Consider the following 121,896-nt stretch of genomic DNA (forward strand, 5'->3'; position numbering starts at 1 on the left):
CAATGGGATCATATAAATTAGATCAATTGTCTGGTAATAAAAGTACATAGAATTTAAAAGGAGAGAATGTTCCAACATGGGAAGCAGCCCACATAGCAGATTCATAGAATGACAATCGCTATAAATAGCACTTTGACCTCAGAATCAGCCCTTAAGGCATTCTGGTCTGGCTTAAAAGCCTATGAGAGCATTTCAGGCATGGAAAGCCAAGACACTGTGGCAGAAAAAATGTCCTACATAAAGATCTCTGTGAGATCCCAGTGGAAAGAAGGGGCCATCAAAGAAAAATGTACTTTTCGAGCCGGCGCCGTGGCTCAATAGGCTAATCCTCCACCTTGCGGCGCCGGCACACCGGGTTCTAGTCCCGGTTGGGGCGCCGGATTCTGTCCCGGTTGCCCCTCTTCCAGGCCAGCTCTCTGCTATGGCCAGGGAGTGCAGTGGAGGATGGCCCAGGTGCTTGGGCCCTGCACCCCATGGGAGACCAGGAAAAGCACCTGGCTCCTGGCTCCTGCCAGGATCAGCGCGGTGCGCCGGCTGCAGCGGCGGCCATTGGAGGGTGAACCAACGGCAAAAGGAAGACCTTTCTCTCTCTGTCTCTCTCTCTCACTGTCCACTCTGCCTGTCAAAAAAAAAAAAAAAAAAAAAAAAAAAAAAAAAAAAAAATGTACTTTTCTCTGAAGGGAGGAGAGAACTTCCATTTTGCTTATGGTCCTGTCTAAATACTGACGGAGTTTGTGGATTCAAAAGGCTTCCATAGCCTTGGCAGCTCATGTTAAGAGCCTCGAGTGATCACTGACGTCATACATAAGAATGACAATTGTTAAATTAACAACTGGAGTCACTGTACACTTACTCCCCATGCAGGACCTCTGTCCTCAATGAGTTGTATTATGAGAATTAATTGTAAAACTCGTTCTCAAACAGTTTTTATATTTTGTGTGTGTGTGCAAATTTTTGAACTCTTAGTATATAGTTGGTCTTCTGTGTATAAAGTTAATTGAAAATGAATCTTAATGGAGAATGGGACTGGGAATGGGAGAGGGAGGAGGAGGTGGAGTGGGAGTCATGGTGGGAGGGTGGGTATGGTGGGAAGAATCACTATATTCCTAAAGTTGTACTTATGAAATTTGTACTCATTAAATAAAAGGTTTTTAAAATAAAAGTTAATGGGAGGGGCCGGCACTGTGGCTAGTAGGCTAAGCTTCCACCTGCAATGCCAGCATCACATTTGGGCACCAGTTCGTGTCCTGGCTGCTCCTTTTCCAATCCAGCTCTCTGATATGGCCTGGACAAGCAATGGAAAATGGTCCAGGTATTTGGGCCTCCGCACCCACGTGGGAGACCCAGAAAAAGCTCCTGGCTCCTGGCTTCAAATCAGCACAGCTCTGGCCATTGTAACCATTTGGGGAGTGAACCAGCGGATAGAAGACCTTTCTTTTTTTTTTTTTAATTTTTTTTTTTGACAGGCAGAGTTAGACATTGCACTGCAGGTGGAGGATTAGCCTATTGAGCCCCGGCACCGGCCGGATAGAAGACCTTTCTATCTCTCACGACTCTGTCTGTAACTCTACCTCTCAAATAAATAAAATATTTTTTTAAAAACCTGCAGTGCCAGCATCCCATGTGGGTGCCAGTTCGAGCCCTGGCTGCTCCACTTCTGATCCAGCTATCTGCTATGGCTTGGAAAATCTGTAGAAGATGGCCCAAGTCCTTGGGCCCCTGCACCCGTGTGGGAGACCCTGAGGAGGCTCCTGGCTCTGGCTTCAGATCAGCCCAGCTCCAGCCATTGCGGCCAACTGGGGAGTGAACCAGTAGATGGAAGATCTCTCTCTCTCTCTCTCCTCTCTGTGTAACTCTGAGTTGCAAATAAATAAATAGATCTTTAAAAAAAAAGTTTACTTGAGTACAAAAGTTTTCTAACTCAATTGCATAGTTTTTTTTTCATAATATGCATTTTCTGCTTATTTCCCTTTTTATTTTATAGATTTATCATTTATTTTGAAAGTCAGAGTTACAGAGAGAGAGGGAGAGACAGACAGAGAGAGAGAGAGAAAGAGAGAGGAGAGAGATCTTCTATCTGCTGGTTCACTCCTTAGATGTCCACAGGGCCAGGGCTGGGTCAGGCTGAAGCCCGGAGCTTCATCTGTGTCTTCCACATGGGTGGCAGGGGCCCAAGCCCTTGGGCTATCTTCTGCTAGTCTTTTCAGGCCATCGGCAGGAGCTGGATAGGAAGTGGAGCAGCCAAGACTCAAACTGGTGCCCATAAGGGATGCCGGCATCGCAGGCAGCAGCTTTACCTGCCACACCACAGCACTGGCCCCTTTTTCTTTATTTAAAAAGCAGAGAGACAGAAAGAGATCTTCCATCTGCTGGTTCACTCCCCAAATGCCCACAACAGCTGGGGCTGGGCCAGGCCAAAACCAGGAGCCAGAAACTCAGTCTGGGTCTCCCACATGGGTGGCGGGAACCCAACTACTTGAGCCATCACCTGCTGTCCCTGCAAGGTGCACATTGGCAGAAAACTGGAATCAGGGACGGCGCCGCAGCTCACTAGGCTAATCCTCCACCTGCGGCGCCGGCATACCGGGTTCTAGTCCCTGTCGGGGCGCCGGATTCTGTCCCGGTTGCCCCTCTTCCAGTCCAGCTCTCTGCTGTGGCCAGGGAGTGCAGTGGAGGATGGCCCAAGTGCCTGGGCCCTGCACCCACATGGGAGACCAGGGGGAAGCACCTGGCTCCTGGCTTCGGATTGCTGCAGTGAGCCGGCCGTAGTGGCCACTTGGGGGGTCTCTCTCACTGTCTAACTCTGCCTGTAAAAAAAAAAAAAAAAAACAGGGGTGGCAGGTGACAGAGGAGCGGAGCTGGGAGGGGACTCCTTCCCTTTGGAGACACCTTGGTGGGGAGTTTGGGGACAAACGGACATCTGCATAGAGACAGGAGGGAGAAGGCTCCCAGACACCCAGGAGCCTCTGCTATTGGTGATGGGCTGGGCTTGGGATGGGGCAGGGGGCGCTGCGAGACCCCTGCAGGCCTCCAGCCTTTAGTGGTTTCAGCAGCTGCTCCGAGGGAGGCCAAGCTGATGGTTAGACTTCCTATCCACAGTTTTCAGGTGTAGACGCCCAGCAGCGCGCAGGTGCGCTGTGTCTGTCTGAGCTGGCCGGCTGTAAGAAAGGCGGTGTGTTCAGGCTCATGGCTCTGCAGGCTCAAGGCTGCCTCTGGCAGGGGCAGGGCGGGGCTTCACCAGGCAGGAGACAGTGTCTTCTGGTCTCCGTCCCCACTCTTGCAAAGTCAGGGTCATCATGGAGGCTCGGCCCAATGACCTCACTCAACCCTCTCCACCTCCCAGGGCTCTGCCCTCTGAACAGCTCCCATGGGTGTGGTGGAATGAGAAGGCCATGCCAAGATGGTCACAGGGCCTGACTGGCAACAGGCTGTGATTGGATGGCTTCGGAAACTGCCTGGCAACAGGCTGTGATTGGATGGCTTCGGAAACTGCCTGGCAACAGGCTGTGATTGGTTAGGGCATAGACCACCCCTTGACCGGATTGGCTGCCTTGGCTATCTAAGCTGCTGTAGCAACTGAAATAAACGAGTATGTAGACTGCTCACCTCTGGCCTGCTTTCACCCAACTCCCGGGGGCTGTGTGGTGACTCCACGCCTCTTGCCCCCACCATGCTCCTCCTCCCAGAAACGAATCCACAGCAACACATGGGGGTGACGTGTCAACACAGGGAGCCCCTGCTGGAGAGAAAGCTCCCCCAGATCTCTTGCTGGCGGTAACTGCCAGTGTACCCGTACTGTGACACCTGTTCCAGTACTGGAACCTCCATGTTTGGGCAGTGAGGGCTCTCCGGCCCTTGTCGCATGACGGACTGCTTGTCACACGGATGGGTTAGGGATCGGTGCTGACGCGCTCTGAGCCCCTTCTACACTCTCGCTCACTCTCACCCTCTCTCTCTCTCTTGCCACATGCTGCCTTCCACCACGCCCCCCCCCCCAACAAGGGGTCCCTGGACCGTGAGCCTCCTGGTATCCAGAACGCGAGCCCAGTGCTTCAAATTGCCCCGGGCTGTGCAGCTCTGCCATGGCTGCAGAAGATGTCCCGAGGCACCCACTCTGGCTCATCTCGCCCTCACAGAACCAGGGGACAGGAGGGCCACCGTTCCCCTCGGCTGTCCCCAGGGAAACCCAGCCACAGAGCAGCCACGCCACCTGCGCAAGGTGGCCCCACACTCTCCCTCCGCTTCCTGCCAGCAGCAGACTGGGCTGTTCTCTGGCTAAGCCACGCAGGGGTGAGCTCAGTCTCCCTCTGTCAGCCTGCCAGCTGTGGCCAAGGCCACCCATGGAACATTCTGGATTCCACAGAGGGCCTACGGTGTGAAGGGCATACAGAGGAGGCCCCGTGAAGAAGGATCCGTCCCGGCTCGTCCTACACTGCTGAGCTGAGCCCCGAATGGGCCTAAAAGAGCACGCCCGTGGGAGTGGCCACCCCACCCATGGGCTGGTGAGGGGGCCTCCCACCCAGGCCCCCTTTCCAACCCTCTCAGCTACGCACGATAGAACCACGCAGGTCACACTGTGAGGGAAAACTGCAGCTGGCACAGCTCCCGGCTGCTAAGCAGAGACGAAGCCAACCAGAGAGCCTGGCCAAGGCCCCTGGTGCCTCACCAGGGAGAGCCAGAGCCGCTTCCGGTCCCACCCAGAGAGCTCGGGCACCAGCCCAGCATGGCCTCATGTCCCACACGGGCCTCTGGGCAGCCGGATTGTGTTTCTGCCATCAGCCAGGAAACAGCAGCCCCTAGTTAACCCGAAGCTCTGGCCCAAGGAGCAAACCTCGCCCCTGACTCACGGGACAGGCCCTGCTGCAGGCTTGGCTCCCCCCAGGGAAGTACAGGGATGTGGGGGTCCCCTCCTTTCCTGAGGGGTGTTCAGCCTAGGAAAGAAGGCCCCGATGAGGGAAGGCGTTGTCCTCACTCCTGGGCGGAGGGCATAGGGGCTGGCTGTGGTTCAGACGTAAGTGGCGCCGTCCCATGCAGGGAAGAGCTGCCCCCTGCCCAGGGTGGACTGGAAACTGAGCAGGTGGTGAGCTCCCCGTCCCTGGAACTGTGCCAGCCGAGCGAGAAGAAGCAGTGTAGGAGTGGGCGGCGTCCCTGCTTCTGAAGGAGGGTGAACTTCATAGCCAGAGCTGGCCCCAGGGCTTCGTCTCCACCTTCGACTCCCTGGCGGACGCTCACCAGCCCAGCGCGAGCAACGTGCAAACACAAGCGGTTCATTTGGCTCCCCGTCTTGGGGGCTCAGGGGCTCGGGACCAACACCTGCTCAGCTCTGATGAGGGTCTCTGGCTGTGCCTCACGGCGGGGAGCCCAAGGCAAGGCAGGAGGCCAGAGTGGGGAGGGGCCGGGCGTGTTTTTACAGCAACCCGCTCTGAGAACCCACCCCCTCCCCGGGCCACCATCAACTCTTCCCCAGAGCAGCGCCCTCAACGACTTCATCACCAGGCCCCACCTCCTAAAGGTCCCCCACCTCTCACATGGCCACACCCAGGAGCTGTACCTCCAACACATGAATCTTGGAAGACACACCACATCCAAACGGCAGCTCCAGGTGGACCCACGCTCTGGCCACAGGCCCTAGGCGACACCCACCAGCAAAGCACCATCTTTGAAGCCAGCTGGCTCCCGGCCCGTGACGAGGGGCTGAGCGAGTGTCTTCATCTCTCTGAGCCTCGGCCTCCTCACACCTTCAAGACGCGCGGTGGAGATCCGGGGAGCTGTGCAGGTGAGCACGGCGCATCTCAGCCGGCCTCCGGGGGTCCCAGGGCCACCCACGCCTCTCTTACAGCCAGTGCTTCTGAACAAGGCAGTCTGTGCCCAGGGCACACAGGCACCAGTCTGTGACCCTGAGCTCTGCAAAAGGGAAAGCCTGTGTCACTGACAGCGAGGAGGCAGGGGACCTGTCCCCTCCCTCGGGGCGTCTGGGGAGTTCCAGGGATTCAGGAGGAAAAAGGCGAGATGCAGGAACGCTGGCGAGGCCGGTTCTGTCTTGGGGACTTGGAATGAGGTCCGCGTGGCGAGATGGGGCGGGAACTTGAAGACGCTGCAGCGGACCCACTGTTAGAGCCCACGACAGGAAACCTTCAGGAAAGGAACCGGGAAGCATGACAAGGGGGTTGAGTTAGGGGTCAAGGGGTAAGTCCAGTGTCACCACCGTGGAGGGGCCGTGCCCAGCAGCCGCGGACAGCTCAGAGGACTCGTCGCGATGCCATGGTCACCACAGCCCCTTGCGGCTTGGGTCCAGCAGCCGAATGTTGGGATCCTGCTCACGGGTCCCTCCCCAGGCGCAGTGGCTTGACTCACATCCCTTCAAATCTTGTGCCCACCCCAAACCCAAGAACATGAGCTTAATTGGAAACAGCATCTTTGCAAGTGTAGCTAGTTAAGGATTTTGCGATGAGATCCCGCTGGATTAGGGTGGGCCCTAAAGCCAGTGGCCTGTGGCCTTATTAGGGACAGAAAAGGCCATGGGGAAATGGAGGCAGCAGTTGGGGTGATGTGGCCACAGCCAAGGAGTGTAAGGGCTGCCGACAGCTGCCTGCGCCTGGAAGACACAGGTGGGTTCCCCATGCACTCCAGTGGGTGCAGCCTACAGAACTACAAGGGTACATCTCTGTTGCTGTTTTTTTTTGTTTTTTTTTGTTTTTTTTTGTTTTTTTGTTTTTTTTTTTTTAATTTACTTACTTCTTTGGAAGTCAGAGTTACAAAGAGAGGGGGCAACACACAGAGAGAGGTCTTCTAGCCGCTGGTTCACTCCCCAGATGGCTGCAACGGCCACGGCTGACCGAAGCCAAGGCCAGGAGCCAGGAGCTTCTTCCAGCTCTCCCACATGGGTGCAGGGGCCCAAGCTCTTGGGCCATCTGGTGCTGCTTTTCCCGGGCCATTAGCAGGCAGCTGGATCAGAAGTGGAGCAGCCGGGACCAGAACCAGCACCCATATGGGATGCCAGTGTTGCAGGCAGCAGCTTTACCTGTGACGCCACAACACCAGCCCCATTTTCTGCTGTTTTAAGCTAGCCTTAAGATTTACTATGGCAGCCCCAGGAAGCCAGGACACACACGTCCCATCAGAGGACAAAACGACAACTTAAAGGTATTAATTTGGGGCCTGGCGTTACGGTGCAGCAGGTTAAGCCAACGCTTGTGAGGCCCATCTCCCATGCCAGTGTGAGGAGCTGGACGGGCTGACAGGCAGTTAGGCCAGCTCCCTGTGGCAATGAGAAAAGCAGCGGAGTCCCTTTAAAAGGGGACAAAGTGCCTGCTTCTTTCTTGGCTGCCTGTAGCTAAATTTTATCAGAACAGGCTACAAAGAATTACCAATCCCAGCCTCTGATTGGTTGTCATTCCAGCCCTCTGATTGGTTGCTGTTATTCTGTTCCTCCCCTGACTGGTTAGATCTAGGTAGCCATTGTCCTGCCTGCAAAGAGCCAGGACCACAGGCCTGCCAGGCAGCGCTTCCCCTGGGGCATAGCAGGGTCCCTGGCCCCTCCACAACTGCGCTAGTCACCCACCTGCTATAAAGGTTGAGGCAGAGGAAACCTCCTTACCACGCCTTCTGAAGCCGGCCCGTCGGGGAAATCTGGCTGTTCTGTCTTTAATCCACGTCTCACGCCAGAGTCACCGCTTGGGTTTAGCTGGGGACTGAACTTCACAGACTGTGGCTGGTAGCAAGGTAGACATCAGCCTGTTTGTGAGAAGGGCCAAAGAAAACAGGAATGTTGTGCAGCAGATGGGAATTTCTGTGAGGCTGAATGACGGGACAAATGCAGAAGCCTTGGAGGCAGACCAGGATCTGCACATCCGGTCTCGCCCTCGCTCCATGAGCCGTTTCAGGCAGCTCCCGGCCCTCTCCTGGGAGCAGCTTGGGAAAATCTTCCCTGCCCTACGGCAAAGGGGGCTACCAGGTCCAAACATAAGGACAGGAGAGCAAGAGATGGAGACAAGACAGGGGCTCCGGTCAGGTTTATTCAGGGAACAAACCTGAGAGAGGCTCCCTCCAGGTGAGCCCCGGGTACACACAGCAGAGAGAGAGCCTTAGCCACAAACTAACGGCTTCTGCAGCACGAAGGAGATGGCAGGGCTCGGACTAGGGCTGAGCTCCTGACTACTGGGGAGAGCCTGGGCTAGCGGCTGGACTCAGGAGAGCGGTGCAGCCCAGGGTGGGGGCGGGGCGGGGCGGGGTCAGCCAGCTGAAGGGTGTGGGGAGCAGCCCGGACTGGACTGAGTTACTGGAATTAAGACTTATTCTATGCATCTGCTCTCCCACAATATGGCGCTGGGAGAGAAGAAAACAGCTTCTACACAGCTGCCTCCAGTTCAACCAATAAACTGTAGGACTTGCTCCTGATTGGAGAGCAGCGTACTCGGCGTGTGGGCAGCCGAGTTGGGATTGGCGGAGGAGGACTATAAAGGAGGAGAGAGACGGCATGCACCAGAAAACATCTAAGGGGAACATCTAGCTGAAGGAACACCTGTGCAGCCCCCGAGAAAGCCGGCCGGCGGTGTGCCGCTCCCCCGCGGAAGTGGGGAATGTGGCAGGGGGAACCGCCCTTCCACGGAGGTGGAAGGGACGGTAGCCAACCCGGGAAGAACCAGCAGCAAACCCGGGGAGGGCCGAGCAGACGAAAGAACAACGCAGGGTCCTGTGTCGTTCCTCCACGAAGACGGGGAGTGACAAAGGGGAATGCAGGGAGCTGGGGGCCTGCCCCCGGCCCGCAGGTGAGAGGTCAAAACAGACCTAAGGCTCTCGGGCTCGCTCCATCACCAAGGACTCCGTGCTGGTGAGGCTCTGGGAGGAGCTGCAGGGACTGCACACCCGGGAAGCCCTCCACCCAGTGCCATCCCGGAAGGGCAGGTGGAGGAGAAGCGGACCGCCCACACCCATGTCCATCCGTGCTGCGGTGTGAGTGCAGACTGGGCTCAGCTCTGTTCTGGCATGCCCGCTTGGTGTGTCCGGCGTGTTCTCCTCGCTCAGTTTGGCTAGCCTGCTTTCCACCACCTCCCAGCACTCACCACTCGCTCACGTCTGCATTCCTTCTTGCGTGAAGATGAACCTCCGAGCTACCGTTCCTAATAAAAACTAAACCTTGATTTTTTAGTCTGCTCTGTTTGAAACCAAATCCCTGTAATGGAAAAGCGGGACCCAGTCTCTTGTCTGTGTCCCTTAACCCCAGAGGGCCTCGCCTGGCCTTTATCAAAAGGAATTCACTGGGTCTGGCTCTGTGGCACAGCGGGCAAGGCCGCCACCTGCGATGCCAGCCTCTCATGTGAGAGTGGGCTCGAGTCGCAGCTGCTCCACTTCTGATCCAGCTTCCTGCTACTGTGCCTGGGAAAGTAGCAGAAGTTGGCCCGAGGGCCTGAGCAGCTGCACCCACGTGGGAGACCTGGAAGAAGCTCCTGGCTCCTGGCTTCGGCCTGGCCCAGCCCTGGCCATTGTGACCATCTGGAGAATCAACCAGGAGATGGATGACCTCTCTCTCTGCCTCTGTCTGCCCTTTTAATTCTCACTTTTAAAGAAATAAATGTATTAAAAAAAAAAAAGAACTCCTGTCCCGGTTGCCCCTCTTCCAGGCCAGCTCTCTGCTATGGCCAGGGAGTGCAGTGGAGGATGGCCCAGGTGCTTGGGCCCTGCACCCCATGGGAGACCAGGAAAAGCACCTGGATCCTGGCTCCTGCCATCGGATCAGCGCGGTGCGCCGGCTGCAGCGGCGGCCATTGGAGGGTGAACCAACGGCAAAGGAAGACCTTTCTTTCTGTCTCTCTCTCTCACTGTCCACTCTGCCTGTCAAAAAAAAAAAAGAAAAAAGAAAAAAAACTCAACTGACTTGAAGGCAGGACACAGCTGGCCCTGTAAGGCCAATAGACAAACTCTGCTGGCCAGTACTGATTAGGGGATCCCAGGTCGGGCAGAATGTAGCTGCCACCTGCACGGAACCCACACGCCGACTGCAGCCCACCTGGCCACCGTCATCCCCTAAAGAGCAGGGCTTCATGGTCATTTATCCAGAAGAGGCTGGTTCTGCCTCATGGTTCTGGAGACACAGGAACTTGGAACAGGGGGCAGGGGGGCCTGGCCCCCAGTGAGGACCACGCGCTGCTCCACGCATGGCGGGACAGCAGAAGTGCCCAGGGGTTTCTAACAAGCCACGCCCGTGGTAACAAGGGACCTAGTCCAGTATATGGAGACAGACAATAATCCATTCACAACGGAAGCGCCCTTGGGACCTGGTCAGCCCCAACGCCCCACCTCCTGACACGGCAGCCTTGGGGTTTAAACATCAGCATGGGGTTTGGTTAGGGACAAACCACACAAGACCATGAGCCAGGGCTGTCAGTGCACCTTACAGATAAGACACAGCAAGGCTCAGAGAGGTTAAGCAACGCACCATTGGTCACACAGCAAGTCACAGAGCCGTCAGGCCCAGGCACGCTGGCCTGGGGTCTGCAGCCCAAGAAGCGTGGGATTGCCAAGGAGCGGTAGCAAGCGAGCTCCCGGGTGTTTCTGGTCGTCTCTGCTCACAGGAAAGACGCCGTGTGAATGCTGTCCCAGCAAATGCTGATTGCATTTCCAGGTTCTGAACACCCGGCATTCCCATTTTGTAGATGGGGAAATGCCGTCGGAGAGGGGGTGTCCTGTTAAATGTCTGGGGGCCCAAAATAGCCGTGGACTAGGGGTCGAGGCCAACCCAGGTCAGTCTAGACTGCCCGTCACCTTGCCAGGCCTCATGCACTCTCAGGACCTGAGTTGGGGGAGGGGGGAATCATTGTGTGTGTGTCAACTTGGAGGGTGTTTCTGGATGAAATTCACATTTCAATCCATGAACTTGGAGGAAGCCATTGCACAATGTGGGTGGGTCTCCCCTAATCAGTTGAAGGTCTGCACTGAACAAAAGATCGAGCCAATTCCTTGTGGCACACTGTCTACGCACCACGGGTCGTGCCCCTCTAAATAACTCCAATGCCCTCGTTGGACACCACTTCAGAAACCACCGTGCTTCTCTGATGAGAAAACGCACCCCCCCAGCCTAAGAGGAAGGTGCGCGTCTCCCCGAATCCCTTCGACTGCCTTGGGAGGCAAATGCCACCTCCCCATTTCACAGACAGAGGCCACAAGCGAGCGCAAAGCCACACAGCAACCGGCTGCTGAGACGGAGTCACCACTCACCCGTGTAGCTCCGAAGTCCGGCCCTGCCGCACCCCCTCTGCACCTTCTCACCCACTCCCCCAGCCAGGCTTCAGGAGAGAAACCCACGATCACTGGCCCGAGTCCCAGCCACCCCCTCGCCAGCTCCCATGCACCGGCCTGTGGCACACGGTCAACAATGAACATGGGGGAAGCCCTGACATCCAACGCCGGCAAGGCTCAACGGCCTCCCGGAAACCCCTCTCCGTCCTCTGCTCCCTGGCTGTGCGTACCCCACGGGGCCAGGTACTGAGCAGCCCGCTTCATCTCCCCAGCAGCTCCAGGAATGACTCAGACCACCCAGCCACATCACCCCCACCTCACAGCTGCTGTGCTCATCCTGCACCCCCAGCGCACCCTCCCATGTGGCCCTGCAAGGCAGCAAGGTCCCCCTCTCCCGAGCGGAGTACATGAGACCAACCAGCCACTGCAGGTTTCCTGTCCAGTGCTGGGTATCATGTTTGACCAACCCCCACCAAAAACAAACAAACAAACAAAAAAGTAGAATCCCAAAATCTCGGGTGTTGGGAGTATGTAGACCAAGAGCGTCCACCAGGCCAGCCAGGCAGCGTGACCGAGCAGTAACCCCGATGGCTCCAGTCCAAGGGCGATCTTGAGCACAGAGGATTCTTTCAAAATCAAAGGACAAGGGCTCAGTGTTTGTAAAGACGCGAGACAGGCCTGCCTGCACTCCGCAGCCACAGGTCAGCCCTGGAGGGACCGGCCAGGCTCTGGAGCGGACAGTGTTGGGGACAGGTGCCTGACACAGGGCAGCCAGGAACAAGACCTGGCCAGGGTGGAGACACAGGGACAGGACTCTGGACACACAAGAGCCCAGGCAAGCGCAGGGGACATGCGCAGGAAGTGGCAGGGTCAGCACCGTGTGGCGCCGACCTTGGCAGTGGCTCCAGCAGCTCTGTAACTTCCACACGGAGGCAGCGCCGGGGCGGGGTGGTGAGTGTTCCTCCGGGAGCCGGCCTCTCGGGCAGCGTGGGCGCTCGCGTGAATCCCCTGGGCTCACAACAGCCCACAGCGAGGCTCCCAGAGAGCTTTTGAAAGGCAGGTGCCCGGCCCACCTGGAGGCAGATTCGGGAGGTCTCGGCAGAGCCCGGATTTGAGCTGCTTTTATTGTCTTGGTGTGTGAGCAGGGCCAGGCTGGGCACCAAGGGTGCTGCCAGTCCCCTGCACTTGGTGGGTAGGCAGAGACAGGGAGAGAAGGCCTGCTGGGACAGAGGCTGCCACCAGCAGTCACGCCACCCCAAGCCCAAGCTCCTGCTGCTCGCCAGCCCCGGCACAGAGAGAGGCGGAGTTACTCCCGAGACTTGTCACCGCGCTGACACGCAGTGTCTGGGAGAAGGGGCCAAGTGCCCCTGGGTCCTGAGAAGAGATGGCAGGGGTGGGCATTTGGTGCAGCAGCTAAGAGGCCGACAGGGACGCCCACACCCCATTTCAGAGTGCCTGGGTTCGGGTTCTAGAATCTCTGCTTCCAGTCCAGCTTCCTGCCAATGCACACCCTAGGAGGCGGCAGGTGATGGCTCAAGCTCTTGGGTCACTGACACCGACGTGGGGTCCTGGCCTTGGTCTGGCTCAGCTCCAGCTGCTGCAGACATCTGGTGAGTGAACAAGCAGGTGTGAGATCTGCCTCTCAAATGAAATGATTTAAAAAGAGAGGCTGGGCGTCGGCCCTCCCATGTCCGGGCTGAGCACTTCATCCACGAGGGGGCAGCACCGAGGCTGCACGTGGAGGGAAACAATGCTCTGCAGGGGGTCTAGGCTTGGGAGGAGTCGCAGGCCAGAAGGCGCAGTTGCTGGGCCGAAGAAAGGGCCTTTCCCAGCTCCAGCCTCCCACAGCCGAGTTGTTGAAACTGCTTCCGAATCTGCTGCAGCGTGGGGCTGTGGGACGGGGAGGCTCACAGCCGGAGATGGCGGGGCCGGCCGTGTGCACTGTACAAGGTGGGCACCCCCACCACAGCGCCACAGGGCACCTGCTGGGTATCATCAGGGCGGCCCTCACCCAACCTCAGCCAGAGACTGCTCCGGCAGGTGAGTGTGATGATGGGCGGGCCCCTCCAGGCTCCCTCTCACACATCACTCAGGGAGACCTGGGTCCAGGGGTCCCCACCACACCAGGCCTGCGCTGGGACCCAAGAAGGCAAGGATGCTGCACCCCCAGAGGAACCCAGGCCGCCAGGTCTGATGGCGTCCCCACTGCCCTCTCACGTGCCGCGCCCACCTCAGTGAGGCTGCGGGGCTGCACACACCCACCCGGCTCCCCTAAGCCTGCCTTCCCCTTAATGCGTATTTGCTTCTTTCATTCTTGGCTCCCCAATGAGAACGTCAGCCCCACGGGGCACAGTGGCCACAGTGTTGTCTGCTTTGCTCCCCATGTGGCCTTGGGTACCCGGGTGACTTGGTGACACTTCCAACATTTCCTGAATGAGGAATGAATGAACGCAGGAGTGAAGGAAGGGGGGAGTGTTCTCTAATTGCCTTGATATTCCTCCCCACCCCACCTGCTGAGTCCTGCTCTGTTCTCCGTCTGGCCACCTGGGGCTGAAGGCAGCACCTAAGCCTGGCTGGCCAAGCCAGCTTCCACTGGGAGCACACTGCTGAGTGGATTCAGTGGGGCAGCGACCTCCAGGGGCCGCCAAGGACAACAGCGCTGCTTGAGGGGAGGGGAGCGCTGTGGAATTCACCTTCCAGCCATTTCATTCCACTTCTCATTTCTGCGTGGGCGGCCGGCCTGCCTTTTCTCCCACCCTTCTCCCAGTCCAAGGACCAAGTTCAAGTTTTTAGAGCAGTAGAGACCTCTTCAGGTGAAGAAACGAAAGCACAAGACCAATGAAGTCGACTGCCCAAGGTGTCTCTCTCTCTCACATACACATACACACACACACAGAGGGAGCTCATGAACCAGGATCAGATAACGCAAGGGCAGCTGTGGGCGACCTCGGGAGACCCCAGGCTGGGGAAGGAGAGCGCCAGCTTACCTCCCCTCTTCCCCACATGCTGCTCCAGTGGTGAGGAGGGTCCAGGGTGCGCAGCACAGATGTGAGCAGAGCTGACAGAGTGGCTGGGGACCCCTGCCCCTGAGGCAATCCTTGCTGGTTCTGCTGGGGCCTGTGTTCCAGACAGCAGCCCCCGGAAGAGGCACCACACGTCCTGGCCCACTGTACCTCCCCCAGCCCCAGCAAGTGATGGGGGCCTCACCCTCTGTGGCTCCTCCCTCACTGCTGCCCAGGCAACTCGGCCAGCTTTTGTCCTGCGAACGTGCAGCTGAGGGGCAGACCCAGACTCCCCGGTCTCTGAGCAGCCTCCCAGAGCTCAAAACAGACCCATGAAAGCCCCACTTTGGGGACGACCTGGAACAGAGGGTGATGTCCCATGCCCACTGCCTGACCTTCAGGCCAGGCTCTTCAGCAAAAGGCTTCCAGTAAATGACCCCCGGGAAGCAGGTGGTTTAGGAACATGCCAAGGTGATGTCTCCCGGCCTTGTTATTTATGTCTGAGGGTGCCGGCTGACGTCCAGTTATTCCCACAAATGTGGGCTTCGGGCTGAACGTGTGCCCACCTCCCACTGCCAGAGATTTGTGAAACTTCATGTTGTCCCTCCCCTGGGTGTGGCCAGGAAGCAGCCACTCAGGGGAACAGAGGACCCTTGATCTGTCTGCAGGAGCACAAACTGCTAGATTGCACCCCAAGCCAGCCACATGGTGAGCAAACGTGTTTTCAGGAGAGCTGGAGCCCCTGGGTGCTGTCCAGGGAAGAGGGGCTCTTACAGCAGTCAGTGATGAGCAGAGAACCAAGCCACTCCTTCAGGACAGACAGGGGTGGGGGGTGGGGAGTGATGTTGCACAGTGGTTAACACATCCCACATCAGAGCGCTGGTTCCAGTCCCGGCTCCTTTGCTTCCGATCCAACTTCGGCACTTGGGAAGGCAGGAGATGATGGCCTAAATACTTGGGTCCCTGCCACTCTCCTGGGAGACCCAGTTGAGTTTCTGGCTCCTGGATTCAGCCTCATTTAGCTACAGCTGTTGCTGCTGTCTGGGGAGAGAAGCAGTGGATGAAGATCTGTGTCTGTCTCTCACTTTTTCAAATAAATATTATTTTAAAGGACACACATACTCAGGAGACATTTTTTCTCTTGAGATCTCAGCAGTAGCTATACATGAAGAGCAGAGAGCTTTGAAAATTCCTGAAGTTCCGATCCCACCCAGGTCCTGCAGGCCAGACCCACAGGGGATCCGGGCACCAGTGCCTTCAGCTCCTGGGGTGATTCCAATGCACAGCTGTAGCGGGAACTGTGGTTGGAACAGACATGACTGAAGCCGTAAGTCCGTCCCACTCTGAAAGGGACCAACACTGCGTCCTTACAGACACGGATGTCTTCAGCTCTATGCACCACCTTGTCAGTTAGCCCTAGTACCACCTGCCCATCCGAAAGGGAGGCAGACTATTCTGGTTACAGACTGAGAATTAAGCAATGCATGGAAGCATATTCCCCATTCTTTTCTGTTTCTGCCAATCTGCATTAAAGAGTATACTTTTTTTTGGACAGGCAGAGTGGACAGTGAGAGAGAGAAAGAGAGAAAGGTCTTCTTTTCCGTTGGTTCACCCTCTAATGGCAGCCGCGCTGGCGGACGCACTGTGCTGATCCGAAGCCAGGAGCCAGGTGCTTCTCCTCGTCTCCCATGCAGGTGCAGGGCCCAAGGACTTGGGCCATCCTCCACTGCACTCCTGGGCCACAGGAGAGACCTGGCCTGGAAGAGGTGCAACTGGGACAGAATCCAGCTCCCTGACTGGGACTAGAACCCGGTGTGCCAACGCCGCAAGGCGGAGGATTAGCCTAGTGAGCCATGGCGCCGGCAGAGTATACTTTTCCACTTGTCAGCCCGAGTTTCAACAGACTTAAACCCTCTCATCCGCTGACCTGTTCACACCCTCATGGGCATGCACGCCTCATGGTGTCCCAGGTCAGGGACAGACGTGCACCATGAGAACACAGCTGCGGCGACTCTTCTGAAGGGCAGGCCGCAGCGCCAGCCTCTGAATTGGCGGCTGAACTGCCACAGGACACTGTCCGCTCTCAGTCACACCACCCACTATGTCCTGAGCTAGAAGGTTCCACACGTGCATGCCTGCCACCTCCAACTAACAGTGCCACAACCTGTCCCCAACCCCACCTTCCACGTGTATGCCTTGCCAGCCACCCTCAGGCCCAGGGAAAGCAAAGGCAGAGAAATATATCGCCTTCAAAAACCAATCTAAAACATTATTTATTTGACTACAAATCGTATCTGAAGTAAAATCTCAACTCTTAGGAGAAAAAAAGACTATAAAAGTGCTAAGGAGGAAATAAGCTACATTAATTAACAGGGTTACTTCTAAGACTGAGACTAGAGGTATTTCCCAACTCCGGTCTGTTTTCTGAAAACTTTTTTATTTATTTGAGTAAAGACAGACAGACAGATCCCATTTGCTGGTTCACTCTCCAACTGTCTGCAACAGCTGGGACTGGGCCAGGCTGAAGTCAGGAGCCTGGAATCCATCTGGGCCTCCTACACGGGTGGCAGAGGCCCAATTACTGGCATCATCATGGCTGCCTCAGCAGAAGCTGGGATCAGGCGCTAGATCCAGGAACGGGGTACCCTGAACCTGGGACATGGGTGTCGGAGCTGGGATCAGGAGCTGGACCCAAGAACGAGGTACCCTGAACCTGGGACGTGGGTGTCGGAGCTGGGATCAGGCGCTGAATCCAGGAACGGGGTACCCTGAACCTGGGACGTGGGTGTCGGAGCTGGGATCAGGCGCTGGATCCAGGAACAGGGTACCCTGAAACTGGGACATGGGTGTCGGAGCTGGGATCAGGCACTGGATCCAGGAACAGGGTACCCTGAACCTGGGACGTGGGTGTCCGAGCTGGGATCAGGCGCTGGATCCAGGAACAGGGTACCCTGAACCTGGGACGTGGGTGTCCGAGCTGGGATCAGGCGCTGGATCCAGGAACGGGGTACCCTGAAACTGGGACGTGGGTGTCGGAACCAGGAGGGAAAATGCCTGCTCCTAGCCCTTTTTCTTATGATTTTTTTTTGTCACTGTAGTTCACTAACTTTCCAGAATGAGCATTATTACCTTTAAAGTCAGACAATAAACCTGAAGAACTTCCGAAGTTTAATCAAAAATAGAAGCCAAGTCTAGCAATCACTTCAAGCACTCTAAAATTCAAGAGAATAAACCTTCTCAAATTACCTCTCCCCGGACGCTAAAGGGGGCCATGCGCCCTTTCACGAGGACTCCAGGGAGGGGTCAGCGATTTCCACGCTGCAGAAGCTCAGCAGCAGCGCGTGCGATCCAAGGCAACACTCACAGCCCGGAGGAAAGATGATGCAAATGCAGAGCACGCATGTCTGGAAGACTCAGTACACCAAGTGTCTTCTGTCGTGGAAATCAATTTACAAGCGTCTGTTCCACTCCATGCCCTTGGCCTCAGGCCTATCTGCCTTGTCCACATGGGTGTTCCGAGACCTGGCAGGCAGAAGTCAGGGTCCCCTCAAGCGTCCAGGCTTTGTGTGTGTCCTTTGTTCTCCTCCAGCCTGGGCTGCTTCAGCTGTGGGGGACTGTCCTGAGGGTCTCCAGACATCTCTGAAACAGTAACAGACAAGGTTGGCAGGGAAATGAAGACGGTGGGGTATCCAGAGCTGCTGTTTACCACAGAACTGGGAAGAGGCACTGAGCAGGATCAGGCCGGGCGGGATCCCACAATGCTGCAGGGGAGGATCTTTGCCACTGCCTCTCCACCTGGCCTGATTCTGCCTCTCCAGGAACAGTGGGCAATGTCTGGTGACATTTTATAATGTCACAGGGCGAGGGGTGGCATCCAGGGATGCTACCAAATATCCTCCAACGCTCAGGACAGCCTCCCACAGTGAAGAATCACCTGCCCCAGATCTCAAATCTTTTAGGTTGAAGCACCTACACTACTGCCAACCTACACCACCACCTCCCGAGCCTGCCTGGCTCCCAGGGGCCTGCTTGCTGGCAAGGTGGGCTCCTGGTGGGATAGAAACAGCAGCCGGTGAGCTAGTAAGATGCATGTGTACTTCCTCAGAACTGACTTAGAACTATGTAGTATTAATTTCCAAAAGAACAAAAGAGAATTATATCAAACCAGTAACAATGTCACTTACCTGCCTGTGTTTCTTCTGTGCATGGAGAGGAAATAACACTGGGAGGTGCAGAATCTGGTGGAGTCTCTGTCTTTAAGGGTATTAGGTTTATTCTCCTTAAGCACAAAAAGAAGGGAAGTAGTGGACTACACATTAGTGTTACAAAAATGGCTTATGCAGGATGCTAAGTGTCAAAATTGCCAAAAGAAATACTTAAAAATGCGAGCTGATCTTACCTTGCAAGCTATTAAACAGAGTAAATACAATGATGGTTCCGCTTACTGAGATTCCATTCACGTACTACGTTAAACCAACACATTTATAATGGTCAGCTGAAGTCACAGCCCCAAAGCCTCGAGAGCTGTGTTTTAACTGCTGACAGCCTGCGCACACCCGCTGGCTGCCTCTGCAGAAGACCATCAGACATGGGCCTACACGTGGAAAGCATCGAAACACAGATCGTTCTTTTCCTAACACCCAAAGTCTTCATTTTCTTTTTCTTTTTTTTTTTTTTTTGACAGGCAGAGTGGACAGTGAGAGAGAGAGAGACAGAGAGAAAGGTGTTCCTTTTTGCCGCTGGTTCACCCTCCAATGGCCGCCGCGGCCAGTGCGCTGCAGCCAGCGCACCGCGCTGAACCGAAGGCAGGAGCCAGGTGCTTCTTCTCCTGGTCTCCCATGGGGTGCAGGGCCCAAGCACTTGGGCCATCCTCCACTGCACTCCCAGGCCACAGCAGAGAGCTGGCCTGGAAGGGGGGCAACCGGGACAGAATCCGGCGCCCTGACTGGGACTAGAACCCCATGTGCCGGCGCCGCAAGGCGGAGGATTAGCCTAGTGAGCCGCGGCGCCGGCGGTCCAAAGTCTTCATTTTCAACCTCTAATATTTAAAAAAATTACAACTGCAAACAGCTTAGTAAATAGAATTCAAGAGGGGAGAACAATTTAGAAGCAAAAATATTTCAAAGAGTATCTTCCGCTACATAAACACAAATAAGGGAAAAAACCCTGAAAGCCATTGCTGGTTTGCAGAAAGAAATGAGATGTGAAGGGTCCTGAACCCTCCACCTGAAGTATCTTAGGGATTCCCCAGGGAAGCTTGTGCACGGCAGAGAACAGGAGAGGCAGAGAATACTTCTAGTTTAACTCGTCACCCTCACCCTCCTCCCACCCTAGTGCATCTGGAAGGGGGGTGGCTAGGTGGTAGGGAGACTGGTGGACAGGGAAGTTCACAGGTAGAGGGGGGAAACTGGGTCTCAGAGGTGCCCAGGAAGGAAGGTGCCCAGCAGGCTACCGCTGCTGGCAACAGAAGAATGTGCTAGGGGGCTCAGTCTGCAGCAAGGGCCCTGGCTCAGGCCTGGGTGCCAGACGGCCTCCCCCACACAGGGAAGAACTGCCTGCAGCCTCGCCTGGGAGACTGGTTAGCATCAGACCAGCACGTCCTGTGTCTTGTGACCAGGCTGCTAGAAGGTCAAGTCTCAAGATGCTCCTTATAAGCCCAATGGAATGCTATGCAGCCCTAAAATCCTGTCATCTATGATAACATGGATGAACCTGGAGGACGTGTTAAATAAGCCAGGCCTGGAAGACAAACACCACATGACCTGTGCAAACAAAAAGTTGATCCTGTAGAAGTTAAGAGTATGGGCCAGCACTGTGGAGTAGTGAGTGGGTGAAGCTGCCGCCTGCTCTGGCACCCAATATAGGTGCTAGTGTCCCGTCTGTTCCACTTCTGATCCAGTTCCCTGCTAATGGCCTATGAAAAGTAGCAGAAGATGGGCTTGAGTGTTTGGGCCCCTGCTACCCATGTGGGAGACCAGATGAAGCTCCTGGCTTTGCACTGGCCCAGCCCTGACTATTGCAGTCACCTGGAAAGTGAACCAGTGGATGGAAGATCTCTCTCTCTCTATCACTCTGTCTCTCTGTCTTTCCCTCTAACTCTTTCAAACAAACAAATAAATCTTTTTTAAAAAAAAGAGTAAAATGCCTGGGGAGTAGGTTGTGGAGAAATTGGTCAGTAAGTTCAATGTTACAGCAAGGGGCCCACGTTGTGGAGCAGTGAGCTAAGCTCCCATCTACAACATGGGCATCCCATATTTGATTGCTGGTTTGAGACCAGGCTGCTCTGCTTCCAATCCAGCTCCCTGTTAATATACCTGGGAAAGCAGAAGATGGCCAAGTACCTGGGCTCCTGCAACCCATATGGGAAACTGGAATGGAGTTCCAGGCTCCTGGCTTCAGCCTGGACCAGCCCTGGCTGTGGTGGCCATTTGGGGAATGAACCAGTAGATGGAAAATCTTTCTCTTTGTCTCTCTATCTCCCTCTGTTGCTCTGCCTTTTTAATAATCTTTTTAAGATTTTTTATTTAAAAGGCAGAATGCTCTTTCACACAAATAAATCTTAATAAAATATGTAGTGGGACAGGAAGACAAAGTTCTGATGTTCTACTGCATAGCAGGCTAACTACAGTTAACAATAAAACAGATTGTGTTTCAAAAAAGCTAAAGGGGGGCCCGTACCGGCATCCCATATGGGTGCCAGTTCTAGTCCCGGCTACTCCTCTTTCAATCCAGCTCTCTGCTATGGCCTGGGAAAGCAGCAGAGGATGGCCCAAGTGCTTGGGCCCCTGCACCCATGTGGAAGACACCTGGCTCCTGGCTTCCGATTGGTACAGCTCCAGCTGTTGTGGCCATTTGGGGAGTGAACCACTGGAAGGAAGACCTTTCTGTCTCTCCCTCTCACTGTCTGTAATTCTCTCAAATAAACACATAAAATCTAAAAAAAAAAAAAAAAGGCTAAAAGAGAAGATTTTGAGTGTCTTTACCACAAAAAAAGTTTAAAGTAATGGGTATACTAATTGCTGCAATTTGATAAGTGCACTATCATATATGTATATATATACACACATACATATATACATGTATACCAAATATCACACTGCACCCCATAAAAATGTCTAATCTTACATACCATTCAAAAGTAAAATAATTTTTTTTTTCTTTTTTTGACAGGCAGAGTGGACAGTGAGAAAGAGAGACAGAGAGAAAGGTCTTCCTTTTCCGTTGGTTCACCCTCTAATGGCTGCTCCGGCAGGCACGCTGCGGCCGGCATACCGCGCTGATCCAAAGGCAGGAGCCAGGTGCTTCTCCTGGTCTCCCATGCAGGTGCAGGGCCCAAGGACCTAGGCCATCCTCCACTGCACTCCTGGGCCACAGCAGAGAGCTGGACTGGAAGAGGAGCAACTGGGACAGAATCTGGCGCCCCGACCGGGACTAGAACCCGGGGTGCCGGCGCCACAGGCAGAGGACGAGCTTAGTGAGCTGCGGCGCTGGCCAGGAGTGACTTCTTTTTAAAAATTAAATTTTATTTTACTTGGCTGGATTCTGTCCTGGTTGCTCCTCTTCCAGTCCAGCTCTCTACTGTGGCTTGGGAGTGCAGTGGAGGATGGCCCAAGTCCTTGGGCCCTGCACCCGCATGGGAGACCAGGAGAAGCACCTGGCTCCTGGCTTCGGATCAGCGCAGTGCGCCGGCCGCAGCGTGCTGGCTGCAGCGGCCATTGTGGGGTGAACCAATGGCAAAGGAAGACCTTTCTCTCTGTCTCTCTCTCTCACTGTCCACTCTGCCTGTCAAAAAAAAAAAAAAAAAAAAAAAAGGCACTCCTTTGATTCCTGGCATATCAGGAAGTGCCTGGTGCTTAGACAGAAGAGCACAGGTAACAAACAAACAGCCTCCTGCCCTTGAGGAAACACCTGCTACAGGGGTCATGGGTATGGCAAGCAAAGGGTTAAAGGGCCACAAAGACCAGGAGTGGAAAGAGACATTCACCCTGAATGGGTTTTTCAAGAGGACTCTAGTTCCAACAAGGGGGTGTGGGTGGGTGGGTGATCAGGGCTTTCCCAAGGAAGGCAGGGACAAAAGCCTCAAAACAGAAACAGTATGCTCTGAGAACACACATGCAGGCCCAGGCTTAGGAGTAAGGCACGTGGGACTGTGGAGAGTGAGGGCTACGGTCCTGGACACAGGCTGCAACCAAACCACAGTCCCCAGGCATGCACAGGGCATGGGCTGCATGAGGCACACAGGAAGGGGAGGAGCTAACAGAGGCCTCCGAGCCAGCACGCTGTCACTGGACCTGACAGTAAATGTCCCTTGCTGGCAAGTAATTGCTTCTAGAATTTCACTCACAACACCCTGGGATGTTTGATTTGTTTTTCATTTCACAGTGATGATTTCTCGTCTCGTGGAAACTCACCGGGGTGTTGGCTTGCTCCAGGCTTGCAAGGTGTTGAGCGTGACCCTCCGGGGTGGAGGCGCTCTTGGGTTCTGACTGCTGTGCTGCGGGGTCTTCTCCTCTGAAGGTCCTGGCAAGGGGCTTCCGACACCAGGAACGGGAGGCGTGTCCTTGACGGCTGCTGGGGCCGGAGACTGTCTGGCCTGGGGTGGGGTTGTACAGGGACTGCTGGAGTCCTGGGTTCTGCTGGTGGGCGTCCCCTCTATGGATCTGGACCCCGGTGAAGATCCTTGGTGTGCCTGATTCTTAGTTTTCTTTGCCGTATCAGGAGTTCGCATGATCAAAACTGGCTTCTCTTTCAAAGGTATTCCAAGTTCATCCTTCTCAAAGGTCACAAATGAACAATAACCATCAGTGGACGAGATGGCCAGGAAGGCCCCATCACTGGACCTGTGTTCCCAAAACGGGGAAATCAGAGGTGCCACCAAAGTCTGCGGACCCTGTTTAACACTTGTTACCGTCAGAGGCTCCTTATGCGTGCAATTTCCTCTCCCAATCCCATCTCCATGTTCTAAGTCACCACAGCTATGTGCAGTATTACTAACTTTCATCTGAATATACGTGAGATGACCTTTTTTCTCCTAAGGCAAAAGAAAATTAAAAGAAGAAAAAAGGAACCAAGAAACAGATGGTGTCAGGCCAAGCCTTGGCCAGAGCTCCAGCTGGGCTGAGCAAGCAGCAGAGGGTGCATCAGGTCCTCCCACAGGAGCAGGGTGGCGACCTCGGAGACAGACTCTGGGGCCCCCTCCCTCTTCTGGACAGCAGGGCTCACTGTTGAGGGTTTTTTCCCAGAGCCTGACAAGTCCCCAATGACTAGAGAATCCATGGGGCCTTCTCTCGTTTATCAGAGTTCAAGTACATCTCACAGGGCAATTGAAAGGCATCAAAATGCACTGGTGTCAAAACAGGAGGTGGGGGCCAGCACCACGGCACGGCAGGTTAAGTCACCACTTAGGATGCTGGCATCTCATACTGGAACACTGGTTCAAGTTCCGGCTGCCCTGCTTCCCAGTCACTCCCTGCTAATGCATCTAGGAAGGCCGCAGATGAAAGCCCAACTATGATGGTCCCCTAGCACCCATGTAGGAAACCCAGATGGAGTTCCAGGCTCCTGGCTTTGGCCTGACCCAGCCCTGGTTGTTGGGGCCATTTGGGAGTGAACCAGCAGGTGGAAGATCTCTTTTCTCTGTCTCTCCCTCTTGTTTTACCTTTCAAATAAAATGAATCTTACAAAAAACAAACAGGAAGCACTGCTGTGGCAAATGAAAAATGGCTTACCTTTAAATGTTAATTCATTAAAAAAAAAAAAGAGGGTGAGTAGAGGGCCAAAGGAGCCACCTTGAGTACTGATGCTCCCTAGCCCAAGGCTTGCCCCGGGAATGCCCTCTCTTTCCTTCACTTCGCTTGGCTATCAGCACTCACCAGGAAATATCACTCAGGGTGTGGTAATGAATGTTGGACACGTAACCGAAGGGGAAGGGCTGCTGTGTGTCATACAGGAGCACAGAGTCCTCGGAGGCCACTGCAAACACCAGGCGGTAGGGCAGGTCCATCAGCTCCATGCCTGGCTCGTGTGCTGACTGGTCTGCAGGAGGGGAAGGGACAAAGTAAAACAGCAAAGTCCCCAAAGGGAACACGTAACCAGTAGACCAAAAAGGTCCTCTCCAAGAGGACACAAAGAACATCACTTTATCAAACCCTAGCTCACTGTGGGCCTTGGAGAACACAGCTCTTCATACTCTTTTCCACATGAATACATCAATAGAAGAGAACCACGCATGAACCAGGGAACAAGGAGCTAAGAGTCTCAGGCACCGAGGTTCCCAAAAGGAGAGCTCAGCACAGACGACGTGTGGATGCGGCAGCTCAGCCTGGGGCCGAGCGCTGCTGGGCAGATGCCAGTCACACAGAAACAGTTCATGAAGTGACGCGCTACATGCTCTACTAAGCTGATTACATTCATTCACAGAAAGGCTTACAGAGCTAACAGCAGCTCCTGCTCTCAGCTATGGAGGATCAGGACTGGATTCACCTACAGGGTACCCTTCGAGGTACTCGGGCATGGCCTCGTAGGGAGCTGGACTACATGCGGCCGTGAACCCGACTATAAAGCTTGAAAGTAAGACCCGGAAGAATCAAAATGTTTCCAAAATGTTAACTGTATCCTGGAATAAATCTCAAGAATAATTGTGAAACTAAAAATATAACCAGTGTCCTCCAAGATCAAGTTTGTAACTGCCTAGCATCCAAAGAACCAGGAAAATATGACCCAGAATGAGGAGAAAATCAACCTTTCGTATTCAATAACATGAGAAGAGTTACCATAACCATGTTCAGTACGACTTGGAATCCATAAGAAAGACCCAAACAGGGAGGAAACACCACCACTTTGTGGTTCTGAGGGTACCTGTGTCCACCACTGGCCTCAGCTCAAAGTAGACGGGACAGCAGCGAACGGCAAGAGTGGCCTTTCCAGGGCAGGGAAGATGTGCAATCGGCCTGAACAATGAACCAGTTTTAGGAGAAGTTTGTTACTCAGCAACATCAAAAAGGGTCAACGTTTCAAACACCCTCTCGATCACATACCTTTTCAGATTTTTCCTGGAGAAAACATAAGTTGTATTCATTACATTTTCACCAGATTCCACACACCCGGCTGGGGAGCAAAGAAAAGGGAGAGAAAGAAAGAAGTTGATGTTTTATTAACCTGTTCACCAACAAAACTTTAATGGTATTCAATTCTGCCTGTACAATACTTTCTCCTAAAACTGTATCCTCTGCACAATGCTTTTGTGACTGAGGACCAACACAAATATTCTACTACTGTCTGGCCTTACCCAGGTCTACTCTCAGCTCCACCTGAGAGCAGTCCCCTAGAAAACAGCTCCAGTCCTGGGCAGAAGAACAGCTTGTCCTAGAACACCTTTGAGCATCTGGGCAACTCCCACAGGTGAAGTGCTATGATTGGATCCAGCTGCCCAGGCTCTCACCTCACTCTTCTCTGATTCTGCCCCTGGATGCCTTCCAAAGCTGAGAGGTCAGGTCTTTTCCATCTGCCTACCTCAGCCATGGGGCTGCGGAAGACCTGACCTCGCTGCAGTCTTCATCCAGCCTCCTACAGGACTTGACTGCGCCCTGGGAAGCAGCACACCGAGCGCTCTTCTGCACTCACCCCAGGATGTACACAACACCAGCTCAGAGCCTGCCGGACACCACCATCAGACACAGTGCTCCTGGAAACTCCTCCCTGCTTCACGTTCATATTTCTTGATACACACACACAATTTTACCTGTGACCATTTCCTATCTAGTGTCAGCGATGTTTTGTTTTGTTTTTTTTTTTTAAACTGTGATGTTTCTGCATAGCTACCTTCTCCCCATGCTTCCAGACCCAAATAATCAGGTTTAACAAACCATTATGTCCTCTCTCTACTTCTGCCGTGCTCACAAAGGGACTATAACCAGTTATAACTCAATGACGCATTTGCTCTTAGGATGATTCTTGATTCAGAATGCTTGTTTTACAAAATTTACAAAAAAGGGTACTATTTACCCTTTTCCTTACTGAGCTTGTCCCAGTCAACTACTTGTGAAGGTTAACCTGCACTACCAGTATCCATTCACCAAACCTTCTATGGACTGCTTTGTTTTTGATTTTTTGCTACAAACAATAGTTGCAACAAATATCCTTGACACACTATGTCTTAGTTTCTTAAGAAATTGAGTCTAGACACCAGACAGACAGATGGGATGGCACGTGCATTTAGCCGCTACAAATACCATTACCACCAGCAGTCCCCACTCTACATATCCCTTAGCGAGGGTCCTGTTTTCTCCAGTCTGAAGGGAACAGACATGCAACGGCTACGCCACTTCAGTGTGTACATCCCTACCACTGACCATCTGCTGAACATGTGGATGGCTCCTCCACAAACCGCCTTTATGCATCTTTCACTCATTCTTCTCTTCTCTGTGTATGAGTGTGTGCATGTCTTGTCCACATTGAAGGTACCACTGTATGGCGTATGCATCAGTCTCTCTTCCCTGCGGCACAAATACTACCCTCCAGATCCATCACTCACCTACTGACTTTGCCTCCCACATCTTTCGTCATTCAAAAGCTCTGTATTCAAATACACAAGAGTACTGCGAAAAGTTCATCGGACAGTGGAATTAAAGGAAATTTTAAATTTACAAAGATGCAAAAAAATCTGAAAGCCATGGATGAGAAGTCTTCAAAAAGTTCATATAAAATGTGTTATGCAAAAATTATGCATGGATTTCAGATGTTTACACTAAAGCAAACACATCTTTCAATTCCACTTTGCCACAGATACACTTGAAGCCTCTTTGTAGTCAAATAGCTCTATCACTTTTTAAATTTTCTCATTTTATTTGAAAGGCAGACAGAGCTCACGTCTGCTGGTTCACTCCCTAAATGCTTGTTAACAGCTGAGTCTGTGCCAAGCCACAGCTGGGAACTCAATCCAGGTCTCCCATGTGGTGGCAGGGACTCAACCATATGAGCCATCACGGCTGCCTCCCAGGGCCCACGTCAGCAGGAATCAAGAAGCTTGAATCTCCAAGTCAGAACGCAAACCTAGGCACTCCAATGTGGCATGTGGGCATTCCAATCAGCATCTTAACCAGTAAGTCAAACACTAGGTCCTCTATCATTTTTTATTTGAAAGGCCGAGTTAGAGAGAGGGAGAGATAGAAAGACAGATCTTCCATCTGCTAGTTCAATTCTCAAACGGCCACAATGGCAGGGGATGGCCCAGGCTAAATAAAGCCAGGGGCCAGGAGCTCCCTTTGGGTTGCCAATGTGAGTGCAGGGGTCCAAGCACTTGGGCCATCTTCCTCTTTCCCAGGTGCATTAGCAGGGAGCTGGATTGGTAGTGGAGCGGCCAGGACTTGAACTTGTGCCCATATAGGATGTCAGTGTCGCAAGTGGCGGTTCAATCAACTGCGCCACAACACCAGCACCCCCCCATCATATACTCCCCTCTTCATCTCTGAAATGTCCTCCTAGGTTTTCTTGCAAGAGTTTTCTACTTCATCTTACATATTTAAGTACTGGACTAACTTGGAATTTATTTCTCATATATGAGCAAGGGGTCCAAATCAGGCTTCTCCCATATAGCTGGCCACCTCAGTACCATTCACTCAATAGTCTACTCTTGTTCCCAAAACATCATCTAAGGTCATAAATTCCTTTATAGTCGGATATCTCTTTCTGGATTTCTGTTCTGGTCAACTCATCTGTTTAGTCCCACACTGCATCAATCCCACGTTAAGCTCATCTACTGACATCTGAAAAGGCAAATGGCCTCTCAAGTATTATTCTGTTTTCCACAGTACCTCAACTATTCTTCAGCATTTATTCTATTAAACAAAGCTGTGATTAAGAAAACAAAAAACCTCTCATGGGAGTCCAATTAGAAATCTAACTGGTGGGGCCAGCACTATGGCGTAGTAGGTGCCAGCTCGTGTCCCAGCTGCTCCACTTCCAATCCAACTCTATGCTGGATTGGAAAAAAGTTGAAGATGGCCCAAATCCTTGGGCCCCAGCACCCCCGTGGAAGACCTGGAAGAAGCTCCTGGCTCCAGATTAGCCCAGCTTCTGCCATTGCAGCCATTTAGGGAGTGAACCAGCAGATGCAAGAATTCTGTCTCTCTCTGCCTCTGCCTTTCAAATAAATAAATAAATCTTAAAAAAAAAAATAAAAATAATAGGCTGGCACCGCGGCTCAATAGGCTAATCCTCCACCTTGCGGCGCCAGCATACCGGGTTCTAGTTCCGGTCGGGGCGCCAGATTCTGTCCCGGTTGCCCCTCTTCCAGGCCAGCTCTCTGCTGTGGCCCAGGAGTGCAGTGGAGGATGGCCCAAGTGCTTGGGCCCTGCACCCGCATGGGAAACCAGGAAAAGCACCTGGCTCCTGGCTCCTGCCATCGGATCAGCGTGGTGCGCCGGCCGCAGCGCGCCGGCCGCGGTGGCCATTGGAGGGTGAACCAACGGCAAAGGAAGACCTTTCTCTCTGTCTGTCTCACTGTCCACTCTGCCTGTCAATAAATAAATAAATAAATAAATAAATAAATATAAAAATAATAAAGCAGGGGCCAGCGCTGTGGCGCAGCAGGTTAACGCCCTGGCCTGAAGCGCCGGCATCCCATATGGGCACTGGTTTCAAGACCCAACTGTTCCACTTCCAATCCAGCTCTCTCCTATGGTCTGAGAAAACAGTAGAAGATGGCCCAAGTCCTTGGGTCCCTGCACCTGCATGGGAGACCTGGAAGAAGCTCCTGGCTCCTGGCTTCGGATCAGAGCAGCTCCAGCCATTGTGGCCAACTGGGGAGTGAATCATCGAACAGAAGAACTCTCTCTCTGCCTCTCCTCTCTCTGTGTAACTCTGACTTTCAAATAAATTAATAATAATAATAATAAAGCAAAGAAATACAACTGGTGTTAATACTTTTAGGTCAGTGTATCTTCTTGTTTGTTCAGAATTTGCTTTACGGGGCCAACATTGTGGCACAGTGGGTTAAGCTGCCTGTGATGCCGGTATCCCATAGGAGTACTGGTTCAAATCCTGACTGTTCCACTTCCAATCTAATGAGCCTAGGAAGCAATGGAAGATGGCCCATGTACATGGACCCCTACCACCAACATGGGAGACCCAGAAGGAGCTCTGGGCTCCTGGCTTCAGCATGGTCCAGCCCCAGCTGTTGCACCTATTTGGAGAATGAACCAGCAGATGGAAAATCTCTCTCTCTCTAATTCTGGCTTTCAAATAAATAAATAAATCTTAAAAAAAAAAAGAGAGAATTTGCTTTACAACCTTCAGCAATACCTTCTCATATTATTCATAAGGGCCCTGCTGTGGTTGCACTAGATTCACTTACACCTGTCTTATGGGTTTTACACCACTGTGAACAGAATGTTTCTCCTGTTTCCATTTAAGTACTTACTACTAGTATAAGACAAAAAATGATTCTTACAGATTTCACAATATCCAGCCACATTATCAAATGCTCTTTTAAATTCTGATAACATTTTTTAAACATCGAGGACTCTCTAGAACTATAACACCATCACAGGCAGAAAAAGTTTTTTCTTCTTCCAATCTTGATTTCGTTTTCCCACATTTATTAACACCACAAGCAACAATAATGGTGACTGCAGACATCCTATCCAGTACCTGATTTTAACTGAAAATATCTTTGGAGTTACCATTCAGTAAAGGACTTGTTACTAGGGATAGTAAATAACTACTACTAATAAATACTTATAAAATGACTAACTTAAGCAACTTGGTTCTGAGACTCCCTGAACCAAACTGTCATTCTCCAAATGCTGCCTAATACAGTTTTTTTCTAAGATTTATTTATTTATTTGAGAGACAGAATTACAGACAACAAGAGGGAGACACAGATAGAGGTCTTCTGTCCATTGGTTCACTCTCCAAATGGCTGTAACAGCCAGAGATTTGCCAATCCGAAGCCAGGAGCTTCTTCCGGTTCTCCCATACAGCTATCAGGGGCCCATGGACTTGGGCCATCTTCCCTGGCTTTCCCAGGCCATCAGCAGAGAGCTAGATCAGAAGTGTAGCAGCCGGGACTTAAACTGGTGCCCCTGTGGAATGCTGGCACTGCAAGGGGAGACTTAACCTACTATACCACAGTGGTGGCCCCTCCCTAATGTTCTTGTTTTAATTTGAGAAGTAGAGAGAGACAGAAAGACAGATACAGAGAGCTCCTATCTGCTTATTCACTCCCCAGATGCTCACAAGACTTGGGACTAGGTTGAGGCCAAAGCCAGGAACACGAACCAGATCTCCCACATGGGTGGCAGGAACCCAACTACTTGAGCTAGCAATGCTGCCTCCTGGGGTATGCATTAACAGGAAGTGGGAATCAGTAACTGGAGGCAGGACTTGAATCTAGGCTCTCCAATGTGGAACTCCCTAACGTTTTGAGGCCCTCCCCTTGCCCAGCCTGGCAGGAACTCTTAGCAATAAACCTGACCTGGGTCTGTTTGGCCCAACCCTGTGCTATATCATCATCTTTACATACAGGGTGGTCTTACAGCTTTGGAAATTAGCAGAAACTCCTCTGAGAATGCTCTGGCCCTAACAGTGCTTTGCCTGATCTTGTGGGGCTTACCCTCTTGCATTCCTGCAGACAACAAACCTGTCCCGTCCTTGCTGACTTTGCTAACACTCTGGATTCGACCAGTGCCACTCCCGTTAGTGAGACTAATCTGACTTGTGCCTGGGTCTAATCCTATCACAGCAGGCTGCTGGTTATTGAGATAAAAACAACAAAGGCACTACAGCTTGAGAACCACGTTCTCCACATATATGTCTAGTGAAAAAACACTCACCAGGTTTAAACACTAAATTTTCAAAGCTAAATGTATCAAAGAGACTGGTATCACTCTAGTTCCAAGACTCCCAAACATGTCTGTACATCCACTGGATGTAAAATTTGTGAGATTTAAAATCCACAAGCCAGGTCATCCAGCCTAGGCCACTCAAACCACTATCTCTAGGCAAGGACACAGGGACCAGTATCTTTTTAAGGCTTCCTGGAGGTCTCCTACATGTGGACAAGTTGTGGGCCCTGCTCCGATCAGAACTCACTGAGCTGCAAAGCACATCAGAAAACAGCAGCAGAGACATCCGCTCCGGCTTCATGCCCTCAAATCAAATGCCGTCAAACACACCTGGTGTGAGGAGCAAGGATCCGTCGGGAGTAAAACTGAGTCTACGGAAGAATGACTTCATGCTGTCATCATGAAACATCCGGTAACTGCGTGCCTGTGGCATACAAAGTTTAAACGTTATTCCAAACCTTCACATTCACAATAAAGGCTTACCAATTCCTGTTTTTTCACTACATAGGGTGATTTATTATTGAAATAATGATGAATGAAACAGACATATAAAAAATAATCATGCAAGACTGCAAGAGCAATCATGCCTGGGAACTGATCGCCCATTTTGTTAAGTAAAGTCCTTTGTGGGGAAGGGAGCGGGGGGGTTCTATGGTTATTCTAGACCCTTCTGTAAGAATACACCCCACACCATTGACAGTGTTTTGTGGGGCGGGGGGGAGTTCTATGGTTATTCTAGACCCTTCTATAAGAACACACCCCACATCACTGACAGTGTTTTGTCTGGGGACAGACTACTAGGTGATAGCAGGAAGATGATCTGTGTGTACATATTCAGAATTTCCAAATGGATGACATTTTTCATAGATTATTAAACAGATTATTAAATCACTTTTCAAACCACATCTCTTGAACACCTGTGAGGCAGTTTTGCTACCCTTTACTGACATTTTATAAACTGTTACTATCCTTCCCTCACACATGTGCCTCCCGGTGTGTCAGTTCTTGGCTGCCTCACCCTGCACCCTAAGGCTACGCTTGCATCAAGTACTTGGTTGCTCCTATCACTGATGTGCCTGCCTTGGTGGTCTAGATCCCTCTAGGACTGGAATCCTATGTCATTTGCCAGCTCTTTCAAAGATCAAAACCCTTCCTATTCCTAAAGACCAACCTCTTGGCTGGGTTCTGCTGTCTGCTGCCAGAGTTCTCTGCCTACCTGCTGCCAGAGATCCAGCGTCCCACCTACCTGCTTTCCCACATCAGTGGTGAGTGACCCTGTGACCTGAGTCACAGAGGCAATGCCTACCTCCAGCCAGGTGAATCACACAGCTGGGGGTAGTACCCAGGCACTAGCAGTTTTAATGCTTCCCAGGTGATTCCAGTGTGGCCAGGGTTACAATCACTACGGTCCATCATGGGCCCTCCCCAGCCCCAAGGTGTACCCATTTCCACAGAGACCACCCTGCCACACTAACTGAGCTCTGACTGTCCAAAAGGACAGGTGTTGGGTCCCTGAGGCCAGGGACATAGCTGCTGGAATGTGGAAGGAGCACATGACTGTCTAAGTGTCAATTAAAGAGGGCTGAGGGACAGGCATTGTGACACAGCAGGCTAGGCCTCAGCTTGGGATGCCAGGATCCCATATAAGAGTGCCTGGTTCAAGTCCTGAGGACCCTGTGCTTCCAATTCAGCTTCCTGCTAATGCACCTGGAAGGCATCAGATGCTGGCCCAAGTGCTTGGACTCCTGCAAGGAGAGAGATCTGGAAGAAGCTCCTAGCTTCTGGCTTCAGATCGGCCCTGCTCTGGCTGATGCGGCCATTTGGGGAAGGAACCAGTGGATGGAAGATCTCTCTGTCTCTCTCTCTCTCTCTGTAATTCAGCCTTTCAAATAAATATATAAATCTTTAAAAAAAAAATAAAGAGCTGCTAAAAGGGAATGTCGAAGTGTTATACCTCTCCTTCGGTCCCTATTGCAGACAGCATCTTGGAAACGTTAAAAGCCACCCGCTTCTTCTGCGTGCTGTACACCCGCAACACCCTGGAAAAGAAGGGAAGTGGGACTGAGCTCTGCAGGAAACGCACTGTTCCTCACAGAAACGCCCGGAGGCCGCCTGAATGACTGCAGCCTGCCAATGTCGCGCAGACCCGGCCAAGGAACTGACAGAGGCCAACGTTCACAACCTAACTTTCCCAGGAAATAATCGTTATTTTGTTTTTACTTCACGTTTCACTGACTGTTCCAACTTCTCAAGGAAGATATGCGTTAGTCCTGTCTGGGTGATCTGGGTGCCTGCAGTGGAGTCTGTTTTGTGTTCAACAGTCTTACTCAGGGATCCGTGAGGGAGGAGAAGCACGGGCAGGTGAATTAGCTATCAGACTGTCTCCTGAGGGCCTGAATAAAACACAAACTCCAGAAAATGGAAGGCAGGGCCTATGACAAAGAAACACCTACCGCTCTATACCGCTCACTCCAGGGCCATCTTAGCTCCAGCCCTAACTCAATTAATTGAAAGGTTCTGTTTGGGCTGATTTAAATTTGATTGATTAAATTATGTTACTTTTAATTAAAGGTACTTCAATAACTATTCAAAAGCATTAGTTTGTTAAATAATGTGCCTGGTTTCTCTCATTTTTTTTAATTCTTTGTTCCCAAAAATACAATTAAATTAAATTATACCAGCAATGCAGTAACAAGACATCTTTTTCAGAAGACAAAAACATTTTATTTTTATATCAATTTAAATGGAGTCAAATCACTCTCATTAAATTATCAAAAAGGAAGAGACCGGATCAGCATTGTGGCATAGTGGGTAAAGACACTGCCTGTGATGTTGGCATTCCATAAGGGAGTTCGTTTGGGTCTCAACTGCTCCACTTCTGATCCAGCACCCTGCTAATGGCCTGGAAAAAGCAATGGAAGACAGCCCAAGTGTCTGGGCCCTTGCCACCCACATTGGAGACCTGGACAAAGTTCCTGGCTCTTGGTTATGGCCTGGCTCAGCCCTGGTCATTTTTGTGGCCAAATAGGGAGCTTCCAGTAGAAGGAAGATAAATACTTGGCTGGAGCCGCAGCTCACTAGGCTAATCCTCCACCTTGCGGTGCTGGCACACTGGGTTCTAGTCCCGGTCAGGGCGCCGGATTCTGTCCCGGTTACCCCTCTTCCAGGCCAGCTCTCTGCTATGGCCAGGGAGTGCAGTGGAGGATGGCGCCAAGTACTTGGGCCCTGCACCCCATGGGAGACCAGGATAAGTACCTGGCTCCTGCCATCGGATCAGCACGATGCGCCGGCCGCGGCGGCCATTGAAGGGTGAACCAATGGCAAAGGAAGACCTTTCTGTCTCTCTCACTGTCCACTCTGCCTGTCAAAAAATTTTAAAAAAATAAAAAATAAAAAAAGACAAATACTCCAACCTCACTAGTATCTTCTTAAGTCATATTCAAAAAAACCAAAAAAACTCTCATAAGTCTCTCATAAAATCAAATGTAATTCAAAGTTCAAAAATCAGATGGAATTCTCCTTTATTCACTCATTCGTAAAAATTTACTAAGTACTAACTTAATGTAAGGCACTTGCCCTAGTTTTCAATTTCCCTGCTAATGTGCCTGGGAAAGCAATGGAAGATGGCCCAAGTGTTTGGGTCCCTGTACCCCTGTGAGAGACCTGGATGAAGCTCCTGGCTCCTGGCTTCAGACCACCCCAGCACTGGCTGTTGTAGCCATTTGGGGAGTGAACCAGTGGATGGAAAACCTCTCTCTTTCTCTCTCTCTCTGCTTTGCCCTCTGTGACTCTTTCAAATAAATAAGTATCTTTAAAAAAAAGAAAAAGAAAAAATGTGAAAACAAACCAGAGAATCAAAGCTAGACTATGATTTATTTTGGTTAAGTTGTGATGAAAATACCTCTGCAAAAAACCCTCAGTGCACCCAAAGGCAGCTTGCAATCACAACCATACCTGTCACAGCTCAGAGTAGCAACATACTGACCCAAAGGGTCCCAGGTTACTCCTTGTACATAACTTTTGTGTTCATTAAAAATTGATATCTTTTGTCCTACAAAAGAAGCACACAATAGCATTACCAAAATCTACTCACAAGTATAAACATATAAAAAGCTTATAAAATATGAGGATATTTTAAAAGGTTTATAGAAAAACAGAATTAAAAGGTGACTTTTTTTGTATAAAAAATTTTGAAATCCATGCATGAGAGTCTGATTCCCTTTCTGCCACCCCATCATTAGGCAGGTGGTAAATGGAGACTCTGTACAAGCCCCGTGCAAGACTCTGGGGATAGAAAAATGACTTGTAGACAGCCTCACCCGAGGCTCAGAGTCACAGGAGAGACCACCAGCAGGTGATTCTGCCACCCAGTGACAGCCCACTATGCAAAGGCTGTCTCAGGAGATGATACTGCCTGCTGTCCTCGTCTGTGTAAGCACACCATCATGTTCACACAGCGCGATCTCCTAGAACGCACTTCTCAGAAGGCACCCCCATTAAGCAGTGGATGACTGTGAAATACAATGGACCAGAGGACGCAGAGGTGAGCATCAGAGCTCAGTTCTCCAGATCTGACGGGAGAGAGATGAGGGAACAGAAGGGCAGAACACTCTAAAGAAATCCAAGGGTAAAACGACAGCTGAGCCAGGCGTGTATGGAGCAGTGATAAGCAACTGAGAACTGCTAACAGGTAAAGAGAGGCTGTGAACACCAAGGGAAGCAGGAAGAGATGCAGGAACCTCAAAGTTTGCAGAAAATGTTTATTATGAAAAGACTGTGCATGAATTTCAAAAATTTCTTGCATCAAAATAAACTTATCATTTTTTTAAATTTACATTTATTTATTTATTTTGAAAGGCAGAATTATAGAGAAGGAAAGACAGAGAGAGATCTACCATCCACTGTTTCATTGCCCAGATGGCCACAATGGCCAGGGCTGGGCCAGGCTGAAGCCAGGAGCCAGGAACTTCATCCAGATCTCTCAAGCACTTGGGCTACTCTTTTCTGCTTTCCCAGGTGCATCAGCAGGGTATCAGATCAGAAGCGCAGCAGCCAAGATCGGAACAGGTGCCCATATGGGATACCCGTGTCGCAGGCAGTGGCTTAACCTGCTGTGTCACAACACTGGCCCCCAAAATAAACATCTTTTAATTCCATTTTTCCATTAACTTTTTGAAGCCTCTTTGTATATCACAGATACCAGTACATGCAGGGAAAGGCCTTCCTTGGGCATCAAGGTACAGGCTGAGGAGCACTGAGCTGGGAAATGACTGCATTTTAAAGATGAAACGAAGGTATAGAAATGATGACAGGCCGGCACCGCGGCTCAATAGGCTAATCCTCCACCTAGCGGAGCCAGCACACCGGGTTCTAGTCCCGGTCGGGGCGCTGGATTCTGTCATGGTTACCCCTCTTTCAGGCCAGCTCTCTGCTATGGACTGGGAGTACAGTGGAGGATGGCCCAGGTGCTTGAGCCCTGCACCCCATGGGAGACCAGGAGAAGCACCTGGCTCCTGCCTTTGGATCAGCGCGGTGCGCCGGCCGCAGCATGCCGGCAGCGGCCATTGGAGGGTGAACCAACGGCAAAGGAAGGCCTTTCTCTCTCTCTCTCTCACTGTCCACTCTGCCTGTCAAAAAAAAAAAAAAAAAAAAAAAAAGAAATGACGACAGAGGGTTACCAGTTAGGTGATACGGGTGAGCAGGTGAGAGCCAGGAGGGTCTCACGAGCAACGTCAGTAGGGATGGAAGAGGGACACCAAGGAAGACATTTATAAGATAAATCCAGCAGCAGAGAGACTGCCTGGATAAGAGGGGGTTATGAGACCACAAGCCCTCTCCTCTGAAGAGTGGTCCACTCACATCTTACACCCAACCTCACCTTCCACTCACTCACCCCTACAATCAGGCTCTCCCTACCCACCACCCCCTACAACCACTAATGCTCCAGGTGCCAGTGACCTGAACAGGCAAAACTCAACACTCTAGCTCCAGTCCAGCTCCCAGGCCCTGGCCCACCTGGTGGCATTTCTCACTCCTTCCTGAGTCTCCTCCCAGGAAACCAGCTGGGACTGAGGTGGCTGCAGTGAGACAAAGGCTTCAGGAGGCCTGTATAGGTTGGGAGTAGCTACTGGGGAAAAGGGAATGGGTGACAAGTGCAAGGGGGCAGAGGTCACTGAGAGCCTGTCAGGGTAAATATGTCCTGGCCCAGTCTGCAGTCACAGGTTTTTGTTTTCGTCTTTAATAAGTTTAGTTTTTTTTTTTTTTAATTTTTATTTGAGAAGCACTGAGAGAGAAAGTGAGAGTGCTCCCATCTGGTGCTTCACTCCCCAAATGCCCACAACAGCTGGGGCTAAGCTGGGGCTCAAGTTAGGAGCAAGGAAACCCCATCCAGGTCTCTCATGTGAGTGGAGAGTCTGCACTGGTAGGAAGCTGGAGACGGCAGTCAGAGACAGGAATGGAAGCCAGGTACTGATGTGGGACCCTGGCATCTCAACTGCAGGCTCAACATCTGCTCCAGAGCCAGAGCTTTTTAGGCAGCTGGCTGCTTACCTTCCCGGGGCTAGGAAATGACAGGACAGTCACACAGATCTCAGGCTCAGGCCTTCCTAGGTGGGGAAGGTGGAGGAAAGGGGTCAGAGGGAAATGGCCATGTTGGCACCTGACTACCCATGTAGGTGAGCAAGCTGGACAGAGGCCAGAGCGGCCAACAGATCAGGAATCAGAGCACTCAGGGGACTCAGAGCTCGCCTCGAGAGGATGTTCAAAAACTGAAGGAGGTGAGGTTAGGGAGAGAACATCTGGTTGAGGTTGACACTGAGAAAGTAGTGAAATGACAGATCTGGGGCGTGGCCTTGATTTTCAGACTTGCTGCCCAAACCACTCCTCCCCCTGTGCCCCAAATCCCAGGAAATGGAGCCAATATTTCCAACTGCCAAAAATCTGTGAGGTACAGTCAACCCACCCACGAATCCTGGTAGGTCTTTCTCTAAGAAACTACATTCCCCCACTCTGTGCCCCGTCCATCACTGCCAACCTCATCCAAGCCATTGGCCCCACCTCTGAATCACTGTGCACATTCAGAGGCCTTGCTTTTCCATGGGCTACCCACAGCCTTCTTTGTAAAGCAAAAAAGATCACGTTCAAACAGTGGTTCAAAACCTTGCAGTGTAGCCAGCACTGTGGCACAGTGGGTTCAACGGTTGCCTATGATGCTGACATCCCATGAGCTCACCCCGGTTCAAGTCTCAGATGCTCCACTTCTGATCCAGCTCCCTGCTAATTCGCCTGAGCAAGCAGTGCAAGATAGCCAGCCATTTGGGAAGTGAACCAGTAGATGGAAGATCTATCTCTCCCTCTCTCTGTCACTCTGCCTTTCCAATAAACTTTTTTTAAGAAAAAACCCCTGCATGATCCTTTCCAAGGTCCACAATCTTACATGACCTGGGCCCCTCCTCTCCAACTTCAGTTGCTCCCATCCTCTCTGTTTTACTCTACCCCGTTTCTGTTCCCGTTCCTGTGATATACCATGCAGCAGTGTCAGAGCCTTCACACTTGCTGTTCCCACAGGCTGGAATGCTCTTCCCCTAAACACACATGGCTTCTCCCTCACTTTATTTGGATCTTTGCTCAAATGCCCTAGGCTCACAGCAGCATCCCTGGCAACCCTCACAGCAACAACCACTGTATCCATGAATAGATTTATCTCGCGTTCCTACCACAACGCAGCCATTTCACTCCTGCTCTTTCCAGTGTACCAGTAATGTCCAAGGTCATCACAACTGATTCAGGAGCATGCCGATGGACTGCCCGGGAGACCTGAGATTATCCAGGACACAGGGCAGGTCTGCGGTATCAAGGGAGACTGTGACGCTAGCCCTGCATTGTGCTGGAACATTAGGGATCAACTGGAAACAGGACAAGAGGGGCCAGTGTTGTGGCATACTAGGTTAAGCCTCCACCTGCAGCATCAGCATCCCATATGGGTGCCAGTTTGTGTCCCAGCTGCTCCTCTTCCGATCCAGCTCTGTTTATGCCTGGGAAGGCAATGGAAGACGGCCCACGTGCTTGGGCCTCTGCAGTTACACAGGATACATGAAAGAAGCTCCTGGCTTTGGATCAGCTCAGTCCAGCCCTTGTGGCCATCGGGAGAGTGAACCAGCAGATGGAAGACGTTTCTGTCTCTCCTTCTGTGACTCTCTCAAATACATAAATAAAATCAGAAAGGAAGGAAAGAAGGAAGGAAGGAGGGAGGGAGGGAGGGGAGGAAGGAGGGAGGGAAGAAAGAAACAGGACAAGATGAGATGGGACAGGAGAGAACTGCCTGGCTGGCTGGTACAGAACCAACCAGAACAGAGAGGTTCTTAGAGTGCATGAGAACTGGACTGATGCAGTGCAGCAGCACGAATGCCACTCCATGCCACGAGTCCCCACCCAGCACCTGGGTGCAGGGAGGCTGGGCAGCCTGCTGGTGAGAGAAGAGCACAGGAAGAGGTGTGGTGGGAACAGGAAGTTTCATGAAGGACAGCAGGGGATACAAACAGTTAGCAATGAGCCACCATGAGCTCCACCATTTCACTGGTATTTTGACTCCACTCTAACTGCTCAAATGTCTACCATCTCCCCAACCAGAAAACAGGCTCCTTGAGGGCAGTGGAATGTTCTTGGCTTTCCTCCTAAAATGGATACCTGATTCCACCTACCCCTCAACTAGCCCACAACACCCCAGTGACAGTGACTTACTCATCTCCTGACAGCCTATGCTCCAGGAAGGCAGGGACCAAGCCTGCCCCTCACCACTGTCTCCCAAGCACAGGGGATCTGCCTCCACTCAGCACCAGTAACTCAAGCCTCCTATGTTCCACTTGGGGCCCTAAACCCCGGGGTGGATTCATGACTTGTGAGGCAAATTCCTATCCTGCTGAGCCAACACCTATCTATCTTAGATCACAAAAGACATTTGCTATGTTGCTTTTCAAGTTAAAGCAAGTTAATTTTTAAAAATATTTTAGAGTATTCCTTTCCCCCTGATAATCACAAAAGCACATCAATCACCTTTGTTGACATCCCAGATGATGGCTGTGTTGTCCACGGAGGCAGAAGCCATTAAATTCCCATCTGTTGCCCAGCAAATATCATACACATCTTCTAAGTGGCCCCTATAATCCAAAGAGGTCAAAGAAAAAGAAGCAATTATTGTCTCAGAACAGGAAAAAATATCAAAAATTTAAAGACAAACTCAGGGACCATGCATGAGAATGGAATTCCAGAAATTTCCATTGGTACTACATTAGCTATAGCTATAAACAACCACTTTCAAGGGCATTTATATCCTCAAAATTGAGTTTTTAAAAAATTTATCAATTTGAGGGCCGGCGCCGTGGCTCAATAGGCTAATCCTCCACCTAGCGGCGCCTGCATACCGGGTTCTAGTCCCGGTCGGGGCGCCGGATTCTGTCCCGGTTGCTCCTCTTCCAGGCCAGCTCTCTGCTGTGGCCTGGGAGTGCAGTGGAGGATGGCCCAAGTGCTTGGGCCCTGTACCCTATGGGAGACCAGGAGAAACACCTGGCTCCTGCCATCGGATCAGCGCGGTGCGCCGGCTGCAGCGCGCCGCCCATGGCGGCCATTGAGGGTCAACCAAAGGCAAAGGAAGACCTTTCTCTCTGTCTTTCTCTCTCTCTCTCTCACTGTCCACTCTGCCTGTTTAAAAAAAAAAAAAAAATTATCTATTTGAAAGGCAGAGTGACAGAGAGAAAGAGAGACAGAGACCTCCCATCCTCTGGTTCACTCCTCAAATGTCAACAACAGCTAGGGCTGGGCCATGCCAAAACCAGAAGCAAGAAACTCCTTCCAGTCTCCCAATTGAAGGCAAGAACCCAAGCACTTGGATCATCATCTACCATCTCCCAGGTGCATTCTCTGGATCAGAAGTGGAGGCAGCGGTGGGTGGGTGGGTAGAGGGTTCTGGCATAGCAGATTTAAGCCACCCCATCTCAGAGTGCCAATTTGAGTCCTAGCTGCTCTGCTTCTGATTCAGCTCCCTGCTAATGCACCTGAGAAAGTAGCAGAAGATGGCCCAACTATCTGGGGCTCTGCTACCCAAGGGGGAGGCTCAGATGCAGTTCCAGGTTCTTGGCTTCAGTTTGGACCAGCCTAGGGTGTTGGGGCCATTTGGTGAATGAATCAAAAGATGGACGACCTTTTTTTTTTCCTTTCTTCATTTCTATCACTTTGCCTTTCAAACGAATGAACAAAGAGAGAGAGAGAAAGAGAGAAAGAGAGAAAGAGAGAGAGAGAGAGAGAGGGAGGGAGGAAGCAGAGGTGGGACTCAACTGGACACTCCAGTAAGGGTTGTGGGCGTCAAGTGGTAGCTTAACTGCTGCACTATACCAACCCCATAAATTGGTTCTTAGTGTTTTGTTTTTTAAGATTTATTTATTCATCTGGAAGTCAGAGTTACAGAGCGGGGAGAGACAGAGAGATCTTCCATCTACTGGTTTGCTCCCTATATGGCCTCAATGGCCAGGGCTGGAACAGGCCAAAACCAGGAGCCAGGAGCTTCTTCCAGGTCTCCCAAGTGAGTAGCAGGGGCCCAAATACTCAGGCCATCTCCCACTGCTTTTCCCAGGCCATCAGCACAGAACTGGATGGGAAGTAGAGCAGCCAGGACTCAAACAGCACCTGTATGGGATGCTGGCATTACAGGCAACAGCTTTACCCATTACACCACGATGCTGGCCCCAATTGGTTCATTTCTACTACAGAAAAGTTTGTAGCAGAAACTAATAAAATCCATTTTATTCATACTTCAGTCCTTTAAAACTACTGTCTTATGGCGGTCTCAGGTAAATGAAAGGGTTAGGTTAGATAAAACACACATTTTGTTCCAGGCACTCCGTGGCAACGGCAACCAGCCTACAGTCTCCCACATTACCTCAGGGTCTTCACCACAGTCCAGTTCTCCTTATTCAGCTGGGCCTCGTCCTCATCCTGGAAAGCGATCTGCTCAGGCTCCTTGTTGTCGTTCACCTTCCACAGCAGGATGACGGCGTCTGTGGAGTGATTCAATCAGGCACAAGCTGGGGTCACTGTGTGCTCCTCAGGTTGTCCAGCGGACAAAATGGCCACAGAATTTACAAGTACTTCTAAGAATCTGGACTAGAAAAGCAGGTTTGCCTTCAGGATTCATAAATTCTTTTTTAAAAAAATTGTTTATTTGAAAGGCAGAGACACAGAGAAAGAGAGAGAGAGAGAGAGAGAGAGAGAGAGAGAGAGAGATCTTCCATCTGCTGGTTCATTCCCCAATGGCTGCAACAGGTGGGGCTGGGTCAGGCCAGAGCCAGGAGCCAGGAGCTTCTTCCAGGTCTCCTACATGGCTGGCAGGGGCCCCAGGACGTGAGCCATCATCTGCTGCTTTCCTAAGCACAGTGGCAGAGAGCTGGATTGGAAGTGGAGCAGCAGGACTCGACCAGCACCCATAAGGGATGCTGGCATTGCAGGAGGTGGCTTAATTTCTATAGCACAGCATCAGCCTCATGAACTCATAAATTCTAAACTCAAAGTCATTACAAATAAGAGCTATATGAAGTTACCTGACACACAGTGTCTCCAGGCCAGCAAAATGCATTGTAAACTGTGTTAACCAAGCTAAGGGCATAATCCATAAATAACTGAAAACAGAAAAACAAAACAAGAGCCACCAACACAAGGGTTAGTGAAGTGTTCCCAGCTGTGGAACCTTCAGCAAGTCCTTTAACATCTTGATGCATCAAGATGTTAGCCATAAAGTGGGTACAACAATATAACTATCTCATAGGGCTGCTGGGAGGAGTCAATGGGTTAACATGCTAAAGCAAGTTCAGCACAGTGTCTGGCACCAGGGAAGCCCCACATAAGTGTTAGCTATTAGTGTGGATGCACCGGATACCTAAGCCTGATGTCGCCAAATGTTGGAAAAAAATAACTCCCCACATTCTGATTCCACCCTTGCCACACAACCTATGTCTGGCTTCTCTTTAAAAAAATTATTTATTTATGGGCCGGCGCCGTGGCTCACTAGGCTAATCCTCCGCCTAGCGGCGCCGGCACACCAGGTTCTAGTCCCGGTCGGGGTGCCAGATTCTGTCCCGGTTGCCCCTCTTCCAGGCCAGCTCTCTGCTGTGGCCAGGGAGTGCAGTGGAGGATGGCCCAGGTGCTTGGGCCCTGCACCCCATGGGAGACCAGGAAAAGCACCTGGCTCCTGGCTCCTGCCATCGGATCAGCGCGGTGCGCCGGCCGCAGCGCGCCGGCCGCGGCAGCCATTGGAGGGTGAACCAACGGCAAAGGAAGACCTTTCTCTCTGTCTCTCTCTCTCACTGTCCACTCTGCCTGTCAAAAAATAAAAAAATAAAAAATAATAAAAAAAAATTATTTATCTTGAAAATTAGAGTTACAGGTTGGCACCACGGCTCACTAGGCTAATCCTCCGCCTGCGGTGCCGGCACCCTGGGTTCTAGTCCCGGTCGGGGCGCCGGATTCTGTCCCAGTTGCTCCTCTTCCAGTCCAAGCTCTCTGCTGTGGCCTGGGAAGACAGTGGAGGATGGCCCAAGTCTGGGCCCTGCACCTGCATGGGAGACCAGGAGGAAGCACCTGGCTCCTGGCTTTGGATCGGCACAGCGCATCGGCCTTAGCAGCCATTTGGGGAGTGAACCAGCAGAAGGAAGACCTTTCTCTCTGTCTCTCTCTAACTCTGCCTGACCAAAAAAAAAAAAAAAAAAAAAAATTAGAGTTACAGAGATGAGAGAGAGACAGACATCTTCTATCCACTCGTTCACTACCCAGATGGCCCCAACAGTCAGAGCTGGGCCAGGCTGAAGCCAGGAGTCAGAAGCTTCATCTGGGTCTCGTATGGGGGTGGCAGGGGTCCAAATACCTGAGCCACCTTCCATTACCTTTCCCAGGCCATTAGTAGGGAGCTGGATCACAAGTGGAGCAACCTGGACACAAACAAGGACCCATACTGAATGTCAGCTTTGTAGGAAGCGCCTTTACCTGCACGTCACAACATTGGCCCCGACTCCCTTTTAAGAACAGGAAAGTTGCGGCTGGCGTTGTGACACAGCTGGTCAGGCTACTGCGACACCAGCATCCCATCTTCCAGTACCAGTCGGAGTCGCAGCTATACCACTTTCCAGCCAGCTTCCTTCTAATGCACCTGGGAAGGCAGAAGGTACCTGACCCAGGTACTTGGGAGACCTGGCTGTTACGGCCATGTGGGAAGTGCACTAGCAGATGGAAGATCTATCTCCCTCTCCATTTCTCCCTCTACCTCTCTGTCACTCTGCTTTTCAAATAATAAATATTAAAAAAAAAAAAAAAAAAAAAACAGGAGAGTGACTGAATGAGCAGCACATATGGACATGTGCATTCCCATTCTAAATGAACCAGAATCCTGGCAGCACACACAGTTATGGAGGTTGGAGAAGAGTGGCCCTTCCAGCTGGACGTTCTCCATGTGTTGACTAATGACAAGTTTCTGGCCTTCAAGGTCAAAGAACTCTGTAAAAGGAGAACCTGCGTGTGCAACCTCACTGGAGACAGCCTGCGGCCTCCCCCAGGCACACTGTCGTCCTGTCCCTCTACACACACACACCTGTGCATACATAGACGCAAGCACATGTACATGTGTGTCCACACATCTAGAGACTGTGGCACCAAAACTCAACTGGTCTTCCTCGAACTTGTGCAAAAAAACCTGGCATTTATGGGGCAGGCATCGTATGGCACAGCTGGTTAATGAAGGCACATGCATGTACACACACATGCACACACACACATACACATCTAGGGATCATGGACCAAACTCAACCAGGCCTCTTCCTCGAACTTCCAGAAACAAAAATTGACATACCTAGGGCAGGCATCGTATGGCACGATGGTTAAGCTACTGCCCGAGGCACCTGCATTCCATATCAGAGTGCCAGAGATCAAGTCCCACCTATGTTTCTAATCCAATGCTAATGTACCTGCTAATGTACCTAGAAGGCAGCAGATGGCCCAGGTGTTTGGGTCTCTGCCACCTGTGTGGGAAACTAGGGTGAGTTCTCTTCCCGGCTCCTGCCTGCAGCCTGGCCCGGTCCTGGCTGTGGCAAACATTTAGGGAGTTACCCAGCAGACAGAAGAGCTCTCTCCCCTTCTCCCTCTATCTCTGCCACTCTGTGCTCTATTTTATTTCATACTGGTTTCCAGACTGCATTAAAGTATGATGAAAAGGGGCCGGCACTGTGACGCAGCAGGTTAAAGACCTGGCCTGAAGCACCGGCATCCCATATGGGCGCCAGCTCTAGTCCCGGCTGCTCCTCTTCCCATCCAGCTCTCTGCTATGGCCTGGGATAGCAGTAGAAGATGACCCAAGTCCTTGGGCCCCTGCACCCATGTGGGAGACTTCGAAGAAGCTCCTGGTTTCGGATCGGCACAGCTCCGGCCGTTGCGGCCATCTGGGGAGTGAACCAGCGGATGGAAGACCTCTCTCTCTGTCTCTACCTCTCTCTGGAACTCTTTCAAATAAATAAGATAAATCTTAAAAAAAAAAAAGTATAATGAAAAAAGTTTGCTTTTTCTGTATTAATTTTATCTCATTTAAGCACAGGCAGAAAAATATAAATCAATCTGCTCTCACCAAACAAGCACAAAGTACAAGGCTATTCATTAAAGAGATTCCCAAAGCCAATTAATTACACAGAAACATGGAACTGACTCTGATCATGCAAACAAGGCCTGCAGAGTTGCCTTGTGACAGAATGGCAAGCCGCTGCCTAAAGTGCCAGCATCCCATATGGGTGCCGATTCTAGTCCCAGCTGCTCCATTTCCAATCCAGCTCTCTGCTATGGCTTGGGAAGGCAGGAGAAGATGGCCCAGGTCCTTGAGCTCCTGCACCCTCATGGGAAGATCCAGAGGAAGCTCCTGGCTTCAGATTGGCACAGCTCCGGCTGTTGGGGCCAATTTGGGAGTGAACCAGGGGATGGAAGACCTCTCTCTCTCTCTCTCTCTCTGCCTCCTCTTCTCTCTCTGTGTAACTCTTTCAAATAAACAAATCTTTAAAAAAAAAAAGCATGTCCTGCTCCAATCTCACCATGAGACACAGAGATATCTGATTCTTCAAAAATTTTCACACTGAACAACTCTTATCCGAAAAGCAGATACAGGAAACACAAAACACTGGTCACCAACGTGATGCTCAGGATGTCTCAGGTTTCGGGGCATTTCGGATTTCAGATTTCCAGATGAGTGGTGCTCAGCCAGTCAACCCATGCAACTATCTCAGATCTGATAAATTCCCAAATCTGAAAGACTTCTGGTCTCAAGCATTCACATAAGGGATACTCAACCTGCATAGCGATACTCACCATCTCCTCCCGATGCTAAAATGTCCCCGGCTGGAGAAAAACGCACGACATTGACAGCTTTGGTGTGACGAGCAAGATTGGACAAAAATTCCACAATGGCTTTTCCATCTGGTCCCTTTTCTACCTTCCAGATCTGTCGATACCAAAACATGCATTCAAAAATCACACAGAGAGCACCCTACCATGTCATTGTACTAAACCAATACTACACTTATTTTCAGGAAGAAATTTTAGTTTTTCTTTTGAAACACAAAACAAAGGAAGATCTCCCATCTAAACATAAACCAGGAGACGGTGTTGTGGCACAGCAGGTTAAGCTGCCACTTGCAATGCCAGCATCCTATATGGGTGGTGGTTTGTGTGCAGGCTGCTCTACTTCCGATCCAGTCCTCTCCTAATAGCCTGGGAAAAGCCACAGAAGACGGCCCAACTGTTTGGGCCCCTGCATCCACATGGGAGACCAAGATGAAACTCCTGGTTTCAGCCCGACCCAGCCCTGGGTGTTGCGGACATCTAGGGAGTGAACCAGGGGATGCAGATCTCTCTCTCTCTGCCTTTTCTTCTCTCTGTAACTCTTTCAAATACACAAACGAACCTAAAAAATAAATAGGTAAACCAACAGTCCCACGTCTGCTGTCCTCTCACTGCTGCCTCGGGGGAAGCCAGCTCAGCATTCAATCACAGTGGGTGTCCAGTACAACGTCGTAGGGAACAGGACTAGGAAGAGATTCTCTTCTGCTCTCCATGTTCACCGAGGCCCTGAGAACTGCGCACTCTGGGCTACGTGACTACAGAGCTGGAGTGTGTTAACGCTGTTGTTAAACAGAATGAGAGCTGCCGTATCAAGTGCTGCTTCCCAGGGTCTGCCTCGGTGCGCCTGGCTTACCCTGACGGCGGTGTCCACGCCGGCCGAGGCCAGCCTGTGGATCCTCCCGGCAGAGCCGTGCTGGAAGTCCAGGCTGTACACCGGCTCCTTGTTGTGCCAGGCAATCTCACACGTGATGACTTTCATCCTCCTGAGTCTTGAAAGGGCAGGGGATTCCCCAAGCAATGTTCTTTCCAGAAGACAGAAGAAAGCTGCAAAAAACAAACTGCTGGTGATGAATTAAATAACAGCATTAGAACAGCAGGGGTTTACGCAGCACTATGTGCAGAGGATCAGAACCACCTAAAACGCACAAGGGGCGAGAGCCTGGGGGGCCTGCCACACCCGAGGGCCCGGGTTCCAGTACCCACCCTGCCCCCTGCTTGGTGCACCCTGGGAAGGCAGCAGGTGACAGCTCACGGACTTGGGCCCTCGCCACCCAGGTGGGAGCCCAGAACCAAGTTCCGGCTTCGGCCTGGCTTGGTGATGGCTGGCTTTTTCGGGAGCAATCCAGGCATGGAAGATCTGTCTATTTCTGTCTCTGCCTTTCAAATAAAAAATAAATTTAAACATTTGTACATCCTCTCTGGGAAGAGGACGTGAATGCTGCCATCTGCCATTAACCCCCTAAGGCTCCACGTAAAATTCTTCCTCGAGCCCGGGGAAAAGGAAACACCCAGGCAGAGGCGACCCAGGCGCCCGCCTGGGGTGGGGGTCCCCCGGGGCCGGGACCCCTCGGACGAGGGCGTCCCCTGGGGCGGAAAGCCGCGCGGGCGAGCAGCCCCGGACAGCGGCGAGAGGGGCCCTCCCGCCCCCAGGGACCGGGAAGCCGGGAGCCGGCCTGGCCGGGCGAGGCCGCGCAGGTCCAGGGCCGGGCCTGGGCCGCCGCCGGCAGCCCCGACGCGCGCCGCTCGGGACCTACCCCGGCCACAGCGGCCCGCCCGCCTGCCCTCCGGGAGCACCCCTCTCCCCGGCGGGACTCGGCCCGGAGGACCGCGGGGCCGCGGAGCCGGCCACCGGGAACCAGTACCTCAGGGACGCGGCCAGCCGCCGGCGCCGCCACCTCCCACCGCCGCCGCGCGCGCCGTTTCCCGCGCGCCGCAGGCCCCGCCTTCGGGAGGGCGGGATCACGTCGGCCCCGCCTCCCGGTGGGTGGGGCCTGGGACGCCCCGCCCCGCCCTGGGTCCGGAGCAGGTCCGGCGCCGCCCGGTAGACAGGAACCCGGGTCGCCAGCGGGCGGCGCGCTGATTCCAGCCAGCTCTGCGCTCGGTGGGGCCCGGCTCCGTGCGGCGGTTCCTCGCTGGTCCTTTCTCTTAGCAAACACCTGCCGAGCGTCTGCCTGCCGTAGGCTCGACCCTGTGCTGGCGCTGGGGTCGCGGCGGAGCGCAGAGCGGGCTGACTCGCCCGCAGGGAATTCCCGGTCCCTGAAAAGCAAGGCCCTTCCTAAGGACGCCCAAAGACCAAAGTGTGAAAGTTCTCTGGTGCGGCGGGGAGCTGCCGCTGTCACCCTGGCAGCCGCATCCTGGTCTCCAGAGTTTCAAGTGTCAACGAAACGGAACGCCCACGAACAGACGGAGTGCACAAGGCTGGAAGGAGCAAGGCGCTCTTACTGTTCCCAGCACAGGCGATTTGGGAGTTCAAAGCTCCCGGAAGTTGGAAGTGACATTTAAGGTGGACTTCAGGTGGCAGAATTTTAGCCGGAAACCTGGCTGCACGCATCAAACTGGTGTTAGTCTGTGAGCTTGGTCAAGGGGATTGGCTGAAGATAGACAGACACCCTCCATGTACTGACAGCGAGTCGAGGCACTCCGTAAAATCAAGGAGGTTCGGTGCAACCTCATGGGACATAGCCTAGAACTTCCCAGGACTCTCACTCTCTCTCTCTCTCTCTCTCTCTCACACACACACACACACACACAGCTATGAGTATTATCGCATTGGACCCAACCTGGTTCAAAAACTGAGATTTCTGTGTATTATACATTGGTTTCTTTTCAAGATTTTACTTATTTATTTGAGAGGTAGAGTTACAGACTGTGACAGGGAGAGACAGAGAAAGGTCTCCCTTCAGCTGGTTCACTCCCCCAATGGCCACAACGGCCAGAGCTGCACTGATCCGAAGCCAGAAGCCAGGAGCTTCTTCCGGGTCTCCCACGTGGGTGCAGGGGCCCAAGGACTTGTGCCATCTTCCACTGCTCTCCCAGGCCATAGCAGAGAGCTGGATGGGAAGAGGAGCAGCGGGGACTAGAACCAGTGTCCATATGGGATGCTGGCGCTGCAGACAGAGGATTAACCTACTGCACCACAGCGCCAGCCCCCTATACATTGGTTTCTAGAGCATTTTGGAAAAATTCAGAGATGAAATTGTTCAGTACCCAAGCCAGGATGACATATATTATATTTACATAGAAGTGGTTATAAACATTTTTTGACTCAACTATATTAACATTTTTAAAAAGATTTATTTATTTGAAAGGCAGAATCAGAGAGAGGAGGAGAGACAGAGAACTTCCATCCACAGGCTCACTCCTCAAATGGCCACAACAGTGGGAGCTGAAACAGGCCAACGCCAGGAGCCGGGAGCTTCTTCCGGGTGTCCCACTCTGTTGCAGGAGTCCAAGCACTTGAGCCATCTTCCACTGCTCTCCCAGGCACACGATAGGGAGGTGGATCAGAAGTACAGCAGCCAAGATTCGAATCAGTGCCCATACGGGATGTTGGCACTGCAGGCCACAGCTTAACCTGCTGTGTTCCACAGCACCAGCCCCTATAAACATTTTTGAAAAAGCAGTATTTAGCCATTTAAAGTGAGCTTGTGAGTCAATCAGTAGGCATAGACAGAAATAGTAGGCCTTTTTGTTAATGATCATAGTCTTAAAATTTTTACTTAAAAGGCAGGAAGAGATCCTCCACCTGTTCACTTCCCAAATGCCTGCACAGCCATGTCTAGGCAGGCCAAAGTCAGAAGTCCAGAACTCAGTCCCGGTCTCCCACATGGGTGGCAGGGACCCAAGTACTTACCTTTTGCCTCCCAGGATTCACATTAGCAGAAAGCTGGACAGGAAGTAGAGAAGCTGGGGCTTCAACCAGGTACTCCAAAAATGGGATGTGGGGGTTCCAAGCAGCCTTGACCGCTGCGCCCAATGTCTGCCTAGGGCAGGCCTCTGACTTAAGTTTCTAAGCGAGACCTCATTTCTCTGTGAGCCTCCTGAAGGCCAGTAAACAAATACCTTGAGAGGTATAGTCTCAAACTGATACAAAGCACACACGGGTTCATCTGAGAAGCCAAGTTTCCTGGCATTTCGAGGGAAAAGAATGGATGTGGGTTCTTAAGTACTTACTCAGTCTCAGGAAAGGCACACGAGTGTCTCACGTTGACCAGAATGGCCGGCTGCTCCTTGAACCCCGGATTCTGCAGGGAGCCAGAACAACCTAATCTGGATCCGCAGCACCTCCATGGCTGGAAATGGCTGCACACTTGATAATCTGGCTGCTTTCAAAGCACAGAGACCTGGCCTTCCCAGACCCACAGCTTCAGGGAAACCAGCGGCCTGGATTTTGGCCAGCTCCCTGGTAAGTCGGGTAATCAGCCTAGCTTCGAAGGTAGATTGGGTATCTCCATATGGTTTCTCCAAGTTTTTAGAACATGTTGATTCAAAACCCACCTTCCTCTAAAGTACCAGAATGGACTGTGCATGAAAAAGATAAAGCACAAGCCTGAGCCACCAAAAACACATGAAGGAGTGGACTTTCTTGGGAAAGATTTTAGGGTCCGTATCAGTTCCTGACTGGTGGGCCAGCACACCCTGAAGGAGGTGCGGAGGGAGGGCCAGGCCGTGTCAAACGCACACTGAACAAACACTGGGCTACGTGTGTCCCCCAACACGGTATCCTAACTGGAGGCCTCAACCACTGCGTTTTACTGGGGGCCCAGGTAGCCATCTTCAGCAGGACGGCCGCAGTTAAGAAAGACCACTGCTATCTGGCCCCCGAGATCTTTAAAAATATTTATTTTGTATTTGTTTGAAAGGCAGAGTGCCACAGAGGGAAAGAGAGGTCTTCCAACTGCTGGTTCACTCCCCAGTTGGCCACAACAAATGGGGCTGGGCCAGGCTGAAGACTCCATCCAGCTCTCTCCAGAGCTCCATCCAGGTCTCCCACATGGATAGCAGGGGCCAAAGTACTTGGGCCATCTTCCACTGCTTTCCCAGGAGCATTAGCAGGGAACTGGATCAGAAGCAGAGCAACTGGGACTCAAACCGGCTCTCCGATATGGAATGGCACTGTCACATGTGGTACTTAACCCACTGTGCCAGCCACAACTTCCAGTCTCCTGAGATCTTTTTAATAATGAAAATAGAAATAATTATTGAAAGAATTACACAGAGAGTGAAGGAGAGGCAGAGACAGACAGAGAATTCTTCCATCTGCTGGTTCACTCTCCAATTGGCCACTATGGCTGGAACTGCGCCGATCCAAAGCCAGGAGCCAGGAGCCACAGGCGCAGGGGCTGAAGGACTTGGGCCATCTTCTACTGCTTTCCCAGGCCACAGCAGAGAGCTGGATCAGAAGTGGAGCAGCCGGGACTCAAACCAGTGCCCATATGGGATGCCGGGACTGCAGGCAGCAGCTTTACCCACTATGCCACAGCACTGGCCCCAAAAGGAAATAATTCTTAATCTAGCTTGAAGAACAACAAACATTTGAAATCCACTTTATTGTCATTTCCTTTTATAAGTGTAAAAACTCTGGGATCAACACCTGAAATCAGAATAAGAACCAACAGAAACATACTACGGACTTGGGAGAGAGGAGTGCACATCAACATCAGAGACGGAAAGCTCACTGCAGGGTTGGGAGAAACGTTGTAGAAATTAGTTCAGCAAGAGAAAGAGGTGAGAGAGTACAGGAGAGTGGGGGCGACGAGAACTCTGGCTCACTGCCGTGGAGGCTCACTGTCCAGCTGCTAATAAAGGGATGTCCCTTTGACCCAGCAATTCCACCTCCTGCTGCATACGTGAAAAATGAAAGCAAATTAAGAAGTTTATCATGGCTTTATTCATTAAAGCCCAAACTAGAGAGACACAAAACGTCTGTGAGTAGAACTGAACTGTGATATACAATGGCATTCTTTTCAGCAATCAAAAGGAACTACTTGAATCACAGAGAGGAGAGACAGAGACAAAGATCTTCAATCCACTGGTTCACTGGCTGCAATGGCTGGGACTGGGCCACACCAAAGCCAGGAGCCAGCAGCTTCCTCTGGTCTCCCACGTGGGTGCAGGGGCCCAAGCACTTGGGCCATGTTCCTCTGCTTTCCCAGGTGGACTAGCAGGGAGCTGTATCTGAAGTGGAGCAGCGGGGATTCAAACCAGTGCCAGCATTGCAGACGCTGGTGTAACCTGCTGTGTCACAGCACCAGCCCCATACTTTCTGGTTTTTAAACACTTTTATCTTTTTTTTTTTTTTTTTTTTTTTGAAAGACAAAGAGAAAGAGATCTTCCTTCTGTTGATTCACTCCTCAGATGCGCACAACAGCCAGGCTGCAGCCCGAGTTGGAAGAGTCACACATAGGCTGATTTCAGACTTGCTAGGAAACCACTCATCCACACAGTGTGGTTCTGCCTTAAGGACAAACACACAATCAGTGGAATAGACGACAGAGCTCAGGAACAGATCCTCACGTATGAGGGGACTTCAAAGTGTTCACGGAAAGCTGAAACTACATAAGCAATAAAAATGCAAGGTTTCTCAGCACAAGCTCCGACATGGTCCGGACACTTCTGTAAGCAGTGAACCCAGCCATTTACACAACGCAACAGAACTAAGTGTTCTGAATTTAACGCCAATGCATTTCACACTGTTAACTGAAAAACAATGTGCCATAAAATTATTTGAGGCTTTTTTCCAAAAACTTATTTATAGGCCAGCTTTGTGGCACGGTGAGTTAAGCCACTGCCTGTGAGGCCAGCATCCCATACGGGTGCCAGTTGGAGACCCGGCTCCTCCACTTGTGATCAACCTCCATAGTAATGCACCTGAGAAAGCAGTGGAAGATGGCCCAAGTGCTTGAGACCTTGCACCTATGTGGGAGGCCCGGAGAAAGCACCTGGCTCCTGGCTTTGGCCTGGTCCAGCCCTGGCATTACAGCCATTTGGGTGTGAAGCAACAGATGGAAGATCTCTCTGTCACTCCCTCTCTCTCAATGACTCTGGCTTTCAAATAAACAAAAGAGGGAGGAAAGGAGGGGAGGAAAGAAAGGAAGACAGACAGAAAATATCACATGTGGCAGCTTAACCCTCTACAGCACAAAGCAAGCCCCAAAATTCTAAGACTGATAAAACAAGTTAGAAGGAGCGAAATTGGGACCACAGGATATATGCATAATGATTACCATCAAAACTCACAGAACTGCCCTTGTTTGATGAAAGGAATGAGGACCACTGTCCCCCAGTGGTGGAGGACACCTATGAAGCTCTCCTGGGTGTTTTGTTTATTGCTTTGTTTCCCTACATCTCTGGCTAACTTTCCCAAAGCACTCTCCCAACAAGGTGTTATCATTCTTTGGTCTTCCCAGTCAACAAAAGCAAAATGCTTTATGCGACAACAAAAATCTGCCATGAACTCTGCTCTTGACCCAATCACCTGGGTTTGGACTGCACTGCTTCCACTTCTTGGTGGTCACTGCCTTGACTGTGCACTGTATTCGGGATCACACTGTCAAAGTCCTGTTTCACATCCTGCAACAATTCTTGGAGGAAATGCTTGAGGGTCTTGATCGCACGTCCTCCAAATTTCCACTGAAAGCTCTATGCCTGTCTGCAGCTGGCATAAAACTTCCAGCACCTAGGAAACAGAGAGATTCTTTCACTTGTTCAGCCAGAGAAACCAAACTGTAACAAACTGAGCTACCGATGGTACTATCCTTTCTGCTGTAATCATTAGCCCTCTTCACTCCGGGAATGCACAGGACCATTTTTTCCTCATACGCTGACATGCATGATCTGCTGCTGCAGGCTTCATCTTCAACACTGTCTCATCCCCTTCCTAAAATCAGTTATCCATTTCTATACTGCTCATTTCTTCAGGACATTTTCCTCATAAACATCTCATATAGCATCAAGGATTACACATTTCTTCTATACAAACCTTAACATGCATTGCATGCCTCTTCTTCAATTTTTGTACAATTCATGTGACTCTGATAGGGGCTCTCCTCAAACTGATGTGCCTCAAACTAGATCCTACTCAGACATGTACAAATTTACTTTGGAACAAAGAATAGTAGTAATAAATTTAGCATTTTCCATTTTAACTTTTTGAAGATTCCCTTGTATATACTCAATTTATTTCGAATAATGGTGTCATGGCTACTCAATGAGGAAAAGACAGTCTTTTCCAACAAATAGTGCAGGGAAAAGTAGATACTGCAAAATAAAGTTCAAATCTTAACTTATACCATAAAAATTAACTTAAAATGAACCAAAGACATAAGCATATGAGCTGTTAGCTATAAAAGCCTTACAAAAAGAAAAAAGGAGAGAATATTCAACAGACTAGTCAATTATTTCTTGGATACAACATTAAAAGCCCAGGCAACAAAAGAATAAATTTGGCTTAACTAAAATTAAAAACTTGTACATCCAAGGACAACATCAACAGTGAAAACACAGGGTCAGTGTTGTGTAGCAGGCTAAGCTTCCACCCATCCCATATGGACAGCCAGTTCCTGTCCCAACTGTTGTTTTCTTCATCCAGCTCTCTGCTTACGGCCTAGGAAAGCAGAGGCTGGCCCAAGGCATTGGGCCCCTGCACCCACGTGGAAGATCGGGAAGAATCTCCTGGCTTCGGATCAGCCCACCTCCAGCAGTTGTGGCCATTTGGGGGAGTGAACCAGCAGATAGAACACCCCTCTGTGTAACTCTGCCTTTCAAGTAAACAAATCTTTAAAAAAAAAATGAAAAAAAGAAAAAAAAAAAAACAACCACATGGCCTAGTGATAAAATGCCAGTTAGGATGCCTTTAGCCACATCAGAATACCTGGCTTCCATTCCTGGCTCCAGTTGCTAATTTCGGCTTCTTGTTAATGCAGATTCTGGGAGGCAGTCATGATGACTCCAATATTTGTTTTCTGCCACCCATTTGGGAGATATCTAGATTGAGTTCCTCATTCCCAGGTTTGGTCTGGCCCTGTTCCACTTACTGTAGGCATTTAGGGAATGAACCAATGGATGGATGCAGTCACTCTCTGCCTCTAAAAAAAAATATTTTAGCAGTGAAAAAACATCACACTAAATGGGAGAAAACACTTGTAAAACATTTATCTGATAAGGGACTAATATCCACAACACAATATTTTTGTAACTCTTACAACTTAACAAAAACTTCACCAAAAATCAAAAATAGACAAGAACTTGGATATTTCTCCAGAAAAAAATTAACAAATTTGGCCAATAAGCACATGAAAAGATAACCAACATCATTAGCCATTAGAGAAATACAAAGCAAAACCAGATGAAATACCACTTCACTCACAAGGCTGAGTATTATCAAATAGAAAATCTCCATGTTGGAGAGGATGTAGAGGAACTGGAACACTTCTATCTCCTCATGGGAACATAAACCAGCATTGGCTCTGGGCAAGTCCGGAAGAGTCCTTAGAAAATGAAACATAGAAGAATGGCCTTAAAAAGGAATGAAATTCTGATCCAAGCTATATATGTTAACTTTTGTATGTAATTTACTTGAAAGAGAGAGAGGTCTTCCATCCGCTGGTTCACACCCCAAATGATTCCAACAGCTGGAGCTGAGCTGATTCGAAGCCAGGAGCTAGGAGCTTCTTCCAGGTCTCCTCTGTGGGTGCAAGGGCCCCAAGGTCTTAGGCCATCCTCCACTGCTTTCGTAGGTGCATTAGCAGGGAGCTGGATTGGAAGTGGAACAACCAGAATGCAAACTGGAGCCCACAAGTGATGCTAGCGCAGCAGGCCAGGGCTTTAACTTTCTTAAAAAGGATTTACTTATTTGAAAGGAAGAATGACAGAAGAGACAGGCAGACTGATCTCCCATTTGCTGGTTCACTACCTAAATGGCCAAGGCTGGGCCAGGATGCAGCCAGGAGCCAGGAACTCCATCCTGGTCTCCCAAATGGGTGGCAGGGGCCCAAGTTACTTGGGCCATCATCCACTACCTTCCTAATAAGCACATTAGCGGGCAGAAGGATTTAGAGTGGAGCAAGGAGTCAAATGCTGGCATCACAAGTGTTGACTTAACCTGCTGTGTCACACTGGCCCCTACAAGAATCTTAAAAACGTTATACAAAGTAAAATAAGCCGACACAAAAGGACACTTGCATGAGGTCCCTATAATACAGAAATTCATAGATAAAATACAGAATTCATAGAAAGTAAAGATTAGCAGAGACTGAAGTGGCTAGAGATGAGAAGTTATTGTCTAATAAGAGACTCTGGGATAATGAGAAAGTTCTGGAAATGGATGGTGATGGTGTTCAACAATGTGAATTCTTAGCTAATGCCACTGAAATGTAGTTAAAGATGGCTAACTGGTAGACTTTGTTATGCACATTTTACCTCCAGAAGAGGTAAAATGAGCTAATGTTTATAGTACACACCATTATAGGAAGAGGTAAGTAAATAGACTGACCAGGACTTGAACTGCTGTGAGCAAATGCTGTGGAATGAGGTGAAAAGGTCATATCAAGATGGCTGCTGAGGTGAAAAGGTCATGCCAAGATGGCCACTGACAACAGGAACTGCCTGGCAACAGGCCATGATTGGATGGCTTTGGAAACCACATGACAACAGAGCCTGACTGACGGCAGGCCGTGATTGGATGGTTTCAGAAACTGCCTGACAACAAGAACCTGACTGGCAACAGGCCATGATTGGATGGCTTTGGAAACCACATGACAACAGAGCCTGACTGACGGCAGGCCGTGATTGGATGGTTTCAGAAACTGCCTGACAACAAGAACCTGACTGGCAACAGGCTATGATTGGATGGCTTTGGAAACTGCCTGGCAACAGGCTGTGATTGGTTGGGGCACAGACCGCCCCTTGACCGGATTGGCTGGTCTTGGCTATATAAGCTGTTGTACTAACTCAAAAGAGTCTGCAGGCTGCTCGCCTCAGGCCTGCTTTCACAGGACTCCCAGGGTCTGTGTGGTGACTCTGCGCCTCTTGCCCCCATCATGCTGCTCCTCTCAGAAAGGAATCCACTGCAACATTGTTGAGAAATCAACGGCAACAAACACTATTATACATTTTGCATTATACAATATATTCTTTCCATAAAGGTGCTTTAAAAAGTTCATTTAAGGTTCTGGTTTTGTGGCATAACAGGTAAAGTTGCCGGGGCCGCCATCTGCAATGCCAGCATCCCATGTGGGTCCCGGCTGCTCCGCTTCCTATCTAGCTCTCTGCTGTGGCTTGGGAAAGCAGAGGAAAATGGCCCAAGTCCTTGGGCCCCTGCACCAGTGTGGGAGACCCTGAAGAAGCTCCTGGCTCCTGCCTTTAGATCAGCTCAGCTCTGGCCGTTGTGATCATTTGGGGAGTGAACCAGCAGATGGAAGACCCCTCTCTCTCTCTGCCTTTGCCTCTCTGTAATTCTGCCTTTCAAATAATAAATGAATCTTTAAAAAGAAAAAAAAAAAAAAAAAAAGGTAAAGCTGCCACTTGCGATGCCCATATGGGCACCAGTTCAAGTCCGGCCTGCTCCACTTCTGATTAAGCTCCCTGCTAATGTGCCTGGGAAAGCAGCAGACGATGGCTCCTAAGTGCTTGGGCCTCTGCATCAACGTGGGAAACCCAGAAAAAGCTCCTGGCTCCCACCTGGAATAGCCCCAAGCTAATGCAGTCATTTGGGTAGTGGACCAGCCGATGGCAGATCTGTCTCTCCCTCTCCGTAACTCTAATAAATATTTTAAAAAGTTCATTAAAATTCATCAAGAAATTTTGAAATGTGTACATATCTTTCATAATACTCATTTTTATGAACTTTCTGAAGATCCCTAATATAACTATATGTATTATAATTTATAACATAATAACATTATTATTGTCCCTGAGACTCTGTTTCTCAATCCTGGAAAAGAGGGGATGGTGCAATTATGTCAGACTGTGTCACTTCTGCTGTCAGTTGTTTAAACAACTCACACTGCTCACACTGCAAACTCCTGAGAGGTAACAGCAAGCTTCCCTTCTACAATCTGGAATATAAATGGACCTTAGTTGGACCTGCTTAAGAGCAGACAACCTGGGAACAATACTCTAACAGCATCTCAAATGCCTCTGTAATACTTTAGGAGAAATGCAACTAACAGGGGACCACACAGAGGACAACTGCCTCTAAAAAATACAATGATTAAGATAATAACATATAAATATGTAATTTACATAACACAACCTATATATTTATGATTTTATAGTCTACAGATATTTACACGTATTTATATAAATACATATGCACATCATAAGTATAATTTATTTATAAATAAAAATAAGATTATAAATAGAAACATTACAAGCCCAAATAACTTTAATGCAGCCAGATCACATTACAAAGCAGAAGCCACAACTTTCCAGACATGCAACAGGAACCCCGGGGAGGTCAGGAAGATTGCTGATGTAACACCCTGTGATTCCAAGCACCACTACATTGTTATCAGGATATAGCTAGATGCTGGATACTTACATATAAAAGACATTCAAGTCATACCCTCAACATTAACCAGGTTGCGACAAAAGTCATTCTGAATCACGTTTAAACTTATTCTGAATCTTGTTACCAACGGATTGAGTGTTGACTACTCTGCGAGAAATCTCCTGGCGGTAGCAGAAGGGGTTAAGTCCCTGCCTGTGACTGGATGCCAACATCCTGTATTGGGAAGGTCAGCTGAGTCCTGGCTGCTTTCCAAATTGGCTCCCTGGTAATGTACGTGGGCACCTACCCTTCACAGGGAAGACCAGGATAGATTTCCAGGCTCCTCGCTTCGGGCCCTTGTGGCCACTTGGGGAGTAAACCAGCAGAGGGAAGATCTGTCCCTCTCCCCCATCACTCTGCCTATCAACTAAATTTAAAGAACCTTGAGGCACACTTGTGTTTGAGATGAAAACCACATTTCCTCACAATTTTTTCTTAGAATGTCTGCATAGGAAATGAAGCTGCAGTCCACACTCCAGTTCTGTAATGGCTAATTCATTCTAATGACCCCACTCACTGAATAATTTCACTTGCACAGGGCTTGACCTTACCAGGACTCTGGCTCCTCTGGATTCTACTTTCCTTCTATGCTGTGTATCACGTTAACTCCATGATCAAGACATGTAATTCCGGAAAGCAGTGCACTGTGCTCTGCACCAACGGGATATTTATGGCATTCCTTCTGTGAACTGTGGCCAAATATCCAAAACATGGAAAATAAGGATACAGGAAGCTACAGCGACTCTCACCCCAACCCAATGAGTCTATTTCCAAGACAGGATACAAAATAAGATTTAACCTACTGTGGATTTCCTAGCTGCTCGGCTGGTGTTAGAGGACACACTAACACATACTTTTAGATTCTTTACAGCAATAAGACAAAGAAGCCAAGAAAGGGGCCGGAGCTGTGAAGTAGCAGGTAAAGCCGCCGCCTACAGTGCCAGCATCCCAACTGGGTGTCAGTTCAAGTCCTGGCAGCTCCACTTCCAATCCAGCTCTCTCCTATGGCCTGGGAAAGCAGTGGAAGATGGCCCAAGTGCTTGGGCCCTGCACCCATGTGGGAGATCCAGAAGAAGCTCCTGGCTCCTGGCTTCAGATGGGCCCAATTCCAGCTGTTGTGGCCAACTGAGGAATGAACCAATAGATCTGGAAGACTTCTATCTCTGCCTCTGTCTCTGCGTAACTCTGCCTTTCAAATAAATGAATAAATAAAAAATCCAATAAAAAAGATTAGGCAAAAAGTAAGTATTTAGAAAAATAAATAAAAATGACCCATAAAATGAAAACATGTTCAATGAGACAAACACAAGCAGTCATTTTTTTCACATATCAGATTAACAAAACTAAGTTTGGTTGGAAGATTATGAGGATAAAACACTCATACATTTATTATTCATAACATATATCCTGGGAGTATAAATTCCTACCTTATTTTTTGGATGACAACCTTATTAAAAGAGAATCAGCATATACTCTTATATTCACTGCAAAGAATTTACACTCTGAATGTACCTGAGAAAGTATGTATGGTTTGAATTTATTAATTTTCACAGTAATTTTTATATCAAAATGAGAAATAATAAACATTAGGAGCACACTCATATCATAGAATATTACTGAAGCATTTTGACAAAATGTTATGTAAATATTACCAATGCTATGATACAACACCTCTGCATAAACTGATACAGATACAATTTAATATATATTGAACACATGTATATCAATGTGTCTGTGTATGTGGTCAGTATCTGCAGGAAGAACAAACACAAACCAACAATGGTTACCTTTACAGGAAATGGGGAAAGTAAGTCTTTGCATTTTATCCCATTCCACTCCATTTGTTTCTAACTGGGGAACCATCCTGCTTGCCCCAGCTTGAAGAATGTGGCCAGGCTGAGTTTGTTTCATGAACCACTGGAATTCAACACGTCTAAGATATTCTTCAGCAGAACACTAAGGCTGATGGTTCTCAGCTATGACAATACACTGGCATTAACCCGGGATGCCTTACAAAAAGAATACAGGTCTCTAGGTCCAATCCCCAAAGACTCTGACCTAATTATATGGGTGTAGCCTGCGTTTGGGAATTTTAAAAGCTCTCCAGGTGGTACTAACACACAGCCAGTGCTGAGAACCACCAGAACGGGTCCCTTAAATGATGCTCGAATGACAAATATGACCCAAGTACAAGAGGGCTGCGTGCCAAGCAAGAATCCCGCACCTGAGGTCCCAGGTAGTGTCACCAATGACCCCTGCCCCACTGGGAAACTGAGGCCCACAGGAAGGACAAAGAGATCCGTCACACTGCTCTGCTGGGTGACTCTCCTCTACTCTGCGGCCCTGGCTGACTACAGAAGGTCCCAACCACAGAATCGGAGGACTGTCCGTGTGTTTCCTCATGCTCCGCATTAAAAGAATAAACATTCAACAACGCCCTCCCTGACTGGCCTTCACAAACTTAGCTGGGACGGCTACCGCCACAGAGTACGCATGGAAAACCCATGGTGTTGTTCTGGAAAATTTCTTACTTGCTGTATTCTCAATGTCTCATTTCTTGGCAATATTGTTCTAGAGGGTGAAAAATATGTAAGTACTTTTTTTTTTTTTTTGGACAGAGTGGACAGTGAGAGAGACACAGAGACAGAGAGAAAGGTCTTCCTTTTGCCATTGGTTCACCCTCTAATGGCCGTTGCGGCCGGCACACCGCGCTGATCCGAAGCCAGGAGCCAGGTGCTTCTCCTGGTCTCCCATGGGGTGCAGGGCCCGAGCACCTGGGCCATCCTCCACTGCACTCCCGGGCCATAGCAGAGAGCTAGCCTGGAAGAGGGGCAACCAGGACAGAATCCGGTGCCCTGACCGGGACTAGAACCTGGTGTGCCGGCGCCGCAGGTGGAGGATTAGCCTAGTGAGCCGCAGCGCTGGCCTGTAAGTACTTTCGAAGAGTCAATTTAGCAAGTAAGTTTCCCTTAGAATTCCTATCACTGATTTTCCTAGTAAACCAGATAACAGCCTCATAAAATACAGTCACCAGAATATAGAAGCTGACCAAGATGAAGGTGAAAATGGCCAACTACCCCTCCAAAAAAGCTATAAAACTTAAATATTCACAAAACTTATAAAAGCTACACAAAATAGCTGCTCTTACCTAGGCAGAGTGTCTGTGGATTAAATGATCTGGGGCTGGTGCCGTGGCTCACTAGGCTAATCCTCCACCTTGCGGCACCGGCACACCAGGTTCTAGTCCCAGTCGGGGTGCCAGATTCTGTCCCGGTTGCCCCTCTTCCAGGCCAGCTCTCTGCTGTGGCCAGGGAGGGCAGTGGAGGATGGCCCAAGTGCTTGGGCCCTGCACCCGCATGGGAGACCGGGAGAAGTACCTGGTTCCTGCCTTCGGATCAGCGTGGTATGCCGGCCGCAGCGGCCATTGGAGGATGAACCAATGGCAAAGGAAGACCTTTCTTTTTTTTTTTATTTTTTTTATTTTTATTTTTTTGACAGGCAGAGTGGACAGTGAGAGAGACAGACAGAGAGAAAGGTCTTCCTTTGCCGTTGGTTCACCCTCCAATGGCCGCCGCGGCCAGCGCGCTGCGGCCGGCGCACCACGCTGATCCGATGGCAGGAGCCAGGAGCCAGGTGCTTTTCCTGGTCTCCCATGGGGTGCAGGGCCCAAGCACTTGGGCCATCCTCCACTGCACTCCCTGGCCACAGCAGAGGGCTGGCCTGGAAGAGGGGCAACCGGGACAGAATCCGGCGCCCCGACCGGGACTAGAACCCGGTGTGCCGGCGCCGCTAGGCGGAGGATTAGCCTAGTGAGCCGCGGCGCCGGCCTGGAAGACCTTTCTCTCTGTCTCTCTCTCTCACTGTCCACTCTGCCTGTCCAAAAAGAAAAAAAAAAAAAAAAAAAAAAAAAAGATCTGTACTAAGTCAAGATTTGTTCTTGAGCACCACAGAACACACACACACACACACACCCCTATCTGTCCGGCTCTGTCAGGAAGAGCCCAGCCTTAACGTACTCAGGGTAACTGTCAGTTTTCAACATGTACCATGTAATTAATATAGTAAAATGAGCTCACCTTGAGGGTTTAGTTGATAAATTTTCAGTTTAAAATAATTTTAACTTATTATTAAATTTTTAAAAGTATTATCTGAAGAGTTAGCCACCATATATTTTTATTTTATTACAAGATATTTTAAAATCTGGGCAGTTATAATTGCGACAGAAAACCAGCTTCATACCAAAAATACACTTTCAATTACTTTATCAAGCAAATAAAAAGAATCTTCATTTATTTGCTATTTCCAGAAGCTAATGTACAGTAAAAATTTAACTTTGTGGGTGACAGAGATGTAATTAAGCATTCATACAAATGATATGTATTGAATGTTCAGAAACAAAAGTAAAAATAAATAGCAATGATAAAACTTTGGAAAAAATAATGCACATTTTAGTTGTGGAAAATATGTTTCTTAATTATATATACATAGTCATACTTAATAAAATTGCACAAAACATGGGACCAATAATGCATAATATTTTATAGCATGTAATACTATAATCCTAGGCAGCTGTTCCTTAACTCCAGGATATAAAACACGTAAGTCCGTAATAGAATAAAAGGTATGCAGTACTGTTTGAGAAAGACTGTCTTCCTCAACTCACATTAACCTGTAGTAATCCTACAAAAGGCTGTACAGGAAATTTCACAAAAAGAAATATTAAATAATTCTCATGCCCACTTCATGCTGACTAAACAGCCAAAAATGGGCTTCAAAGTAAACCTGGTGGTTATTTAATATTTTCAATTCTTTTTATATACTAAAGATCATTTTTTTGTTCTATAAAAACACTTCGTGTTTAATCATGATTAGCAATTTCAGCACAAGAAAAATCCTGGCAAAATGGAGTCAGTTCACACTTATTGTATTTTCCCGAATAAAATACTTCAGGAGGTAAGAATTTATAGAAAAGAAACACTTAATGCTCAATTTGCTTGTAACCAGAGTCTTATCAGGAGTGCTATTACATTATTTAAAAACCCCAGTTAAACTCCGTTATAAGAAAATCAAAGGTAGCATTTCCATTTGTACTATGGCACAGCCCTCAGTTCAGAGAAAAATACACTCTGGGGACCCAGAAAAAATTGCACGAAGCGTAGAGGCAACCTGAAAAGCTCTTGGTGAAAAACAATTAAGTACTCTAGGGCAATAAAAAAATATGTGCTGACTTAATTACAAATATTTACATTCAAAACAGAATCATGAGTTTAGCTACTCAGCCGCTCAAGACCAACAGTTCATAGTATTTCAGAAAGTAGGATGTGTCCACAGCGTATGTGACCACATTTAAATGCATAGAATACAGTCTGTTATCTATCGTATCTATAAAACAAAGCTGTTTAAATGTTCAAAGCTGTACAACCAAAAGAATTGAGCAAATACTTTTATTATCTCACATAAATTATACTTTTAAGTACTACTGATCTCACTCATTTGTTCAACCACTTGTCCTAAAATCTCATCGACCACATCAACATCGTAATTCACTTGCTGAAGATCAAGGTCAGGCACAATCATAGCCAGCAGCTGTCCTACATTAACGCGAAGAGATCGAAGTTTGAGGCTGCAAATATAAAGATTAAACTTATTAGGTAAGCATTACGATACAACCTATAGTCATGCAGAGCTTACAAATTAAAAGTGAAAACATTAAAATCAAATCTCTATAGAATCATAAGATTCAATGAAATGAAAAGCAAAAGTTCCCCCTAGAGAACTGGGGCTAACAACAATTCATTATATCCATTGGATGCTAGCCTAAACCCAAGTATAATGTTTCATAAAACCACTGGCTGTTTGGTTCCTATGAGACTTTTAATTTGTAGACTGATGAGAACATGGACTAACAAAACACATCAAATAGAAGACATTATTTACAATTTAAAACATTGTTATACTTGAAAAACATTAATGATGTGCTATTGAGAACACTGATCTAAAAACAAGGCAGCTGTTTGAATTTCAGCTTCCCTTTGAGAAAAATAAATTAAAACATACCCTGAAACATGTTCTATGAGATAATTTATGGTCTTATGAAGAAAAAAGGTTCCACGCTCAAAAAAGCTTATGGCTTCCATTTTCAGAAACACTGGTCAAAGGGCTGGTTCTGGCACAGTGGGTAAAGCTGCAGCCTGCCAACACTGGCATCCCATATGGGCTCCAATTTGTGTCCTGGCTGCTCCACTTCCAATCCAGCTCCTTGTTTAAGCACCTAGGAAAGTAGTGGAAAACAGCCCAAGTCCTTGGGCCCCTGCACCCACATGGGAGATCCAGATGAAGCTCTTGGCTTTGGCCTGGCCCAGGCCCAACTGTTGCAGGCATTTGGGGGAGTGAACCAGCGGGTGAAGATCTCTCTCTCCCTAACTCAGACTTTCAAATAAAAAATAGTAAATCTTTTAAAAAAAATAAGCAACACTTGACAAGACTTCTTTGTATTTCTTGGTCTCAAAGCTTACAAGCATGCTTTATTTCCAAGAACAGTTTTAATGAAATCCTATTAATACTTAAGCTAAGTGGGGCCGGCACTGTGGTGTAGGGGATTAAGCTGCCACCTGCAAGGCCCATATGAGCACCAGATCGAGTTCCCCACTGCTCCACTTCAATCCATCTCCCTGCTAACGCCCCTAGGAATGGAGTGGAAGATGATCCCAAGTGATTGGGCCCCGTCCAATGTGAGAGATCTGGATGGAGCTCCTGCCTACTGACTTCAGTCTGACCCAGCCCCAGCCATTGTGGTCATTTAGAGAGTGAACCAGCTGACTTTAGATCTCTCTATGTCTCTTCTTTCTCTTTCTCTCTCTCACTCTCACTCTTTCAAGTAAATAAAGCTTTAAAAATAAGGGGAAAAAAACTTACACTAAAAGGCTAATAATTAATGTCAACTGAGGATGGCAGATGGCATTTCTAAACAGTAGATTCTTATAGATCTCAAAATAACATCACTTAGCAGGTCAGAGCTGCACAACTTAATGACGATTTCTAAATGACAATGACAAACCAACACCATCACCAACATTGTCATCCTCTGCCTGTCCCACCATTTAGGGACGAGCATTTATTACAGCAGTTTATATGTTTGTTTCCCCTACTGGAATGCCTGAATTCAAGCCCCAGATCCATTCATTTACAAGTTCCTGCCAATATGCACTCCGAGGCAGCTGGAGATGGCTCAAGCAGTCGGTTCCTTGCTGCCCACCTGTCGAGACCAGGACTGAGTTTGAGGCTCCTGACTTCAGCCTGGCTGAGCCCGAGATGCTGTGGGCGTTTGGAAAGTAAATCAATAGGTGTCTCTGTCTCTCTGTTTTTCAAATAAGTAAAAAATAAAGAAACCAAAAGTAAAAACAAAATCAAACTAAAACTAGCCTCGAACCCATTATCCCATCTTGCTGAAATAGTAATCATTCATAGTCCTGCACTATGGCAATTTGTAGTAATTTTGATTTAAGGAGGGTATACAGCAAAATAAGAACAGAAACCATAAAGATATGGAGCCCAGTACAAAAGAAAAGGAAAAACCCACCCACCTGGAGAAGTGTGTTTCAAGTTCCTTTCTTCTACTTAAGACCAAATTCACCCCATTCTTTAAGATCTAGCTCAAACTTTCTAGACCTCATTGATAAAAAGCTTTGTTTCTTCTAAATCCCTGTGTTGTCAGGATTTGAAATACATGCATAGTTTTTCATAATATCCATTTTCTATTAATTTTTTAAAGCCCCCTCATATCTCTCTTGTGGAATGCTGGAGTCACAGTAGACAAGATGTTTTCCATAGAATAGTCTTTATCTGGGGCCAGTGCTGTGGCATAGCAGTTAAAGCTGCCACCTGCAGTGGGGCCGGTGCTGTGGCACAGCAGCTTAAAGCCCTGGCCTGAAGTGCCGGCATCCCATACGGGCACCGGTTTGAGTCCCGGCTGCTCCTCTTCCAGTCCCGCTCTCTGCTATGGCCTAGGAAAGCAGTAGAAGATGGCCCAAGTGTTTGGGTTCATGCATCCACCCAGAAGAAACTCCTGGATCCTGGCTTTGGATCAGCCCAGCTCTGGCCATTGCGGCCATCTGATGAGTGAACCAGTGGATGGAAGCTCCCCAACCCCCCACAGGAACTCTGCTTTTCAAATAAATAAATAAATCTTTTTTTTTTTTAATGGTCTTTATCTGATGTGTGCTAATAGATATAGCTCACCATAATAGCAAGCCTAGCAAAAAGCCTCAGGTAATATTACCTTTCCCCATCCGTGTAATTTACAGACTGGTCAATGTTACTTGAAGTTGAAACATCTGTTCCCATTGGTTGATTAGTAGATTTTAGCTGATTGATTTCAGTTTTGAGTTCTTCACACTGTGAACGAATTTGTGACTTTTCCATTTCCAGTAATTCAACCTGTCAAAAATTTATAAATTTTATAACAAATATTGTAAAATACTACCAAAGTACAAACTTAAGCTAAGAAATGGAGGGAGGGGCCAGCACCGTGGAGCACTAGGTTAATCCTCCGCCTGTGGCACCAGCATCCTGGTTCTAGTCCCAGTTGCTCCTCTTCCAGTCCAGCTCTGCTGTGGCCTGGGAAAGCAGCAGAGGATGGCCCAAGTGCCTGGGCCCCTGCACCTGCATGGGAGACCAGGAAGAGGCACGTGGCTCCTGGCTTCAGATTGGCGGAGCTCTGGCCGTTGCGGCCATTTGGGGAGTGAACCAACCGAAGCAAGACCTTTCTCTCTGTCTCTCTTTCACACTGTCTATAACTCTACCTGTCAAATAAATAAATAAAATCCTTAAAAAAAAGAAATGGAGGGAACCTGCTTGACAAAAATTACTGACTACTACATTAAATACACACAAACACACACACACTTTAGACTTCTACAAAAAAAGCTTCATGTTTGGTTTTACTTCTATCTCTTTTTATATTGAGAGAATCCAAAATATTAATTACCACTAGACCAGAAGTAACTGAAATCTACATTCTGAAAAAATACTAATGCCTAAACGATGTTGACATCACCGTGGTATTCATTTCTCACACAATATTAAGCTAGTACCGTGAGCTTATACTGATTTTTATGTACCTAAGCCAACACATTAAAATGAGCGTGAACGCGTATTATGTCAACAGTATCTCTACCTTAATGTGGTTTCCAAATCCTTTTCAGTATGCAAGCTCTTTTAAACGTCACATTAAAAACAATACCTGGGGGCTGGTGCTGTGGTACAGTGGGTTAACGCCCTGGCCTAAAGCGCTGGCATCTCATACGGGCGCTGGTTCGAGACCCGCTGCTCCACTTCCGATCCAGCTATCTGCTATGGCCTGGGAAAGCAGTAGAAGATGGCCCAAGTCCTTGGGCCCCTGCACCCGTGTGGGAGACCCAGAAGAAACTCCTGGCTCCTGGCTTCAGATCAGTGCAGTTCCGGCTGTTGCGGCCAACTGGGGAGTAAACCATGATGGAAGAAGACCTCTCTCTCTCTCTCTCTATTTCTCTCACTCCTCTCTCTCTCTCTCTCTCTCTCTCTCTATCTCCCTCTCCTCTCTCTGTGTAACTCTGACTTTCAAATAAATAAATGAATATTAAAAAAAAAAAAAAAACAATACCTGAAGTAGATTAAAAAGACGCTACCTGATTTTGAAGTGAGGGCATATACAGAAGCCACTGCTGGTCTCCTCTGCCTCTCTCCTTCCTCAGCAGAAGAATAGACTACATTTCCCAGGAGGCTAAATTCTGACAGTAACTTCCAGGAACCATACCCCATCTTTTTCCTGTAGCTTGGAACAGGGGCATGGCGAGCTATCTGAGATCACACAGCAGGTAGAAATGCAAAACCACAATGCAAGAGCCGGTGTCTCTGATGACAATGGAGTTGCTTCTTTATCGGGGGGTATTATGAGATGAGTATCCAAAGCTAATCCTAATACAGGGCACATCTATCAAATGCAGATACCACCATTTACCTGCAAAGTGCGTAACTGAGTGTCTCAGTGGAGAAGATACTGACTTTTGAAGAAATTGTTTATTGTACAGCAATGTCTTGTGCACCACAGGACAGTCACTGTAACTGTTCCAGCAATGCACATCCCCCAGAAGATCCAAAAATGCCCTGCCCCCAGGAGAGAACCAGTGGAACAACAGATGCTTGATAAACAGACTGAAAGTAATGCCATCTAGTGTTTGGTAATTCTTTAAAGGTGAAACGGTCCTCGACTCTGACAACTACACACTGAACGACGTAACTTACCTCGCTTTTAAACCGGTCTCTCTCAATACTGCACTTGTCCAGCTGTCTAAATACATCATCAAGTTGCACAGCCATCTCGTCCATTTCACTTTTATTCTCACTACTCGAACAGTGACTGCATTCAGCCTTGACATGTTGCAGAACACTACACTGCTTTTTCAGCCTTTCTATTTCTTCCAAGGCTTGCTGATAGTGAGACATCACGTCGTCTGGGCTTTCGGATTTGCCATTAATACTTTCAAGTAAAAATACAGCGTCTGTTTCAGTAGACTGATGGCAAGTTTCCTTCTTCACATATTTGTCATTCATTTCTAGGATCTTCTCTTGCAACACTTTGATCTGGTCAGTGAACATCTGACACTGTCTTTTATAATTTTCCTTCTCTTGGGTGACAAGAAGCAGCTCGTTTCTCAGTTCATGCAACTGGCAGCCAGCATCCTCTGCCGATGTAGCCAAAGCTTCCTGGGTCTCCTGTGCCTTAGCTTCGGCTTCTACACAGGAGGGGGCTACTGTCGTGTCATTTCTGACCCCTATCTCGTGTTCAACACTCTCCTCCTTCTTGACAACTAAACTTGGGACTTCGGTCTGGGTGGCTGCAGTAGTTCCCTGGTCGCATCTGGACGACGAGCTGCTGGTTGAACTGGTCGGCCCACAAAGCTCAGCACCACACACGAGCTCAACGTCCATCAGACTCTGCTCAGTGTGGCTCTGTTCTGACTTCACTTCGACATCATGGTCTACTGCGGGCTTGGGAGTGCTGTTTTCTTCTAAGATGATGACATCTTCATCATCATCATCAGCCTTAGGAGCTGAATTCTCAAATGCTTGATTACTCAATCTTCGATTCTTAACATTCAAAATTGAGGAGCGAATAGGAAGTCTCCGTTTCAAGCTGGAAAAAAATTGCATTTGAAATGTAAGCATATAAAAAGATGGACAAAACAGATGGCCTTGAAGTAATCAATCAAAATAAATGCATGATCATGACAGTTTTACAACTATCTTGAATTTCTAAGAAACATCCATGCCTTTTTATTTTAAGAGTACATTGTGGGGCCGGCGCTGTGGCATAGCACGTAAAGCCGCTGCCTGCAGTGCCAGCATCCCACATGGGCACTGGTTTGAGAACCAGCTGCTCCACTTCGGATCCAGCTCTGTGCTATGGCCAGGGAAAGCAGGGGAAAGCAGCAGAAGATGGCCAAAGATGTTGGACCCCTGTACCCACGTGGGAGACCCAGAAAAAGCTCCTGGCTCTTGGCTTCAGATAGGCTCAGCTCCAGCTGTTACAGCCACCTGGGGAGTGAACCAGCAGATTCAAGATATTTCTCTCTGCCTCTCTATAACTTTGCTTTTCAAATAAATAAATTAAAAAAAAAAAAAGAGTACATTGTACAATACAGACCACTAATTTAATTTTGAAAGTCAGTTACAGACAGACGTAGGGATAGAGACAGAGATCTTCCGGGGCTGGCGCTGTGACTCAGCGGGTTAACGTCCTGGCCCGAAGCACCGGCATCCCATATGGGCGCCGGTTTGAGACCCAGCTGCTCCACTTCTGATCCAGCTCTCTGCTATGGCCTGGGAAAGCAGCAGAACATGGCCCAAGTCCTTGGGCCCCTGCACCCACGTGGGAGACCCGGAAGAAGCTCCTAGCTCCTGGCTTCGGATCGGCACAGCTCCAGCCATTGCAGCCAATGGGAGAGTGAACTATCTTCCATTAAGACCTTCCATTAAGACCTCCCCCCCGCCAACACTCTCTGCCTCCCCTCTCTCTGTGTAACTCTGACTTTCAAATAAATAAATAAATCTAGGGGGGAAAAAAGAGAGAGAGAGAGAGAGAGAGAGAGAGAGAGATCTTCCATCCCCTGGTTTACTCCCCAGATGGCCAAAATGGCCAGTGTTGAGCCAGGAAGAAGCCAGGAGCCTCATCCTGGTCTCCCACATGCACGTGGGCCACCTTCCACTGCTCTTCCCAGACCATTAGCAGGGAGTGGGTCTGAAGTGGAGCAGCTGGGACATGAAACAGCATCCATATGGGATATGCCAGCATTGAAGGAAGTGTCATTACCCCATTTGCCACAGGACCAGCCCCTACTGTCTTTTACAATGAGGAAACACTCAACTACTGGATTTCTGTGAATTACTAGACCTGCATACTGGGTCCTGCCAATCATCACTTCATCTGATATCCTCCCAGCATTTCCATGTACACGTGCCCTAAAGAGAAGCCTCTTCCTCACACTCCTGATCAGGCTCAAGGAATGGCACTGCGATGTTCCGCTGCCTATCCTAATTCTGACCAATGCTGAGTGAGCAAGAGGAAGCCATAAAGCAAACGAGCACCCCCATCCTTTCACACTAAACAATGTTCTCTGAATTTAAAAAATCACCTCATTTCCTCACCCATGTGGCTTCCTGTAACATGTTCACCAATGGATTTGGAGAGACATTTCTATGTTTGCTATTTGGGACGTATTATGTTAGAGTTGGCAGAGCGCTGGAAGACTTCCCTCTTCTTGGGCTTACCATCATATATGGACCGGACACAGGGGACACAACAAATATAAACATCATTCCATGTGTACCTTCTGACTCCTGCACTTTTGCAGGCAATCTGTGGTCTTTCTCTCTGAAAGAAGAGAATCGTTTCCCCTTGTGTCCCATCATTATGATGTGCCTGGAAGTGGATCTGGGCCAAGACAGTGTGCTCTGTATTTAGTAGAAATGAAGTTTTTCATGTGTTCTACCCTCCCCCCACCGCCACCCCGTCTGAGTTCCCATTCTCCAACTCCCTTACTGTTGGTCTCCTGTTCAGATACTGTCTCTTCTCCTTTCTCCAACTGTCTGTCCTTTTGTTCTAAGAGACTTACTTATTGTACACCTGCCACACCACATCTCCAATAAAGTTCACACTTTTTTCTTTTACTTCCTTTGTTGTGCCACAACATTTTGCAAGGTCTCTTCCCTCGGGACCCCAGTGAGAGAGGGCAGAGCAGAGGGTGGATTTCTCACCACTGAGTATTCAAACAGTCTCATACTCTTTCTGATTTCAAAACAACAGCTCCTATCTACCTTCAGCAGCAAAAACAGCTTTCCAGGAAATGAATTTACCCTCTTCTGACAGAGAAAGAGAAGCGCCAGGTGGCAGAGTTTGCAGGTCTCAGGAAAACACCTAGGGGAACTATTGCTCTTCCTTTAGCTTCCTACTCACACTCTGCCCTCGCACCCTCAGCAGGACCCAACGCAGCCAAGTGAAGACTCTCAGGATCTGGGGAGTTCACAGTTTGTGTCTCCTCAGGTTTCCACCCTCCTCCAGCAGGCTTAGGTTTCAGCTCTCCTGGGCTGCTGGATCAGTACCTCCTGTTAATCTTCTCTGTCCCATTAAATTGGTCATTGCCCTATCACCTCTCTTACCAGGCTACTTTCAATTTATTGTAGCACTTTTACCATAGATTTAGGCTGACAGAAATTCTCTTCCTCTATTTTGACATCAGGTAATTTTTTAAAGATTTATTTGTTTATTTGAAAGGCAAAGTGAAAGAGACAGCAAGACATCTCCCATCTACTGGTTCACTCTCCAAATGCCCACAACAGCCGGGGCTGGCTAGGCTGAAGCCAGTAGCCAGAAACTCCATTTAGGTCTCCCACAAGGATGGCAGGAACCCAGGTACTTGCGCCATCACCTGGTGGCTCCCAGGCAAATTAGCAGGAAGCTAGATAGGAAGCATGGAGCAGTTGAGATTCACACCAGGCACTCAGACACGGGATGCAGGCATCCCAAGTAACTCTCACTACACCACAACATTCACCCTCAAATGTTCAAGTCTAAATCTTCTGTCAGTAAATTACACAACTCCCTTTATAAAGAAAAGTCATAATATTAAGTAAACTAAAAAAATGTCATGTAAATTCTTAGTTAAGTAGCAATTCACATCCCTAGAACAGGCTATTTTAGAAACAATTTGATTTCATCTAAATATGCATTAAGGGAGTTAGTTATTTCCATTCTTCCATGAGGTCAAAAGTCTCTCTGATAACTTAGTAAGGGCAATAAAACCTCTGAGAAATTCTATCTCAGGGACCTTTCAATGTTTTCTTTTCGATAACAAACCACTAGGTGTAGGAGCCTGGTGTGCTGGTTCCCAGAGAGCTTCCCAATTTTGTTCTCTCTCACTTGTGTCCATTCTACTAACTTTGTATGGGCCACCCAGGCCAGATGCAACTTCCAGAACTAAACTAAAGACCACTCATCTGGGGCCAGTGTTGCAGCACAGCAGGTTAAGCTGCCACCTGTGACACTGGCATCCTATATGGGTACCATTTGGGGAATGAAACAGCAAATGGAAGCTTTCTCTCTCTCTCTCTAACTCTACTTTCAAATCAAATATATCAATAAACAAAAAGACCACTCCTCCAGAAGCTACTCTTGACCATTCTAGTCAAGATGGCTACCTGTTCAATTAACGCACCACTTGGAACTTCCTTTCTCCCTTCCTGCTCATGGACTCATCCAAATGTAATAAATAGCTCCAGCAAGCCTGACCCGGTTACGCTAAGAACTCCTAGGTCACATCTGACATTACAGTGTTGTGTTATTCAATGTTTTATAGCTTCCTTTACTTAGATATGATCATCTTAAAATCAAAAATTTTCAAACTACATCTTAAGTTCAAAGAGATGACAATTTGATCAAACTTCACAATGAATTTAATTTTTCCTTAATTTAAATAGATGACAGAATGTGGTGGGAAAAGTTAAGACAATAAAAGTAAACTAGGCCGGCGCCGCGGCTCACTAGGCTAATCCTCCACCTAGAGGCGCCGGCACACCAGGTTCTAGTCCCGGTCAGGGCGCCGGATTCTTTTTTTTTTTTTTTTTTTTTAAGATTTATTCCTTTTTTTGAAAGTCAGAGTTACATGGGGGGGGGGGGGGGGGTCTTTCATCCGCTGGTTCATTCCCCAGATGGCTGCAATGGTCAAAGCCAAGAGCCAGGAGTTTCCTCCGGCTCTCCCACACAGATGCAGGGACCCAAAGACTTGGGCCATCCTCCATGCTTTCCCAGGCCAAAGCAGAGGTGGATCAGAAGTGGAGCAGCCAGGACTCGAACCAGCACCCATATGGGATGACAGCACTGCAAGTGGCGGCCTTACCTGCTACACCACAGTGCTGGCCCCCAAAGGGCGCCGGATTCTGTCCCGGTTGCACCTCTTCCAGGCCAGCTCTCTGCTGTGGCCAGGGAGTGCAGTGGAAGATGGCCCAAGTGCTTGGGCCCTGCACCCCATGGGAGACCAGGATAAGCACCTGGCTCCTGCCATTGGATCAGCACGGTGTGCCGGTCGCAGCGCGCTGGCCGCGGTGGCCATTGGAGGGTGAACCAACGGCAAAGGAAGACCTTTCTCTCTGTCTCTCTCACTGTCCACTCTGCCTGTCAAAAAATAAAAAAACAAAAAAGCAAACTAATTTCCTATGAAGACTTCTTATAGTTATATCAGTTACAATTTCTGAGAACTTCCTTATGGCCATGGAAGTATCAAGGAAAGGTGGTATTTAAAATTGCCCATATGGGAAAAACTGGAAGCATTCCCACTAAGATCTAGACCAGACAAGGATGCCTACCTTCACCACTGCTGTTCAATACAGTCCTGGAAGTTTTAGCCAAGGCCACTAGGCAAGAAAAAGAAATCAAAGGGATACAAATTGGAAAAGACAAAGTCATCTGCAGATGACATGATTCTATATATAGGGGAAGCAAAAGACTCTACTAAGAGACTGTTGGATCTCATAAAAGAGTTTGATAAAGTGGCAGGATATAAAAGTAATACACAAAAATCAATAGCCTTTGTACACACAGACAATATCATGGCTGAGAAAAAACTCCTAAGATCAATCCCATTCACAACAGCTACAAAAAATACCTAAGAATAAATTTAACCAAGGAGGGCACAGACCTCTATAGTGAAAATTACAAACATTAAAGAAAGAAATAGAAGAAGACACAAAAAAATGGAAAAATCTTCCATGTTCATGAACTGGAATAATTAATATCAACAAAATTTCCATACTACCAAAAGCAATTTACAGATTCAATGTGATCCCAATCAAAATAATGACATTCTTTTCAGATCTAAAAAAAAATGATGCTAAAATTCATATGGAAACACAAGAGATCCCAAACATGTAAAGCAAACTGATATAACAAAATACAAAGCTGGAGGCATCACAATACCTGATTTCAAGACATACTAACAGGCAGTTATCATCAAAACAGCCTGGTACCGGCAAAATAATAGACATATAGACCAATGGAACAGAACAGAAATTCCAGAAATCAACCCTTGCATCTACAACCAACTAATCTTTGACAAGAGAGCTAAAATCAATCCCCAGAGCAAGGACAGTCTCTTCAACAAATGGCGCTGGGAATCCTGGATCTCCACATGCAGAAGTGTGAAGCAAGACTCCTACCTTACACCTTACACAAAAATCTACTCGAAATGGATCAAGGACCTAAAGTTATGACCTAATACTGCCAAATTACTGGAGAACATTGGGGAAACTGCAAGACATTGGCATAGGCAAAGACTTTTTGGAAAAGACCCCAGAAGCACAGGCAATCAAAGCCAAAATTGACAAACAAGATCACATCAAGCTGAGAAGTTTCTGAGCTACAAAAGTTAAACACTCAGCAAAGTAAAGTGGCAACTGACAGAATGGAAGAAATTATTTGGAAACTATGCAACTGATAAAGGATTAATATCTAGAATCTATAGGGGCTGGTGCCGTGGCTCATTTGTTTGATCCTGCGCCGGCATCCCATATGGGCACCGGGTTCTAGTCCCAGTTGCTCCTCTTCCAGTCCATCTCTCTGCTGTGGCCCAGGAGGGCAGTGGAGGATGGTCCAAGTGCTTGGGGCCCTGCACCCACATGGGAGACCAGGAGGAAGCACCTGGCTCCTGGCTTCAGATCAGCACAGCGCCAGCCATAGCAGCCATTTGGGGAGTGAACCAACGGAAGGAAGACCTTTCTCCCTGTCTCTCTCTATATAACTCTACCTGTCAAATAAAAAAAAAAAATCCAGAATCTATAAAGAGCTCAAGAAACTCAGCAACAACAAAACAAATAATCCAGTTAAGAAATGGGCAACAGACTAGAACAGTCATTTTTCTTTTTTTTTTTTTAAGGGAAAGTGTTTATTGGGGGAAACCTGACAGACCAGAGAGAAGGGGTGAACAAGGAAAAAGAGAGAAAGAAGGAGAGCATAAAAGAGAGATCAAGAGACAAACAGAGAGAGAGAGAGAGATCAGGAGACAGAGATAAAGAGAGAGCCATGAATTCAGGAATAGGTCCTTTTAAAACTTTGCGGGGGGGGGAGGGAGGGGGCGCCAGGGAAGTAGGAGCAGCGATTCCCATTAAGATGGGGGTGGGGTTGACACCAGTGGTTGGGCCACGTGGCCAGCTAGCTTCCAGCAATGGCGGTGGGGGCTAGAGCCTAGGACGGTGTCAGGGTATAGATCATGCCATAGATAAGTGCGCCATTTTACTAACATTCCTCCCTTTTGTTTTTTATAAAGCAGGAGTTGTATGGGATTACATTAGTCCCAAAAGTCCAAGAGGGATAGAGGGACGATGATCTGTCTTTAGAGCTACTTCCTGCTGACATGGATGACAAGGTACTCTGGTAGCATGGGTCGATGTCTCAAGCCGCTGTCTCCTGGGCGGGGAACTGAGTATATCCCTGTAGCAACATTTGATTGACCACTTGGTTGCTGAAGGCCTAGGTTTAGAACAATCATTTTTCAAAAGAGGATTCAAATCACCAACAGACACATGAAAAAATGTTCAGGATCACTAGCCATCAGGGAAATGCGTATCAAAACCACAATGAGGTTTCACTTCACCCAAATCGAAATGGTTCTCACAGAGAAATCAACAAACAATAAGTGCTGGCAAGGATGTGGGGAAAAGAGTCCCCTAATCCAATGCTGGTGGGAATGTAAACTGGTGCAGCCATTGTGGAAGACAGTGTGGAGATACCGCAGAAATCTGAATATGGACCTACCATGTGACCCAGCAATCCCACTCCTGGGAATTTGTCAAAACAAGATGAAGTCAGCATATGAAAGAATGATCTACAATCCCATGCTTCCTGCCACTCAGTTCACAAGAGCCAAGATAGGAAATCAATCCAGATGTCCATGAACTGGTGACTGGATAAAGAATTTACGTTTAGTATACACTATGGAATATGGCTCAGCAGTTAAAAAAAAAGAAAAAAGAAACCCTGTCTTTTGCAACAAAATGGCTGCAACTGGAAATCATTATATTTAGTGAAATGAGCCAGTCCCAAAAAGACAAATACCGCATGTTCTCTCTGATCTGTTGTAACTAACAGAATATGAAAAAGGTAATGGATAAGAGTGACTTTGACATTTTGAGATCTGATGATTGTTTACAGCCCCTGTCTCAACTGCCGAGGAACAGTGCTTTTTCTCTTCATACTCTCTGTTGAACTCTACTTAGTGTAAGGTTATTCTTATGGGTATAAAGTAAACTGAAAATGGATCTTTGCAAAAACAGGAGTGGAAATAGGAGAGGGAGAAGAAAGAAGGGTGGGAGCAAGGGTGGTAGGGAGGGTAGGGTAGGAAGTGTCACTATGGTAGGAAGTATCACTGTTCCTGAATCTGTATAAATGAAATACATGAAATGTGTATACCTTAAATAAAATAAAAAATAAAAGAAATAAAATTGCCCATATGGAAAAATATATCTGAGCCACTGACCTGTTGCTCTCAGGTTCAGACAGGGGTGAAACACGATGATTATTTATAAGCCTTGTTGTGTAAGAATTTGTCGCTTCTGAAAGATGCCCCCTTGGAACACTTTCCTTTGCAGGAGAAAAGCTTCGACTTGAAATTGGTGCTGTCCGAAACAACAGTTCAGTATTGATCTGCTGTGAGTGGGGATGGGAGGAAGAAAACATTTTAAAGGAATTATTTTATTGTGACATGCGCAAAAGCACAAGGTATAATCTCCCCTTCCCTTTTCCCAGAGGCATCAAGAACTCTCCTAAACATGTCGATTCTTTGTGTTATACCAGGGATTCAATCAGAGCAAGAGCCAAACCCAGCCTGCAAGTGAGCTACATTAGTTTTACATTTTAAACAGCATGAACAAAATAAAAGTAAAGAATATGCAGGGGCAGGTGCTGTGCTGTGGCCAGTTAAACTGCTGCTTGTAGTACTGGCATCCCATACAGGAGCCGGTTCGAGTCTCAATGCTCCACTTCTGGATCGGAAGTGGGGCAGCTGGTGCCCTTATGGGATGCCGGCACTGCAGGCATTGGCTTAACCCACTAAGCCAGCGCTCTGGCATTGCAGGTAAAGCCATCACCTGTAGTGCCAGCATCCCATATGGGTGCTGCTTTGAGACCCAGCTGCCCACTTCTATTCCAGCTCATGCTATGGCCTGGGAAGCAGTAGAAGATGGCCCAAGTGCTCAGGCCCCTGCAACTGTGTGGGAGACCTGCAAGAAGCTCTTGGCTATTGGCTTCAGATCAGTGCAGCTCTGGCCTTTGCGGCCATCTGGGGGAGTGGATCAGCAGATGGAAGATCTCTCTCTCCTCTCTCTTTCTCTCTCTCTCTCTCTCTCTCTGAGATGCCAGCGCCACAGGCAGAGGATTAACCTACTGCACCACAGCGCCAGCCCCAGCCAAAGCTTTTGACCACCACTGGGTACTAAGAAATGGGAAAGTGAGGCGAGGAGTCCAAGGGAAAGAAAAACTGTGGCTGGCATCCATGTTATTCCATAAACATGGCACCAACATGTTCTTCTGACTTCTTCCTTAACTGCCTAACTAATAGACTCTTAAAAGACCGTGTGCCGGCCGGCACCGCAGCTCACTAGGCTAATCCTCCACCTTGCGGCACTGGCACACCGGGTTCTAGTCCCGGTCAGGGCACTGGATTCTGTCCCGGTTGCCCCTCTTCCAGGCCAGCTCTCTGCTGTGGCCAGGGAGTGCAGTGGAGGATGGCCCAAATGCTTGGGCCCTGCACCCCATGGGAGACCAGGATAAGTACCTGGCTCCTGTCATCGGATCAGCGCGGTGTGCCGGCTGCAGCGGCCATTGGAGGGTGAACCAACGGCAAAGGAAGACCTTTCTCTCTGTCTCTCTCACTGTCCACTCTGCCTGTCAAAAAATAAAAATAAAGAAATAAATAAATAAATAAAAAAGACCGTGTGCCTCTCCTCAGAAGCTGTTCAACTAAACGGCACAACTGCACAGTCGAATGCGGCTGCTGGATTCAGGATATTGGGACTGGAAAGGAGAGCAGGGAAAGAGGAGAACGTGAGCTTGAGCTGCAGTACGTAAGTCCTAGCTCTACAACTCAGCTTTGTCTAAAGTGAGAACCACCGAATGGAAAACACATCTACAAACTGTAAGGCTTCATTACCCGAGAGATCACTTCCGGTTGTCTGATTCTGAATTTTTCTTTGTTGCTTTAAAAGAAAGATAAAACACAAACATATTTACAACTTATCTCATTATTATTTCTCAAACCCATTTTCCAATGACATCCCTGCCATCTCACTACCACATTACTTAGACATTCTTACTGAAGTATGCTTAAATTTCATTAGAATTGGTGGCCAGCTCCTCTACAAGGGAATAGTTAGCCACCTTTTATTTCAATTGACATCCTCAGACTGACCTAAAGCTTTCCATCCCCAAAGCCATGGATCACAGACATCTGAACTGGAATGTCACATGGGTTTCTGTACTTCTAATACTGCTGCTGGATTTAATCGAGGAACAGTGCCCTGCCAATAAAGCCACAGAAATGTCCTTCATGAGCATGGCCTTCCCATACCATGTCAGCACGTTCTCCCAGCTGACTACCATTACCCAGCCCATCTTCCCAATGTTTCCACTCTTCCCATTCATATATTCGGTTCAGTGAAGCGGACGGAAGGCACTGTTTTCTGTACATCCTATCCTGCTTATCCTTCCGGGGCTGTGACAGAAGGAGCATCTTCATGAAGCTCCTGGTCCGTTTGCCCCGTTCAGAAGCACTCTCTCGCTAGGAGCCTCCTGACGTTACTTGATGTATCTTCTATGTGTTCATCTACATCGAACTGTTAGCACACTCATCACGCCTTCTCTGCGAAGACCATCAGCTTGCAAGGGGACTATTCACTTAGGATTCACTCCCCTGGGCATGGCTCAACAGAAACCTGCTCTTACGCAGAGTACCGCACAGAGAGGTCAGCACAGCAGTAAACAGCAGCTGTCCACAGTACAAACTTGATATTCTGCACTCCACAGTGTCACTCTAGCTTTGTCTTGGGAGAGACATTAACTAGGGCTGTAGACTTGTCACTTTTCAGGACTTGGGCATTCTTCACCATCACACATGAACATGATACTCACTTCTTTTTGTAGGTTTTTTCGTAAGTGGGATGTACCAAATCCTCATCTTCAGGTTCTTCTGGAACGTCACAATTTCTAGTCAGAAAAATCACATGGCAATAACACGTCACCAGCGCCTATTCAAATGTCTTAAATAGTACATTCTGCCTTTCCAAAAAGGGTACTACCAACTATATGGTACCTGAACTGTGGGTCAGGGTTATTGGAGCAATACCATTTTTCTGGAAGTTGATCAATCCCATCTGGTAATTTTCGCCACTTTAGACAGGAATCACATTGAACCCATGTCTGATCAGGACTTTTCCTAACCAAAAAAAAAAAAAAAAATTCAAGCATGAAAATTTGGATTCTTAAGTATTTCATTAAATTTTCCATATTGTTTCTACCAAAAAATGCCTGATATTTAACTGATTTCACGAAAATTCTATGACATAACTATGTTTGTTGTAAAGTAATTCATAATTTTAAAAATAACTATTTTGGGAACCAGCACTGTGGCACAGTGGGTAAAGCCTGCCTGAAGTGCCAGCATCCCATTTGGGCACTGGTTCAAGTCCTGGCTTCTCCACTTTCCATCCAACTCTCTGCTATGGCCTGGGAAAGCAGTGGAGGACGGCCCAAGACCTTGAGCCCCTGAACCAGCATGGGAGACTCAGAGGAAGCTCCTGGCTCCTGACTACAGATGGGCACAGCTCTGGACATTGAGGCCACCTGGGTAGTAAACCAGCAGATGGAAGGCCCCCCTCTCTCTCTCTCTCTCTCTGCCTCTCCATAACTTTGCCTTTCAAATAAATAAAAATAAATCTAAAAAAAAAAAAAAAAAAAACTTTGGATATCTTCTAGAGATTAAAGTTTGTAGGCCAATTTGAGCAAAGTGATTTAAATATCTCACTTAACAGCATACTGTTAAATTTTATTTATGATAATAAAAAGTTAAAAATGTTTCCAAATGCATTGGCTTGAAATTTATATTAAGTTACCAACTGCAATGTCAAATGTACAATACACTTTATTATAGCACATAACAACCCCTCAGAACAAGTTGAAAACATTACACTTAAGAAATTAAAAAAATTAAAATAAATAAAAATTTTTAAAAAGAACTTAATTATATTAGTTTTAGATTTGATTATTTTACCTTATTCTTGCTCTGTTTAAATGTATTTTCACTTATTTGAAAGGCAGAAACAGAAACAAAAATCCTTCATCCACTGCTTCACTCCCCTAATTCCTCCAACAGCAGGGCTAGGCCTGGCCAGGGCAAGAATCTGTGACGTCACACCTGGTGTCCAACATGGGTTGCAAGGACTCGAGTACTTGAGCCATCACCTACTACTTCCTAAGGTACACATCAGCTGGAATGGAAAAGCTGGAATGGAAGCTGGAGTGCACAGCTGAGCCAAACTCGAACTCGGGTACTCCAATATGGGACGTGGATGTCAAAGAAGCGGCTTACTCAACACCTACCCCAATACCTTTTAAATCTGGTTATAAAAAATTTAAAAATCTGGTTTTACACACTTACTTACATTTATGTAAAACTTCAAAACAATTCTGAAATTGATAAAGTCAACCCCTTATTTCAGATTATGACAACTAATTTTTTAAATCCTAGCAGAAACTTACAGCTTTATATAGGGATACTTGTAAAAACACAAACACACAGTAAGAAGTGGGCAGCATAGTCACTGATTGGGACTCGACATACCATACTAGATTGCAAAAGATGGAGTCCTGCTGGGTCTCTCCCCAAATGGACACAATGGCCAGAGCTGTGCCAACCTCCACTGCTTTCCCACCATCTCCCCTTCCTTTTTTTTTTTTTTTAATATTTATTTATTTATTTATTTATTTACTTGAAAGTCAGAGCTACACAGAGAGAGGAGAGGGAGAGGGAGAGGGAGAGGGAGAGGGAGAGGGAGAGGGAGAGGGAGAGGGGGAGGGGGAGAGAGAGAGAGAGAGAGAGAGAGAGAGAGAGAGAGAGAGAGAGAGAGGTCTTCCATCCACTGGTTCACTCCCCAATTGGCTGCAACACCTGGAGCTATGCGGATCCCGAGCCAGGAGCCAAGGTCTTCTTCCATGTCTCCCACATGGGTGCAGGGCCATCTTCTACTGCTTTCCCAGGCCACAGCAGAGAGCTGAATCAGTAGAGGAGCAGCCGGGACTCGAATTGATACCCATATGGGATGCTGGCTCTGCAGGTGGCGGCTTTACCTGCTATGCCACAGCGCTGGCCCCCATCTCCACCTCTAATCTAGCTTCCTTCTAATACACATCCCAGGATGCATCAAGTGTTTGAGCCTCTGCCACCCATGTGGGAGCCTAGACGGAGTTCTTGGCTCCTGGTTTCATCCTGGTGCAGTCCCGGCTATTGTAGGCATTTGAAGCGTGAACCAGTGGACGGAAGATTTCTCTCTCTTTCTGTCACCCTACGTTAAAAATAAACTAGCTTAAAACAAAAGAATGGATAGGATAAGCACTGTGTGTGTGACAGTAGTTAAGGTGCAGACATCCCATATCCAAGTGTTGGTTCACAAGTTAGCTGCTCTGTTTCCACTGAGTTCCCTGTTAATCCATCTGGGAAAGTAGTGGATGATGGCCCAAGTACTTGGATTCCTGTCATCAACATGGGAGACCCAGATGGAATTTCTGCCACGTAGCTTTAGCGTGACACAGTTCCAGCTGTTGTGGACATGTGGGGAGCACACCAGCAGACGGAAGATCTCTTTCTCTATCATTTTGCCTTTCAAATAAATAAATCTTTTTTAAAAAATGCAGTGAAACATTTATGCACTGAACTTCCTCCTTTCTTGTTTTTCATTATCTGTCTTGGATACTTTCCGTATAAGTACACATGGATTTGCTCACTCATTCATTTACAGGATGTCAGTGTACTACATGTGTCACTAAGTATTTGCCCAGCATCAGACTGCTTAATTCTCACAAGTCTAGGTGTTAAGTGTCTCTAATATTCCAACTTTATCATGAGAAAATGGAAGCTTACAGGAAGCCAAGTAGAAGGCTCAATGTCATAGCTACTTAATCAGCAGAGCAAGAATTCAAACTGAAGTTTGGCTTTAGACTGTGATTCTAATAATTACACTCAGTGTTTTTCAAATTATGAGACATAATCCATTAGTGGGCTGTAATATTAACTTTATGGGTCAAGATTAGCGGTTTTCAAATGAAAGGGTATCAACATGTATCAGACAAATGGGTAAATACTGTTTCATGAATGTGTACAGGTACTCATGTGTATTTCCATTCATCTGTCTTGTGCTGTGCTGACTAATGTTGCAGAATGTCTTACTGTGAAAAGTTAGAATTCTAAGTTTGTTCAATATTGTACAAATGCCACATCTTGGTATCAGTGAGTTGGGTTTTTTTTTTTAATACACTTACTGTATATCTTCAACTGGCAAATTTAGAGGATACTCTGCATTTTTCTTCACTTTCATTTCATTCCAGTAATCATTCAGTTTTTCTCCCAGTGCTGCTATTGTAAGCCTTAAAGAAGCAAATTATAAAATCAATTCAAGTATGATACAAAGTAAAATCCATTCAAACAAAAGGGAAAACATAAACAATCTAGAAATAACCACGTGGACACTGTAATGAAAAGAATCATCAGCTTGTGAACAGATTATTTCAAGGAATGCCAATTATCTACAAGGACCGTTCTGTGCTGGGTGGTGTTAAGAAACCACGTTATAGAGCAATTACAGGGAGAACCAGCAGCCTTCTACATTTCAACACCAAAACCAATAAGCTTACAACCTTCAAATCAAATTACAGCTCAAACTTCTGGGGTATAGAAGTAAACACAGTATCAACAGGTATGCTTCAAACAGATACACTGTCCCACAATTAAGACATTGACCACTTCTTTTTCTTTTTTTTTTTGGACAGGCAGAGTGACAAAAATAAAATTAAAAAAACTTCTATTTTTTAAATTTTTTTGACAGGCAGAGTGGACAGTGAGAGAGACAGAGAGAAAGGTCTTCCTTTTGCCATTGGTTCACCCTCCAATGGCCGCCGCGGCCAGCACGCTGCAGCCGGTGCATCACACTGATCCGAAGCCAGGAGCCAGGTGCTTCTCCTGGTCTCCCATGGGGTGCAGGGCCCAAGCACTTGGGCCATCCTCCACTGCACTCTCTGGCCACAGCAGAGAGCTGGCCTGGAAGAGGGGCAACCAGGACAGAATCCGGCGCCCTGACCGGGACTAGAACCCGGTGTACTGGCGCTGCAGGCAGAGGATTAGCCCATTGAGCCACGGCGCCAGCTGACAGAAATTTTCTATCTGCTAGATCACTCCTTAAATGGCCCAAAAAACTAGGACTGGGTCAGGCCAAAGTCAAAGGCCCAGAGCTTCATGTTTGTTTCTCATGTGGGTGCTCAGGTCCAAGCAACTGGGCCATTATCTGCTGCCATCCCAAGGTGCCACAGAAGGAAGCTAGATCAGAAGCGGAGCAGCAGAGACTCAGACCAGCACTTACATGTGATGCTAGTGTAGCTAACCCATGCACCACAATGCCAGCCAAGACTTCCACTCTCTGGGGTGAGCATTTGGTTCAGTGGTTAGGATGTCACTTGGGACAACGGCATCCCATATTGGAACGCCTAGGTTCAAGCTCTGGCTCTGCTTCCAATCTGGCTTCCTGCTAATGCATATCCGAGGAGGCTCAAGTACTGGGGCCTCTGCCATCACGTAGAAGACCTACATTGCATTCTGGGCCACTGGCTTTGGCCTGGCCCAGCCGGGATGTATGTATCTGGAGAGTGAACCAGCAGATGGAAGCTCTCTCTGTCTTTCAAGTGAAGTAAAAATGAAACCATGTGCATAGAATACAAGATTCAGGCAGTATAACCTCTGCATTTAAAATAAAGCTTTCAAAAAGCAAGATTTTCACATTTTATACTCTGGCAGATTACTATTAGACATGACTATTGTAATTTATCTCTACTTTTCCTACTGTATACTTTTTATTTTTAAATTGTTATTTGGGAGGTATAAAGACACAGAGCAACAGCCACAATGGGGGAGGGAACACACTGATTAACTGATTGAGCCAACAGCCAGGGCTAGACTGAGGTCAAAGCCAGGAGCTGGGAACTCAAGCCAATTCAGTGGAGCCATCACCACTGCCACCCAGGGTCTGCATTGCATTTGCAAGAAACTGGAGCTAGAAGCCAGAATAGTATCAAATCAAGTACTCTGATATGTGACACAGGCATCTTAACCAGTGCCTTAACCTTGAGGTCAAACTCCTACCCTCCTCCTGCTTACTGTAGTTTTCTTCCCCAGGAATACCCACTATCATATCATATATAAATGTCCAAATGAGAACAAATCTTCCCTCCTAAATTTTCTTTCCCTTCATATCACTTTTTGCTTCACTGCATCTCTTTTCTCAAACCTCTGTCCTTAATGAAGGAGAACATACACACTGCTCTTGAGACCACGCCCGCAAGCAGGAACTGCAAGGTCAAGGGTGTGCACTGACGTTCAGCCTTACTCAACAATCTAATATAGTTCCCAAAAATGTGCAACAATTTCTGCACCAACCTGCGATGTGAAAGCGTGCCAACCGCATTATCTTGCCAACATTTGCCATGCCCTTTCCATGTGGATTTTTCCATTTTCGCCCATCATGATCAAAATTTTTACAGCCTGCCTTAAAAACTCACTTAGTTTTTCCTTTTCAGTTTTCATTTAGGATGAAAAGACATCTCAGGTTGATTTTTACCCCACAGGCAGGAATTTAGGTCCATTTTACTCACATATACTCAACTGATTTAGCATTTTTGAAAGGATGATCATTTTCATACTACTACTGTAACCTTTGAGATAATCAGGTAACTTTATGTATAAAAAATTAATGATATGGGGGCCAAGGTTGTGGCAAAGGGGTTAAGCCATTGCTTGTGATGCCACCATCCCATGAGGGCATCAGTTAATATCCTGGCTGCTTCACCTCTGAACTAGCTCCCTGCTAATGTGCTTGGGACAGCAGCCGAAGATGGCCCCAATACTTGGGCTCCCCCAAGAAATGTGGGAGACCTGGAAGAAATCCAGGATTTGGTTTGGCCCAGCCTTGGTGGGTTGCAGCCATCTGGGGATCGAACCAGCAGACAGGAAGAACTGTCTTTTGCTCTTTCTATAACTCCGCCTTTCAAACAAATAAAATAAATCTTAAAAAACAAATCGTATATATTAAAAGCATGAACTGGGGACAGCACTGTGGTTCAGCAAATTAAGCAGCAGCTTCCAATACACCAGCAACCCTTATTGGAGTGTGATTCAAGCCCCAGCTGTTCCATTATCTGATCCAGCTTGCTGCTAATGTACCTGGAAAAGCAGCAGAGGACGGGTCATCACTGGGCCTCAGCCACCCATGAAGTAGACTCAGATGAAATTCCTAGCTCCTGACTTCTATCTGGCCCAGTCCCAGCTAGTGTGGCCATTTGTAGAGTGAACCAGAGGATCTTTTTCTGTCCTCTCCCACCACCTAATCACTCTGCCTTTCAAATAAATAAAAATTTTTAAAGATTTATTTGAAACTCAGAGTAATGGAGAGACAGAGAGAGATCATCCATCCACTGGCTTGCTCCCCAAAAGACTGCAATAGCTGGAACTAAGCCAGGCTGAAGCCAAGAACCAGGAGCTTATTCCAGGTCTCCCATGTGGGTGCAGGAGCCAAAGCACTTGTACAACCTCCACTGCTTCCCCAGGCCATAGCAGAGAGCTGGATCGGAAGTGGGGCAGCCGGGACTTGAACTGGCGCCCATATGGGATGCCAGCACTGCGGGCATTGGCCTAACCCACTATGGCAGCGCTGTGGCATTACAGGTAAAGCCGTCACCTGCAGTGCCAGCATCCCATATGGATGCTGGTTCGAGTCCCGGCTGCTCCACTTCCGATCCAGCTCACTGCTATGGCCTGGGAAAGCAGTAGAAAATGGCCCAAGTCCCTCGGCTACTATACCCGCATGGGAGACCCAGAAGAAGCTCCAGGCTCCCGGCTTCAGACTGGCCCAGTTCCAGCCATTTGTGGCCACTTGGGGAGTTAATCAGCAGATGGGAGATCACTCTTTCTGTCCCTCTCTTTTCAATTGAAAAATAAATAAATAAATCTTAACCAAAAAAATGATGCTTGCTAATAACTTCTTGTAAATACTGTTTCAAGATTTTCATCTTTCTTTTTTTAGATCACAAACGGGTATGGAAATTGATCAAGTGCTTTTTTTCTGTATCAGTGAAGAAAACCACAAGAATTTTGTGTTTATTAGCATCAATGTGATGAACCACATTGATTTTTGAACACTAAAAACGCTTATGTTATCTTGAACTACAGCCTACTTGGCTCTAATGCTAGTTTCCTTTGTACGTGTCACTGGATATTTACTATTATTTTAATTGAGATTTTTATGAAAAATTGACAAAATTTTTTTCTTGTAATATACTTACTATTTGCAAGGTTATGTGGCCTCATAAGGCCTTTAAAAGAGTTTGTGGGGCCAGCGCTGTGATATAGCGGGTAAAGCTGGCATTGCTCAAATGGGCACAGGTTTGTATCCAGACTGCTCCACTTCCCATCATGCTCCCTGCTAATGGCCTGGGAAAAGGAGAAGATGGCCCAAACGTTTGGGCCCCTGCTACCCACAGAGACCCAAATGAAGCTCCTGGCTCCTGGCTCCAGCCTGGTCCAGCCCTGGCAGTTTAGACCATCTGGGGAGTGAACCAGCAGACTGAATATCAATGTCTCTCCCTCTCTAAAACTCTGACATTTAAATAATGAGTGCATGACGGGTTTACACAGAAAACAACTTTTAACCATCTTTTCCCCTTCCCAGAAGTGAATCTAGTTCATCAGAAGTAGTATATTTTACCATTTTTACTGATCAGGTTCTTCTGAGATTCACAAAAATGAAGCAAATTCCTGCTTTTTTTTTTTTTGGCTTTGCTAATCCATTTCCTACAAGTCTCAATCAATACCTGTACTCACTGGCACATACCTGTACTCATTGGTGTAATCGAAATCTTGTTTATTGTGAGTTGGCTTAAGGAAATTACACTCTATAATTCCAACTACTCCAACACCCATGTTGTTTGCCTGAAATTTAAAAATAAATAAATAAATCAGCATTTCAGCATAAGGCATGACACTCAAGGAAACAATTTTTTTTTTTTTTTTTGACAGAGTTACAGACAGTGTGAGAGAGAGAGAGAGACAGAGAGAAAGGTCTTCCTTCCATTGGTTCACCCCTCAAATGGCTGCTATGGCTGGAACTGCACTGATCCGAAGCCAGGAGCCAGGTGCACGGGCCCGGGCCCAAGCACTTGGGCCATCCTCCACTGCCTTCCCGGGCCACAGCAGAGAACTGGACTGGAAGAGGAAGAGCCAGGACTAGAACCCAGCGTCCATAGGGGATGCTGGTGCCGCAGGCGGAGGATTAACCAAGTGAGCCACAGCGCCGGCACCCAGGAAATGACTCTTAAAGACTATAATTTGTATAATTTATTTTCCTGTATTTTTATTTCATTTGATTCTCACAAAATTTAGACTGAAAACAACACTTTCTGGGAGGTGATTTTTCTGGGAGTTAATCTAAATATATTAGTGCCTCATCCAAAATCGCTTTCCCTTACAAGGGTGCATTTAGACGAGGGGAAAAGGACCTATACTAGGGTACAATTTCTTAAAGAGCAGCCATCATGAAGAATTTATTTCAACATCTGCAGCCCCTACTAAAGCTGAGACATAATAGTCCATAAGTTTGCCAGACAAAAGCTGAAACCGTTCACCCAAGCTACAAGCCCAGCTGTCCTGGTAGTGAAAACACTGAACTGGAAGCACGAGTGATATTCTGATTATTGACACATGATTAACAAGTGTGATTCTGTTCAGGACTGCACAGCTCTAACCGCAGGCTGAAAAAGCAGATCTGATCTGCATCCTGCCCATCTGCGGTTCCTCATCTCACAACCTGAAAACCACAGCAGAATCAAGACCTCCTCAGTCTGTGTTCATCGGGCTATACTTTCAGCCTCATCTTCCATTCCGCCCCTGCCCTCTGCTCTCCACTAACAACATGGTCTGGCCACAGCAAATTGACTTCCTTTATGTTTGCAGATGTCCGCACTGCCTGGAAAGCCCGACCACAGTTTCTAACAAAGTGAGGTTAACTGAGACATCTCAACCACCACTTTCTACAAGAAGCCCCTTCAGCCACTCCAAGGATACTCCACAGCCCCCTCACCAAACTGAGCTCTGAATGCTACCATCTTCGTATGCTGAACATAGAGTAGGGTAAATCATACTGCCTGGTATTTACTTAATAAAATGATTACTGAATCCACAGAATGCTATTCCATCATCAATGCTTGTAAAAATAAGCACTGTCAGCTTTAACAGCCTTTTACAAGGTCAAGACTAACACACATATTTAACTGGGTTGGAAAAATGGTCTATATGTCTCATCTACATCAGATTCGTAAATGATAAAAGGGAAAAAATCATTTATGTTACGTAGCAGAAACACTGTTTCTTCTGACTGTAAAAGCTCTAGAGAAATAAGGCCCATTACCAATCACGCATTTCAAATTATCAATGAAATTTGATTTTTAATAGCATATTATAGATGTTCCTGGCAGAAATTAGTATTTTAACTATAAATGAATATTAATATTTTGAATAAATGTCACTGGTATCATATAGCATGCTGATAGATTTAATTTAATTTCTGATCAAAATTAGTGGTTGCAATGAAGAGGCTAGCAAAGTTCATTTACTTGCACAAAAATGCTATACTCTGGGCTCATGCCATGTAACAGATGTGAAGCAGTGACAACATCTGTTGGATGGTATTCACAGTAAATCCAGTCTGTAGAGACCACATCATTCTAAAAAGAATTTAAAATGAAACACAAGTGGAAAATAGAAATAGAAAACCAAAGAACTAAAATATAAAAATAGATCTAGCCTTAAAACTTTTTAACAAAGCTGACTTTCATAATTCTGAATTTCTTAAAAAAATCACTCTCTGAAAAGGCCTCTCTCTGCAAAGTAGAGGATGGAGACAGATTGCCTTGGCGGGCCATGTTCATCATCCTAAAGTGAATTCCACCACAGTGGAAGTTATGCAGGTCAGTTCTGATACACACAAATACTGTTTTCAGGTCGCTCAAGTCAGCACTAACGCAATCCCGTTCCATGTCAGTGTGAAACGATCCAGACGCAGTCGAAGAGCCCTGCTTCATTTCCATACTCACCGCTACAGGCTCCTTCCTTAAATGAAATGGGGATTAAGATAAAAATATCCTGCTCCCCTCGTAAGATCAGTCAAGATCAGATGAGAAAAATTAGTATAAAAGTTCAAATGCCACACTAACGTTAACTTAAAAGACTAACATTTTAAAGTTATAGACAGAAAACACAGTAAAATTATTTTCCATGAACCAATAACATTATTCTAACTTTTGTAAAAAAAATATGAATTTTTTCTCAAATATAAAGCTTACCCTCAACTGACATCCAACTTTTTCATAAGCTTTGATGAGTCTATTTCTGTGGTACATCATTATTCCATAATGATCTTTATTTCTGCAGTTGAATCCAAAAGTAATTCTCACTGTTTTAGTCTCAAAATGTTAAGGAAAAGTATGAACACAATATCTCACTCCCTTCAAATCAACCTTTCTATGTCAATAAGTCCAAAAGTCCATAAAGAAGGGCAAAGCTGAGAGGGGGTAGACTGTATCAGGAGAAAAGGGGACAGGGCAAAGCGGAACATGCCTGACTGACATACACCTACACATGGCACCGCACAGAGGAAAAAGGATACTAAAAATTTGGGCCGGTAAACATCACGTTCGATGTAGGCAAGACTCTTCGAAACGAGCTGCGTCTTCACTTTCTGTCCACGTAAGATGATCTGCATTCTTGGCTTTAGATACAAGATACTGCAGTAAGCCTGCAGAAAAAACATAACAACATCTGTCCTTGCTAATTAATTATCTACAGATTGCTCACCACCACCCAGATGTGCACCTAAACAGAAGATCATTATCTTGCCTTAATAAAAGAACTTCAACTTTTCAGTGAAACATTTTAGACTATATAAAGCTGTAATAGTTATTCTGATTTATTTTTCATCAAAAATCAACTTCATATACTGTCATCAGTAGAAATGATTTGCAGAAACAATCTACTGATCTATAAAAACGCAGACATTATCACTGAGAGAAAAAAGTGATAAAAACCGCATATGTATGATGGCCAGTGCTAGTCCCGGCTGCTCCTCTTCCAATCCAGCTCTGGATTGGACAGCAGAGGAAGAAGGCATAAGCACGTGGGCCCCTCCACCCACGTGGGAGTCCTGGAAGAAGCTCCTGGCTCCTGGCCTCGGAGCAGCCCATCTCCAACCACTGCAGTCATTAGGGGAGTGAAGCAGCAGATGGAAGACCTTTCTCTCTGTCTCTCTTTCTCACTACCTATAATTCTACCTCTCAAATAAATAAGTAAAACCTTAAAAAAAAATGCATGTATTGAGGGTGGTTGTGGCTATATGCAATACCAGCATCTCACATGGGTTCCGGTTCAAGTCCCAGCTATGCCACTTCCAATCCAGCTCCCTGTTAATGTGCCTGGGAAAGCAGGGGAAGATGGCCCAAGTGCTTGAGCCCTTGCACCCACATGAGAGACTCAGACATAGCTCCAGGTTCCTGGCTTTGGCCTGGCCAATCCCCAGCCATTGCAGCCATTTGGGGAATGAACCAGCAGATGGAATATCTGTCTCCCTTCCTCTCTCTGTAACTTTGCCTTTTAAATAAATAATTTTTTTTCACTTTGGTGATTAAATTTTTTTTATTTAGTAAATATAAATTTCCAAAGTACAGTTAATGGATTACAATGGCTTCCCCCTAAATAAAATTTTTTTAAAAAAAGTATGGTATGATCTCATTTTAATTTAAAAAAAAAATGTGTGTATACACACACATACAGACAAAGGGACTTTTTCTGTCAAGTACATATGTTGCTATCAGAATTTATTTATTCATTATCTTTATTTGAAAGGCAGATTTACAGAGAGAGAGGAAGAAACACAGAGACAGGAGGAAGTGAGGTGGGAGGGCCTGGGCCAGGCTGAAGCCAGCCGCCTGGAACTCCTTCCTGGACTCCCACACAGGTGCAGTGGCCCAAGCACTTGAGCCATCTTCCACTGCTTTCCCATGTGCATTAGCACGGAGCTGGATTGGAAGTAGAGCAGCCAGGACTCGAACCGGCACTCATATGGAATGCCAGCATTGTAGGTGGTGGCTCAACCTGCTGTACCACAAAGCTAGCTTCCTTTCTATCACGATTCAAAAAGCAAAATTAATGTTTTTTAGCAAAAAATCATGAGCAAGGGACCGGCGCTATGGCACAGTATGCCAAGCCTTTGCCTGCAATGCCGGCATTCCATACGGGCACTGGTTCTGTCTTGGCTACTCCCCTTTCAATCCAGCTCTCTGCTACGGCCTGGGAAAGCAGTAGAAGACAGGCCAAGATCTTAGGCCCCTGCAACCAAGAGGAAGGCCTGGAAGAAGCTCGTCTCCTGGCTTTGGATCGGCCCAACTCTGGCCATTGTGGCCATTTGGGGAATGAACTAGCAGATGGAAGACCTTTCTCTCTGTCTCTCCCTCTATAGCTCTACCATTCAAATAAATAATAAATAAAATATTTTAAAAAAATAATAATCAGCAAGATTTAATAAAATTAGTGAGTAATATATACATTTGAATAGGAAAAAAGAATTCTACATAAGGGGGCCAGCGCTGTGGCACAGCAGGTAAAGCACTGCCTGTAATGCCAGCATCCCATAAGGGTGCTGGTTTGAGTCCTGGCTGCTCCTCTTCTGATCCAGCTCTCTGATATGACCTGGGAAAGCAGAAGATGGCCCAAGTGCTTGGTTCCCTGCACCCACGTAGGAGACCAGGAAGAAGCTCCTGACTTCAGATCAGCCCAGCTCTGGCTATTGTGGCCTTTGGGGAGTAAACCAGTAGACAGAAGACCTCTCTCTCTGCCTCTGCCTTTCAAAGAAAATCAATAAATTTTTTTAAAATAAATAAATAAAAAGAATTCTATATAATGCACCAATATCAAAGCCCAGTAGACAAACATAATGTATTTTTCAAAACTGCGCTGTAACAATCAGTGCTCATCAAGATACTTCTATGTCTTCAATTCTTAATGTATGAACGTTGAGCTACTTTAGAAAGTTTACTAAACTCTGTACTTTAAAATATTTTTTAAAAGATTTATTTATTTATTTGAAAGTCAGAGTTACACAGAGAGGAGAGGCAGAGAGAGGGAGAAAGAGAGGTCTTCCATTTGATGGTTCACTCCCCAAATGGCCACAACGGCCAGAGCTGGGCCACTCTGAAGCCAGGAGCCAGGAGCTTCTTCCAGGTCTCACATGTGGGTGCAGGGCCCAAGGACTTGGGCCATCTTCTACTGCTTTCCCAGGCCACAGCAGAGAGCTGGATCAGAAGTGGAGCGGCCGGGTCTCGAACTGGCACCCATATGGGTTCTGGCGCTTCAGGCCAGGACGTTAACCCACTGTGCCACAGCACTGGCCCTTTAAAATATTTTAAAATGAGAGGAAATCACAGTTCATTTAAGAAATGGAATTGAAAGGTAAATTATTTTGATGTGAACTTTTTGAAATCCACACATAGTTTTGTCATAATATGCATTTCCATGAAGACTCTTCATATATTCTCCCGTACCTGCTCCCAAGCTGCCAGAAAGCCCTAAAGAAAATGCACTGATCAACTCATAAAGCACTAATGAAAAGTTCAACACAAAACTAAAGTTTCAACACTTCTCTTCCTTTTTCTAACTCCTGAATTCAAAATATGTTGTCATTTATAAAATTTATGAGAAACATTTTAAAATAGTATACTTTGTAGTGTGCTAAAACCACACTATCTATTCTGGCTGCCTCTGGATCTGTTTCATATTTGGACAAAATTTTCTTAATAGCTAGAACATACCCCAGAACACATCAGGAAAAACCAAGGAACAACAAATGCCTGCCACTGTGACTTCTAGAAAAAGTCACACAACAAACCTGCTAACATCAAATAAGCCTGGGCCTGGGGTTCTGCAGTAATTTTAGTCCAAAAGATAAAAGCAAAAAGCATCATATCTTATCATAGCAACTAAGATACTTAATATTCTTTATTATATCAACACTGTTCTTCTGATATATTTGTTTCTTTAATCTTAAACACAACCTATGTCTAAGGTTAATTCTTAGAGATAATTATCACAAAGTTGAATTAATGAACATTATAATCTATAATTTATTGCTTTAGAAAAACAATTAATATACATTAGGCATGTATTGATACATCATAAACATTTTTTAAAGATTCTGAATTTGGTGTTTTCTGACTGAATTGATTACGATGGGCAACATACTGATACACTGGTTCCAACATTACCAATTCAATAATCAAATGCATACTAGAAATACAAGCACTTGACAGACCTAAGGACCTTGCAATTAACAAGGAAACATAACAAGTGAGCTAATGAAAACTTTAGTGATTTGGCTTCTGTCTCAGATGTTTTCATTCAGAGATCACTGGCAGCCTTCATATCGTAAGCAGGTACCGCAAACTCGGTTTCCTCATTGCACAGAGCGGAGCACCTACCCTCAGGGAGTAGTCACTTTCGGGGGCGATCTGGTCCATCCGTTCTTGCTTCTTGTACCCCTTCCTCCCAGTTGTCTCATCTAAGTCCTCAGGAATTCGGATGTCATATTTGTCTTTGTCAAAATCAAACTCTGTTGCATTTTTGTAGCTATAAAAACAATTTTCAGATAGAACCAAAATTTTACTTTGCAGCAATATAACCAAATACTACAGGTTGCTTACAAACAAAACATGGCATGAGGGGGAACGAGCAAAAGAAGAGGGAAAAAAGAGAATTCAAGAAGATGCCAGGAAACTGTTATCATTCATACCTTCCCGGGGTGGGAGGTGGGGGATATAAATGGTACAGCCATGTTGGGCAACAGTCTGGCAGTCCATTACAGTAAAACTGCAACTACCCTGACAGAGCAATTACACTTCCGTCCATTTACCTTAGAAAAATGAAGGCTGTGTTCGTACCAACACTTGCACGTGACTGTTCACACCTATTTTTTTTTTTTTTTTTTGGAATGGGCAAAAACTAAACAACCAGATGTCCTTTAACACACTGTGGCCCAGGCATACAAAGCAATGCTACTCAGCAAATAACAACCACTGATGCACACAAGAACCCGGATGAATCCTCAGAGAAGTATGAGTGAAAAAGACCAGTCCCCAAAGGTTTCGTACTGTATTCCACTTACATAACATTCTTAAAATGATAAATTTAGGGGCTGGCTCTGTGGCACAGCAGGTTAATGCCCTGGCCTGAAGTGCCAGCATCCCATATGGGCACCAGTTCTAGTCCCGGCTGCTCCTCTTCCGATCCAGCTCTATGCTATGGCCTAGGATAGCAGTAGAAGATGGCCCAAGGACTTGCACCTGCGTGGGAGACCTGGAGGAAGCTCCTGGCTCCTAGCTTCAGATCAGTGCAGCTCTGGCCATTGCAGTCATCTGGGGAGTGAACCAGCGGATGGAAGACCTCTCTCTCTGTCTTTACCTCTCTCTGTAACTCTGCCTTTCAAATAAATAAATCTTTTAAAAAAATGACTAATGTATAGATTTGGAGAACAGATTAGAAATTGCCGGGGATTAAGAAGGTAGAAGATAGATGTGGCTACAAAAGGGCAACATCAGGGGAATTCTCTCAGTGATGAAAAGTGCCCTGTATCTTGACTGTATCAACATCAAGAACTTGTCAATATCAATAAACTGTTTTCTAGCTCTTACAAGATGTTATCATCAGGAAAGGCCAGGCAAAAGGTACATGACATCTCAGAATTACTTGTTACAATTGCAGGTAAGTCTATAATTATCTTAAAAACTTTTAACTAAAAATTATAAAAAACCCTACAGGAGGACAGACCAAAAGAAAATAGAGTAGGTGTTTGGTGCAGTAGTTAAGCCACCACCACGCACATTCTCTACTGGAGTGCCTGGCTCAAGTCCAGCTACTCCACTTGCAAACCATCTTCTTGCTAATGCACACACTGGGAGGCAACAAGTGACGGGTCAAGAACTTGGGTCCCTGCCACCCATGGGGAGACCTGGGTTGAGTTTTGGGCTCCTAATTTTAGCCTGACCCATGCCCAGCTTTTGCAGGCATTTGAGGAGGGAACCAAATTTCTATCTCTGCCTTTCAAGTAAAAATGAAAACAAACTTTTCTAAAATAAACAGCAATCTTAGGCTAACCACTACTTGTTGCTTTATTCTTCAGCCTATCTTAGCTCTCTATATTACACATTAACACTAAATTTTAAAACTTTTATTTGCAATGGATTTTATACTCATAAGGATAATGAACTATAAATTTTTAGAAACAAAAATTTTACCTATATTACTTTTCTTAACAGATAATAAATCCTCCTTTACAAAGGGAAAATGGACAAGGATTACTCTTTAACTTTCACAAGCTGAACTTTTTTTTTTTTTAAGATTTATATTTATTTGAGAGCTAGAGTTATAGAAAAGGGGAGTGAGAAAGAAAAAAGTCTTCCATCCTCTGGTGCACTCCCCAAATGGCCGCAACAGCCAGAGCTGGGCCGATCCGAAGCCAGGAGCTACTTTCAGGTCTCCCATGTGGATGCAGGGGCCCAAGCACTTGGACCATCTTCTACTGCTTTCCCAGTACACAGCAGAGAGCTGGATCGGAAAAGGAACAGCCGGACACGAATGGTGCCGCAAGCAGAAGCTTAGCCTACTACGCCATAGTGCCGACCCTTGTCTTTCATTTTTTTGAGAAGAAGGTAGGATAATAGAATAGAAAGCTAATGGAGACTGAATGGCAGAGACAGGGAATTTACTGCAGCAATATCAAAATATCTCAAAATGAAGTCAGAGTGGATTCTGTGAAATATCCCTGGAAAAGTCAATTCACGAACGAACTATGTCCAAAAGAGTACCTTCCCATGCGTCTCTACTCTGTATGAGACATTTATAAGGAAACCACTTCCCAAATGGCCAGCACCCAGTTGAAGTGTACAAGTGTACATTTACCTTCTAAGATTCCAAATGATGATCCTCGTCCCCTTCTTACCCATAATAGCATCAAGTTCTGCCAGTAACTTCTGCTCCGTAGAAAACAGAGAATGTTCCAGAATTGCAGCAAGGCTTGCTTTTGATTCTGCTAAATTAATCATCTGTCGTATATCCGAAGTTAAGACTGAGATCAGCAATGTATTTTTAAATTACAGTATGAAAATCACCTTAATAAACAAGTAACAAAAAAGCCATTTCCTAAATTATTTTATAAGCTTTAAAATGGCACTTTGATCTTATAAATGAACACCAAGCAGGATTAAAAAATAAGTTTACTATTATTCCAAACTAATTTAATGCCTTCTAATACTTCAATCTGTTTATAAGGAAGGCATTTTCTTACAGCTACCTGGCTTTTCAGGGTCATTTGTTAGCAATATTTTCAAACCAGACTATCAGTGTCTTACTTGTTCATAGTGAGTCTGAAATAAAGAGGACAGTCTTAGGAAGCCTAACAAAATGCAACCACTTCATGCTGAGGATTTCCATGGCACAATTCTGACAGAGAAGAGAAAGGGACAAACCCTTACTTGGCCTCTGGTGTAATGTAAAGGCAGTAGACAAAGACATGAGCTGAACAGCTATGATTAAAAACCACAAGTTTGGAGGAAGGCAGAAGGACAGCATGTTTGAGAATATTTCAACGGTTTCTCCACAGCTTCTGTTTCAAAAGCAAAAGGATATGGTGCTTGTTGAATGCCACTATTGGGACAACAACATGTTCTGCTTTTATGACTTCCAAGTAGGTCTGAGACAAGAAGCCCACGCTCATGCTTTCTCCATTTTTGGTAAAAACGATTGCATCTTTACCCAAGCGCATAGAACCTGACTTGAAGCCATTCCCATACAATCCAACTGGGACATGACCATTCATGGTGACTTTGTCACTGAAGCCAAAGCTAAAAAGAACAGAAAGATTTAAAACATAAATAACGATCTTCCTCAATGTTTTTTTAAAAAACACAACAAGTATAATAGCAAGTACATGCAACCACTGTAATGCTGCATACTCTCAGGCAAATTACTCTAATCCCTCCTCTCTGAAATGAAGAAAACCAAATCTATCATCCAAGGTGTAAAGATTACAGGTATTACCACAGGAGCTCATCACCTGGCACTCTCTGATTAAACAGGCAATTTAAAATCTGAGCCCCTGGGCCCTGAGATCGCACCCCATGAATCTCTTCCTCTCAGTATGAATCATTCTCTTGTTAGCAAGCCTACCATGGTATGATTAATGAAGGACTCAATGTGATTTGCTGGCAGCACAAGGAGTATTTAAGGGGCAGAGAGTTCCCTGATTCTCACTTCTCCCTCTACCCTGCACCTGTACTCTGTATCTCAGGCACATCTGGACTCCTACTGATGCCATGTTCTCTGAAACAAGGCTTTACTATTTTATGCTGCGTCCTCACTCCCTCAAAGTGCCAGGTTTTATTAGAAATACTGGTTCAAACCAATGTGTATTACGTGTAAATAACGGATACCGATGTGCTACAACTTGACGGCAATGGCAGAACTCTAGGAGTAGGTACTGAGAACATGGAGACTGCCTAAAGCTACAACAGCAGAACAAGATGGAAGACTCTTAAAGAATAGATCAGATAGCGGTTACAGCAATTTCATGTTTAAGACACTAAAAACAAAGGACGGTGTATATGACACTTGAAACCATACAAGCAAAGACTTTAAGAAGCACACCACATTTTTACATACCTCAGCATTTTATGTAATTTATCTGAAGTCATACCATTCCCATTATCAGTGAATGTCAAGCATATACGCTCATTTATCACTGTTTTGTCAATCCATATCTGTTTAGCATTCACATCAGGATCGTAAGCATTATCTGGGAAACAAAAGTTTTGAGAAATTCTCATTTCACATTTTAAGTAAGATCAATTAGTTCAGAACAATCCTGTAAGAAGGAACTGAATACCACATTTTAAGATAACTTTGAAAGCAGCAACTTTGGAACTCCTAAGAAAACATGAAATTACTCTGCATCCTGCATCTGAATTACTCATTGGCTAGTACAGATTTAATCCTTCCCAAAGCCCTTTATGTTAAGCAGAGAGCAAAGGCTGGTACCTACTACACTGAAGAGTATAAAGGAAGAAAACTCAAGGCACTTACAGAGATGATTCAGAGGGACTAGCCTGGCTGCCACATGGAACCTGGAATTCTCTACTAGCACTAGTTGACATGGAAGGTACACACAACTGTCATTCAATAAAGGGAAGGCACTGTCATTTTCTACTAAGCAATATGCACAGACAGAAGATAAGACTGCTTAACAAATTTCAAATGGTGGTCCTTGAGTTTCACTGAAGTTTCTTGAGAGCTTTACAATTCTATATCTGTAAACTCATCCCTTTAATATCCTGTTTAGCGTACTGGCTAAAGAGTAGCAATAGAATAGGCAAGTATGAAGGGATACATTAAAAACAGAAAATAAGGGCAGGTATCATGTCATAGCAGATTGGGCCACTGCTTAGGACAACACATCCCATACTGGAGCGCCTAGTTCCAGTCCTGGCTCTTCCACTTCCAGTCCAGCTCTCTGCAAATGTGCACTCTAAAGGGGGCAGATGATGGTTCAAGTACTCGAGTCCCTGCTTCCCAAGTGGGAGGCCTAGATGGAGTTTTTGCCTCCTGGCTTCACCCTGGCCCAACCTGACTATTACAGGCATTTGGGGAGTGAACCAGGGGATGGAAGATTCTCTCTCTCCCGCTCTGTCACTCAACCTTGAGTCTGGCCCAGCCCTGGCTGTTGCAGGCATTTGGGAGTGAATCAGCAGGCAGGAGCTCTCTCAAATAAATTTAAAGAACAATATTCAATATAACACGACCTTGATCATCCCATTGGCTGGAGAAATAATTTACTATAACTAAAATATAAAATTAACACTTCTAACACCAGAAAAATTAATCCATTCTGTATGTACACAAACTTTTTCACTAAATGTAATTTTTATTTTTTACTTTTATAACCAGAATAAAAATACTTCCAATATCATTTATGATCACAGCAAATTAAATCCTAAATATTATGAAGTACTTGGATAACTTATGGGAGAAGGTAGAGAAGTCACTAATACAAGCCTTAATAGTTTTTATGGTAGGTCACCTTCACCACTAGTTTGTTGGGTTTTTTTGTTTGTTTTTGTTTTTTTTGACAGGCAGAGTGGACAGAGAGACAGAGAGAAAGGTCTTCCTTTTCCGTTGGTTCACCCTCCAATGGCCGCTACGGCTGGCACGCTGCAGCCAGCGCACTGCACTGATACAAAGCCAGGAGCCAGGTGGTTCTCCTGGTCTCCCATGCGGGTGCAGGGCCCAAGCACTTGGGCCATCCTCCACTGCACTCCCAGGCCACAACAGAGAGCTGGCCTGGAAGGGGGGCAACCGGGACAGAATCCGGCGCCCCGACTGGGACTAGAACCTGGTGTGCTGGTGCCGCAGACAGAGGATTAGCCTATTGAGCTGCGGCGCCGGCCATAGTATTATCATTTAAGATACATTTTTAAAGTGCATTTGTATATTATTTTTCAATAAATAGCTTTAAAACTACAATCACAAACCACAGATCATACATGAAATGTCAGTTTACATACCTATTAATTCAGCAACTGCACTGAATGGCCAAGTGTGACTAGTAGAGTTTGTATGTAAAAACTTCGGACAAAGCTAAAACAAAATAAAGATTCATATAAGTTAATCTGAGCCTTACTTTTGAGAACAGAAACCAATATAATCTTTTGTTCCCATGATAACCAACACTGAAACCAAACAAAAATGACTTAGCTAGTGGGTGCAAGGTGTATCTGGAAGATAAAACCTAAATGATTTCTGGAAAATAAGGCTGAGAACCAACTAGATAGCTCATACATTAAGACTCTTTTCAAAACCCATCTTAAAACGATCCTGCCAAGGCCCTAAAATCCCATAAACAGCATTTTCTAATCTGTCCACTTTGAGCCACAATCTTGTCTGGGGGGTGTTTTCTCCTTAGTGTATTAGGTCTAATCAGTTTAACTTTGCTTGGTCAGCAGCTTTTCTGGTGTCTCTTCAAGAGTCAGTATTTGACGCCTCAACTTGATTATAGCACTTACTCAAAGCTCACTACAGTTGAACATGCAGGGCAGTGTCATGGTATGCACCTGAAAACTCTGAACAGCAACAAGTAATAGTTTCCATGTAACAAACCATCTTGCTAGAGTCTTACCTCCGATTTTTCTCACAATAGTCTAAAAGAATATGCCAATCAATCACATCATAGGGAACACTCCAAATTCCTGATGACTGCAGACATCAAATGTATAGTATATACATGGTTTTAAAAGGATGAGGCTTGAGGGGCCAGCGCTGTGGCATAGCGAGCTAAAGCCCTGGCCTGAAGCACCGGCATCCCATATGGACACCGGTTCTAGTCCTGGCTGCTCCTCTTCCAATCCAGCTCTCTGCTATGGCCTGGGAAAGCAGTAGAAGATGGCTCAAAGTCCTTGGGCCCCTAGCACCCACGTAGGAGACCTGGAGGAAGCTCCTGGCTCCTGATCGGCACAGCTCCAGCCGTTTCGGCCATCTGGGGAGTGAAGGAGCAGATGGAAGACCTCTCTCTCTGTCTCTACCTCTCTCTGCAACTCTGTCTTTCAAATAAATAAAATAAATCTTAAAAAAAAAGGGGGGGGGATGAGGCTTGAAACTGTCAATATGCAGAGAATTTCCATGCAACTTTTCTTGTGTTCATTTTGAAGATTCTCTCATGGTTAAGGAAAACAAGAAAAGGGGCATTGTGTTTAGTGTGAAGAGCCTGAGAAATAGGACTAGATTATCAATCAAGGCAACTACATTTATAATGCTCAGCTGCTGCCAACAGGTGCCAGGACAGATCCTCTTTTCCTCTGCTTTCCCACATTTGCTGTTTAGTCAGTCTTCAACTCTTTGTTTATCATCAGGTTCAAGTATTACTCATGTGATAAATGGTATCTTACAGAAGCCTGTTCTTCAATTTAAAATACATGTGATTCTCACTTTCTATGCCATACATTGGATAATACAGCGTAACACATTCACAAAATAAGGATACGTAACTCAGTCATTCTAAAGTATACATCACAGTTTTAAATGAAAAATCAATTTCTAGATCTTCATCCTGCACAATAAGCTTTTTCTCAAATGTAGTGTCTACCTGACAAAATGCCAGCAGTCCCAATCAGAAAGATCCTCCTGACCCACTGCCACCCCTTGCACGATCTCTGTTTATAAAATGGCATATTCCTTGCACATTCTACATCTTACTATAGAGCAAGCCCATGGAGTGTAAAACCTCTGGATACCAGAAGAGAAGATGATTTGTCACTACCGCAAATCCTTACAGCTCTGTCTCTGCTGCATTTTATGTATTTGTTAGGGGTGAAGTCTGGAGCTAGAAATGGGGTGTTTTGGTCCACACTATGACAGCCAGAATTTAGATGTAAGGTACAATGTGGTGATGCAACCGCCCACTACTCACTGAATGACTTCAGTCCCTACACTGATGCCAAACCGACAAGGCACACAATTTCGGTGTAACATTTCCCTGAGAGCAAATTGAAAAGCGCATCAGTAAGAAAAGACAACAAATGCTGAAGAGTGGCTTCTTGGTTATTTAAACACAAGCAATTATCTTTAACCATCCTTAACCTCATTCTTTAGAACATGACCTTAGCCAGAAAGAAAAACTACTCTTGAACAGACAAGGCACACGCTAGAGCAGAGCACGGAGCAGGTGAACTGGATGTGCGAGCCTGGGCAAGGGCCTACCTGCTGTGCCTCAGGTTTTGCCATCTCTAACTGAGGATGACCCACACTATCAGCTCAACAGGGTGCCAAGAAAATTACAAGACAATATATTTAAGTGCTCACAAGCATGCCTGGAACAAGTAAGCATTGTAAGTATGAGTTCATATAAAGACAAGGAAATATGTGAGGGCCTCAGGTAAAGGAACTAAAACCAAAATACAATTTGAAAACGAGAATTGAGTAGGGTTTAGAGCAGGGATACTTAACTGGATATACAAAGATCTTGGTTTTCATGTGACTCAGGGTTAGAAGATTCAGCAGAAGAGAAGCAGGTATTTGACTGGAAGTAACAAGTCCTCCACCCCAATACAAGAGTAGACTACACTTTGGCTAGGGAAAATCTGCCTAACAGGAATCATATCTGCTCCAGTTTGGATTCTAGGTCCCCATCCTGTCCTCCCAAATCCCAAAGAAACTATAACATGAAAAAGTGTAAAAAGAATCAGACAGCCTCAACCAGACAGCACAGGATTCCCTTAGGTAATTATTTGGGAAATATTTGGGTATACAAACCAAAATAATCAAACATTTAAAGAAATAATCCACCAATATTAACAGACCAGTATAGTAGTTTTAGAGAATACTCCTGGAGAACATCGAACATCACCCTGTAAAACACACTTAAAGTGACATTTGAAAATAATTTACAGAGGCAGTGCTAAGGTGCAACGGGTAAAGCTGCTGTCTGCAGCACCGGCATCCCCTATGAGCACCAGCTGGAGTCTCGGCTGCTCCACTTCCCATCCAGCTCCATGCTAATGTCCCTGGGAAGGCAGAAGATGACCCAAGTCCTTGGGCCTCTGCACCCACATGGGAGACCCAGAAGCAGCTTTGGGCTCCTGGCTTCAGCCTGGCCTACTGTGGCCATCTGGGGAGTGAACCAGGGATGGAAGATCTCAATCTCTCCCTCCCTCTCTCTGCAATTTTGACTTTCAAATAGAAATAGATGTTTTTTAAAAATAACAATTTAGGCCGGCGCCGTGGCTCACTAGGCTAATCCTCCACCTTGCGGCTCCGGCACACCGGGTTCTAGTCCCGGTCGGGGTGCCGGATTATGTCCCAGTTGCCCCTCTTCCAGGCCAGCTCTCTGCTGTGGCCAGGGAGGGCAGTGGAGGATGGCCCAAGTGCTTGGGCCCTGCACCTGCATGGGAGACCAGGATAATTACCTGGCTCCTGCCATCGGATCAGTGCGGTGCGCCGGCCGCAGCGCGCCGGCCGGCCGCGGCGGCCATTGGAGGGTGAACCAACAGCAAAGGAAGACCTTTCTCTCTGTCTCTCTCTCTCACTGTCCACTCTGCCTGTCACAAAAACACACACACACACACACACACACATGAATGCAAGACTATAGAATTGAAATAGATTCTTAAAAAATCAACAGAACTTTTAGAATCAGCAATGAGTCACAAAACTTTAAAAATCTACATATAAAACTTTTAAAACATGGAAGCTTAAATGTTTGGACTGTTTACTTCCGCTCTCGCCTAAAACTCTCCAAAATGAAAATTAAAAAGTCATAAACCAGGGCCAGCACTGTGGCGTAGCAGGTAAAGCTGCTGTCTGCAGTGCTGGCCTCCCATATGGGCACCAGTTCGAGTCCCGGCCGCTCCACTTCCAATCCAGCTCTCTGCTATGCCCTGGGAAAGCAGTGAAAGATGGCTCAATTCCTTGGGCCGCTGCACCCATGTGGGCGACCTGGAAGAAGCTCTTGGCTCCTGATCTGGTGTAGCTTTGGCTGTTGCGGCCAACTGGGGAATGAACCAGTAGATGGAAGACCTCTCTCTCTGCCTCTCCTTCTCTCTCTATGTAACTCTTTCAAATAAATAAATTAATTAATTTTAAAAAAAGTCATAAACCAGAGCTGGCACTGTGTACAGTATGCTAAGCCTCTGCCTGTGGCACCAGCATCCCATGTGTGCACCGGTTTGAGTCCCAGCTGCTTCTCTTCTGATCCAGTTCTCTGTCTATGGTCTGGGAAAGCAGTGGAAGATGGTCTAAGTCCCTGGGCCCCTGCACCCACATGTGAGACCTGGAAGAAGCCCCTGGCTTCAGAGTGGCCCAGCTCCAGCCGTTGTGGCCATTTGGGGAGTGAACCAACTGATCAAAGACCTTTCTCTCTGTCTATAACTCTACCCTCCAAATAAATAAATAAAATCTTTAAAAAAGTTATAAATCTAAAAGAACAAAAAGAATTGGAGAAGTGATAGGTGGCAGCAGATAACATAATCATTAGCATGGACTTTGGAAAACACAGATTAGTGATACCTGATGTAATAGCCTGGAAGGAATTAATTAAATCCAGTCTGTCTTTCTTTCTTTCTTTCTTTCTTTCTTTCTTTCTTTCTTTCTTTCTTTTTTTTTTTTTTTTTTTTTTTGACAGGCAGCGTGGACAGTGAGAGAGAGACAGAGAGAGAGAGAGAGAGAAAGAGGTCTTCCTTTTCTGTTGGTTCACCCCTCAATGGCCGCTGTGGCCGGTGGGCTGCGGCCGGCGGGCTGTGGCCGGTGGGCTGCGGCCGGCGGGCTGCGGCCGGCACACTGCGCTGATCCGAAGCAAGGAGCCAGGTGGTTCTCCCGGTCTCCCATGCAGGTGCAGGGCTCAAGCACTTGGGCCATTCTCCACTGCACTCCCTGGCCACAGCAGAGAGCTGGCCTGGAAGAGGGGCAACTGGGACAGAATCCGGTGCCCCCGACCGGGACTAGAACCCGGTGTGCCGGCGCTGCAAGGTGGAGGATTAGCCTAGTGAGCCGCGGCGCCGGCCTAAATCCAGTCTTAAGGTGACTGGGAAAAAAAAAAGGTGATGGAAAGCCGAACAAGAACCAAGCCGCGATCCTTGACAGATTTAAACAAGATAGGTTCAAAGTCTTCAAAAGAACACAGAATAGATTCCCCCAGTCCCTTCTCTCATGCCAAGCAGCCTTGAAACTGAGCAACCCCATAGAGTCTGGAGATCTGTCCTCCGAGGAAACTGATAATCGCAGGCCATGGACTCCAGGGACAACTGAAGACAGAGGAATTAAAAGCAAGTCAGTAAGCAGAGGCTACACATAAACTCTTGCGTGTACGAAAAAGTGATTTTTCACAAGAGTGCCAAGATCACTGAATGTGGGGAGGGCATGTTTTTAACAAGCAGCCAACTGCAAAAGGGCCAAACTGGACCTCCACCTTAAGAAACATACAAGAACTAACTCAAAATTGATCAAGCATGTAAACGTAGAGCTAAAACTGGGAAACCTGAGCCATTCTTGAGCCCCAGCTGACTGCCGCTCCCTCTGAAGTACCTGGCACGGCCCCACTTTTGAGTTCCTGGTCACCCTTAAGGGGCCTACAGGAGGGTTTCAGCTCAGGTAGCCACCATCACGGCGGTGGGCCTGGTTATCCCCAGAGTAGCCACTGTACACATTCACAAGTTCATTAATGGGTGCAAGGAAAAAAAGCTGCCCATTTTCATTTACAGTGGCATTTGATGGAAAGAGCTATGCGTGTCCCTGGAGTTAATCATCACCGTGTGGGCCAGCGCTGCCACGCAATGGGTTAAAGCCCTGGCCTGAAGCACTGGCACCCCATATGGGTGCCGGTTCTAAGTCCCAGCTGCCCCTCTTTGATCCAGCTCTCTGCTATGGCCTGAGAAAGCAGAAGATGGCACAAGTCCTTGGGCCCCTGCACCCATGTGGGAGACCCGGAAGAAGTTCCTGGCTCCTGGCTTCGGATTGGCGCAGCTCCAGTCATTGCAGCCATCTGGGGAGTGAACCATTGGATGGAAGACCTCTCTGTCTCTACCTCTCTCTGTAACTCTTTCAAATAAATAAAATAAATTTAAAAAAATATTTTAAAAACTCATCGTTGTGTGACAAAGTGTTTACAGAACACTGATTAAGGAAACATTTTCCTGATTGATGAAAAAAAACTCAGTTATGGTTATGGTCATCTACCGCTGCTAGAAGGTTGTGCAATGTATTATGCAATATACAGAATGTTACATAGTATTTAGTAAAAAACTAAACTGGAAAAAATAAACTGTAAAACAGAGGAAAATGAGAAAAGCTTCATGCCATCAGATCAGAGGATGATATTTTGGATACAATAAAAGTGAATATAAAATAGATCATGTCAAAGTTTAAAACTCTATCATGGGGGCAGGCACTGTAGCATAGCGGGTAAAGCTGCCACCTGCGGTGCTGACATGCCATATGGGTGCTGGTTCAAGTCCTGGCTGCTCCACTTCCAATCCAGCTCTCTGCTATGGCCTGGGAAAACAGTAGAAGATGGCCCAAGTCCTTGGGACCCTACACCCACATGGGATACCCATAAGAAGCTTCTGTCTCCTGGCTTCAGATTGGTGCAGCTCTGGCTGTTGCGGCCATCTGGGGAGTGATCCAGCGGATGGAGGACCTCTGTCTCTCTCTGTCTCTCTCTCTGTGCCTCTCCTTCTCTCTCTGTTTAACTCTTTCAAATAAATAATAAATCTTTTTAAAAAAAAAAAAAAAAACTCCCATCATGGGACCAGCGTTGTGGTACAGCAGGTTAAGCTGCTGGTAGTGTTGCCAGTATCCCATGAGCACCAATTCAAAGTCCTGGCTGCTCCACTTCTGATCCAGCTCCCTGCCAATGCACCTGGGAAAGCAACGGAAGATGGAACAAGTGCTTGGTCCCTTGCAACCACGTGGGAGACCTGAATGGTATTCTAAGTTCCTGGCTTTTGCCATGCCAAGCCCTAGCCATAGAGGGCATTTGAGGAATGAACCAGCAGATGGAAGATCTCTCCCTGTTGCTCCCTCTCTCTTTATGATTCTGCCTTTCAAGTAAAAATAAGTAAATCTTAAAAAAAGAATAACAACAACAAAAATCTGTACCGTGATCATGGACAAGTAACTGGCATTGCGGTTATTAAGCCACTGCTTGGGATACCCACCTCATACCAGGAGTGGTGGCATTTGAACCCGGGTTCCACTCTCAGTTTTAGCCTTCTGCTAATGTTCACCTAGGAGACAGCAGGTGATGGCACACGTGCTTGAGTCCCTACCACCCACATGGAGACCTGGATTAAGTTCCTGGCCCCTGTCCCAGCCCCCAGCTATTGCAGGGACTTAAAGAGAATGAACCAGCAGATCTGACTGTCACTGCCTTTCAAATAAGCAAAATAAATGAATAAATAAAAATTAAAAGTCCACATCATAGGACACAATCAGCAAAATAAAAAGGGAACCTAGAGAATGGGAGAAAATATTTGCAAATTGAGTATCTGCTGGGGTGGGCACTGAGGCAGAGAAGGGTATTACCACTTACACTCCCATATCTTACAATCGAATGCTGCTGCTTCCAATCCAGCTTCCTGCTAATGCACACCTTGGGAAACAGCAGATGATGGGTGGAATCTTTGGGTCCTGGCTACCTATGTGGGAGATCTGGATGGAGTTCCTGGCTCCTGGCTTAGATCTGGCACAGCCCTGGCTGTTGCAGGTATTTGGGAAGCAAATCATTGGATGGAAGAGGTCTCACTTTGCCCTTCAAAGAAATAAAATTAACCTTTAAAAAATCTGATATGTGGCTAACATCTAGAATATATAAAGAATTTCTTCAACAACTAAAAACAAAACAACCATATTAAAAAGAAGAGCAGGGGACCGGCGCTGTGGCATAGCGGGTAAAGCCACTGCCTGCAGTGCCAGCATCCCCTATGGGCACTGGTTCGAGTCCCGGCTGCTCCACTTCCAATCCAGCTCTCAGCTATGACCTGGGAAAGCAGTAGAAGATGGCCCAGGCCCTAGGGCCCCTGCACCCTGCACCCAGAGGAGGATCCTGTCTCCTGACTTCGGATCAGCCCAGCTCCAGCCGTTGCAGCCATTTGGGGAGTGAACCAGTGGATGAAAGACTTCTCTCTCTCTCTGCCTCTGCCTCTCTGTAACTCTGACTTTCAAGAAAAATAAATAAATCTTAAAAAAAAAAAAAAGGGCAAAGGTCTTAAGTAGACATTTTTCGAAGAAAGTATACAAATAGCCACAAGCACATGAAAAGATGTTCAACACCACTTATCATCAAGAAAATACAAATCAAACCACAAGGAGATAACAACTTACTCATTGACTACTGTCAAAAACAAAACCGCCGCCTATGACGCAGGCATTGCACATTGGCGCCAGTTCACGACAGGACTGCTCCACTTCCCATTCAGCTCCCTGCTAAAGTGCATGGGAAAACCGCAGAAGATGGCCCAAGTGCTTGGGCACCTGCACCCAATTGGGAGACCTTGAAGAAGCTCAGGACTCCTGCTTCAGCCTGGCCCAGCCCCAGCCATTGTGGCCATTTGGGGAATGAACCAGCAGATGAAAGATCTTTCACTCCCTATCTGTAACTCTGCTTTTCAAATAAAAAATAAATCTCTGGGGCTGGTGCTGTAGTGCAGAGAGTTAAGCTGCAGTCTGCAGTGCCAGCATCCCACAGATGCAGGTTTGAGCCCCAGCTATTCCACTTCTGACCCAGCTCCCTGCTAATGTGCATGGGAAGCTACAGAAGATGACCCAAGTGCTTGGGCCTCTGCACCCATATGCAGATAGAAGATCCCTATTTCCCTCCCTCCATCTCGTAAGTCTACCTTTCAAGTAAATAAATAAATCTTTAAAAAATAATAAAACACAAAATAACAAGCATTGGCAAGGATGTAGAAAAACTAGAACTCTTGGGCTTTGTGGGGTGAAAGCTGTCAGTACCAAAAAGGGAATCATCTGTGATGAAATGGAACCGGGGAAAGCCATGAGTGGAAGGGTCTCACTATCACAGAAGACTGCCAAAACCACAACCTTTGACAAGGGCCACCACAATTTTGCACACAAAAATATATTCCATGAGGACATCTGTCCAGGAACTGCCTGACTAACCTTGGGTTGCTATCACCCACAATTTATGTAATCCTTGTTTTACTCCTTTATTTTATTTTATTTTATTTTATTTTTAATTTAAGAGGCAGATAGCCAGAGACAGAATGAGACAGCTCCCATCCACTGGTCCACTCCCCAAACACCTGTAATAGCCAGGACTGGGCCAGGATGAATCTGGGAGCCAGAAACTCAATCCAGATCTCCCATATGATTGGTGGGAGCGTAACTATTTGAGCCATCACAGCTGCCTTCCAACGACTGGATTAGCAATAAACTGGAGTCAGGAGTCGGAGCCAAGTACCAAATTCATGAGGGACACAGACATCTGAACTGCTAGGCCAAATGCCAACTACCCCTTATTTGCCTTTACAGCCCTGGCCTGGCTCTGCCTCCTCGGACTTGTCCATGCTCACTATGGCACATGATTTCCTATGGCAGTGCGCTGCTATTCCTGATTAACCATTTCAGAAAGCCACTCTGTTGTTATCTAGGTTGACAAGTTGGAAGGAATGTAAAATAGTGAAGCTGCTATGGAAAACTGTGCAGCAGTGCCTCAAAAAATTAAATAGGAAATGTAGCAGCAGGGGATCAAACCAGCGCCTATACAGGAAACTAGCATCATGGGTCGCTGCTTCACCTGCTACGCCATCATGCTGGTCCCAGAATTATTGTTTCTGTACCAACAACCAATTCTCTTTGGATACCAGCAATGATTCAATTCCATTTTAACAGTCTCTGGAATTAGTTCAGACTCCTAAGCCAAGGTCTGAATCCCATAAGAATACCCCAATTCTGGGAACAGCAGTTGTGGTACAGCAAGCCCATGACTGCAATGTGGGGTTGGGGTACTCTCTTTCCCACCCGGCTCCCTGCTAATGTATCTGGGAAAGCACCAGAAGATGGCCCAAGTAATTGGGCCCCTGCCATCCACATGGGAGACCCAAATGGAGATCCTGGCTCCTGGCTTTGGCCTGTTCCAGTCCCAGCTGCTGCAGGCATTTGGGGAGTATCCTAGCAAACAGAAGATATTCATTCTCTCTTTCTCTTTCTCTCTCTCCCCTCCCCATCATTCTCCCGTTTGAATAAATAAATAAATCTCTGAAAAATAAAAAAGAATGCCCCCACGTCTGATGCCAATTTCAAGTCCAGGCCTCCAATACCCCTGACAAACCAACTACAAACTGGAGGTTCACACAATTCCCTCCTCACGTTTTGTAATTCACTACAATGGCTCGCTAAACTCAAGGAAACATTTGTTTAGCTGTTTAGGTCTGCTGGCCTACTCTTCAGGATATCACAAAGGATACTGATAAACAGCTAGATGCAGAGGTTCAACAGGGCAAGTTGTGGGGAAGGGGCCTGGAGCTTCCACGCTCTCCACGGCTGCACCACCCTCCCAGCACCCTCATGAATTCTCCAATCCCAAATCTCTTCTGAACCCCATCATTCAGGATTTGCACAGAGGCCCCACTTTGTAGGCCTGGTTGATTAATCATTGGCTGATGGTGACTGGGCTCAATCTTCAGTCCTCCTCACCTTCCTGGAGGTGAGAGGAAGAGGTTAAAGCCGAAATTTCCAACCTCCTAAATTACATAATTGGTGTCTCTGGCTACCAACCTCCATTACGAAGCTGTACAAGGAGCTACCATGATCTGCCTGGGACACCCACATCCCAAATCCAAGTGCCTGGGTGTGAGTCCTGATTCTGCTCCTGCTCCAGCTTCCTGCTCATGCACACCCTGGGAGGCAGCAGGCAACGATGGCTCAGGTGGCTGGGTACCTGTTACCCAAAAGGGACATTCAGACTGAGTTCCCAGGCCCTGGCTCCAGCCCGCTCCAGCCCCTGGCTGTTGCAGGCATTTGGGGAGTGCATCAGCAGGTGGGGCAGTGCTCTCAGCCTTTCAAATTAAAAAGCCAAACAAGCACATCAGAATAAACTGAGGTCAGGCTGAAAATGGGCTCATGATAAACAACAAAAGATGCTCCTCTCCCCCTATCACCCAGGAAATTCTAAGGGTTTCAGGAACTCCACTGCCAAATACTGGGACCAGGAACAAATACACATTTCTTACTATATCACAGCTTTAAACATAGAATGGATTATTCAGCCTTCAACAAGGAAAGAAATTCTAAAACATGCCACAATAGGATGAATTCTGAATACATTCAGGTAACTGAAATAAGCCAGTCACAGAAAGGTAGAGACTGTACCAGAGTGCTTCAAATGGTTCATAGATGGGGCCGGTGCTCTCGCGCAGCGGGTTAAAGCCTTGGCTTGAAGCACCAGTTCACAGAAGAAAAAAAGATTGTTTTGATAAAAAAAAAATCTGAGACCCATGCATAAGTCTTTTCATAGTATTCATCTTGCATGAATTTTTTGTAGACCCCTTTTACCATTCCATTGCTAGGAGGAACCCACAGCCGTCAAATGGACAGAAAGTAGAAGAGCATTCGCCAGGGGCTAAGAGAGGGAGGACAGAGGAGTTTTGGTTTTGCAGGTGGAACAGCTCTAGAGACCGGTTGCACAACACAGTGTGAATGAACTCAACAATACTGAGCACTTAAAATAGTTAAGATGGTCAATGTCTTGTTGTGCATTTTACCACACAAATAACCAAACCAAGCAAACCAACAAGTCAGCAGACTGCACAATGTGACGCAATGACATAGCTCCTTCCTCGCTGATTACCCATCAGCAAAGCCCTCAGGGTTCTCAAACAACTGCCAGACACTGGTGGAGTCTGTAAGTAGAAGGCTAACCATCTCTACACATCTGAGGACGTCTCAAAACAGAAACCAAACAGAGACAACACTGTGAGGAAAACACAACTTCAAAAAATACTATGGTTAATATACTTAACCAATATAAGAACCAACATTTTGTCCAAGGAGATTTTTAAAAGTTAGAGAATGAGATCGTGCATACAAATAAAAATCTAAGAAAAAGTGGAGGAAATCTAGGAAAGGAAGAAAGAAGAAAACAGGAAACAAAAGAGAACAGAAAAATGGAAGGAAATTTGTAAAAAAAAATTTCCATTTCTGAAGGACTTAAATGTCTATGTTAAGTGCCCAGTACAATGCACTGACTTTATTAAACAATAAAGAACATCTTTAAAATTCTTAAGAAAAATTAATTTCTAATCCGGAAGCCAAATTCTAAGGGGGCCAGTGCTGTGGCGGCGCAGGCTAAGCCACTGCTTCTGCTCCACTTCTGATCCAGTGCCCTGCTAATGAGCCTGGGGAAGCAGAAGACGGCCCCGGCCACCCATGTGCAGGAGCGAGATGCAGTTCTCAGCTCCTGGCTCCACCTGGGCCACCCTCAGCTATTCTGGCCATTTGAGGACAGAAGATGTGTCGCTCTGCCTTTCAAATAAATAAATAAATAAAATTCCGGTGGGTGAGGAGTGGGGAGAGGAAACGACCACAGTAGAAAACACCATTTTCAAGAAGTAACATAAAAACCTCTTCCCCTCCTGCATCCAGTACTCAGGAAGCTCCATCTGCTTTCGGAAGGGTGGACGTGCTCCACCACTGACAGCAACGGAGACGGCAAACACCACTGGGGGCCTGAACAGGCCCTCCCTGTGTATTTGCTCATTTAATTTTTCAAACAATCCTCTGACGTGCCTAAGATTATTATCTGCATCACTCAGCCTCAAAACTAAGGCATAATGAGGCTAAGTGACTTGTCCACGGTCACACATCCAGTTTTTAGTCAGGATTTGAACCCAAGAGGGAGGGGACCAGAGCCCTACCATCAAGTCACTAAGCTAATGTGCCTACCAAGGGAGTCCAAACGAGCAAAATGTGGGACGGGGATATGATTAGGCAGGAAGACAGAAATGAGCCCATGTGTGTGAAAGGGGCCTAAGGAAAACAGCACCTGCAGAAAGCAACGTGGCCGCTTCCCAGCAGCCCAGCGTTCACACTACACAATCCCCCCTACACAGCAAGAACCTCGTATTTATAGGTGATACCAGCCTTCCTCCAAGGAACATGCCCAAGGAGAATCCTCTCTGGCCAGCAGCAAGCAGGTTACCAGTCTAAACAGCACTGAGTAATAAAACTGTCGTAGGAATTTTCATCTATCTCACACCCCGGAAGCCCTGTGTCCAGAAGAGGGTGAAGGAAGGAGAAGGGGCAGGGAGAACTAGCGCCCGTTCCCTCTGACCCAGACCACGCTCAGTGCTCCCCTGTGCTCGCCTGGCCTGGCAGGTGTATTCTCGCTGACCCCAGTCCGAATGTTCTGAAGGATGCACTAAGCCTTGCTACCTTGTTTACCACTACTTTGTCTCATGTCCCAAATTCCTTTCTTCCAGGAAGACAAGAACCAACAGCTATTTCCACTCAGAGGGACACACAAAAGGGGGGAGAAATTTCCACAGAAATAGTATAGGGAAGCCACCAAATCACAACCAACCCAATGGCTCCCAACTAACTCCCTATTGCCAAGATACTGGGTGTGTCTAAACACATCTGGAAAACATCTTCCTGTTCTCTGACAGTCTGGATGAACTAGTGACCAGTACTGAGGAAAAGTAAGCAAACAAAACATAAACCAATTATTAACCTCAGGGAAAACAGAACACTGTATAGGCAAGACAACGAAATCCTGGTAACAGCGGGTGCCTCATTCATGACTCAAGGTACGGGTAACAACAAGCCACATGCTAATTGAACCAAAAAAAAGTGACAGAACTACGGGAAGGACAAGTCAGAGTGGAAATCTGGATTTCTAGAGGAAAAAAATCAACAATAAAAAAAATGGTATAAGCATTTTACTGAGAAATATGGGGGTGGGAGGAGCAAACATTTGGAAAAGCTGTTGTCACTCTGCATTTCATCTGGGATCTCTCAACCTCCAAGATCACACTTTAAAACCTGAATACATTAAGGTTCACCTTTTGTGCCTTAAGTTCTATGGCTTTTGATAAATGCATAAGATTATTAATTTTAGGCCTCTTCCTAATACAAGCATTTCAGAGCTATGAATTGTCCATGGCTATGTTCGAATAAAACTTTTTGGAGACTGAAGTTTTGTATTCATATAATTTTCATGTCATGAAAGATTCTTTGACTTCTTCCCAACCATTTATGAATGCATAAATAAATCATTTTTAGCTCACAGGCCATACAAAAACAGGTGCTAGGCTGGATTAGGCCCACGAGCTGTAGTTTGCCAACTTCTGTCCTCCAGCAGAAGCAAACAGGCGGTGGAGCACTGTCCAGAAGCTGCAGATGGCAGACTTCTGTCCGTGAGGCTCCAAATGGCCCACATTACCTACAAAGGAAAGATCTAGCATGTGCTCAGCTGCTACACCCAGACAGGTGGCTAACAATAATGGTCCCTCAAAACTGTGCTGACCTCCATCTCTGCTCTTTCTCCTCTCAATCTTTTTACTAAAAGATTTACTTATTGGGGCCAGCGCTGTGGCACAGTGGGTAAAGCCACTGCCTGCGGTGCAGACATCCCATATGGGCATTGGTTCCAGTCCCAGCTGCTCCACTTTTTTTTTTTTTTTTTTAAGACGTATTGATTTATTTGAAAGTCAGAGTTACACAGAGAGAGAAGGGGAGGCAGAGGGAAGCCCAGAGGTCTTCCATCTGCTGGTTCACTTCCCAGTTGGCCTCAATGGGTGGAGCTCCGCTGATCCCAAGCCAGGAGCCAGGAGCTTCTCCGGGTCTTCCCACGTGGGTGCAGAGGCCCAAGGACCTGGGCCATCTTCTACGGCTTTACCAGGCCATAGCAGAAAGCCAGATTGAAAGTGGGAACAGCCTGGACTCGAACCAGTGCCCACATGGGATGCCGGCACTGCAGGCTGCGGCTTTACCCGCTAAGCCACAGCGCTGGCCCCTGCTCCACCTCCGGTCCAGCTCTCTGCTGTGGCCTGGGAAAGCAGCAGAAGATGCCCAGGTCCTTGGCCCCTGCACCCGTGCGGGAGACCCAGAAGCTCCTGGCTCCCAGATTTGGATCTGCCCAGCTATAGCCACTGCAGCTATTTGAGAAGTGAAGCAGCGGGTGGAAGACCTTTCTCTCTGTCTCTGCCTCTCTGAGATTCTGCCTTTAAAATAAATACATCTTAAAAATATATATGTTTATTTATTTGAAAGTCAGAGTGACAGAGACAGAGAAAAATTTCCCAAGCTCTGCTTTACTCCCCAAATGGCCATGATGGCCAGGACTGGCTCAGGCTGGCCCAGGCTGAAACCAGGAGCCTGGAGCTCCATCTGGGTCTCACACATGGGTGGCAAGGATCTAGGTACTTCGGGACCCTCCACTGCTTTCCCACGTGCATTAGTAGGGAGCTAAACTGGAAGCAAAGCAAAGCACCCAGGACTTGAACTGGGGCTCATAAAGGATGCCAGCATCACAGACCACAGGTCAACACAGCCCCCTAATCTCCATCTTGGAAGAACAGAACTTCCAACGAGGGAGGGGCCGGGGAAGGAAGAAGAGCATCAGAAAGCAGAAACAGTTAAGAAACCAAGTCGCCCCTTTTCCCCATTAGAGGTTTCTGGACCAGAACTTGACCCAAGCTGGGGGGGGGGGGGGCGGTTAAAGGGAATAGATTTTAAACTAAATGAGGCCAGACTGTCTAATACCTGAGGCTAACTGCAAAGTATTCGCACCAGTCCTGATTCACAGAGGGGAGTGAATAACGTACAAATGCTGCTTAAAGCCAATGGCAAGAAAAAGCAGCTCTCCATATTCAAACTACCGAAGAGACTATTCCATCAGTGAATGAACCAGTTATGTAACCAGGGGACCTCTATCCAGAACATGTAAAGAACTCCTCAGTCAACAGATTCCCCCTCCCGAGGAAAAAGAAAGAGAAAAACAGACAAAGGATCTGAACAGGCCATTCCAGGAAATAAGACATACATGGGAGGAGAGCAGGAGTCGTGGCACAGAGCTAAGCCAGGGCTTCCACATCCGAATCCCGTACTGTAGCGCCTGGCTCCAATCCCGGCTACTCCGCTCAGGTCCAGCTCCCTGCTAATGCACCCTGCAAGGCAGCAGGTGATGGCTCAAGTGCTTGGGACCCTGCCACCCCCGTGAGGGACCTGGACTGAGTTCCTGGCCCCTGCCTGTTGAGGGCATTTGCAGAGTGAAATAGGGATGCGAGACATCTCTCCTCTCTCTCTCTCTGTCCCCTGCTTTGCATAGCAAGTAGAAGCCAAAAAAAAAAAAAAATGTAAACTGAATAAGGATAACAGAGGTGGAAAGTGCTCAACTGAGCAGTAGGAAACGCAGGTGACACCAGGTATCACTTCACGCGCATCGCACTGGAAGCGGCCACAATGCCAGGCGTTGCTAAGAACCGGGCTGAATGAATGAAGTCACAGAACAATGCACCATTTCAGAACGGGCTGCGTTTACCACTCGAACGCTCGATTGAACGACCCAGGAGTAGCCACTCTCTGGGCAAAAGCCAAGACCTCCGGCGAGAAGGTCCGTCTTTGCATATGAACACCCATCGCGCCAGCAGCGAATAAAACTTTCTCAGGACAATCAGGTGGGGAAGCCACGCCCCCAGTCTGAGGACCGGAGACTCTAAGTCGCACCGGGTGACCGTTCCCCACGACTTAAGATGCAGGACTCCAGACGGCCCGAACCAGAGGCGCGGCCGCCAGGCGGCTGGGGCCTGGCGGCTCGGCTGCAGGAGGCGCCTGGGCAAGACGCGCCCCGGCCGGCTCGGCTCTGCCCGTGGGCAGTCCGGGTCCCCGTGCCGCCGCCAGGAGGTCAAGGCCCGGCCAGCTCGCGGACGGCCGCGCCCGCCCCATCCAGATCCCGGCCGCGGTCCCCGCGCCCCTCCGGCCAGCGGGCAGCGGAGGCTCAGGGGCAGCAGGGGCGGCTGGCCGCGGCGTCGCCCTCGGACGACAGCTGCGAGGCGGGCGCCGGAGGAGGGGCCGGGGCCCTGGCCCGCCCCGAAGCCGCGGGAGCAAAACAGAAACCCAACACGGAGGGCGACCGGACGCAGCCCGGCCGCGCCGCCCCGGCCCTGCCCGGCCCGCCGCCGCCGAGCCGCCCCGCCGACGGGAGCGAGATGGCCGCCCCCTCCCCGGCTCCGGCCGCCGCGCGGGGCCCGCCACTCGCCACCGCCCACTGCCGGCCCCCCCTCGCTTGCCCGCCTGCCCGCCCTCCTGGGACACGGCCCGCTCCACCCCTTGCGGCTGCTCACCGCGCTGAGGCGGATCCCGCTGGGTGGCTGCGCCGCCATCTTGAGCGAGCTACAAAGCCAGGACCGGCCTCCGCCGCAACCCGACTGGGAGGCGGCGGGGCAACTGCGGGGGTCGCTTCTCGGCCACGCCCACTTCCGGGGCGGTGCTCCGGAGGCCCCGCCCCCTCACTTCCGCCTCCAGTCGCGAGGAGCGGGTTAGAGCGTAGCGCTGCGGGAACCTGCCTGGGAGCGCGGGACCCTGCAGGGCTAGGGCGCATGCGTGAGGCGCGGGGGGCGAGAGCCCGGCACGACGCGTGGGTGGGCTTGCAGACTCGAGGCCCCGAGGGGCGAAGCCTTGCTCCGGGCGCTCTGTGGCCTCGATGCGCTTGACTTCGTAGGCTGTGGGTCTGGCTGCAGCAAAGCCGTCGGCGGCCCTAGTTAGCGAAATGCAGGCGGGGGTGATTGGTCCGGTGTGGGTTTGCCCCGAGAATGATCGATCTTCCTGCGGGTGGTCCCTGGGACAGAAGTGAGGCAGCGGCCGGCAGATGCTGCAGGTGGAGGAAGCAGCCACAAGTTCTCTAAAATCCCTTAAAAAAAAAAACAGAATTCGCCTCCAGGCCCCAGTTCTGCGGGCGTAGACTTTGTGTACATACCAAGCAGTGTTTCCGATAGGCGACTAATAAATGCCCAGATACTTTTGGATTAATAAATGAGCGAGGGAATATTTTTGAAAAGCACTGTGTACTCTTGTCACATTTGCACTGACCTCTGGGTAAATAACGTGACGGAAATCACCGAGAGTGCTAGTTAGTACCATTCCTGATGCTCTCGGCTAGGAAATCCCCAGGTGTCCTCCGGCTCTTTCTTTGTTTAATTGAAAGGCTGGGAGACTGACAACCAGAATGCCTTCAACGGCCCCCCTGGGCCAGGCACAAGCCAGGAGCTGGCGACTCAGTCCAAGTCTCTCTGGTGAGCAGCAGTGACCCAAGCACTCGCCATCGCGGGCTGCCTCCAGGGTGTGCATTAGCAGGAAGCTGGAATCCAGTATCGCTGGGACCTGCCTCTTAAGCCCTGTGCCGACACCCACCCCTGCTCCAGCTTTTAAGATCGTGGTGTTATGTGCGGGGCTTTTAGGGCAGCTGTGTAGAGCCCCCCTCTGGCAAGCTAAGAGTGCAGTGGTTATCCGGAGAGAAGGTCCCCACCCTTGTCAGCCCGTGGTGCTGGCGCACTGGTGAGCTGTAATGAATCATGTGAGTCTGAACTGTGCGCAAAAGGAGAACTTCAGTTTAATATAGTTGCAGGGTCTCTCTGGGTGTAAGTCCAACTTCCCCATTTGTTAGTCGTGGGGCACCCAGCAAGTCCCTTTATCCCTCGCATGTACCTGTATCCTCGTCTGTAAAATGCAAGTATTAACGGTCCTGGGGAGGCAGGCAGCGCGTTGTCATCACTTGCCATGCCATTATTGTTAGTAAAATGGGCTCAGTCTTATCTATGGTGCGATCTACACCCTGACACCATGCTAGGCTCTAGCCCCCACCACCATTGCTAGAAGCTAGGTGGCCACATGGTCCAACCACTGGTGTCATGCTCCACCCCCATCCTAATGGGATTCCTGCTCCTACTTCCCTGCCCACCACCCCCCATGAAGTTTTAAAAGGACCTGTTCCTGAACAGGCTCTCTCTTCTCTCCATCTCCTGACCTCTGTCTCTCTCTTACGCTCTCCTTCTCCCTCTTTTCCTTCTTTGACCCTTCCCTCCAGTCTGTCAGCTTTCCCCCAATAAACTCTTTACCTTACTCTGGTGTTTGGTGTGTTTTGTGGTGGCCTTACAATTATCCCATATCTGGGCTGGCGCCGCAGCTCAATAGGCTAATCCTCTGCCTGCGGCATCAGCACACCGGGTTCTAGTCCCAATCTGGGTGCCGGATACTGTCCCGGTTGCCCCTCTTCCAGTCCAGCTCTCTGCTGTGGCCCGGAAGTGCAGCGGAGGATGGCCCAAGTGCTTGGGCCCTGCATCCGCATGAGAGACCAGGAGAACCACCTGGCTCCTGGTTTCCGATCAGCGTAGTGCGCCGGCTGCAGTGCACCGGCCACGGCGGCCACTGGAGGGTGAACCATGGCAAAAAGGAAGACCTTTCTCTGTCTCTCTCTCTCTCTCTCTCTCTCTCACTGTCCACTCTGCCTGTCAAAAAATAAATAAATAAATAAAAATAAATTATCCTATATCTGGGGCTGGCACTGTGGTGTAGCAGGTAAAACCGCCACCTGCAGCCCGACATCCCGTATGGGCACGGCTTTGAGCCACAGCTGTTCCACTTCTGATCCAGCTCTCTGCTATAGCCTGGGAAGGCAGTAGAAGATGGCCCAAGTGCTTGGACCCCAGCACCCGCCTGGGAGACCCGGAAGAAGCTCCTGGCTCCTGGCTCCTGGCTTCAGATTGGCGCAGCTCCAGCCGTTGCGTCCATCTGGGGAGTGAACCAGTGGATGGAAGACCTCTCTCTCTCTCTGCCTCCCTTCTCTCTGTGTGTAACTCTTTCAAGTAAACAAATGAAATCTTAAAAAAAAAAAAAAATTATCCCATATCTGGTTCGAGTCCCGCTGTTCGGATCCAGCTCCCTGCTAGTGTGCCTGCAAGGCAGCAGCAGATGACCCAAGTACTGGGGGAAGGTTTATCTAAAGAAATAAATTTTAAACCATCATAGAGGGAAATCTCCAAAGAAGTCGGGGAAGCATTCCAGGGAAAAGCAACTGCAGTGATCTAAACGTTTGGGAAGGAAGTAGGGCAAGCGTGCTTGAAAGCAGAGGGGTCGCTGATGGGTCGATGCATCTGTTTCACAACCTATTGTCTAACACGGTATATCTTCAAATTCTCTTGAGGTTGAGAAGATTCTGGAAAGATGATGTGGTGGTGTAGTTTCGCAGTCTTCCAGATACACAGTTTCATGAATCTCTCCGCAGAAACCACATGGGTAAGGAGATAGTCAGGGATCAGAAAAGAACTAGAGCCCTGCTGATGTGCCTGGGGAAGCAGCCAGGGATGGCCCAA

General features: G+C 47.7%; 2 protein-coding genes across 13 annotated transcripts; both read right to left on the reverse strand.

Moving 5' to 3' along the window:
* Positions 1–17,388: 17,388 nt before the first annotated feature.
* Positions 17,389–48,470, reverse strand: CHAF1B (chromatin assembly factor 1 subunit B). 2 transcript variants are annotated; one of them, XM_051833594.3, is made up of 14 exons: positions 48,358–48,470; positions 47,349–47,539; positions 46,463–46,595; positions 42,012–42,129; positions 40,133–40,236; positions 35,036–35,132; positions 33,036–33,120; positions 31,412–31,505; positions 25,274–25,343; positions 25,095–25,186; positions 24,110–24,272; positions 22,649–23,077; positions 18,422–18,516; positions 17,389–17,876 (listed from the first exon to the last, which is right to left on the reverse strand). In XM_051833594.3, exons 2-14 carry the CDS (start codon positions 47,472–47,474, stop codon positions 17,785–17,787), a joined length of 1,698 nt encoding a protein of 565 aa, XP_051689554.1. In that variant the 5' UTR covers positions 47,475–47,539; positions 48,358–48,470; the 3' UTR covers positions 17,389–17,784. The 2 variants fall into 2 exon arrangements, with proteins under 2 accessions (XP_051689554.1, XP_051689555.1); XM_051833595.2 differs by having other exon boundaries at positions 48,250–48,401.
* Positions 48,471–49,769: 1,299 nt separating this feature from the next.
* On the reverse strand, positions 49,770–119,049 carry MORC3 (MORC family CW-type zinc finger 3). Of its 11 annotated transcripts, XR_016233006.1 has the most exons (20): positions 118,873–119,048; positions 101,590–101,662; positions 99,692–99,824; positions 98,660–98,874; positions 97,934–98,081; positions 95,458–95,605; positions 91,599–91,727; positions 91,276–91,395; positions 88,770–88,867; positions 84,157–84,261; positions 80,936–81,058; positions 80,755–80,829; positions 79,778–79,823; positions 78,107–78,276; positions 69,327–70,218; positions 67,324–67,481; positions 55,863–55,983; positions 55,368–55,581; positions 53,973–54,173; positions 49,770–50,739 (listed from the first exon to the last, which is right to left on the reverse strand). XR_016233006.1 is itself a non-coding variant. In XM_070071847.2 (18 exons), exons 1-18 carry the CDS (start codon positions 118,909–118,911, stop codon positions 54,048–54,050), a joined length of 2,916 nt encoding a protein of 971 aa, XP_069927948.1. In that variant the 5' UTR covers positions 118,912–119,049; the 3' UTR covers positions 49,770–54,047. The 11 variants fall into 11 exon arrangements, 8 of the variants coding, with proteins under 8 accessions (XP_069927948.1, XP_069927949.2, XP_069927946.1 ...); XR_016233005.1 differs by lacking the exon at positions 55,368–55,581 and having other exon boundaries at positions 49,770–50,094; XR_016233004.1 differs by lacking the exon at positions 55,368–55,581 and having other exon boundaries at positions 50,700–50,739.
* Positions 119,050–121,896: the final 2,847 nt, after the last annotated feature.

This window comes from Oryctolagus cuniculus, chromosome 4, assembly GCF_051225735.1.
Source record: "Oryctolagus cuniculus isolate XC-2025 breed Fujian yellow rabbit chromosome 4, ASM5122573v1, whole genome shotgun sequence".
NCBI classification, from domain to species: domain Eukaryota; kingdom Metazoa; phylum Chordata; class Mammalia; order Lagomorpha; family Leporidae; genus Oryctolagus; species Oryctolagus cuniculus.

Bases quoted from the DNA above. Each gene is read 5' to 3' on its own strand.
- MORC3 (XM_070071845.2), bottom strand. From the start codon at position 118,911: ATGGCGGCGCAGCCACCCAGCGGGATCCGCCTCAGCGCG. The intron at 88,868-91,275 runs GTAAGCTTTATA...TTTAAATTTCAG, and splicing joins AAGTTGGATGTCAGTTGAGG to GCAAACAACATGGGTGTTGG. The intron at 81,059-84,156 runs GTAAGTGTATTA...TTTTTTGGTTAG, and splicing joins TTGCCAGTTGAAGATATACA to GAAAAGTCCTGATCAGACAT.
- CHAF1B (XM_051833594.3), bottom strand. From the start codon at position 47,474: ATGAAAGTCATCACGTGTGAGATTGCCTGGCACAACAAGGAGCCGGTG. The intron at 40,237-42,011 runs GTAATGTGGGAG...TTTGGATTATAG, and splicing joins ACTGTGGTGAAGACCCTGAG to GGGCCACTTAGAAGATGTGT. The intron at 23,078-24,109 runs GTGAGTGCTGAT...TTGGGAACACAG, and splicing joins ACCCTGAGTGATATTTCCTG to GTCCAGTGATGGGGCCTTCC.